This window comes from Ochotona princeps, chromosome 14 (genome assembly GCF_030435755.1).
Source record: "Ochotona princeps isolate mOchPri1 chromosome 14, mOchPri1.hap1, whole genome shotgun sequence".
NCBI lineage: Eukaryota > Metazoa > Chordata > Mammalia > Lagomorpha > Ochotonidae > Ochotona > Ochotona princeps.
In genome coordinates this window covers 31,399,621-31,521,419 of record NC_080845.1, presented here as the reverse complement: position 1 = coordinate 31,521,419, position 121,799 = coordinate 31,399,621, and the positions used below count along the sequence as shown (strand labels likewise).

The 121,799-nt window shown below is 53.3% G+C and overlaps 10 protein-coding genes across 18 annotated transcripts; 4 read left to right on the top strand and 6 right to left on the bottom strand.

Annotated features, from left to right (window-relative positions):
- Positions 1-11,954: 11,954 nt before the first annotated feature.
- SIT1 (signaling threshold regulating transmembrane adaptor 1) lies at positions 11,955-13,511 on the bottom strand. Its single transcript, XM_004581011.4, has 5 exons — positions 13,329-13,511; positions 13,075-13,213; positions 12,929-12,987; positions 12,779-12,840; positions 11,955-12,678 (listed from the first exon to the last, which is right to left on the bottom strand). The coding sequence occupies exons 1-5, from the start codon at positions 13,369-13,371 to the stop codon at positions 12,451-12,453; spliced, it is 531 nt and encodes a 176-aa protein (XP_004581068.2). The 5' UTR covers positions 13,372-13,511; the 3' UTR covers positions 11,955-12,450.
- A 5,737-nt stretch (positions 13,512-19,248) lies between these two features.
- CCDC107 (coiled-coil domain containing 107) lies at positions 19,249-22,791 on the top strand. The gene is made up of 6 exons (XM_058672738.1): positions 19,249-19,420; positions 19,505-19,632; positions 21,758-21,818; positions 21,902-21,992; positions 22,071-22,183; positions 22,281-22,791. The coding sequence occupies exons 1-6, from the start codon at positions 19,309-19,311 to the stop codon at positions 22,505-22,507; spliced, it is 732 nt and encodes a 243-aa protein (XP_058528721.1). The 5' UTR covers positions 19,249-19,308; the 3' UTR covers positions 22,508-22,791.
- Positions 22,792-22,913: 122 nt separating this feature from the next.
- Positions 22,914-25,916, bottom strand: ARHGEF39 (Rho guanine nucleotide exchange factor 39). 2 transcript variants are annotated; one of them, XM_004581196.2, is made up of 9 exons: positions 25,746-25,916; positions 25,532-25,626; positions 25,169-25,289; positions 24,901-25,019; positions 24,298-24,368; positions 23,935-24,063; positions 23,569-23,798; positions 23,235-23,323; positions 22,914-23,122 (listed from the first exon to the last, which is right to left on the bottom strand). In XM_004581196.2, exons 1-9 carry the CDS (start codon positions 25,881-25,883, stop codon positions 23,107-23,109), a joined length of 1,008 nt encoding a protein of 335 aa, XP_004581253.2. In that variant the 5' UTR covers positions 25,884-25,916; the 3' UTR covers positions 22,914-23,106. The 2 variants fall into 2 exon arrangements, with proteins under 2 accessions (XP_004581253.2, XP_058528719.1); XM_058672736.1 differs by having other exon boundaries at positions 22,914-23,119.
- An 8,855-nt stretch (positions 25,917-34,771) lies between these two features.
- Positions 34,772-39,783, top strand: CA9 (carbonic anhydrase 9). The gene is made up of 11 exons (XM_058672731.1): positions 34,772-35,286; positions 36,025-36,054; positions 36,287-36,457; positions 36,616-36,758; positions 36,856-36,948; positions 37,703-37,769; positions 38,425-38,582; positions 38,662-38,797; positions 38,919-38,945; positions 39,257-39,335; positions 39,465-39,783. Exons 1-11 carry the CDS (start codon positions 34,917-34,919, stop codon positions 39,529-39,531), a joined length of 1,341 nt encoding a protein of 446 aa, XP_058528714.1. The 5' UTR covers positions 34,772-34,916; the 3' UTR covers positions 39,532-39,783.
- Positions 39,784-40,492: 709 nt separating this feature from the next.
- TPM2 (tropomyosin 2) lies at positions 40,493-47,962 on the bottom strand. 4 transcript variants are annotated; one of them, XM_004581007.3, is made up of 9 exons: positions 47,595-47,962; positions 47,160-47,285; positions 44,235-44,368; positions 44,017-44,134; positions 43,853-43,923; positions 43,638-43,713; positions 43,107-43,169; positions 42,879-42,948; positions 40,493-40,636 (listed from the first exon to the last, which is right to left on the bottom strand). In XM_004581007.3, exons 1-9 carry the CDS (start codon positions 47,706-47,708, stop codon positions 40,554-40,556), a joined length of 855 nt encoding a protein of 284 aa, XP_004581064.2. In that variant the 5' UTR covers positions 47,709-47,962; the 3' UTR covers positions 40,493-40,553. The 4 variants fall into 4 exon arrangements, with proteins under 4 accessions (XP_004581064.2, XP_004581066.2, XP_004581065.1 ...); XM_004581009.4 differs by lacking the exon at positions 43,638-43,713 and adding an exon at positions 43,303-43,378 and having other exon boundaries at positions 47,595-47,839; XM_004581008.3 differs by lacking the exons at positions 40,493-40,636; positions 43,638-43,713 and adding exons at positions 41,330-41,665; positions 43,303-43,378 and having other exon boundaries at positions 47,595-47,840.
- An 11,254-nt stretch (positions 47,963-59,216) lies between these two features.
- TLN1 (talin 1) lies at positions 59,217-91,408 on the bottom strand. Of its 2 annotated transcripts, none has more exons than XM_058672727.1 (58): positions 91,091-91,408; positions 85,452-85,633; positions 85,135-85,232; positions 84,776-84,905; positions 84,540-84,692; positions 83,872-84,014; positions 83,651-83,778; positions 82,941-83,001; positions 82,226-82,330; positions 81,798-81,953; positions 80,996-81,097; positions 80,737-80,813; positions 80,340-80,520; positions 79,735-79,851; positions 79,517-79,625; positions 79,091-79,299; positions 78,830-78,928; positions 78,395-78,445; positions 77,664-77,831; positions 77,175-77,469; positions 76,499-76,665; positions 75,382-75,510; positions 75,119-75,235; positions 74,921-75,034; positions 74,607-74,741; positions 74,321-74,449; positions 74,092-74,194; positions 73,758-73,966; positions 73,306-73,425; positions 72,942-73,139; positions 72,605-72,744; positions 72,341-72,434; positions 72,169-72,258; positions 71,930-72,052; positions 70,780-70,923; positions 70,271-70,432; positions 69,936-70,076; positions 69,680-69,861; positions 69,017-69,149; positions 68,720-68,821; positions 68,467-68,637; positions 68,231-68,380; positions 68,027-68,128; positions 67,813-67,932; positions 65,973-66,119; positions 65,679-65,845; positions 65,326-65,509; positions 65,111-65,236; positions 64,901-65,017; positions 62,403-62,588; positions 62,195-62,302; positions 61,659-61,764; positions 61,330-61,454; positions 61,104-61,229; positions 60,444-60,506; positions 60,167-60,349; positions 59,896-60,024; positions 59,217-59,785 (listed from the first exon to the last, which is right to left on the bottom strand). In XM_058672727.1, exons 2-58 carry the CDS (start codon positions 85,579-85,581, stop codon positions 59,660-59,662), a joined length of 7,680 nt encoding a protein of 2,559 aa, XP_058528710.1. In that variant the 5' UTR covers positions 85,582-85,633; positions 91,091-91,408; the 3' UTR covers positions 59,217-59,659. The 2 variants fall into 2 exon arrangements, with proteins under 2 accessions (XP_058528710.1, XP_058528711.1); XM_058672728.1 differs by having other exon boundaries at positions 85,452-85,614.
- CREB3 (cAMP responsive element binding protein 3) lies at positions 91,387-95,750 on the top strand. Its single transcript, XM_004581005.2, has 10 exons — positions 91,387-91,608; positions 91,851-91,985; positions 92,091-92,229; positions 92,301-92,362; positions 92,470-92,559; positions 93,916-94,022; positions 94,109-94,177; positions 94,778-94,862; positions 94,959-95,043; positions 95,121-95,750. The coding sequence occupies exons 1-10, from the start codon at positions 91,498-91,500 to the stop codon at positions 95,456-95,458; spliced, it is 1,221 nt and encodes a 406-aa protein (XP_004581062.2). The 5' UTR covers positions 91,387-91,497; the 3' UTR covers positions 95,459-95,750.
- Positions 95,609-105,456, bottom strand: GBA2 (glucosylceramidase beta 2). Of its 3 annotated transcripts, none has more exons than XM_004581194.4 (17): positions 105,057-105,456; positions 102,419-102,510; positions 102,119-102,234; positions 100,078-100,296; positions 99,540-99,779; positions 99,208-99,310; positions 98,889-99,042; positions 98,670-98,795; positions 98,323-98,495; positions 98,040-98,144; positions 97,720-97,827; positions 97,481-97,632; positions 97,254-97,360; positions 96,983-97,125; positions 96,772-96,887; positions 96,466-96,657; positions 95,609-96,202 (listed from the first exon to the last, which is right to left on the bottom strand). In XM_004581194.4, exons 1-17 carry the CDS (start codon positions 105,419-105,421, stop codon positions 95,942-95,944), a joined length of 2,772 nt encoding a protein of 923 aa, XP_004581251.2. In that variant the 5' UTR covers positions 105,422-105,456; the 3' UTR covers positions 95,609-95,941. The 3 variants fall into 3 exon arrangements, with proteins under 3 accessions (XP_004581251.2, XP_058528713.1, XP_058528712.1); XM_058672730.1 differs by having other exon boundaries at positions 99,540-99,774; positions 105,057-105,103; XM_058672729.1 differs by lacking the exon at positions 99,540-99,779.
- On the top strand, positions 104,472-110,036 carry RGP1 (RGP1 homolog, RAB6A GEF complex partner 1). Of its 2 annotated transcripts, none has more exons than XM_058672732.1 (9): positions 104,472-104,489; positions 106,468-106,602; positions 106,933-107,069; positions 107,309-107,392; positions 107,489-107,638; positions 107,911-108,057; positions 108,298-108,425; positions 108,618-108,807; positions 109,597-110,036. In XM_058672732.1, exons 2-9 carry the CDS (start codon positions 106,487-106,489, stop codon positions 109,818-109,820), a joined length of 1,176 nt encoding a protein of 391 aa, XP_058528715.1. In that variant the 5' UTR covers positions 104,472-104,489; positions 106,468-106,486; the 3' UTR covers positions 109,821-110,036. The 2 variants fall into 2 exon arrangements, with proteins under 2 accessions (XP_058528715.1, XP_004581061.1); XM_004581004.3 differs by lacking the exon at positions 104,472-104,489 and adding an exon at positions 105,992-106,119.
- A 27-nt stretch (positions 110,037-110,063) lies between these two features.
- MSMP (microseminoprotein, prostate associated) lies at positions 110,064-111,853 on the bottom strand. Its single transcript, XM_058672868.1, has 4 exons — positions 111,804-111,853; positions 110,917-111,119; positions 110,626-110,734; positions 110,064-110,244 (listed from the first exon to the last, which is right to left on the bottom strand). Exons 1-4 carry the CDS (start codon positions 111,851-111,853, stop codon positions 110,064-110,066), a joined length of 543 nt encoding a protein of 180 aa, XP_058528851.1.
- Positions 111,854-121,799: the final 9,946 nt, after the last annotated feature.

Below are 121,799 nucleotides of genomic sequence, written 5' to 3'. Positions count from 1 at the left end.
GCTCCCAACACAAGTGCTTGGCCACTCCATGGAGACCCAGATGGAATTCCAGGCTCCCAGCTCCATCACCTGCTGCCTCTCAGAGTTACCTTAGGAAGAAGCGGAATCAGCACCGAAACTAGGACTCCATGCAACTGGCTGCTCAACTGCTTAACAAATAGACCTGGGACACAGGATTGTTCTTCCACAATTCACAGTAGTGAAACATGGAAAACGGTCCCCGAACGCCACTGTTTTTGCTCCTGATGCCGGAGCTCAGGTCTCCAAGGCAGGCAGGCCAGAAGGGAAGGTGGGCAGAAGGCAGAGGAGAGCCAGAATAACCCGGAGCTGGAGAGCACAGACTGGGACGGGAGTCAGCCCTTCGCTGCGGCCACTTCGAGTGGTGCAGACACCCTGAAGGAAAAATCTGTGCTTTTCCTCTTGCCCTGGATGTGGTCTCAGCAGGTGTACAGCCCGGCAAGCCAGGGGCACTCACTGAGGGCCACCTGAAGGAAGGGGTCGGGACCCTGCACTCTGCCATCCCTGCACTCCCCAGGTAATCAGCTTATCCTGGTTTTAAATATCCAGCTACCTAATTTGGGCTTCTCTGTTTTATTCCACTGATTAATTTTCCCTTTAACCTGTTGTTTTAGGTGACTTTAACAATATGTTTGGACAGTCTGGTGTGGTAAGTTCCTCTATTTTTGAAATACTTATTTTTATTTGTAAGGCAGATTTTTACAGAGAGAAAAATAGAGATGAAGAGAGAGAAAGATCTTCCATCCGCTGGTTCATTCCCCAAATGGCCAGAGCTGAGCCAATCTAATTCCAGGAACCTGGAGCTTCTTCTAGGTCTCCTACACAGGTGCAGAAGCCCAAGGACATATGCCATCCTCCGCTGCTTTCCCAGGTTCATTAGCAGGTAGCTGGATCGGAAGTAGAGGAGCTGGGACACAAACTGGTGCCAGCTTTGGGATGCTGGAACCTCAGGAGGAAGCTTAGTTGCCTGGTTCTTCCTCTCAGTTTTTTTTTTAATGTTTTTTCCTTGCCATATTAGTACATGCCTTTGATATGCTATTTGGAATTACACATATATAAACTCTACATGTTAGTTTGGGGATGAGCTGGCTTATTAAGTGTTGGTGTGTCTTCTCATCCAAGGGTATGGTTGATGTTCTATCTGTCCTGATGTTGCTTTTGACCTGTTACTACTACGTAACATGCCTTAGACAAGCCCTATGTGTGTCTTGGTTAAATGTACATACACAGTGTTGTGGTGACAACAGTAGTATGCCAAGCGGTCACCTGTCAAATTCAAATTCTGAGATGTCAGTGGTTGGTGACCCAGGGCAATTCCGTTAGCCTTTCTGTTTCTCGGTATTGTCTTCTATAAACTACGAATACTAGCCATCTGCCTTACAGTGTCTCCATGGTAACTGACTGAGTTAGTACAGGCACCAAGAACCAGGCACAGCATTATGGGAGCTGTAAACATTATCCTAAAAATTCTATTACTTTTGAAATTTTGTATTTTTAAAATGTATTTGAAAGGCACAGTAACAAAAAGAAGACAAAGGGAAAAGGAAGAGAAAAAGAGGTCGTCCATGTGCTGCTGGTTCAATCTCCAAATGGCCACAAGAGCTTGGGCTGGGCCAGGCCTATGGATCCAAAAGCCAGGAGCTCCATCTGGGACTCCCACCTGGATGGGTGGCAGGGACCCACGCACTGAGGCCGTCACTTTCCGCCTCCCTAGGTGCAGGAGAAGGAAGCTGGCAGGGAAGAGGAGCAGCCAGGACCCCAGTGAATGCTAGCTAGGGGAAGTGGTAGCATCCCCAGCAGCTGTCCAACCCACTGCACAGCAAGATCCGCTCCTGAGTTAGCTAACTCTTTTTTTTTTTAAGATTTATTTATTTATTTTTATTTATTTATTTTTATTTATTTTTATTTTATTTTATTTTTATCAGATTTACAGTGAGAAGGAAAGACAGAGAGAAAGACTCTCCATCTGCTGGTTCACTTCCCAAATAGCCACAGAAGCAGAACTAAGCTGATCCAAAGCCAGGAGCCAGGAGCTTCTTCTGGGTCTCCCACGCAGGTGCAAGGCCCCAAGGCTTTGAACCATCCTCCACTGCTTTCTCAGGTCATCAGTCAAGAACTAGATCACAAGTGTAGGAGCCAGGACATGAACCCACACCCATATGAGATGCTGGCACTAGAAGGTGGAGGATTAGCCTATAGTGCCTGGCACCAGCTCCAGGCTAACCAATTTTTTTTTTTTTTTTTAAGATTTACTTATTTTTATTGGAAGGTGAGCTATACAGAGAGGGAGAAACAGAGAGGAACATCTTCCATCCACTGATTCACTCCCCAGGTGGCCACAACGGCTGGAGCTGAGCTAATTTGAAGTCAGGGGGTTCTTCCTGGTCTCCCACGTGGGTGCACAGGGTCCCAAATGTTTTGAGTCATCCTCTACTGCTTCCCCAGGCAGGGAAGCTGGATGGAAAGCAGGGCGGCTAGGACCTGAACCGTCACCCATATGGGATCCCGACGTGTGCAAGGGAAGGACTTTAGTCACTAGGCTACCGCACCAGGCCCCAGTTCTTAACACTGTTGTTAATGCTTCTCCTTTTATCTCTGCTGCCCAGAACGAACTACTCTTCATTCCACTTTCCCCTGGTTAGCTTAGAGGTTTTTTTGTCTGTTACTCATTTCCGTCCCTGGGCCTGCTCTCTGTCATGCCTGACGTCTCTGAACAGCAACTGTTTCCACAATATTCTATCTGTCTCTCACATCCTCCCCAGGCGGGGAAGTGACATCTTCAGGCCACTGCCTCCCCTCCCCCTTGACGCTCCCCATCTGCTCCTGAGGTTCTCAGATATCCTTCTGGTCCCCTCATTGCCACCACCTAACTGCAAAATTTCAGTGAGACAAAATTCAGTCCTTATGAGAATTCCCCTTTGCTGTGTCCCACCTGTTTCAAGAGGCCTTATTTAGCCTTTAGAGTTCCCAGTATAGATGCCCTGAGATACAAATACATAGGTCAGGGCTCGCTACTCCTCACTGACTTCTTTCCTCTTCTTGTCATCATCTGGCCTGAGGTCTCCAATCTGATTCATTTGTTGTTTCATCAGGGTCTCTTTTTTAAAAATATTTTTGACGAGGTACTAAATGTCTCCATTGGCACCTCCCACGTGGTGCCCAGCGGCCCAAGTACCTGGGCCATTCTCTTCCGACTTCCCAAGCACATTAGCAGGAAGCTGGATCAGAAGCAGTACTCAGATACGGAATGCTGGCATCCCATGCAGTGGCTTAATCCACTATACCACAACACTGGCCCCCAATTCTGTTATCTTTTAACATCCAGGGTTGCAGATGAGCAAAAAGAACTTGCTTTCTTTCTCCCAGAAGATCTGTGAGGCTTCCGGTACTCTTGAGGTTTTGGCACTTGTACCTGAATATGACCAGCTGGTGTTTTCTTCCTGTCGGTCTAATCAGGAACTTCAGTCTTCCATCAGCTCAGACAGCTCTCATCCATTATTTGCCAGTGACCTCGTCTCCTCCCGCTCCTTTCTCTCCTGGCGCCCACAGTTTTGCAGGTGGGGTCTCTGGGGGCTGCTCCGGAATTCCATCTCTCACCGCATGATTTGCATCTCTCTAAATTTTGAAATTTTTTTTTCTAGGCCTGTCATGCGGTTTCAGCTCCTGTGGCTCCTCTATGAAAATGTTTAGTTCTGACGTTATCACGTCTTCAAGTTCAAGGAGATGTCAGGTGGTAGAGCTTCATGCTTGGCCCCTCCCGGCTCTCACACTGTCTGCCAGGGACTTGTCCGCCTCTGACCTCTGGCTTGTCTACATTCTTCCGACCTCCAAGCCTGGGAAGCCCAATCCACCATGAGCTCTGGGGGAATCAGGAAGGCCCAGCCAAGCCAGCGACTGGTCTGGGGAGGCAAGCTGTTTCTGGGACTGTGTCCTTTCTGGAGGCCCTTGCTCCTTACCCAGGATGTTTGCCAGAACTTGTCTGCAGGGAATTCTCTCTGCCAGGAGCCCAACAGTGCCCACATCTCTGGCAGCCTATAGCTGGGAGTTGTCAGAAGGCGTGTGAAAGGGAGCGCCTCCCTGGGTCATACTCACCAGGGCACCTTGCTCAGAGGAGGCTCAGCGTTACTGGTTAATCCAAGGCTATTTGCACAGAGGCCAGGAACTGGGAGCCATAGCTGGAAATAACAATCAGGTGGGCAGTGTTTTAATCTCCGTACTCCGCCCTAGGATTTCTCAACCTGAGGGCAAGGAGTCCTTTGTGTGGTGGGGAGGAGAATCAGTGCTAAAAATGTAGAGGATTAAGCCATTACCTATAGAGCCAGCATTCCATATGGTTGCTGGTTCGAGTCCCAGATGTTCAACTTCCAATCCAGCTCCCTACTAAGGCACCTGGAAAAGCAGCGGAGGACGGCCAGAATTTTTCAGACCCTGCACCCATATGGGAGTCCTGAAAGAAGCTCCTGGCTCCCGGCTTTGGACAGGCTCAGTTCTTGTTGTTGCAGTCATTTGGGGAGTGAAGCAGCAGATGGAGGATCTCTCTGTCTCTCTGTAACTCTACCTTTCAAATAAATGCCTCTTTTTTAAAAAGAACGTGGCTAACCAGTGCAGTACACATAGTGCCACAGCAGCCTGGCGGCTCCCCACCAGCTGCTCCGCGGTGTCTCCAGACACGCCCCAAATGACACCCCCCATCTCAGGGGACACCAAGTCACTCCTGATTGGAAAGCACTGTCGTACCCCCTTCACAGCTATTTGCATTTTGGTTCTTGCCACGCGTGCACATTACTTCTGCGAGCAAACATCCTCCTGGAGTCCCAAGACACAGGAGGAGATAGCAAGTGGTTGTAACCAAGCAGAGAAATGCAGTGAATGCACACAAAAGGTCAGGAAGCTGGTATGAAAATTAATAGATTCACAGAATTAGATCCCGGTTAGCCTAGTGGCTAACGTCCTTGCCTTGCACACTCCAGGATCCCTTATGGGCGCCAGTCCATTCAGCTCCCTGACTGTGGCCTGGATAAGCAGTCGAGGACGGCCCAAAGCCTTGGGACCCTGCACCCATGTGGGAGACCCAGAAGATGCTTCAGGCTCCTGGCTTCAGATCAGCTCAGCTTCAGCTGTTGCGGCCACTTGGGGACTGAATCAACAGACAGAAGATCTTCCTCTCTGTTTCTCCATCTCTCTTCCTTTCCAATAAAAATAAATAAATCTTCTTAAAAAAAAAAAACAGATTCACAGAATTAAAAGCAGTCCAGACACCAAAACTGAGTCGTTGACAAGAGGAGCTGAAGTGTGGACGCCCAGGTCCTACTCTCCCTGAGGCCCTGGCACGGTGGAACCCAGTTAGACCACAGCCACCACCCGGGACTCCCATCCCAAAGGCCTCTAACTCTTGGCACTGGCCTTACAAACAGAGCGTCCCTCACTTAGCCCGCCCCACCAAAGTCTTGTAGGCTCCACATCCCGCTCAGCACCCCACATGCTCCCACTACTACTCTCACTTCTTAGCACCCCATTTTCCTTTCTTTTTTTTTTTCTAAATGTATTTGTGGGGAGCGGCCGACCCCACATGGGCTCTTGAGGGGCTTCAAGATGGCGGCTGGCCGAGTGCCAGGAGGCAGGACATGTCCCACCAGTGGGCAGGCAGGAAGTCACAAGGATACGCTAATTCTCCCTCGCTGCGATTGCCGGTCTATCAGATAGCGCCCCGTGGACCACGGGCAGAAGTGATTGGTGGAAGAACTGTATATAAGCAGCTCGCTTTCAGCAATAAATGCCTTTTTTTGGTTTGTCTGCCTTTTTTGGTTTGCCCTCTCTTTTTGGTTTTGTCTCTCTCCTTTTTGGTTCGTGACATTCTGGTGGCCCGTTCGGGGGAAGACAGAAACGGGAAGAACTGGGAAGAAGGGTGGTGGAAAACGGGAGGAAGGGTGGCGAAGAAGCAGGTAGGAAAGCTTAGACAGACGGGGACAGGAGCAGTGGAGAAAAGGTTTTAAAACGCAGACGCTTTTGCCGGTTTTTCCCAGACCTCCAAGAATATTCCTCGCCATTTTAGTGTCGCTGCAGGGTGGCAACATGTATTATTTATGTATTTATTTTTGGGCCCGGCACCGTGGCCTAGCAGCTAAAGTCCTCGCCTTGAACACCTCAGGATCCCATATGGGCGATGGTTCTAATCCTGGCAGCTCCACTTCCCATCCAGCTCCCTCCTTGAGGCCTGGGAAAGCAGTCGAGGATGGCCCAAGGCCTTGGGACCCTGCACCCGCGTGGGAGACCTGGAAGAGGTTCCTGGTTCCCAGCTTCGGATCGGTGCAGCACTGGCCGTTACGCTCACTTGGGGAGTGAATCATCGGACAGAAGATCTTCCTGTCTGTCTCTCCTCCTCTCTGTTTATTTTACTGGAAAGGCTAATCTACAGCTGGAGCTGAGCCAATCCAAAGCCAGGAGCCAATCCAAAGCCAGGAGCCAAGAGCTTCTTCCGGGTCGCCCACATGGTTGCGGGGTCCCAAGGCTTTGGGCCATCCTCGACTGCTTTCCCAGGTCACAAGCAGAGAGCTAGATGGGAAGTGGGGCAGCAGGAACACGAACCGGTGCCCATATGTGATCCCAGAGCCAATCAAACCATTGCGCCAGGTCCCTTTCTTTCAGTTTGAGTAGCCCTGACAGAGAAAACATGTGCTCTCCTCTGCTGATTCACTTCCCTGACACAGACAGGAACCCCATCTGTGTCACCCACTTGGGGGCAGGAGCTTCCCCGGGTTTACACTAGCAGGAAGCTGGAATCAGGAACTGGAGGTGGGAGTTGAACCCAGGCACTCCAGTGTGGACCACAGTGCCTAAACCGACAGACCACAGCGGGCCCTCTGAGTACCACACTCTAAGAGGGACTCTGACAGAGCCAAACACTGCAAATGTGGGCTGTGGAAGCACCACCAAGCGAGGGCAGCAACCTCTTTTTGGCAACAGAAAAGAAGCCTCAAGCCATCCACCAAGGCTGGCTCTCAGTTCTACCAGGTTGTTCCATGCTCTAGGCAGAAAACCTAGCAGTAAAGAGGTAGAAAGGCAGGACTTGTTTCCAGTTTGTTTTGTTTTCTTTCAGGACATTTTGGAAAATTTATTTATTTTTATTGGAGAGGCTGATCTATGAGAGAAAGAGAGGCAGAAAGATCTTCCATTTGCTGGTTTATTCCCCAAATGACCACAATGGCCAAAACTGAGCCAATCCAAAACCAGGAGCTTCTTCCACGTCTCCCACGTGGGTGCAGGAGCTCAAGGACCTGAGTCATCCTCCACTGCTTCCCAGGTGTGTTAGCAGGGAGCTGGATGGGAAACGGAGCAGCCAGGACTCTTACAGCTGCCCACGTGGGATGACAGTATTGCGGGTAGCAGCTTTTACCTGCTATGCCACAGCACGGGCCCATTTCCAAATGTTTTTTAAAGATTTATTTATTTTTATTGAAAATTGTGATTTACAGGGAGAAAGAGAGACAGAGAAGATCTTTCATCCACTATTTCACTCCTCAGGTGGCCACAACGGTCAGAGCTAAGCTGATCCAAAGCCAGAAGCCAGGAGCTTCTTCCAGGTCTCCCACATGGGTGCACAATCCTAAGGCTTTGGGCCATCCTTGACTGCTTTTCCAGGCCACAAGCTAGATAGAAGTGGAGCAACTGGGACATGAACCGGCACACACAGGGGATCTTGGCATATTCAAGGCAAGGACTTTAGACACTAGGCTACAGTACTGGGCGTCAAATTTTTAAAAGGATGGGAAATTAATGCTTGGTAACATAGAGAGGCCTCTAAGTGAAAGTGTTCAGGAAAAGTGATTCCCACCATGAGGGTGAGCTTGGGTCAGACGTGGCAGCCTCCTTTCACTGTGTACTCTAGGACCGTGCAAGGTAGGGCCCAGCACGGTAGCCTAGTGGCTGAATACTCACCCAGCATCTGCTGGGATCTCATGTAGGTGCTGTGTCCTGCTGCTCCACTTCCCATCCAGCTCCCTGCTTGTGGCCTGGGAAAGCAGTCGAGGATGGCCCAAGGCCTTGGAACCCTGCACCCAAATGAGAGACCTGGAAGAAGTTCCTGGCTCCTGGCTTTGGATCAGCGCAGCTCCTGCAGATATACTCCTGGTATATCTGCTTTTCCAATTAAAAAAAAAAAGTATTTACAAAAAATTTTTTAAAGCTTAGCCCAGAGAAGTATCTTAGGGTCAAGTGACGTGAGAGCGCATTGAAGTCAGATGAGGATGGCTCGTGGGAGAAATGAGTGACATGGGAAGATTCCCGAGGCGCAGCATCCCAGCTGACCCTGCTGCTGTGTTTCCCAGCAGAGTTAGTCATCACTCGAGGCAGTAGGAGAGACGAAACCCAATTCTGACTAGTGCAGAAAGGGGATTTACCAGCTTACATAACTGAGACACTCCGGAAGCAGATCTAGCCTAGGGCGTGACTGGAACCACGATCTCGCATGAACATTAAGACTTGGTCTCTGTCTACCCAGCTCTGTCTCCCTTCCACTGGCCAACACCACCTTGGAACCTAAACCCATCTTGACAGTCTGCCCAGCAGGGCTCCAGGTCCCCGCCATCCAAAAGTAATACCTCCAGGACCCCTCTTCTAGGGGGCGTTACACTGGCATGTCCTCATTTTCATTGTAGGTTTCTCTATCCTCCCAAGCTGGGACTCGGCACCTGGGAACTCCTGGACTGTGGTACTAGAGACACAAAGAAAGTTGCAAGCGATAGATCAGTCGCCGGCCAGAGAGGGAGCATGGCTGAGAAGAATCCAGCCGCCCACAACTTTAGTTTTTGCTTAATTAGGAAATTGCCCAAAGTGCAGTCACACATGAACATAAAATCATTTAACAGGAACTTGTTTACAAACGGCTATTTGGATGCAGTCATAACACCCAGCTTCAGATGCCACGAGCCCGCTACAAGGCCAGCAAGCCTGAAGGATGACTGCGTGCCACCTGCCCGACCTGAGCTCCACACAACCCCGAGCGGCCCGGACTACAACTCCCAGGATGCTCCACCGCACCAGACAGCAAGACGCCTGCGCGGAGATGGGGCGCCGCCGCGTCCCGCCAGGCGGGGGAGCCAGGGAGCCCGCGCCGGGATAGAGACGGAGGGCTAAGGTTTAGGTGGGTGGCGGTGCCGGGGAATGTCTGAGCTCTCCTGCTGGCAGGCGCGTCCCAGTGGGTTGGTGAGACTGCGGCCCCCCGCCATTTCTAGGGTCAAGCGCTCAACTCCTGGTGCACGCACACTGAGACGCCTTCAGCAGGCCTAGGAAACCCACATCCCGCTGCCGGTGGTTTCCCGCATCCGGTGTCCGCCCCAAAGCCACCCTTCCTGCCACACAACCCCGCCAGCAGCGTGCCCTGGCCACAAGGGAGGCCTAGGTTGGAGTCCTCAGAAATCTAGGGACTCCACGCGGCATCTGGGTCCTTCGGAGAAGGAGGGGGGCTCCCTTTCTCGTCAGGTGCAGGGGTGCCTGCTCCGGGGTTTTTCTCTGGGACTCCCGAGTGGGAAGGAGAGAGGCTCGGATGTGAAAGCCTCACCTTCTGCTTTTCTCCTCCAACCTCAGAAAGCTCCACCCGCTGGCCTGCATTTATCCACAGAGGCTCCAGGGCGAGATGGGCTAGTGCGCAGACTCAAAGGAAAATAACGGGGTAAAGGATGGACCAGGTGGGAGCCGGGGCAGGAAGGGTGGGAGGAGACTGTGAGCGCAGGCAGCCAATGAAAGCTAGAGCCATTCCTCAGTGAGAGCATGCCTTGCTTGAACACAAGTGACTCCCGTTCACTCGCCTCTAGATCAAACTCCTTGGCCAGAGCTGGGCCAGCCCACAGCCAGAAGTCAGAGCTTCATCCAGGTCACCCATGTGGGTGGCAAGGACTCAAGCGGTTGGGCCATCCTCTGTTGCTTTTCCAGGTGCCTTCGCAGGGTGCCAAGTCGGAAGTACAGCATTCAGGACTCGAACCAGCAGTCTTACAGGATGAAGGCATTGCAGATGGCAGCTTATTGCGCTACACCACAGCACTGGTCCCTTGGGGTGGCTTTTGTGCCCAGTGCGTGCTGGCTTCTGGCCACGCCCCAGCCTCATCTTACCTGTCCATCTCCCTCATCACACTTGTCAGCACCTCCAAGGCAGCCTTGACTTTGCCCCTTGGTACTTTTTTTTTAAGGCAATAACTTTTTATTTTTAAAAATATATATTTTTTTATTAATTACATTGCATTATGTGACACAGTTTCATAGGCTCTGGGAATCCCCCAACCCCTCCATGGTGGATTCCTCCACCTTGTTGCTGTATTACATTTCAAATTCAGTTAAGATTCTTTCATTGCAAGAATATACCAAGCATGGAGTCCAGCATCTTATTGTGCCCCTTGGTACTTCTGAAACGTCTCTGTCTCTGCCCTTCAGTTCAGCCAGACTTGTACCAAGTGGCATGTTCCCACTTACATGTCACTTCACTGTGAGCCCTTGTCCTTCTTTTATTTGAATGATACCAAGTCGGGTAACCATAGTGATGTGGAGAGTCAGGCCACCGATAGAAATCGCACTTCTCATACTGGACACCTGGAGTGGAGTCCCACCTCTCCTTTTTTTGAAAAAGATTTGTGTATTTATTTGGAAGGCAAAGTTACAGAAGACACACACACACACACACACACACAGAGGTAATCTTCCAGCTGCTGATTCACTCCACAGCAGCTGGGGCTGGACCAGGCTAAAGCCAGGGACATCGTCCAGATAGCCCACGTGAGGACTGGCACCCAAGCACTGGGGCTGCCTTCCACTGCTTCCCCAGGCACATTCATTAACAGGGAGCTGGATCAGAGTTGGAGCAGCAGGAAATCAAACTGATGCCCTTGTGGATTGCTGGCAGGGCAGGCGATGGCTTAACACCCTAGACCACAACATGAACCTCTCACCTCTCCCCCTGATCTAGCTCCTTGCTAATATGTTTGACAGGTAGATATGATGGCCCAAGTACTTGGTTCCCGCACCCATGTGGCGGACCCACATGGAGCTTCTGGCTCTTGACTTCTGTCTGGCCCAGCCCTGGTTGATGCAGGCACTGGAAAATGGGCCAGAGGATGGAGGCTCGCTCTCTTCTTCTTTCCCTCTCTCTCTGCCTTTCAAATAAGTAAATAGTAAGCAAAACAAAACTAGTTTGCATGACTATACATTCACTGTTTTCTAGATGTTTTACATAGAATTCATCTTGAAACACAACTGTCTTTTCTGCACTCCTGTCCCATGCTGCAGGCTGAGAAGCCAAGGTCCACTTGCTGGTAAGTTAGAAATACAAGGAATTTGAACGTGGACAATGTGCCTCCCAAGTCCACGGTTCTGATATCCCTGCCAACCTGCATGTGTGGAGGGGGAAGCTGGGGGAAGCTCAAGTAAGCAGCAGGTGGACACACAGGGCAGATTGGGTGGGGACTCTACTGACCATGATGACAAGTAGAGCTGTTGCCAGGGCTGCGGGTGACCACTGAGAAGCAGAGGAGTGGACTGTTGCCATGCTGACAGGCAGCCAGAGGGCAATGGAGGTTTAGGGATGACGAGTAAAGATGCGAACTGGAGTTCACGTGGAACTCACGAGGGTCGGAGAGGATGGATGGGGGAACTGAAGAGGGGCTAACTGGCAGACTGGTGGGGGGCAGCCTAGTATTGGAGGTCACAGAGAGAGTCATTGGGGCGAGGCTGGGGCATTCACAGATTCCCCCCCAGGGGGCGGTGGCTCTGAGTGACATCCTGGCAGCAGCAAGTGTGGGCAGCAAGTGTGGGCTCAGCTTCCAGTGTGGGCCCCCCAGCCCCTCCTCCCTAGCTGGGAACCCCGAAAGCATCCTGTGCAGAGCCCCAGGCTCCCCCTCCACCCCACCCTCCACCCCGTGAACCTTTCGCAGGTCCCCTGAGTAAAATCCAGACACTGTTTGACAAGTTTTATTTGCAAATTTGAGGACACAATAGCAATGCCAGGATGGAGACCTGTATTCTGTCCAGCTCCTGGGGCATGAGCTGGGCTGCTGAGCCCTCAGGCATCGGGGTCCCAGGACCCATGCAGCCCACAGGCAGCTGTGAAAGGCACCCTCCCACGCATCCTGTGCAGCTCTCACCTCCCCCCACCCCATTTCCTGTGCCTGTGGTGGGGGTGGGTTCTAAAGAAACCCTGGAAATGAGGGGAAGAGAGAAGTTGGGGGGCCTCCAGAAAACAGGTGTGGAGGTATAAAGGGGGCCCCTGCCTTTGCTGCCCCTCCCCCTTCCTCAGGAAACTGGCACCTGCCTGTCCCCCTGACATTTGCCTGTGTGGTTCCCCATGTATGGGGGCTGGCTGACAGGTAAGTGTTACTCCCAACACAGGGTGGACAGAGGGAGGAGGCAGCAGCCCCCTTGCCGGGCAGGCGGGGCCATGGGGCTGTCACCTCAGCTGGCTGCAGGTTGGCTGTTGGCATAGGCTTCATTGGGGAACGAAGCCCTGGCCCTGCGGGTCTGTGCACACACCGAGGCATAGAGCTCCGGCTCAGGGTCCGGAGGCTTTGACTCCGAGTCCAGCACCACCTCCGAGTACTTGATGGGGGTCCCAGGGCTGGGGGTTCGGCCCTGCGGAGGCCGCAGCTGCAGGCTGCTATAGCAGGTGGGCTCATCTGCAGCCTGAAAGGGCAAGACTCAGCAGGTTCACTGGACCCCCCAGCAAAGCACCCCCAACATTTCCTTTCCCCTCCCTCTTCCCTCTGGCCACGACTAAACTCACCCTGGCAGGCCCTCCAGTGGGTGGATCCTGCTGTTCTGGCCTTGATTCTTGAGACAGCCGTCCTGGAACCCCAGAAAAACAGAATCAGGTCTGCTTGCCCCACCTCCACCTGAGAACCCCCCACACCTCCTGTGCCAGCAGCCTCCCTACCTGTCTGTAGGTAGTGCAGGTTCCCATACAAGGGAACCTCCTCCACCGACGCCCCTGAGCTGCAATATAAGAGTTCAGGGCCTAAGTGGGGGACTAATAGGCGAGAGAAAACTCTTGGTCAGCCCATCCCTACTGCCCCCACTCACACTGCCTGCCCCCGACGGCTGCTGTTGATCCTGCCACTGGTCCAGTGGAACAGGAGTGTAGCCAGTGAGATGAGAAACAGCAGCAGGACAGTCCCAAAGAGGGCCCAGAGGCCCCAGGCCTGGCTTAAGCAGGGGATTCCTGCAAATGAGAGAGGATAGGGATGTGACTGCCCTGCCTGAGGACCAGGGCCCAGCAGGTGGGCTTTGGGCCCCACATGACCACTCCCCCACGGCCCCCGCCCCGCCCAGCTTACCCGGCGCTAGCAGCTCTGTGCAGTTGTAACCTCCTTTGCTCATGACTGCTGCTGTGGGCAACCAGACCGCAAGCACACTGCCCTGTGCTGCTGAAGGTCAGCCTGCCTCATGGCCTGACAGCTACCAGCAGCCCCCTTCCACCCACCCCTCCCCGCACCTGACCTCCACAGCTCAGCATCCCCAACACTAGCGGTAACAAAGTCACTCGTTTGTGGGCAGGAAAAGGGAGGGGAAGAGAAGGATGAGCAAAAGACCCAAGACTCCGCCCTGTGTCTGCACCTGCATGACTCCAGCAGCTGATGGGCATGGCTCACTCCACACCCTGTACCCCTGCCCCTGGCCCCAAGAGAAGACATGTAAGCCTGGGCATGGCCCCGGTATGCATCTGGGCATGCTGTGCACTACACTGGCATCAGCAACTGAGAAGGCCCAGTCCCAATGCATGTACTGCAAGGTCGTACCACAAGCACTGATTTTCCACATGGCCAGGGTTTGAGTGCAACTATCTGGTTGTCCCCAAGAAACCTCACCTGGGGTGACCTCAGCCTTGACTCGGGTGCTCTTGCTAGAGCAGGGTAAGGTTCAGTCCTTTACTTGCATCAGCCAACACACACGAACTAATGGGAGCTGCAGCCTAGGCCTGCCCGGCTTGCCACAAGCCCTGGTCTTCATGAACACCAGCAGGTATTGTGGCCTAGTCAGAGCAACCTGCAATAAGCCCCACCAGGCCCACCCCCAGCCCTGGTTTTCATATATGCCAACATGTGTTGCAGCCTAGCCCAGTCTGTCCTGCACCCCATCTGGCTCTCCTGCAGTTTAGCTCAGCCCAGTCCACCCTCAGAACAGGTTCACATATATGCCAATAGGTGCTGCTGACTTGACCCACCCCAGCCCTGTTTTTCATGCTCATCAGTAGGAGCTGCAGCCCAGCTGGGGAGTTTCCCCAACAGGCCCATTCCCAGCCATGATCTTTAGCCTGCAAGGGGATAAGATGGTCCAGCCTGACATGACTCGTACCCAGTTCTGGCACCTACCAGCAGGTGCAGAAGGCTGGCCCACCCCCAGACAAGCCTGTCACCAGTCCTAGCTCTCATGCTTACCAGTGGAAGTAGCAGCCCAGAAAGGGAATTCCCAAAGTTCCCCTAAGAGGCCACTCTCAGCCCTGGGTCTTGTGTATGCCTGTGGGTGCTATGGTCCAATCTGAGGTGACCCATCCCCAATCTTGGCATTCATTAGCACATTCTACAGCCTGACTCAGACCAGCCCAGCTCTAATCCCAGTCAGGTGTGCTTCTTGTGAGGCGCAGGTGAGCCACAAAAGCTCCATGGTGGGTAGGAGTGGCAGCAGGCCAGCTCTACAGGATGCCCGTGCTTTCTCACTGACCATCCTCAGAATGATCATACAGGCCTCCAAGAGTGGTGTGGGGAGGCTTCCAGGCATCCATTGTCCTGCTGTGCTTGGAGGCTACCTGAGAGGAAGTGTGTCTAGACGAGTGACTGTTATCATTACTGTCATTAATATTATAGTCTAGGAGTTAGAGGACACTAGATTCCCCCTCCCAACCCAACCACTTGATCCAAACTGTCCCTAAGCACCATCAGTCTCACTAGTATATTGCATTCAAGGAATCTCTGCTCTGACAACAGGCTAAGAAGCCAGCTGGTGTGAGTTCTTGCCCTGCCAGAAACAGCTCAAGAACGTGAGAGGCCAATTGATGTGGTAAGTGGGATTTGAAGTTCCCAACACATACCTTTGATCAGAGTTTAGAGATGTGTTTTGTCTGGCCTTGATGTTTTTTGAAAATTTAAATCTGGGGGCTGGCCTTGTGCCTTAGCAAATAAAACCACAGCCTGTAACACCAGTGACTATCCCACTTCCCATCCAGCTCCCTGCTAGTGCACTTGGGAAAGCAGTGGAAGATAGCCAGGTGGGAGACCCAGAGGAAGCTTCTGGCTCCTAGGAATGAACAGATGACAGATCTCTCTCTCTCTCTCTCTCTCTCTCTCTCTCTCTCTCTCTCTCTCTCTCTCTCACTTTGGCTTTCAAAATAGAACTACAGGGGCAGGCATGATGACACACAGGCTAATCCTTCACCTACAAGGACCACCATTTCATAGGAGCACGGGCTCATGTTCTGGCTGCTCCATTTCCCGTCCAACTCCCTGCTTCTGTGTGGCCTGGAAAAGCTGTGGAGGATAGCTCAGATCCTGGGACCCCTGCACCCACATGGGAGACCCAGAAGAAGCTCCTGGCCCTGGTTCAGATCAGCTCAGCTCTGGCCATTGCAGCCATTTGTAGGGAATGGAAGATCTTTCTTTTTCTTTTTGTAAATCTGCCTTTCCAAATCAAAATAAATACATTAAATAGTTTTAAAGTAAATTTATTTTTTTAAGATTTATTTATTTCCATTGGAAAGTCAGACATCAGAGAGGAGGAGAGACAGAGAGAAAGATCTTCTGTCTGCTGATTCACTCCCCAGGTGGCCCCCAATGGCCAAAGCTGAGCCAATCCTAGGCCAGGAGCCAGGAGCCAGGAGCCAGGAGCCAGGAGCCAGGAGCTTCTTCCAGGTGTCCTAAGTCTTTGGGTCATCCTCTACTGCTTTCCCCAGGCCACAAGAAGAGAGCTGGACATGAACCAGCGTCCTTATGGGACCCAGCATGTGTAAGGCAAGGACTTTAACTGCTAGGCTACTGCTTGGGCCCTTAAAACAAGTTTAAATGTGTTGGATTGAGATCAGGTGCCGTAGTCTAGTGCCTAAAGTCCTCAACTGGGATGCTCCGGAATCCCATATGGGTGCTGGTTCTAGTTCGGGTGGCCCTGCTTCCCATCCATTTCCCTGCTTGTGGCCTGGAAAAGCAGTGGAGGACAGCCCAAAGCCTTAGGACCCTGCACCTGTGTGGTAGACCCTGAAGAAATTCCTGGCTTCTGGCTTTGGATCGGCACAGCTTCGAAGATCTTTCTCTGTTCCTCCTCCTTTCTGTATATCTGACTTTCCAATAAAAATAAATAAATCTTAAAAAAAATGTTGGATTTATGTGTCTAGGATAGACAAGGCAGGAGCTCTGCCCCATCCACTACAGACCATAGGGGCGCCTTGTGAGTAGAGAATTTTGAAATTAAGATCAACTACACATGACTCTTTTCTATAATCACCATGTGGCATCATTTCTTTCTTTCTTTTTTTTTTTTAATTTCATTTTATGACACAGTTTCATAGGCTCTTGGATTCCGCCAACCCTTCTCCATGCCCTCCCCCCATACTGGATTCCTCCACATTGTTGGCATTAGTACAGATCAAATCCAATCATGATTCCTTCATTGCAACTATGTTATCCAGATAAATTCAACAGTTTCTTGGGGAGACCATCCCTGGTCTGAAAGTAGAGCTGGCAGAATATCATCCCCTCCAATGAAAAGCTACAACGTAACATAAACAACAATTTACAACATTATGGAGTTAATTGATGTGGTATTGAGTGACCAATATGTTAGAAAATGCAAGTTCTTAACCACATCCTGTGACTACTTACATTGACTTCAATTTTAGTTTATACACAACCGACTAGTATACACCTTAGAATGGCTATAGGATACTATTCAGCTGTCTCAAGTCTATTTTCATTTTTATATTTAGCAGTTTATAGTATTGAAGCATAATTTTTACTGAACTTGGCGAATTTTAGGATAGTCCAAACTGGCTTATAACTCTAACAAGGCATATGTTAGCAATTGAAGCGCAGAACAATTTTAGGAGGGGTATGCAGAGAAATCTTCAATATCTTAGTGAAGAGTAACTAATCTTTGTGTCCTACCTGTAAGCTATATGTGAGTCCAAGCTGACCATTTCCTGTCTGATTCTAAGCTTTCCTTATTGGTCTCTGTCTATCTGATCTAATTTTTGGGAGGGACGGGAGCATCAATTCTTAAAACAGTGTCAGTGACAAAATATTCTCTGGAAATATCTGTTGGTCTGAATTTCTGTGGTTGCTGGTGAGCACATAGTTCAGCTTTGAACCCAGAAGTTTAGAATGAATGATGACAGGAGAGTGATTGCTGAGTGAACAACCTGCACTGAGTTAACTTTAATTCTGTCATTCTAGGCGAATTCTTGGAGTTTTTATTTTAATTGTTTGGAACTTATTGTGGAATGAAATTTTATGAACCTTTGCCAAGCTCATCCTTATGCTTAAGGCTTTTCCTGCTACTTTTATATTTGTTATTTCACACAAAAAAAATTTGAAATGAAATTTAATAAAATATTCTTTCATCGATAATGAGTATGGCTTGGCAAATTTGGTTGTACTTCCTATTAAATATGATTATTTCAAAATTACTTTTGACAAATTTTCAGAAGTTAAGGACAAAAAGAAAAAAGAGAGATTGAATACATATTGACCTGTCACTCAGAAATATGTAAGTATAATTTGTTGTACTTTTTCTCAGAAAATAATATAAATTAGCCATGATATATCTGCCAAATTTAACAAAAGAATATTCACTGAGATTCTTTTCTGACCCTTCTTAATTTCATTCATGATTTATTATTTAAAAAAATAATATTGTCATACAGAGGAAATTTTTTAAAAAGTGATTCAGGGCACAGGCATTAGATGTAGCTTGTTGAGCCACCTGGGAAGCTGGTTTGTCTCCTGGCCCCAGCTGACTGCAGCCGCGCATGCTCCAGGGACCGGGTTCCAGCTGCCCACATGGGACACCCAGATCGAGTTCCCAGCTCTAAGCCTTGGTCTGTCTGCAGGCATCTGACGATGAACCAGCAGATGGTGTGTCTCTCCAATAAATAAAAATGTGACCAAGTGATCCTTAGCAGTGTCAGATATCCTAAACATGCCATTGATTCCCACAGATTTGGGAACGTTCACTCTTTGGAAGCTCTGAGCTCTCCATAGGAAAGAATTAAGATCACACAGTGGAGGATATAAAAGTCCTACTGGCAACAATCAGTGGGAGCCACTTCTTCCATTGTAAGTGACCAGAACAGCTCTTCCCACCCACTGTGTCAAATGCTACTATGTTCTGCTTACCCAGCCTGCCTCCCCTGAGGCGGCGGGACCAGAACCACCTGCCATGATCCAAGTATATCCAGGCCACTACCAACGAAAGACCTGGGGATGGAGTTCCTGGCTCCTGGCTCCAGCCTGGCCAAGTCCAGTATTTGGTGAGCGAAGCAGCTGATGGAAGATCTGTGTTACTTCGCCTTTCAAATAAATCCTCACATAATAACAACAGCCTGGGCAAAAGACTGGACGGTAAGGAAGGTACAGGCTGCCAAAAACAGAGGCTTGGAGAGGGTTCAGTGAGTGGAAACGGAGCGAAAGCAAGTACTCGGTTACGGAGTAAAACGGTCCGCGCTGAGAATGAGCCCCGTGTGGTTGGCGCGCGGGGCGCGCTGCCTGCGTAACTGTGACCGTGACGGACGACGCCCCGCACCACGCCGCTCGGCGCCCTGCCGCGGCCGGGAGCTTCTTGGCGGACTAGCCGTGGGGGGCGGGGTGAGTCTACGTGCATGCGCACGCGGCACTCTCTGCCGGAGGTCCGGGGACTTTCCCCTAGGCGTGAAGATGAGGAACAAGTCCCCGTATGTAGCCTAGGAAACAGGCCTTCAGCGCGAACTGCTTTCCGTTTTTAGGTAGCTCAATTTATACCACGGACACTCTTTTCTTTTTACGGTTAGGGTGAGTAATCTGAGGGGGGGTCGTGCCATGTCTTTAAAAAATCATGTTTCTAGACATCATTTTTAAGATTATAAGTTTCTAAGGTATTGCTGGTTAATAAAATACCAAATATGGGAATTAATTTAGAAAATCCAGACTGACGCCTCTTTATGCAAATATGCCTTAGCGCCGGCCCCCTACGGATGGGCGTGGCTTCCTGAGGAAGCCCAGGGCGGGGCGTGCGCCCGCGCGTGCGCACTGGGGCAGCCGGGTAGGGCGGGCTCGGCGGGCAGGCTGCCCCGGAGTGATGACGATGGCCGGCGCGGTCTCGCTCCCGGGTTTGCTAGGGTTGCTGTTTGTGTCGGCGCTTCCGGGGGTCCTCGGAGACCGCCCCGGCGGCGACCACCGGGCACACGCAGGTACCGGCAAGGGCAGCTGCAGAGCGGCTGAGCCTGCCCGCCAGCCCCAGCCCTGCTGATCTGCGCCTGCCCTTCTCTCCGCAGGGGCCACGGAGACTCGGCGGCGACCGTCGGCCAAGGAGCAGCGCGAGCGGCCCCGAGCCGAGGTGCTGCCCTGGGGGGCGCTCTACACCGCGGCCGTCGTGGCTTTTGTGCTGTACAAGTGTTTGCAGGTGCTGAGGGTCAAACGGTGGGAGGGTGGGGGTGTGTCCTGGGCCGGAACCCTCCCGTGGGGGTGCTAAGGTACCAAGAACAACACACTTGTCTCAACCTTGGCTTTCCAACGTTGTGAGGTTATTTGAGGGGACCCTCGAGGTAACAGAGTGTCAGAGGCACATGGTGAGTTTGAAAATAAACAATGACCTTCCTGCTGCTCACTTGCCATTCAGCTAGTAACTGGTGGAGCTGGGACTTGAACCCGTGTATAGGCCATGTGGTTGCAACCTTGGCAGAAGTGGCTGGTTGCAGGCATGGCAGTGTTTCTAGAGTTCACAACATCCAACAATCTTATGTTCTGGTTGGGCAGGAGGCCCTGAAATGAAAGTGACCATATATTTTGGTGGCTGGAAACTGCTGAAGTGCAAATGAGTTCCCCCCCAGGGTTTCACTTGCATTAGGGAATGGAAGGCTGAACCGATTTGGACATAATACAGAACTAGAAGAAACAGCTTGCTGGGCGAGCAGGAAGGACTGAATTTGGTGGTAGGTTAGTAACAAGGAGAGAGGAATGCGTTCTGTGCTAGGGTCCAGGTACAGCTGGGGAGCAACATGATTTTAGCAGCACCGCCACTGGAAAAGAGACGCAGGCCTCCCAGTAAAAGAGCAGGTTCATCGCGTGATGTGTGACCGCCCAGCCCAGATCAGTGCCACAAACAAGGTGTTGCACTCTTATCTGCTACCTAAACCACTCCTGGAAATTCGAATCTTTTTTCTCGTTTGAAAAGCAAAGTTTAGAGAGGAGGAGAGACGGAGAATCTTCATCCACTGGTTCACTTCCCAATTGCTGCTGATCCAGGCAGTAGCCAGGACAGGAGAGCTGCTTCTGGGTCTCCCACCATGGGCACAGGGCAATCTTCCACTGCTTCCCAGGCATGTTAGGGAGCTGGGTCAGAAGTGAGGCAGGGCCCAGCACAATGGCCCAGTGGCTAAATCCTCGCCTTGCAAGCACCAGGATCCCATGTGGGCGCTGGTTCGTGTCCTGGTTGCTCCACTTCCCATCCAGCTCCCTGCTTCTGATCTGGGAAAGCAGTTGTGGACGGCCCAAAGCCTTGGGACCCTGTACCCACATGGGAGACCTGGAAGAAGCTCCTGGCTGCTGGCTTTCGGTCAGCTCAGCTCTGGCCATTGGCAGCCACTTGGGGAGTGATCCAGCAGATGTAAGATATTTCTATCTCTCCTCCTTCTCTCTATAGATTGCCCTTTCCAACAAAAATAAATCTTTTTAAAAAATAATAAGAAAAAGAAGTGGGACAGCTAGTGCTGTAATGGACACCCATATGAGATGGTGGCATTGCAGGTAGGTGGCTTAATCTACTACCCAAAATGCTGGCTCCAAGAATTTGATTCTTTAAGGAATACTACATGTTCAGTCAAGCAACCAGAGACTGTGTTAAATGAATACTAACTGAAAAAAAGGCTGGCGCTGTGGCATCCCATATGGGCACCAGTTTGCGTCCCAGTTGCTCCACTTCCCATTCAACTCCCTGCTTATGACCTGGGAAAGCAGCAAAGGATGGCCCAAAACCTTGGGACTCTGCACCTATATGGGAGACACGGAGGAAGCTCCTGACTCCTGGCTTCAGATCAGTTTATCCCTAACCATTGTAACTATTCCCATTCATTGGGGAGTGAACCAGCAAATGGAATATCTATCTTTCTGTCTCCCTCCCCCTCCTCTATCTGTAACTCTGCCTTTTGGGTAAAAACCTTTTAAAAGAAGAGAGAGAAAACTGAAGCCGTTAAACCGAGTGGAGGTGTGATTGCCATCTCCACATTCCTGGAAAAAAACACATGATTGAGAGTGCGCCCCTAAGCATGCTGGGTAAAAGGCACTTGCATCAGTGGCTTTGTGTTTGAACATTCAGACTGCTGAGCTGCCCACGTTGGGAGGTTTGAACAGACTGGGTGACCTACTCTCCTTAGGCTTCGTGTCCATTTGTAAGGACTGTGCTCCTTTGAAAGGACTACCCCATGGCTCTTCCACATCCAAAGATGCTCCTCTCCCTACTGCCCCGGGGGCCCAGGTGACCAGCCAGAGGCTTGTTGCACCAGAACTGCCCTATGCTTCTCCCTCCATAGAGGAAGGAAGAGGCCGCTGTGCTCCAAGAAGAGGCAGACAAGAAGGCGTCAGTACAGTCAGGTGGGTTTACCAGAAGGCTGGGCCTGGCGGGAGACTAGGGAAAAGCAGAAATTAAGTATCTGTTGCCCCTTTTTCCTGTCTAGAGCAACAGCTGGCCCAGTTGACCCAGCAGCTGGATCAGACAGAGCAGCACTTGAATAGCCTGATGGCCCAGCTGGACCCTCTTTTTGAGCGGTGAGGACAGCAGTAGCCCTGTGGCAGATGGGGAGTGGGGACATCCACAGGGCAGCCCTTGAGTGGACGTTTCTGCAGGGTGACCACTCTGGCAGGAGCCCAGCAGGAACTGCTAAACACGAAGCTACGAACCTTCCAGCAGCTGCTGCGGAAGAAGCAGGCGGAGGAGCGGGGGACACCCCTGGAGCCAGGTACAGGAGGTGAGTGTTGAGTGCGGTGGGCATGGAAACAGAAATCTATGAAACTGCATCATACTCACTCTTTGTTCCCCCGCTCCTTCCCCCCTAGAGGCCGGCATTCCCTTTCCCGAAGATTTGAATGTAGCAGAGGACCAGGAGGAAGCTGGTGACAGCCAGGTCTGGGAGGACCCTACAACCTGGAGCAGCGACACATGGAGCCTAGCTACCCCCCCGGAAGTGGCGCAGGGGCTAAGACGACGACGCAGCCAGGTTACAGCCAACGGCCCGGAAAGGGCGGGCACCGACGGTTTGTTAAAACACAGACTGTTCTTGTGACCAGAGGCCCCTGCGTGCTTTTTCCAGCACAGCCTATTGTACATGCACTCATGTGAGGTGCCCAAGGACAAGAGGCCCTTCTGGAAAAGCTTCCCTTATTAGGGCAGAGAGCGGCCCCCTTCCAGCGGGAAGCAGAGCAGACAGAGGGAGCTCCAGTTCTTTTCACTTAGGCGAGCCAGCCTACCAGAGCACAAAACTCCCAGGTGTGTCAGCAACAGAGACAAAGGCCTTCCCCTCCCAGAGAAAACTTTATTAACACTTGAGAAAATAAATTATAGAAATGATTTATACTATAAAACAGTCATGTATACAAAGCTGTGACCTTAATAAACAGCTGCCCACAGATGTAGCACCAAATATATCAGTCCCAAGTCCCCTGGTCCACGGTGGAGCCTCAGCAGAAGTTCACTTGGGTCAGACCTGGGCTCTTGGTTCCGAAGCACTGACCGGAGGACCCAGAGTAGTTCACTCCCAAAGTAGCTGAGCAACCCAGGAAACCACGAAGAGGTCTGTGTGTTGTTCAGTGCTGACGATCACATGGTACTCCTGGCCTTGACCCGTCCCAGAAGTATTCTAAGGCCCGGATTTGTCCATTGCCGCTAGTTCTTCTGGCTGCTGTGGCAAAAAGACACTGTTCAGGACAACTCACAGGCAGCATTGTGGGTGGGGGACAAGAGTCAGGTCAGAACTGACCATAGCCCTCTTCCCAAGGGAAGATGTGGCATACCTGATGGCCAGAGTCAGGCTGTGGTACCAGCGGGCCAGCTCTTCCTGATCTGTGGACATCAGCAGTAGCTTCTCGTGGGGGAAGGACAGCTGGGGAGAAACCACTTGTTAGTACCTGGCTCAGGAAATTCAGGCCAGAGCAAAGGCCCTTGTGTCTCCATGGAGCTTTGGGTGAAATGCGAATATGGTCTGTAACCCAGGCCCCAGCCCTAGCCAGCACTCTCTCCATGTAGGTAACTCCAGTCTGATGAAAAGGGACCCAGGCCCCAGAGACCAAGTGGTCAGTCACACATGAGACCGACTGTAGGCCCGAGATTCCCCCCACTATAACTTACACTGAGCAGTCCACCACAGGAACCTCCGGAGTGGCCAAAGACCCTGCTGAGCTCACACTGGGCCATGGGGTAGACAGCTCTGCAGGCAAAAGTGCCACTCTGCAGCAGGTGCAACACGGAGTGTGGTTTGGCCATGAGGAGCACATCAGAGAAGAGGAAGAACATGCGGGGCCGAGGCTCCCCCCGCGGAGGCACTACCAACAGCCAGCCCTGGCGCAGGAACCAGCGTCCTGGAAGGTGGGCAGAGAGAGGGAAGGGAGGATCCTGGGGGATGCACAGCAGGTGGGGCATTCCATGGGGCTGCGAGTGGGTTGGAAGAGGAAGAAGTCAGGAAGACCTGAGAACAGGGGCAAGCCCATAGGCTACCTGAGGTGAGGCCCTTGGCCTGGCGCCCACCAAGCAGGGCCTGGACACGCCGCAGGTGCTGCTCATTCTTCTGTTTCTGCCCGATGGCCTGAACTCTCTGGGCAGTGTCACTCACCAGCCGAGCAGCCCCTGCAATAACATCCCCAATGGCTCACTCCCAGCATGGCTTCAGGATGACTGGTAGTGGTGAAAGGCTGTTCTGCAGGGGACCAGGGTCAGGGTGTAGCTTCTCCAAGCAAGGGCAGAGCAATAGAACACTGACATGGGGCATGGCATTCACACACGTGTGCACACGGCTGACAGTAGAATCAGGGGAGGGCAGCTCCCCACCTCCCTCCAAGCTGCAGGGCAGCAAGAACCTACGCGTGAGCTGCTGGTGGTCGGGGCTGTGAGGACCCGTATTTTCTGCCAAAGCAACTATGAGACTTTCATACCTGGAATCCAACAATAGGGATGCATGAGGGCCAGCAGATCCTGCCTGGTTCACTGAGCACTCCCTACACATAACCTTAGGGGTAAGGCCAGGGAAAGCTGCTGCTGCTGGCCAGTGGCTCTTGCCCTTTTCTGCCAGGACTCAGGACCCGGCTGGCCTGCCTCACCCCCATAGCCCATCACCCGCCATCCCACACTACTGAGGTGCACCCTGACTATAGCTCACGAAGCCAGATGAGAAACGCTTCACCCAAGGGGGATACTCAAAGCAGCACAGGAGACCCTAACATCCCCAGGAAGAACCACACTAAGCTGGACTGCTTCTTCATCCGTTACCCACCTGCTCCATGCTAGGCCCCAACCCAACTCCCCTCGCTTATAGGCGGAGTTCCACAGCGCCAGCCAGGTCCTCGGGCTGCAGAACCTCGGTGGGCTCATTTTTTAACTTTGCAAAAAGTTTTTCAAAAGTTGACAGGCAGCAGTTAAGACAAAGCCATCTTGGGGAGGGAAGCGTGTTAAGGGATGTGAACTTACTGTTGGAGCCGCTGCAGGGGCAGGGGGAGGAGGTCTTGGAGCTGAAGACCCCCAAATTCAGGGCGGCCTTCCTGCAACCTCACAAACCTCCGGAAGCGCTTACTTTTCTTTAGCTGCTCCTGGGGAAGAAGTGGGGGTAAAAAGCCACTCTTGGTACTCACACAGGCAGTATGCCTCCACAGGGAACCTAGCACGGAGCTGGGCGCCCAGGACACCCAGTGAATACAGCATCCCTAGGGGGATGGAGTTGAGGTCCTCGCCAGGTTACCTGCAGGGTGGCTCGGGACCTGTCGGCGTTGGCAGCAAACTGGGCGTAGAGCTCCAGGTGGGGGCAGAAGCCCTCGAGGCCCTGTCCCCACCGTCCTTCTTCCAGGTAAGGAAGCAGCTCTCTGTGTGGGCAAAGACGATGAGCACGGAGCTCAAGAACCACGCAAGCACCCCCTCACTGAATTCTCTAATCCTGCCCCAGAGGCGGCACTGGCTGCTATGCCCTTTGGCAAATGGGCAACCGGGGCAGGTCGAGGCAGGTGAGGCAAGGGGCCAAACGCCACGGACTGAGAACCCTGGGGGCTGCGCGCACGACCAGGAGGCAGGATTCCTCCATTCCTCGGCCGGCGCGCCCTCTACTCACTGGCTAGCGCTGTAGATGGGCTCCCAGGGCCCAAAGAGAGCCTGGCGCTCCGGGGGTCGCAGAGTCCCTTTGGCCTTCAGGATCCCCAGGAAGTACTGCGAGCAAAGGAAAGCAGGTGTCTTGGTCGGCTAGGTCGCCACACTCGTAGGGTCCCCACCTCTCACACAGCCGGGGATCCCTCGCCCCAAACGGGCAGAGACCCGCCGGCCCGCACCGTGGCCACCAGCCCCAGCTGCTCCTGGTAGCGCCGCTCGGTCTCCAGCAGCTCTCGGGCAGTACGGGCGCGCTTCCGCTCCCACCGGGTTCGCTGCTCTTGCAGCGGGCACCGCGCGCCGGAACCGGGGGACCCCATGCCGGCCCGAAGAGCCGCCACTTCCGGCCACTGTCCGCTAGATTCAAAACCTAACCGCTCGCGGGCGGGGGCGGGACTGGCAAGGGAAGTGCGCAGGACTGAGCATGCGCGGCGGCCAGGCCGACCACACCGTCCCTCGCTGCCCCACCACAAGGGCGGCGCTGCAGGTGCTGGGTAAGGGTCTGATCATGGCACACACTGTGCTGAACTCATGATCCAAGATGCTTTCCTGCCTCTGATCAATAGGTTACAGGTTTTTAAGTTATTAACTAATTTTCTTATTCCATGCTGGCCCCAAACCTGATTTTCAATTAGCTTCTGCTCAGCAGGTGTCCATACTTGAATGTGCATGATTTGGATTTGCTGAAATGCCGGCCAAAAGCAAAAGCTTCCAGTTGGTCTATGTGTGCATGATCAAAAATAAACCAGAACCTTTTGGCCCAGTGTTTCGACGCGGCAGTTATGTGAGGGACTCACATTATGTCTCTGCCCTGCCTCCTCTTCCAGCTCTGCACCCTGCAGGCAGCAGGTACAGGCTTAGCACGTGGGTCCCTGTTACCTACATGGAGACCACAGTTAACTTTCTGGCTTCTGACTTCCACCTAGCTCAGTCCTGCATACTGAAGGCATTTAAGGAGATGGCAGACCACTGCCTGACTCTGCCCCTAACTTTCAAAAACATAAAAAATAAAGTTTTAAAAAATGGTTTATATAATAAAATATACCGGCATTTTTTCTTAGGTTTTTTATTTTGGTGTTTGTTTTAAAGATGTATTTATTTATTTGAAAATCAGATATACAGAGAAGAGGAGAGACACAGAGGAAAATCTTCCGTCCACTGGTTCACTCCCCAAGTAGCCACAACGGCTGGAGCTGGGCTGTTCTGAAGCCAGGAGCCAGGAGCTTCCTCTGGGTCTCTGACGCGGGTTCAGGGTCCCAAGGTCTTAGGCCATTCTCAACTGCTTTCCCAGGCCACAAGAAGGGAGCTGGAAGGGAAGAGGGGCCACCAAGATACAAACCAGCACCCAGCACATGCAAGGCGAGAACTTCAGACACTAGGCTACCATGCCGGGGCCTTCTTAGGTTTTTTGAAGAACTGGCACAGCCATGAAGGTAAATAAGCAATGTTGTTTTAAAAGTTTGTCTCAGGGCCCGGCGGCATGGCCTAGCGGCTAAAGTCCTCACCTTGAAAGCCCCGGGATCCCATATGGGCGCCGGTTCTAATCCCGGCAGCTCCACTTCCCATCCAGCTCCCTGCTTGTGGCCTGGGAAAGCAGTTGAGGACGGCCCAAAGTTTTGGGACCCTGCACCCGCGTGGGCGACCTGGAAGAGGTTCCAGATTCCCGGCTTCGGATCGGCGCAGCACCGGCCATTGCGGTCACTTGGGGAGCAAATCATCGGACGGAAGATCTTCCTCTCTGTCTCTCCTCCTCTCTGTATATCTGACTTTGTAATGAAAATTAATAAATCTTTAAAAAAAAAAGTTTGTATCAGAAATCTTAAAAACATGCCTGCCTACTCTTTTGGCCTAGTGATCCAATTCTAGGAATGTATCCTAAATAGATTTGTAGACAAAAAATAAATGTGCTAACTGTCTGGAACAACGTGTTTGTCACGACAGAAAACGAAACCACCTACATGTTCAGGGATAAGAGAACCGGTGAGGAAAAGTACAGCACAGCCATCTGAAGAAACAGTGTCCATGCTGTGGGAAGGCATCTGACCTAGCAGTGTATGCCACCTGCATCTCGCAGCCAGATGCCTGGGCTTCTGTCCTGGCTGCACCTGATTCCAGCTTCCTGCGCATGGACACCTTAGGAGGCAGCAACTAATGGTTCGACTACTTGGGTTGCTGACACACAAGAGATCTGAGTTGGATTCCCAGTTCTTGACTTCAGCCTCGCCAAGTCCTGGCTTTTGTAGCCTTTTAGAAACAATATTGGTGGGGCCCGGTGCAGTGGCCTAGCAGCTAAAGTCCTCGTTTCGAACACACCAGGATCTCATATAGACATTGCTTCTAATCCCAGCAGCCCTGCTTCCTATCCAGCTCCCTGAGAAAGCAGTCAGGGATGCCCCAAAGCCTTGGGACCCTGCACCTGCATTAAGAGACCTGGAGGAAGTTCCTGGCTTCAGTTCGGTGCAGCTCCAGCTGTTGCAGTTACTTGGGGAGTGAATCATTGGACAGATCTTCCTCTCTGTATATCTGATTTTGCAATTAAAATAAATAAATATATTTTTTAAAAGCAGTACAGTTTAAAAATAGGCAAAGGACCTCAATAGACAGTTCTCAAAAGAAGAAATACAAATAGCCAACAAATACATGAAAAAAAATGCTCAGCATCACTAGCCACCAGGGATATGCAAATCAAAACCACAGTGAGACATCACCTCATCCCTGCAAGAATGCCTACCATCCAAAAGACAGAGATCCCTGCTGACAGGGATGTGGAGAAAGGGGATCGCTGATACATTGTTGCTGGAAATGTAAATTAGCATAGTCACTATGGGAAACAGTGTAGCGATTTTGAGAAAACTAGAAAGGGACTTGCCATATGACTCAGGAATTCCACTCGTGGGTATATGCCCAGAAGACTTGAACAGAACTAATCAGAGACAACTGCATCACCGTGTTTAAAGCAGCACTGTTCACAACTCTGTGTGTGTGTACATACACATCGTGGAATATTATTCAACTCTACAAAAGAATGACGTTCTACCATTTGCAGCAAAATGGATGCAACTAGAGAACAACATGTTGAGATAAATAAACATACACAGAAAGACAAATATTGCATGTGTTCTCCCTTATATGTGGGAGCTAATGATTTAAAACAAAACAAGACAAAGAGATGCCTATGTGCATCAGTATTGCTGCAAATAGTTTTTTGAGCTTTGTTTACACCTTGTCAAATCAGTTATTAATAATGTTATTCTATGGGGCTACCATGTATCAGGGCAATCCCCTGTCTGTGGCACCAGCATCCCATATGGGTACCAGTTCATGTCCCAGATACTCTACTTCCAACCCAGTTCCCTGCTTATGACCTAGGAAAGCAGCAGAGAATGATTCCCAAAGCCTTGGGCTGCTGCACCCAAATGGGAGACCTGGAAGAAGCTTCTGGCTCCTGGCTTCAGATAAGCTCAACTCCTGCCATTGTGACCATTTGGGAAGTGAGCCAGTGGATAGAACTTTCTCTCTTTACTCTCTGTGCAACTCTGCTTTAAATCAAGTAAATCTTTTTTTAAAAAAAGAATATTTTTCTACTATAGTTTTAAATAATCCGTGATTACTTTAAAATGTGCTGTATATTGGTGGGGGGGAAAGCCATTCAATTGAACCATACACATATTATTCCAGGTTTGTAGTGAAAATGTTACCTCTCAAATACTAAAACAAAAATTAGCTTTGGCTTGTATCTCCACGTGATGAGAATGAAGATCATTCTGTTCCCAAGTAGGTGTTACAGACTTAGTCTGTGCCAGCATGGAATCCCCAAGACCACGGGCATGACTGGGACAAGCTGGGTGATTTCACAACATTCCCGGACACCTGCCTTCTGCCTTTCCCAAGTTTTCCTTGCTAAGCATATGCTACTTTGTAATTAGGGGGAGACATGATTTTTAAAAATGCTGGAGAGGGGCTCGGCAGCGTGACCTAGTGGCTAAGGTCCTTGCCTTGATCCCATATGGCCGCTGGTTCTAATCCCGGCAGCTCCACTTCCTCCCTATCTCTCCTCTTCTCAGTATATCTGACTTTGTAATAAAAATAAAATAAATCTAAAAAAAAAATGCTGGAGAGACTCTTGAAAACAATGCTAAACTCTTTCATACTGCACTCCTTTCAGACTCCTAGGAATCTGAGCTCCAAGCCAAGAACCAGGGGCTTGGTAGGATGCTGAGGTCCCCTCAGATTGGATATTGCCAGATTTTGAGAAAGGATAACTACTGGGCTTAGCCCAGGGAAGAGGAACTTGAAGGGCTGGGTGGAGAGAAGGAGGATTTGGGATCAGACTGCAGTAGGCCAGGAAGCCAGGGCAGCCAGTGAAACTACAGAGGGCAGGGCTGAGGTTCCACCACCTCCATTGAGTGCGCATGCCAGCAGCTCCACTCTGAAAGAGGACCCATAGTCCCCTGGTATTATTACAAATTGTGCCTGGAGGAAACAAACAGAACCACAAGCCCTGGTTGCAGCTGGCTATCAGATCGCTTTGGACTGGCTGCTTCAAGCGGATAGAACAGGATTGAATAGCAGACCCAACCCCCACCTTGAAAACATGCTGGGATCCCATATAGGTGCCGGTTCTAATCCCAGCAGCCCCATTTCCCATCCAGCTCCCTGCTTGTGGCCTGGAAAAGCAGTCGAGTACAGACCAAGGCCTTGGGACCCTGCACCCACATGAGAGACCTGGAGGAAGTTCCTGGCACCTGGCTTCAGATCAGCACAGCACTGGCTGTTGCAGTCACTAGGGGAGTGAATCATCAGACTGAAGATATTTCTCTCTGTCTCTCCTCCTCTCTGTATATCTGATTTTGCAATAAAAATAAATAAACCTTTAAAAAAAAGTTAGGATCTGGGCCCACAGCAGTAACTTAGTGGCTAAAGTCCTTGCCTTGCATGCACCGGGATCCCACATGGGTGCCAGTTCTAATCCTGGCCGCCCTGCTTCCCTTCCAGCTCCCTGCTTGTGGCCTGGGAGAGCAATAGAGGACAGCAGAGGCCTTGCAACCCTGCACCCACTTGCTTCTGGCTCCTGGCTTGGGATCGGCTCAGTTCCGGCCATTTCAGCTGCTTGGCAAGTGAACCAGAGGATGAAAGATCTTTCTCTCTGTATCTCCTTCTCTCTGTAAATCTGGTTTTCCAATAAAGGAATAAATTTTTTTAAAGTTAAAAAAAAAAAAGAAAGTAGTTATGATCCTCAGGACTTGATGACTGAACATCAGGGCGAACTGGCACCCATGTCAGTGATTACAAGGCAAAAATGTAGCCACTGAGCCATTGCACCGAGCCCACTTTTTTAAGACATTCAGTCCATGGTTCTTTGTCACAACAGGCCTAGGAAATGAATATGGAGCCTGGCACAGTGGCTCAACAGGCTAATCCTCCAGCTGCCATCACTGTCATCCCATATGGGCGCCAGTTCGTGTCCTGGCTGCTCTTCTTTCAATCCAGCTCCCTGCCTGTGGCCTCAGAAAGCAGCATAAGATGACCCACAGCCTTAGGACCCTGCACCCATGTGAGAGACCTGGAAGAGGCTCCTTGCTTCAGATCCATTCAGCTCTAGCCATTATGGCTGTTCAGGGAGTGAATCAGAGGATAGAGGATCTTTCTCTATCTCTCCTTCTCTCCATAAATCTGCCTTTCAAACAAAAATAAATAAGCCTTTAAAAATATGAATATGGGGCCCAGCAGCGTGGCCTAGCGGCTAAAGTCCTCGCCTTGAAAGTCCCGGGATCCCACATGGGCGCCGGTTCTAATCCCGGCAGCTCCACTTCCCATCCAGCTCCCTGCTTGTGGCCTGGGAAAGCAGTCGAGGACGGCCCAATGCATTGGGACACTGCACCCGCGTGGGAGACCCGGAAGAGGTTCCAGGTTCCCGGCTTCGGATCGGCGCGCATCGGCCCGTTGCGGCTCACTTGGGGAGTGAATCATCGGACGGAAGATCTTCCTCTCTGTTTCTCCTCCTCTGTGTATATCTGGCTGTAATAAAATGAATAAATCTTTAAAATATATATATATATGAATATGGGCAGTGCAGTGGGTCACACCTTTGAGTCAGCCTCAGGTACCCAGAGGGGCTTGGATCTGTCTTTTGCTATAAAACCCACAGCTGGGAAGCAGGGGGCTTTCCTCCCTCAATCCTTCCTCTGCAGCCCTCACCAGAGTGTGTTGTCTTAGCAGTGGAACCCCTGTGTGTCTGCACACACAGACCCCTATGACAATAGACTTGGCCTCCCATGACCTCAAAGAAGTCACGCGCCAGGCATGCAATCTCATCTGTCCTTGGTACACTCTGTCCCCACCTGGGTGCTTCAGGAAACAAGAACCCTGGGAGCTGAAACCTGTTCCAGAGTTTGGCAGTCTCCCACGGTGAAGGCGCAATCCAAGGTCAGAGTCCACACTCTCCACCCAGCCCAGAGAAATAGCTGAAGGGGGAGCCAGAGTCAGAGAGAACAGCTTTGGGAGCAGGAATGGAGCTGTGTCCGTTGCAGCTTTGTACTCTGAAATGTTGAGAACTTCAGAAATGGTGGGGAGAGGTCTACACGGAGATGCCCTGTTATGAGTAACAAAGAGATTCCAGTAGCTTACACACACACATAAGCACACAAATTAGAGGGGGCCAGCACTATGGCACAGTGGGTTAAGCTACATCTACAACACCACCCTTCCACATGAGTGCCAGTTCGTTCGCTTCCTGGCTACTCCAATTCCAATCCAATTCCCTGCTTATGACCTAGGAAAGCAGCAAAGATGTCTCAGGTCTTTGGACCATTGTACCCGCATGGGAGATCCGGAAAAAGCTCCCGGCTCCTGGCTTCAGGCTGGTTCAGCCTAGCCATTGCTGTCATCCGGAATGTGAACCATTAGATGAAAGATCTCTCTCTATTCCAACAGCGTCTTTTCAAAAAAAATTACTCAGAACATTAGGAGAAAAGTGAGCAGAAGCTGCAATTGCTGTTGGCTGATTCCGGGCTGTGTGTCTGCAGCTGTTTTGTGGCATGGGGTTCACTTTGTCCTCTCTGCCCCATAACCTCTCTTGCCTCAACCAGATCACTCACCTCTCCCTTCTACCTCATTCAGGTGCATCCAGTCAGTTACACTCCTGGATTTCCCAAGTAGCTGAGTCAGGTCAGCTGCTACCAACACAACTGCCTACTGGAGACAGCTGACCACCCAGGGTGCACACTGGGTCAGAGTCACAGAGTTAGCTTCAGAAATGGCAAGCTGGCATTCTGGGATGGACACCTCCTGAGATGGCCACTTAGAGGGCAGCTGCTGCAGAGCGTGACACACTTCAGTGTACTCTGACAAGGCAGATGATCAGCGAGGGGGAGGGGGAAGGCATCATTGAAAGGGCTGTCCTGCTCTGAGATGGCTGCTGCAGAACATGCACAAACCATGGGCATAGAGTTCCCTGAGGGCAGGGAGGCATCAACATGGTATTCTTCATGCACTTGGCAAGGTGAGGTGCAGTGAGAAAATGTTCCATATTGGCTTCTGAATCAGACTGACTCAGTTAAATGCTGGACCCTGTCCTCTGGCATTCAAGGCTATTAAAGCCGATAAAAATGCCATAAATCATCGTAACAGGATTTAGCAGGTGGGCAAGGTTATGATCAGAGGGTAGGCAGAGAACTGTGGTGGCCCAGAGGTACTATACATCCCTACCAGACAGATGGTTGACGGTTGGTTTAAGAAAGACTTTCTGGAGGAGGCAGCCTTTGAGCTGAAGCTTAGAAGTTATTTAGACAGGGACAGCGTAAAACCAATCAACCAGATAGCAGGTGCACAAGCACCAACCTATCAGAGGTGAAGCTGTTGAGGTACATCAACAGAGTCTTGGGACCCCTGGCATGCCAGGCATTGCCCCCTTACCTGAGGGGGTTAGGTGGGGGAAGCTGGAGTAACAGGGAGCACCCTGAACTGGAGAGTGTGACAGCTTGCCAGCAGAGTTAGAAATAGTTCCATTTACTTGATGTATGCAGCCATTCTGGTGTGTGCCTACTGTTAGCCCCAGATTACAGACCTGAAGTGGCCTTACTCTCTTCTAGTTGGTGGCAGCCACAGGAAGGGACTTCACTAGAGAAAACAGGGTGAGGGGGAGAAGAAGCTGTCCCCTGGATCCCACAGCAGCTCCTGGAGTATTAGAGACTTGCCTCTGTAGGCGGACTGGAATCCCCACAGCCATTCATGAGCCCCTTCCCACCACCGTCTCCTTGCGCCCTGGTCCCTCCTCCACAGAAGGTTCACACAACCTGTCCACACGCCCTGAGAAGTGGGTTCCTTCATCCAGTTGCTCAAGGCATTTCATCCCTCCCCCTGTCCATTGTTTTCACTAATGAGCTTACAACTTCTTCAAGGTCCTGATCAAACTTTACCTGCTGTGTCCCACCTTCTGCCGCCAAGTTCATCTCTCCCCCTATGAAAATGCTGCATTGTGAAAATCCCTGTCTCCTGTGTACTCCTTAGGGCAGGTGCCATGTCTTGCTCATCTCCAGATCCCTGGGACATGGGCCTAAATATTTGCTGAATGAAAGAGTGACTGGCGTCACTTGTTAAGGGTTAGATTAACCAGAGTGGTAAAAAATGTGGAGGGAGATGGAAGAACAGCTTGATTTGACTGGCACAGGAGACAGTGCAGCAGGAGCTAAAACAGAAAGGTCTCTTGAGTAGATTTTAAGGGATCTGGATAGCAGCAGAAGGAAGATGCCAAAATTCTGGTGGCCCATGGAGAGCCAATCAGTCTATTGAGCAAGTCTGAGTCCATCTGAATCTCTCTCATAGGTATGTGCAGTTTCCTGTTCACACTGAAATTGGTCTCCCTAGCTCCCCTCCACTGACTCACCTTCAGGTTTTACCCAGCAGCCTGCCCTATCCTTTTCTCTGTTCTCTCCTTGGACGAGAGCTAGCCAGAACAAGTGGGGGTCCCGGCTCCCCCGCCTTCCATCTTCTTTGCCCAGGGGCCGGGAAGCCAGCCAGTGTTAGCTGAGGCTGGCAGGCAAGCAGCCGGGTGGTGCCAGGGAGAGCCCATGCAGTGCCAGGTGGCGCCTTGGGTTCCAAGTTGTGCCTGTAACTTCGATAACCTTCCCGGAGTACACACCTGCCCCTCACTCCACCCTTCCTCAGGCCCTGGTATCGGGGGAGGGGGCACGAGGCCAAATAGACCCGCGGGACTTTGGCTCTGCACTCTACAAAAGGGCACTCTGTGAGTCAGCCCGCTCCCCTACAGGCTCGCTCCTCCCCCACCGGCTCCAGTTTCCAATGCACGTAGAGCCCGTACACACCGCGTCCCGGGGCACCCTACCATCAGCCGCATGGCTCTCGTGGGCCCCTGCCCCTGCCTGCCTCGGCTGACCCCCGGCCCCACCGCGCATTCGCCGCTGCTGCTGCTGCTGCTGCTACTGCTGCTACTACCGCCGCTGCCGCTCCAGGTGTGTGCCCATCCACAGAGCCTGCCCCAGGAAAAGGGGGATCCCGCCCCTGGGGGAGGTTCATCCGGGGAGGATGATCCCCCAGGCGAGGAAGACCTGCCCAGTGAGGAGGACCCACCAGGGCAGGAAGATTCCCCGGAGGTGGAGAGGACACCAACTGAGGAGAACTCCCTGAAGCCAGAGGACCGACCCACCGCGAGAGCTCCTGTGCATACCCATGGTCCCCCGAATAATGCCCACAGAGGCAGAAAAGGTAAGCAGCCGGTGGGGTCACGCCTCCCCTAGCCCACAGAGCCCGGGTCCAGCCTGTAGTTCTTCAGGGAAGAAGAGCCTGCCTCTCCCAGACACAGAGGCTCGGCATCACCAGTCCCCTCTGCTCTGTGCCCACCGGCTCCAAGATGCCGGGTGGGGAGAAGAGGGAGGGAGGCGCGGATGCAGAGACGTGAGCTGGAAGTGATGGGAAGGCGAGAAACAGGCAGGCGGCAGAAATGAACGTGCAACCGAAGGCAGACACAGCAGCGGAAGGAGGCAAAAAAGTAGGAGGGGAAAAGAGGAAAAGGTGGGAGCTTTGAGCGGGCATCCGAGGAGGAGGAGAGGTTGCAGAGGCCGCCTCATCTCGCATCTAGCCAGAGAACAGTAGGGATCTAGGGGCTACTCGGGCTCCCAAGCCCCCAACTTTGGTTAAGGAGTGGGAGACCAGGAAGAGTGGAGGGATGCTACGGGGAGTGAGGGGTGGGGGTGCTCGGAGAAGGGAGAGTGGCCTGCCTGACCTGGGCCCGGGTAACGAGCTGTGTGGGGTCGCCCACACAGACCCCAAAGCTAGGGTCCCACGCGAGCCGGCTGGGCCGCCCGTCATTCACACCCAGGGCGTGCTCTAGGCTTATCCGCTGCTACCTGTGCGCGGCGTCAGCCAACCGGGAGCCGCCGCACTCGGGCTCCAGGGCAGGACCGGACATTCACGGGAGCCTGCTGCCCTGTGTCCTTTCTGCAGGAGAAGACCACAGCCACTGGCGCTACGGAGGTGAGACTCACAGCCGCCCAGGGCCGACGGAGCAGGCTCCGCAGCTGCCTGACCCGCCTGGCCTGCCGCCGCCTGGCCCGCCCACTTGGCATTTCCCGCCCCCCTTACCTCCCAGGCCCACCTCCTCAATTTCTCCACCCTGGTCTCCCCCACCCTCTAATCCCAAATTCCCGACCAACGTCGCCAGATGGCCTCACCAAACTCTCTCTCAACTCCATTCTGCCCCCACCAGGGGATCCGCCCTGGCCCCAGGTGTCGCCTGCCTGCGCCGGCCGCTTCCAATCCCCGGTAAACATCCGCCCCGAGCTCACCGCCTTCTGCCCGGCCCTGCGACCCCTGGAACTCCTGGGCTTCGAGCTCCCGCGGCTCCCGGAGCTGCGCCTGCGCAATAATGGTCACACGGGTGAGGAGGGCTTTCTCGCCAAGCCCTGGCTAGCCAGCCGCCGCTGGGACCCTGTGTGTGGGGTGGGGATGAAGATGAGGATGGGGCGGGCCCAGGGTGCGGCTGGGCGGTGCTTGTGGGGTGGCAAAGGAGGAATCACCCGCTGCTCCCCCTCTCAGTGCAGCTGACTCTGCCCCCGGGACTGCAATTGGCCCTGGCTCCTGGCCAGGAGTACCGGGCCCTGCAACTGCACCTGCATTGGGGATCCGCGGACCGCCCCGGCTCAGAACACACCGTGGACGGCCACCGTTTCCCTGCCGAGGTGAGGCGAGGAAGGGGGGTTGCTGGGGCGGAGCAAAGAGCAGCCGAGCAGGGCTGGAGATCTGCCCCACTCTTCCTCTCCCTCACGTCCTCTCCAGATCCACGTGGTCCACTTGAGCACCGCCTTCGCCGAGATGGGCCAGGCCTTAGGGCGCCCGGGAGGCCTGGCAGTATTGGCTGCCTTTCTGCAGGTGGGGCACCTGGACACCCTCCCACCCATCCCCCAGCTCCTGGTCTGTATGTCTTGAAGTGTTCAACAGTGGGAAAACAAAGGAAATGTTCCACGCACTGGGGCTGTGTGGTCCACTCAGGCCATGGCAGGTGCACCAGACTGGACCTCAGCCCAGAGGTGGTTCTAGTGTTCTCCAGTACTGCATCAAGGCCCCTAGTGGCAGCCAGTGCTTAGCGACCTCTTTGGTCCAAATTGACCAAGGACACGTTCAGAAAAACTAGAGAAGGTTCGCTTACCCTGCAACTGCCTAATGCCAGCCTCTGAACACAAAATTCAGAGAAGCAATGGCAGGGAAGCCCCACTCCCTCCCCACCCCAAGTCCAGAAGGAATTGTTCAGATGCCTGCAGCAGTGTTGTGGACACAGGTCTGTGTGATAACTTTCTTCAGGGGGAAACCATGGAGTGTGTAGGTTAGCGATGAGACAGAGAGTACAAGTGCACAGGGCCCAGCTCCCTGAGGCCATGCCTCCTGGCCAAGCAGCCCCTTCTTCCTGTCTCCTCTGGTTTGCCATTCAAAGTCAGTCCACGGAGCCTATGAGTTTGCATAGCTAGAGTGCGTATCAGCTTTGAGTAGTGATGCATGAAACCATGTGCCCCTTACCTTTCTCAGGGCTGAGGCCTCAGGGAGGACCACGGTGGAGTCCACCCACGTTCAGGCCTCCAGCCAGGGCCTTGCATGCATGTGTCACTGTGTCTTGCGCTGTCATCCCCAGGAGGGTCCGGAAGAAAACAGCGTCTATGAGCAGCTGCTGTCACATTTGGGAGAGATCCCCGAGGAAGGTCGGTGCACTGTTCTGGCCACCCCCACCCTTGTGCCCCACCCTGTGTGCCCCACGCAGTTCATAGAGAACTGCCCAGGGGAGCCTTAGGCTGGGGTGAACCTCAAAGTGTCAACTGTTTCTGATCCTTAATTCTGAAGCTGACCAGAGAGCAGCTGCTGACCTCCAGGATTTACCATTCAAAACCGAACAAAAAGCAAAATCAGGCCCCTCCCCACCCCCCCAAAAAAACCCTCTTCTCCACTACCAACCACCACCACCACCACCAAATGGTGTTTCAAACTTTGTGAATACTTTTGGTGAAAGTGTTCCCTTCTCAGTCTGAAAGCTCTCCGGGTTGATGCTAAACTGGAGGGTTCTGTGCCTTGGCTTCCGTTTGGCTCGTTTTCCTTTTTGGCGGACACTGGGTTTCCATCCATGGTCCAGCTTGCAACACATGTTGGCATGCAACACACAGAAGAGCCAGAGAGGGAGCTAAGGAGCCTCTTACAGTCGTCTCCAAGTCTTTCCCTTTCTCTAGAGTTGCAGGAAAGGGACCATTCAATGTAGAAGAGGCCTCAGGGTGTTTGTGTTGGGCTGCTGAGAGGTGAATTGGATCCTTGGAATTTCGAGGGGGGGTAGTCAAGGTGAGACTCCAAAACAGGTGTTCTCTCCAGGCTCAGAGACTTGGATCCCAGGACTGGATGTGTCTGCGCTGCTGCCCTCCGATCTCAGCCGCTACTTCCGCTACGAGGGGTCTCTGACCACACCCCCCTGCTCCCAGGGGGTCATTTGGACTGTGTTTAACCAGACAGTGAAACTGAGCGCAAAACAGGTAGGGTTCACTGAGGGGGTGAGACCCTTTGGTTTCCTGTGACCGGGAGCACACTTTCACTGTCTGCCCACCTCCCTAGCTCCACACCCTCTCCGGCTCCCTCTGGGGATCTGGTGACTCTCGGCTGCAGCTGAACTTCCGAGCAGCGCAACCTTTGGATGGACGAATGATTGAGGCCTCCTTTCCCACTAATGGAGATGGCAGCCCCAAACCAGGTGCAGCTTTGTGTGGTACCCCTAGCCACACGTCCCTCATCCCCTGCCATGTTTTCACTGTGTGAGTGTTCGGCGCAGGTGACCACAGTCCGCAGCTCTAATGTCTTTTCTTTTCCTTCAGTCCACCTGCACTCCTGCCTTGCCGCTGGTAAGTCTAGGTCCCTGGCTGCTAGTGCTGGAGGACACCTGGGAGCTAACTAGAACCACCTCCGCCCACCTCATCCCCATATTCTGTAGAATAAACCCCTAACCACAAAGTGATACAGTCAGACTCCCAGTGTTTCCAAGGCTGAGCTGATCAGAAATCCAGCATCCCTCCCCCCTAGCTTATGGGAGGTTTGTGGTCCCTCCTGAGCTTGCCCCAATCTCTTCTGGGGGCTGAAACCTTGGGGCAGGAGTGGATATGGGGGACCCCTCCCTTCATTCCCTGAGGCAGCCCTCTTCTGCCCCCACCACCAGGGGACATCCTGGCCTTGATTTTTGGCTTCCTCTTTGCTGCCACCAGCATCGCCTTCCTCATGCAGATGAAAAAGCACAGGTATCCATCCCCCTGAACCTCTCCCTCTGGCATGCCCTCCCCCTCAACATGGAGTCACATTTCATGCAGGTGGCATGCAAAGGAGGTTCTTGCAGGCCAGATTCCTGATGAGGCTTTCCTGTTGTATAGTGACAGAATAGAGACTAAAGCAGGCGTCAGCTACCACCCTGCAGAGATGGCAGAGACTGGAGCCTAGTGGCCCGGAGCCTTGGAGAAAACAGAAGCACAGAACGGCTGGAGGAGACTTGGGTGGACTTATCATGCCACTTATGCCACTTCCTTTTTGCCCTCCAAAGAACTTTTTTAAAAATAAATATTTGTAAGAAAACACATGGGAGTCACCTTTGTACCCAGATAGGAAGGAGGGGATGTCAGTTTCCTGCTGCTACTGTGACATCAGAAATGCCCATTTTTCTCATATCTCTGCAGCCAGAAGCCCACAACAGATCTTACAGGGTGCTCCAACCAAGGGCTGTTTCCTTGCGTTTTCCAGAGTCCAGATGCCACCTGCTATCCCTGGCTTGTGGCCTCTCCTCACATCCCCTGCTACTGCCATTGGCCTTCCTGCCTCCCTCACATGAGGACCCTGGCCATTACCCAGAGGACTGGCCACTTCATCTCCTATCTCATCGCCAAGTCCACCATCCTCTGTAAGGGAACCCTTCACAGGAGCAAAATTAGACTAAGTGGACTTTACCTGCCTGGTGCAGATGTTATCTGGAAGGTGGGCAAATAAGATACTGCTGCCAGGGCTCTGTGTGTGTGTGTGTGTGTGCGCATGCACGCTGAGAGGAACAAGCTGCAGAGAGTATATAAAAGCCTTTCAGCTCCCACACCACTCCAGAATACCCTGTGCTGCCTTTCACTGTTCTGCCAGCAGAGGGAATGACCCTGCCTGGCTGCCCATGGGAATGGGGCCATGCTCTGGGCAGCAACTTCGCTATGTGGGGAGTGAGGTGTGACATCGCCTTGTCCTCCTGCCCCGTGGGGCTCCTCTGCTGCATGCAGCCTGTTGATGACCCCCATTCCTCAGCAAGGCAAGTGCTCCCTGCCCCATGACCCCATTTCAGAGCAAGGACCCAGGCCCAGTATGCCCACTCAAAGGTCCTCCCGTGTCCATGGCCAACACCAAAGCAAGGCAGAGTGGGCCTGGCAAGACCAGTGATGTCAGTTTTATTGGGTTGAGGTGGCAGCAGCCCACCCAGACAGGGACAGCCCTCACATGTTGTTGAGCTCCAACAGGGTCTGGTCCAGGGTCTGGTGGATCTCCACGTTCTCTTCCTTGGCACTGGCCAAGGTCTCTGTGAGAGGAAGCAGCACATGAGCACGGGGAGGGGACACACAGGGAACTCACAGATGGGAGGGTAGGCATCACACAGGGGACACGCACACACACACACACACATGCACGCACGCACGCGCAGGGACCTAAGGGCTCCACGGCAGGGGAAGACACATGAGCTGACCAGAACAGACGTCAAGGGATATCCTAGCCACGTAGTCATTTACCCTGCTGCTTCAAAAGACTTGAGGTAATGGAAAACAGAAGGAAAAGACCAAGACAGGGAAGAAGGAAAAGGCTCAAGGCAGAAAACAGACCTGTAGCTGTGGCCAAAGCCCCACGTTGCTTCTGAACTTCATTCCAGAACTTTCTCCACCTTCCTGCTGCCTCCCCACTCCCTGGCACCTCACCACACTATTTCCCTGCCAGTCTTTTCTGCCACATCCTGGCACTGCAGCTGAGTGCTCCAAGGCCAGTGATGGACACATGATGGGGTGGTGTCAGTGTGGTCCTTGGTGAGGCCACCCATGCCCACATGCAGCAGTGAAGGTCAGAGTGAGGCTGGGGGTGCGTGCACAGGGGTTCCAGTGTGAGCCTTGGGGTGTGGTGAGAGGGCCCAGTGCAGGGCAGGGTGCTTGTGACAGGCATGGGCTGTTGGTAAGGGCTTGGGTGGCAAGAGTCAATTGGTGCTCTGGGGGACAGGAAAAGAGCATGGAGACCAAGTTCAGAGTTTATTAAAGCAGCAGAAGAGGTGGAGGCCAGCAGGTGCAGGGGCAGCAGAGAGAAGGTAGGATGAAGCCAGTGCCAGGGTACGTGGGGTCGGGATATGTGGGGTTACTCCACAGGCTGCTCCCAGCCTGATTGTGCCATCTTGGCAAAACTATGCTCCTTCTGCCTGCCTCCCCTCCCCCAAGAGAATGGAAAGAAGGGGGAAAGGGGGGCCGAGGCAGCCACACTGGGTGGGCTCAGAGGGAGGTGATGTCGTTGAGTGCGTTGTCCAGCTCCTCACTGATGGCCTTGTACTTCATCTTCTGTGCATAGACTTCATCTGTCCGGGGGAGGGAGGCCAGGCAGGAGTGTGGGGAGAGGGAGTGGAGGGAAAGAGGCAAGGAAGGAGAGAGGGCGATGGAGAGAGAATCAGACAAGTGGACAGGGCAAGAGAAACAGGCCAGAGGACAGACTGGACAGCTGCCAAGGTTCCTTCCTCCACTTTGCGTCCCCTCTCTCCTGCTCCCTCTGTCCTGCAGCTGTACCCCAAGTTGCATGTCCCTGAGAAGTTCCTGCCTCTGAACAAGCAGGTGTGCTCACTGCAGGAAGAGCAGGTGTCTGAGCCAGACAGTAAAAAGCCAATGAGCTTGCTGCCTGCCTGGGAGGGTGGGAAGCAAGGGATGCAGGTGTTTTGAGAGCTAAAGGGTTACCAAGGAATAAAAAGGAGAGACAAGGAGAGTGTTGATCTAGGGTAGTCACAGGCTAGCAAATATCTTCTGCCTAATCCAGCTTCAAAGAATCTTTTCCAGTAAGGTTACCATGAAACCTCAATGCTAAACCAAACGGTTCTCTGTTTTAGCATGGACACTCGGTGCAGCCATGAAGAGAACTGCTTGGGGTCCCCAACACCTCACACTGGAGTGTCTGGGTTTGAGTCCCAGCTTCAATTCCAACTCTAGCTTCCTTCTCCCAGTAGCTGGGTCCCTGACCTTGACGTGGGAGACCTAGGCTCCTGGCTTTGGCCTGGCTTAACCATATCTGTTGTGGGTTTTATGGGAAGAAAACCCATGGACAGATAGAAGGTCTTTTTCTGTCTCTCTTCCTTTCAAATAAAATGAGAGAAAAATCAGTGAAGACGTCTGTATGATGTAACTGTGGAACTCCACTGTGCTGCACGGGGCATAAAACTGGTGAGAGCCAGGGTGCATGTGGTCTGAGCAACCAATAGCACCAGCATTACCAGGGAGCCAGGCCAAAGTCAGCCCAAGCTAGAGAGAGGGCCCAGGGCTCTGTGTTCTCAGAGAGCATGACTCCTGGGTGAAGCTCATGCAGGATTTTAAATCAGAGAGGTTTTAGCTGTAATGGGGAATGACCAGCTATGAGCATCTGCATCGTAGGCCTCAACCACACAAGTCTGCGGACTTCTGAGTCACTGATCCCATGATCATCATCAACAAATTCAGTGGAACAAAAAGATAAGGGGTAGTCTGGGCATGGGCTGGTTTTAGGAGGATCAGGTGTACCGGCGGCAAGACGGGGGAGGGCATCCTTACCTTCCAGGTCATCGATGGTTTTCTCCAGCTTTGCCACAGACCTCTCTGCAAACTCTGCCCGGGTCTCAGCCTGAGAGTCAAGGCGAGATTAGTGGTCGGGGTTTGGGGGGAAGTGGATGCAAACAGTGAAGCCTGCATCCAGTGCTCGCTCCCATCGCTGCCCCCCAGTTCCCCGCCCCAGGGACAAGAGTGACTTGAGGGAGACCAGCAATCGGAAGGAGTACTCACTTCCTTCAGCTTCTCCTCCAGCAGCTTGATCTCCTCTTCATACTTGTCCTCTTTGGTGGAGTACTTGTGGGGACAGACACGCATCATCAGCACCTCACCTCCTCCAAGCCTGCTTCCTTCACGCAGCCCTCAGCTGCTCCGTGTGAATCTGCCCCTCCTCCCCTTGCAGGAACCCATCCTCACTACCCTCCTCTACCTTGTCGGCTTGGGCTTCCAGGGATTTCAAGTTGTTGGTAACAATTTTCAGCTCCTCCTCTAGGTCCCCACATTTACTGCAGGTGTGGGGAGGGGTGTGGCGGGGCAGGGTGTGAAGGCACAGGGAGGTGAGGCAGTGGAGGTGGAGCAGGTGCAGTGGGAGGGTGGAGGAGAGAAGAGCAGAGCAGAGGTGTGAGAGTGACAGTCGGCAGAGTCCCCAAGCCCTGGGCCCTCCCGACCCATCAGGCAAGAGAGAGGGGCCTGAGCTGCAGAGCTGGAGGGGAGGTGAGCTGAGAGAAGGCACAGCTGCCCAGACAGGCCCGGAGAGCTCACTACCTCCTCCTCCGAGGCTATCAGGGACTTGAGGGCCTGGTCCATGGTTCGGAGTTCCTCCTCCAGCTGCCTGGCTCGACTGGGGGCGGCAGGCAAGGGTCAGAGAGGACAGGAGCTGATCCCCACCCCGCCAGCAGCCCTAAGCCCTGGGAAACTGCCTCCCCACTGTACAGAGGGGCCATTGCCAGCTGCTGGTCACCCTGGGGTGGCGTTCTTACCTCTCGGCCACCTCAGCTCTCTCTTCTGAGCGCTCCAGCTCTCCTTCCAGGATCACCAGCTTCCTGGCCACCTGGCAAGGAGCAAGAGAAGAGACTCAGTGGCTCTGCAGGGGTGTGGCTGGGGAGCAGCAGCAAGCGGCAGACAGACAGGGCAGGGCAGGCACCTCCTCATATTTGCGGTCCGAGTCCTCGGCGATGTGTTTGGCCTCCTTCAGCTGCATCTCCTGCAGTTCCATCTTCTCCTCATCCTTCATGGCCCTGTTCTCGATGACTTTCATCCCTCTGAGAGGTGAGGAGAGCATCGCGAGGGCTCAGGACCCAGAACCGGCAGAAACAAGTCCCTCTGCCCGCTGGCCCTCTCTCCCAGGCCCCCCCTGCCCACCTCTCGCTCTCGTCGGCTGCCTTCTCAGCCTCCTCCAGCTTCTGGAGGGCAGTGGCCAGGCGCTCTTGTGCCCGGTCCAGCTCTTCCTCTACCAGCTGGATGCGGCGGTTCAGAGAGGCCACATCTGCTTCAGCCTATAGGTCAGAGGTGGGAAGTCAGAGGTCAGAATTCTTGGTCTGTTCTAGGTGAGGTCAGAGAGGTTCCAGAGGCCAGGGAAAGTGTTCTCAGAAAGGATCAAGGCTTCTCAGCTTCTAGACCTTCCACCTATTTGGCCTCCATCCTCTTATGCCCAGGGGTTTTGGGCTCCAGCCCCAAACCTGCATTCCTTGCCAGACTCCACTCGCCTGCTACAGGGCCTCCCTCATCTTGCCAGCATGCACAGCTAATCTCGCGAGGGTTTTCTGCAAACAGCTCCTTCTGTCTCCTGTGAGGGCCCTCCAAGGAAGGGCTGGGACCAGATCCAAGCCATCAGGGCCTGGCCCAGGTAAGAATCAGGGCCAACCAGACGTCACCACTGATCAGAATAGCCAATCACAGACCGCAGCTCAGGGATGTCACCAGCTTCTAGGCAGACTAGCCGCCAGAAGTCCACGAGGCAAGCCAGGCCAATAAGAAACCTTTGCAAGGGCCAAGGAGACAGGCAAAGGCAGCACAGGGGCAGTGTGAGCGATGGGTCCCTAGCCTCTGATCTTGTCACAGGGAGGCAAAAACCACACAGGGTGTTGGAAAGGCCCATAAAACCTCATACTTCCCTGAGAACAAAAGACAGGGCAGAGCGAGCTGGACCCCAGGAAAATGCTCAGTGGGCAACCCCCTCAGGGGTTGCGAGTGTCTCAGCTCCAAGCCAGGCTGCTGCCTCTGAGCCATGGCACGGCCACTCCACACTTGTGTGACCTCTGGCAGCAGCTTTAGCCTCTCTAAGTCTCAGTTTCCTCCTTTGGAAATTGGAATTAACAATCCCAGATCCTCTGTAGTGGGAGGGCTGCTCACATGCAGGCTTCCAATCATTAAGCAACTCCACCTTCGTGAGGCTCTGATTGCGGCAGCACAGGCCACACTGGGGAGATTGGGGAGAGGGGGGGCGGGAGCTGGGACCACTGCAGTGAGATCCCACGGGCAATGGGGGGAGGTGCATGAGTTTGTTTGCTTTTTAAAGCTCCCAACTGATTCTGATGCCAAGTCGAGTGTGGGAAATCATGATGTCATAGGAAGCACTTGAAGCACACTGCCTACAGACAGCCCACATGCCATCAACATGGAGCTACCTGCGTCTCTCCCTCAACGACAAAGACAGAAAGGTTCAGCGAGACTTCAGATTGGGGAAGAATCAGTGTAGGCGAGGGGCAGGGCAGCCTCAGGGGCAGAGGGTACAGAGGGCAGCACCACTGGGCAAAGAGAGACCCAAGGCCCAATATAGAAAGTATTTTGTAACTTGTTCCCCAGGTGCTGAAGGCACCTGGAGGTCGGCCACCCAGAGGACAAGGGCTCAGCATGGCATGGGGCCAGATGACTCAGTGTGGAAGGATTCTGAGGACAGCACCGGGGGCTGGGAGGACAGACTCCAGGAGACACTGGGAGCTACTCCACAGAAAGGCTCCGTAAAAGGAAAACTCTCTCCATGAATCACAGTCAGGCAGCTCACGGCTCTAGAAGATGTGGGAAGTTCTGGGGTTTCTTTCCCAGGACTGACAAGCGCCACTTCTTATATGGGGAGCAATTTCCCAGTCGGGGGCAGTGACTCTCTAACACAGGCTCTCCTGCTCCTGTTGGACTCTAGCAGAGAAAGAGGCAATGTGTTCCTGAAGAGCCGAGTCCAAGAGCACCTTTGGGTGAAGGTGGACAGGGCAGCCCTGCTTCCCCAGCTCCATCACTGTCCCCTCTCCCTCCCCTCCAGCCCCCAGCCAGCTCCTTGGGTTTCCAGTCCTGCCTCCAGCTGCACTGGGCCCCAGTTATTTATAGAGTGTCAGGTGCCCAGGGTCATCTTGGCGAGCAGCTGCAGGTCAGTCCCCTCCCAAGTGCCAGGGCTGGTGGTGAGGCAGCACTGGAGGTCAGAGAATCCCAGCCCCGGGGGCTGGAGAACTCAGATGGCAGCAAGGATCAGACCATGCCCTCCGCTTGCCTCAGTCCCCACTCCAGGACACCCCAACACTAAGCTCATCTTACAACTATCCTAGGTGGATGGCAGCTGGGGAAACTGAGGCAAAGTGGAACTACCTGCTGTGTCCTGGTCATTTGGCTCCTCTCCTACCTTGTTTATGGGAGAAGAGGGGGTGGAGGAAATTGGAGAAGCCTGCTTGGGACTGTGGGGTGGGTGGAGACATTTCAGGGTAAGCAGGACCTGCCAAGGTGCCTTGCCTTGGCATAGGTGGCCCTGTGGCCTGGTGTGGTCCCAAGACTGACAGCTTAATGAGGGTAAATGAGGAGTCTCAGAACCTGAGCTGGGGCCTCCAGGGCACAACAGGATAGAGGAGCCAAAGGTCAAGGCCAAGGAATTTCTAACGGCCCCCTCAGCATGTAACTGGAGTCAGGTCCCTGTCTTTGGAGCCCTTGTCCCCACATCCCATGCACCCCCACACTTCCCCAAATGTAGCTGTAGTGGCCTCCTGTCCAATGTCCAGTCAGACACAGATGGCAACTCCTTACATGCCCACCCCCAGGACTACCCCCAGGACCACCCCTGGCTGACCAAGAGCTGGAACTGAGTGGAATCACAAGGCCAAGTCCGTGGAGGGTGGAATGACCTGCTGTCTGGGGTTATTTGGGAACTTTTGTCTTAGTGGGAATCCCAGACAGGAAACCTCCGATCCTGGCCTGGTCCTGGGGACAGAGTTAGGCTCCTTTCTCCCCTGCTGGGCACTTGGGGCTGCTGGCCAGGCCACTGGCTTCTCCCCAGCTGGGAGTGGGGGCTTCCAAGTCCACACTCACGTCCGTGGCCTTCTTCTCAGCCTGCTCGAGCTTCTCCTGGGCGTCCTTCACCGACTCGGAGTACTTCTCCACCTCGTCCTCAGTCCCTTTCAGCTTCTTCTGGAGGGCTTGCTGCTCCTCCTCCAGCTGCAGGAGAGAGGGGGCTCAGGTCAGCTGGGCCTGCCAAGGGGGCTCAGTGGGAGGGGGTGCTAAGACAGATCTGGAGGGTGCTGAAGAGGAAGAAGGGGAGCAGAGGAGGCCCTTGGAGCCTTGGAGAGAGAAAGCTTTCAACTCCAAGGAGCAGGACCTGTCATTGGGCAAGAGTGGAACTGGGGGGCCTGGGGCTCCCCAGCTTGGGGGGGTACTAGATGGCCCACCAGCCTTCACACTTGGCGGGGATGGAGCGTGAGATGAGAGGGCCCAGCCCACCGAGGGTGGGAGGAGGGGCGGCCCCACCTGCTTGCAGCGGTCTTCGGCTTGCTTCTTGTCGGCCTCGGCCTGCTCGGCGCGGTCGATGGCGTTCTCCTTGTCCAGTTTCAGCATCTGCATCTTCTTCTTGATGGCGTCCATGGCTGCGGTGGGGGGGCGGGCCGGCCAGCAAGGAGCAGTGAGGACCTGGTGGACTGACGGACGGCGCGGACCCGGGGAGCACAAGGGTGCTGGGTGAGGAGGACCGAGCGGGACTGGGTTGTCCCCGACTGCGTGGGGGCGTCTAAAAGGCCGGGAGGGATCGGGCGGAGCCGGGGCCCAGGACCCTCCCCCGCCGCGGCCCAAACCTTGTAGGGGCAGAAGCACTGCCCGGCGGGTGTGGGGGCGCGGCAGCCACCCTCTACGCCCAGCCCCCTATGGACCGCCCCCCTTAGGGTCCCTCCCCTATCTCCTGTCTCCTCCCTTTCCAGCTAGCCGTCGGAAGGGAAAGCTGCCCCTAGTCGCGGCTCCAGCCCTGGCGCTGCGGAGGGACGCGCACCCTGGGGCTGGGGGCTCGGGGCGTGCTGAGTGACAGCCGGGCCCAGTGGCAGCTGCGGCTGAGGCCCCTGGGGCTATTTCGGGGCGTGAGCTCACGGCAGCTGCCTGGGCACAGGGACCCGCGGCTCCCCCCCTCTCCTCCCCACTCATCTGCAGCAGCCGCTGCCCTTAATTTAGAAGTTTCCTGTAAATCCCCCCCGGATTGAATGTCTCAGAAGGCGGGGCTCCCAGGACAGCCTCAGTTTACCCCGAGTCCCAGAATCTAGATCTGTGGTGGTGACAGCGGAGGTTCCCCAGGGGGCTTGGGGAAACTAAGGCAGGAGTAGGGGGTGGGTAGTGCACCAGGAACACGCAGACCGGGCTCGGCCTGATGCCTCCTTACACCCAGCTGCCCCTTCCCAGCCCCAAGCCAATCCCCCCCAAGCCCGGGCCCCTCCTCCACCGACTGCCCCGCCTGCCCCGCCCCCGACGTGCCCCGCATATTTTCCACGGAGCCGGGGTGTATGGGAGGAGTGGGGAGCCCTGACCAGGGCGCGCTCCCCGCCCCCACTCCCACCCGGGACGAGTCCCTTTCCTCCCATCCCCCGCCCTCACTCCCCTCCGCTCCCGGCGGACTCTCCTCCCCAGTGGGCCAACTTCACTCCAAATTTTCTTTTCTGCCCTTTTTTGGGCTCTTTCCCCGTGGGGAGGCGGGGCTGGATTGGGACGGGGAAGGCGGGGGCGAAGAGGTGGGTGGTGGTGGTGAGAGAATCACGGAGCTGCGGGTCTCGGCAGGACGCGACTGAGGGGCCAGCCCATCCCCGGCGACCGAGGTCCCCCTCCCGAGCACGGCTCTGGGGTTCCGGGGCTCGGGGCGCAGGGCTGTTGGGTTTCTCTCGGGGTGGGGTGGGGGAGAGGAAGCGGAAAGCCACCCCGGGGGAGGGAGGTGGTGGGGAGAGCCGAGGCGCGGGCAGTCAGCAGCCCGTGGCGCGGTGCGCTCTGCCTCCCACCCCAGTACAAGGAGCACCCAGCTTGGGTTTTTGTGGGCGGGCTGGAGACCATGGGGAGGGGGCGCGGAAAAGCATTCCGAGCGGCTAGCTACCTACTCACTAGCTATGGGTTGAGTACCGTCTGACGTCCCTATGTGCCCCACACTTCGTGAGGGTCGCCAGGTCGTTCACCCAGAAGCCGGAGCAGGACCCCTGGGGAGGATCAAGCGCCCCCCCCCACACACACACACTTCTTCACATTCACTTAATCCTGGAAAGTCACCTTTCTACAAAGTCATCCTTGCACAGGGGCCAGGCTAATGGCTGTGAAGTTCAGTGTTCGTGTTTGCGCTGCCGAGGCGTACACTCCTCTTTACCAAATGGGCTACCTCCTTTCTCGGGTGATGGGGCCTTGGCCCTGCACCCCCAGCTCGTTTATTCATTCAAGTATCCCTCCACACTTCTGCCAACGATCTCTTTAAAAAGTTAATACCCACAAGATCAAAACTCCTCCCTTCATCCCTCCCCCGCCTTTGAGCATAAAAAAAAAAAATCTACATTTCTTAATATGGTATAGAAGGCCCTTTGTTTTGGCCCCTGCTTGGCTCAGCAGCTTCATCTGCCGTCATGCCCAGCCGCACCCCCAGCCCTCACTGCAACCTTGCCGCTGATAAAGTCCGGAGCAGGCAACAGCCCTGTTTCCCCCTAAAGCTTTCCCCGCCAGGGACACATTCTGTTACCGCTGAAAGTGCCCTTCGCTCAGGTTGGTTCCTGACAGCCTTTAAGCGTCCACTCAGATGTCAGCATTTGCACACTGTCCACTGGGTGACTGTCTTGGTGCAGGCGACACACACACACACACACACTGACTCATGCTTGGATCCGACATGTCTGTCTCATGCAGCACTTCTTGCTCTCAGAATCCCTGATGCCTGGAGCAGTTATTGCAGGTTCCAAAGGGCTTTCATTGACGTGTCTTCTGCCTAATAGGACTTGTTAGATGAAGATGGAAATGGCACAGTGACTGAAGCTGTTGCTAAGCACTGCCTATATCCAGAATGCTGATTTGGGTCCCGGCTGCTCCACTTCCAATCCAGTTCCCTGTTAATGTGCCTGGGAAAGCAGCAAAGAGGGTCCAAGTGCTTGGGCTGCTGTCACCCATCTGTGTGAGAGACCTGCAGGAAGCTCCTAACCGCTGCCTCTGCCTGGCCCAGCCCTGGCTCTTGAGGCTATCTGGAGAGTGAATCAGCACATGGAAGATCCTTCCCACTCTCTTTGGCTCTCCCTCTTTCTCTGTTGTTTTGCCTTTCAGCAGAGCTAAATCTTGGCAGCCAGCACTGTGGTGTAGCGGGTTAAACCATCTTCTAGCATGCCAACATCCCACATGGGTGCTGTTAGAGCCCTGGCCGATCCAGTTTGGCTTCCTGCTGATGTACCTGGGAAAACAGCAGAGGACGGCCCAAATCCTTGACCCCTGCAGTCAGGTTGAGACCCACATCGCTGGCTCCCAGTCAAGGACTGGTCCAGTTCTGGATGTGGCAGCCATTGGAGGAGTGAACCAGATAGATGATTGCTCTGCTCTCCCCCTCTCTCTCTGAAATTCTGACTTTGAAGTAAAATAAATCCTTTTTAAATCAATTCATCAAAAATAGCAAAAACAAACCTATTACATATAAGCCATGCTAAACTTGCCCCAGGTTACTAAGAATATTGTAGTGCTTGCATTTTGGCAAATCACTTTCATATCCTGCTTAATAGTTGGAATCTCGGGGCCAGCACGGTAGCCTAGTGGCTGAAGTCCTCACCTTTAGTGTCAGGATCCCATGTGGGCACCGGTTCCAATCCCAGCAATGCAGCTTCCCATCCAGCTCCCTGCTTGTGGTCTGGGAAAGCAGTCAAGGATGGTCCAAATCCTTGGGACCCTGCATCTGCGTGGGAGACCCACAAGAAGCTCCGGGCTCCTGGCTTCAGATCGGCTCAGTTCTGGCCATTGCGGTCATTTGGGGAGTGAATCAATGGACAGAATATCTTCTTGTTCTCTCTCTTCTCCTCTCTGTTTATCTGACTTCCCAACAACAACAAAAAATCTCTTAAAAAATAGGTGGAGTCTCAGAATCTACTTCTGCATTCAATCTGTTGCTGTCTGTTAACAAGGAAAATTCAATCTCACACAGCTATGTAACTGATACACACACACAGAGACAATAACATTTTCAAATAATTGTGCATATTCTTTGACACTATATAAAAACTTGCAAGGATAATAATTTCTTAAGAATTGGTTGCCGGGCCCGGCGGCGTGGCCTAGCGGCTAAAAGTCCTCGCCTTGAAAGCCCCGGGATCCCATATGGGCGCCGGTTCTAATCCCGGCAGCTCCACTTCCCATCCAGCTCCCTGCTTGTGGCCTGGGAAGGCAGTTGAGGACAGCCCAATGCATTGGGACCCTGCACCCACATGGGAGACCCGGAAGAGGTTCCAGGTTCCCAGCTTCGGATTGGCGCGCATTGGCCCATTGCGGCTCACTTGGGGAGTGAATCATCGGATGGAAGATCTTCCTCTCTGTCTCTCCTCCTCTGTGTATATCTGGCTGTAATAAAATAAATAAACCTTTTTTTAAAAAAAAAATTGGTTGCCATATGGGACCTAAAATCATATCATTGCCCTTTTTATATCATCTCACATCAAAATTCATTGGTCTGGGCCCTGTGCAGTAGCCTATTGGCTGAAGTTCTTACCTTGCTTGTGCTGGGATCCCATTTGGGTGCTAGTTCATATCCTGGCGGATTTCCCTTCCAAGTGCCTGTTTGTGGCCTGGGAAAGCAGTGGAGGATGGCCCAAGGCCCTGGGATCCTGCAACCATGTGGGAGACCAGAAGATGCTCCTGGCTTCAGATTGGTTCAGCTCTGGCTGTTGCAGCCATTTGGGGAAGTAAACCAGGGGATGGAAGATTTTTCTCTCTGTCTCTCCTTGTCTCTGTAAATCTGCTTTCCAATAAAAAAAAAAAAACTAACTTAAAAAAAATCCATCGGTTTGTGCTGCTCTTTAAGAACGTCTTTTATCTGTGTGTAGTTTTGCAACATCATACATCCTCATTTGGAAAATCTGGATTCACTGAACTATGCTGATCTTCCAAATGTTGACACTTTTCCTTACAGTGTAAGTTATCACACTACTGTACTTAGGCAAGTGTTACACTGCAGGGAGAAAAGACGCTAATAGCTGGTGGGCATACTATGTCTGGTTAATGCCAAATTTTTGTTAACTATACCAGTGTACCAGCATAGCTGTCTATTCCATTTTATTTTTCTTCTTCTTTTTTAATATGTGTGAGACAGATGCCTGTGTGCCAGCAGACAGGGTCTGGGGACCCACCGTGAGCATGTGTGGGCCCTGTGTAGCAGGCAGCGCCCTAAGCTGGCACAGCACACCACGAGAGGACCAGGCTTGGGGATCTGGGTGCTAGCAAGAATGGGGGCTGTGGATTGCTCAGAGAAGTGGGTCTGGAGATGTGTGGGAGGGAGGACTGCTGAGGGAGAATGTGACTGGTAAAGAGTGACTTCTGGGGGACTTCCAACAAGGAAGGTTACTACACTTGCAAGTAAACAAGGGGGCTGAGACTAGGTGGTTTAGAGAGGGAAATTGGAGGACCTTTCAGGGTCAAACCGATATGCCTGTCCATGTGGGAGGCCTGAACTGGACTGGTTGATATTGACCACTGCCTACCAGTGCATTTAAAAAGCCATGGCTAAAGGCCTACCTAGTAGGGGTAGACCCTAGTACCCGCCAGTGAGTGTCAGGGCAGAATGTGTACCATGTTAGGCTGGGCCATGACACTAGCCAGCTCATGAGAGAACTGGGTCTAGGAGCAGATTCTGTGGGAGATCATGGGCTCACCCCTGCGGGGCTGCCATATCAGCTGGTTTGCTCAAGGGCTAGGTGTTGTGATGGGCTGAGATAGGCATGACCATGTAACTCACCAACACTCATGGGCACTGGGGTTGGGAACAGGCTAGCTGGTCCAGGCTGAAGTACCCAAAGTTGCACCCAAAAATTGAGTGTGAGGGGCCAGGTTGCAACATCCACAAGCACAAATAAAGGCTCACACTGGGGGAGCAGTCTGTGCTGGGTAAGGGCTTAGCACACATTGGCACATGTGAAAGCTGGGTCTGAGAGTGAGCCTGGAGGGGGAACTTCGAGTATTCCCCTAGTGGGCCCTCACTTTCATTGTTAAGCATGTGAGTCAGTGCTGGGTGTTGGTCAGGCCGGGCGAGGCTTCTTCACTTATCAACAGGTGTGTGGGTTGGCTCTTGGAGTTGGACATGGCAGGACCAGGGCAAATCACAGCTCATTGGCATGCACAAGAGCCAGGAGGGGTGTAGGCCATGCCAGGCTAAGCTAGGCTATCATATCTACTGGTTTGCATAAAAGCCAGGGATGGGGGTTTGCTGGGCAAGGCTAGGTTGCAGCACCCACCAGCAATAATTGGGACTGGGGGTGGGCTGGGCCAGGTCAGGCTGTAGCATCTGATGGCAAAGGCCAAGACAGGCAATGGGTTATGTCAGGCTGGGTCAGAGCAACTGCCAGCACACACAAGATCTGTGGCACCACCAGCATGTGCAAGCTTGGTCAGAGAGCTAAGAGTATTCCCAGCTGCAGTTCCTGAATAGGGTGATGAACTAGGCTGAACATGGCTATAGTATCCCTTGGCATGGGTATAGACTGAATCTGGCATGTGCCAGACTGGGCCAGACTCCAGCACCCATTGATACTTGCAAGAGACAGGGTAGGGCCTGGCATGGTGGCCTAGCAGCTAAAGTCGTCGCCTTGAATGCGCTGGGATCCCATATAGTTCCTGGCTCCTGGCTTCAGATCGGCAAAAGCACCAGCCATTGTACTCACTTGGGAAGTGAATCATCTGACAGAAGATCTTCCTCTCTGTCTCTCCTCTTCTCTGTATATCTTTGTAATAAAAATCAATAATCTTTGAGAAAACAAAAAAAGAGACAGGGTAGGTGTAGGATGAGCTGGGCTGGGTCTCGGCATGCACTGACAGTTGGGTTTAGTGGTAGACCAGGCATGGCTGGGCTGTAACACCCAACACAATAACAGCTGGAATGGCCATGGGAAGGTCAGTCAAGGCCACTGTACCTTCTAGGACAGGAGGTGGGCCTTGTCAGGCTGGGACAATAACTCACTGGTGTGTGTGAGATCTACAACTTGGAGGTGGCCTGATAGAGCTTGGGGTGCTCCTCTGTCAGACTGCAATCCCTGCAGATGAGAGCAAGAACTAACCCTGGGAGCAGCCAAGATAAGGCCAGCCAGATTACGGTATCCGCTGGTATTTGTGTGACTCGGGTCTGGGGGCAGGCCAGGCTGGGCCGGTTCACAACACCCACTGACAGATGTGAGAATCAGGATGGCTTGTAGGACTTGTTGGGTCACAACATCAGCCAATACACTTTAGGGCCAGGACTGGGGGCAAGCCAGACCAAGCTGGGCTACAGCACCCCCTGGTGATTGCCAAGGTGAGGTAAGCCATGCCAGACTGGGCCGCAGCTTCCATCAGCACAAGTAAGACCAAGGATGTGGGCAAGCCCAGTAGGGGAGCTGCAGGGGCATCTCTGTTGGACTACTTCTCTCACTGGTGAGGATGAGAGCTGAGACTGGAGGAAGACCAGGCCGGACAGGATTACAAAGCCCATTGGCCTGCATGTGAGCAGATTTAGGGGGATAGCCAGGCTAGGCTGAGCAACCACATCTACTGGTCCATGCAGGATCCAGAGTAAGTGCAGGTTGGTCGGGCTTTGCTGTAGCCATCAGCTGGCAGGTGCTGGGAATGAGGGCAAGTCCTGCCAGGCTATACTATAGAACCTCTTGGAATGAGCAAGATCTGGGGCTGGGAGTGGGTCTATTAGGAAAACGTCGGTACCTCTCTGATGGGCTGCAGCTCCCATCGGTGAGCATGGGAACCAGAATGGGGACAGGCCTGGCTGGACAGGTGGATTGTACCTGCCAGTATGAGTATTGGCTGGTGAGTGGGGCTGGTTGGGCTGAGCTAGGCTCCGATGCTTTTTGATGTTTACAGGAGCTGAACAGCATGCAGGACCTGCCTGTTGCACATACCGGCAAGTCCTGGGGGCCAGTCGGGTGGGAGTTATTGGGAGTTGCTCCAACCTGCTCAAGCCCACTGCAGTTCCTGTGAGTATGTGTGAGAGCTAAGTGTGTGGTGGGCATGGTTAGGCTGGGCCACAGCATTCATTACTTTATATGTGAGATGGGACTGGGGACAGAACTGACCAGGTAACACTGTGTGTGTATGCTGATGTGGGTAATGGACTGAGCTGGACTCTGCATCGGCTGGCATTGGCACAACAGGAGTCAGGTTGGGGTGACCTGTGGTGAGGTTTCTTTGGAGACTCTCACAATTGGATCATTGGATTTGAAACTCCAACCACAGTGAAAATCACAGGGTCGTGGAATGCATGCGTCAGAATTGGGTTTCCACAAATGCTGAGGTCTGTACAGTGGATGGCATGCCCAGATGCTCAACTAGTTCATTGAGGCCTGCTAAGGAAGTCTAGTACGATGTAGGCTAGAACAAATTGGACAGCTATCCCAGTCAAGCTTTGACAGCAAGTATCTGGGCGAATCGAGACTCCAAGGTGGACTATGTGGGCAAACAGATCTTGGAAGGATTTCATTAACCTTGGAGCAATGAAATCAACAGCACCTCAGAACTATTGAAACCACTTAAGCAGTACCCTCAGAACATGCTCCACATCGGAGACTCTGGAATGACATCGGGTGGCTGTACCCCATTCCTGGGTACTGATGCGGTTGGGCTGCTGGGAGTGGCCCTCTCCCATTCTCTCCCCATTTTCCCCAGACACAGGAAGAAACAATGTTGGAAACAGTTGTCTCATCCATTTTCCTCCATTCCTTGACCCTCCCCACTAATTGATGGCCCACATGGGCATATATCCTTAACTATGTAAACATTAACAAAAATAAAACAAATTTACTAAGAAATTTAAAACCAATAATCACATACCTTAATAACACAATTCATCAAAGCTTTAAGTTTTAAATTTTGGGATGCTGTGAAATTCATGAGGGCAAATGTAAGTTTTCTAAAATCTGAATTTTCACTTAAAAGCTCAAGCTCTCATCAGCAACACATACTATCAGACTTTCCCTAAAATGATACACTATGTTCCTTAAAAATTTTTTTTGAAACTTATTTATTTGAAAGGCAGAGTTACAGAGAGAAAAGGCTGATTCACTCCCTAAACTGCTGCAACAGCTAGAGCCAGGCTGAAGTCAAGAGCCAGCAGCTCCTTCTGGGTTTCTCGGTCTTCCATGTGGGCACAGGGGCCAAGCACTCGACCTGTCCTCTGGCTTTCCCAGGTGCAGAGAGCTTGACTGGAAGTGGAGCAGATGGGACTCGAGTTAGTGCTTGTGTGGATGTTAGTGGTGAAGGCCACAGGTTAGCCTGCTGTACTACAGTGCTGCCGCCCCCAACCCAGGAATCATGGTTTGCCAGTTGGTCCTTCTTTTGAGTGAATGTAGTAAAGCTGCTAATTCTGGTCACAGCTCTAAGAATGACCCCATATGTACTTTCCTTAAGAAAGCTAACATCCTTTGGGGCCTGGCATGATAGCGTAGTGGTTAAAGTCCTTGCCTTGCATGCACCAGGATCCCATATGGGCGCGGGTTCTAATCCCAGCGGCCTTGCTTCCAATCCAGCTCCCTGCTTGTGGCCTGGGAAGGCAGTCAAGTATGGCCCGGAGAATTGGGACCCTGCACCCACGTGGGAGACCTGGAAGAGCTCCTGGCTCCTGGCTTCGGACTTGCTCAGCTCCAGCCATTGCAGTCACTTGGGGAGTGAACCATTGGACGGAAGACCTTCCTGTCTCTCCTCCTTTCTGTATATCTGCCTTCCCACTAAAAATAAATAAATCTTAAAAAAAAAAAAAAAGCTAGCATCCTTTGATATGCAACCACCTGCTTCATACAGAGTTCCCTGGTTGCCAGACAATACTGAGAAGTTTTTGTTTGTTTGTTTGTTTTTGTGCAGGGTTTGAGCTGCAGGTTATCCTTTACTATCTCATGGAGGACATCCTTTTTCAAAAAAAAAAAAAATATAAAAATCTTTTATTGGAAAGTCAGATTTACAGAGAGGAGGAGAGACAGAGAGAAAGATATTCCCCAAGTGGGTGCAACAAGTGGAACAGCTGGGATACAAGCCAGCACCCATATAGGATCCTGACGTATATAAGACGAGGACTTGGGCCACGAGGCTACGGCACTGGGCCTATGTAGGACATTCTTAAGTGAAGCTGGCACTTCTTAGTTGTCAATGCCTGGTGGCAAAGAACACAATGACTATCAACCAGTACAGTTTGGGGCCACTGTCTTCATCTGTGCTAACACAATTTCATCCATTAATTTTAAAAACGTATTTCTTTGAAAGGTTTAGAGAAATCTCATCCTTTGGATCACTCCCCAAACAGCCACACAGTGGTCAGGGCTGGACCAGACTGAAGCCAGGAGCTTAGGAAGCCATATGGGCTTGAGGACCACATCTGAGGGATTGATGGCTTAATGGGGATTATAGCCTCGACAATAGGCTCCTGAGGCGTCACCAAGCAAGAGATGCATGAGTGGCCACAGTTCCTGAGCACTGGCAGGGCAGTAGTGGCAGGTGTTAGCAGTTATTTTGGGCTCACAGTTGGAACTACTATTAGGCCAAGGAAGTTGTAAAAAGGGACTTGACCTCTAAGGTCCTCAACTCACTATGCTATGACATTGAATCTGGGGTTAGAGAGCCACAGCAGTATGTGTTGGGGTTGTTAGTCCTTTGCGTCAGAGAGGTGATAAAACATCTCCATTTCCCAGTGCTCAACACGGATAGGGCTTTGTAAATATTGACTCAATGAATCACAGGTGACAGGTGTGATGGCAGGAAGCTGGCATCATCCCCATGGGCTGGCCCTGGGAGGGCAAAGCTGCTTCATCTCCTATAAACTTGCACTGGGTAGGGGAAATCAGGTGTCCAGAGTAACAGCAGGTGGGGAGTTGGGTTCTGCTTGGAGAGGAAGAGCAAAGAGGAAATGATACACTGACAAGCAGGCCTGGCAAAAAAGTCACTCGTAAAACAGTGGCTGACCGGAGTGTTGCCACGGTGAGTCTTGAAGCACGCTCGGGACTCAAAGCCCCAGCACCCTAACACCTTCCACTCGGGGAGCCCTGCCACGGAACTGTAAGGTCTCAAATGGAGGGCCAGCTTTTTCTGGTCTTTATTCTAGTACCACTCCAGGCAGGAGTGGCTTGGGCTGGCTCTAAGCAGGTTCAGGGTGGATTTTTTGCTTGCCAAATGCTTCAGCAACTGACTAATTCTAACCTGAGCTTTCCTGGGCAGACACTTGTATTCTGTAGGCTTATTACTTTTAGCAAAGCTGCTTTTGAAAATTTAAATTCATCCTGGGGATGGAATTTGTTGACACCCCAAGTAGTTCCGATGAGCAGTGCTGGGGCTGGCGCTGTGGCACATTATATTAATCTTCTGCCTGTAAGTGTTGGCATCCCATAATGGTGCCAGGCCGAGTCCTGGCTGCTCCCATTTCCCATCCATCTCCCTGCTAATGTGCCTGGGAAAGCAGTGAAAGGTGGTCCAAGTCTTTGCACGGCTGCACCTATGACAGACCCAGAAGGAGTTCCTGGTTCCCACGTTTGAATTGGCTCAGTTCTGGCTGTTACAGCCATTTGAGAAGTGAACCAGTGGATAGAAGATCTCTACCTCTACTTTTCTCCATACTTCTTTCAACTAAAAATAAAATAAATCTAAAAACAAGAAAAAAGATTCTGGGAGCCACCAAGCACAGATGTGGCTGCTGTTCCAGCAATGGGCTGACACTCTGAGAGGCGGAGCTGCTGGCTGGTGAGGTAGGAACCCCAGGAGCACAGCCCCATGACACTTCTCTGCCCAACCTCCCCACTAGGATGAGCTGAGCAGCCTCAGGCAAACTGCTCCCGCCTGACTGCGGCCCATTTGGCTGAACAGGCTGGAGGACTCACTCAATCCCACTCTGCCACCTGTGCTGGGAGGGCCCTCCTGTCTCCTTAGGAAACCAGGCTATAGAAGTAGGTGGAATCACCTTTATTGGAGCATCACCTGTTTGGGGCTTACAACCCTGCAGCCCCTGGAGGTGGTGGGGGTGCAGGGCAAGGAGTATCAAAAAGCAAGAGCAGACTTGATGAGGCTGTGGGGCCCAGCTGCAAGCTGCCAGCGGCACAGAGGGCTGGGTCCTGGAAGGTTCCGACCAAGGTGCAGCAGCGCTAGTAATACTCTTGGGGCGTTAATACTCTGGGAGAGGGCAGGCAGGCACTTGGGGGCCCGAGGGCACAAAGGCACTTGGAATCAGGGCAGGGACTGGCGTGTGCAGTGGGACTGGGCAAGGCCAGGCCCAGGGTTTGGCAGGCACTTGGAGCAGTGCTGGGGTTGGGTGGGTCGGGCCCTGACAGCCCAGAAGGCTTTGGTAGTGGCAGGCACAGTCTCTGGGCTGGATCTGCATTAATTAGAAGCAGCTAATGCTCGTCTCGAAGCTCGGAGGGCAGGAACTTGTATTGCTGCTGCCGGATCTGAGCCAGCTTCTTCCGCGCCTCTTCTAGCTCTCGCTCCTTCCGCAGCATCTCTTCCTGCGCTGCAATGATCTGCAGGATTGGCAGTTGGGTAAAGTCAGCACCCTGGGGGTGCTGGGTGGATGGGACAGCACGTAAAGCAGGGCTGCCTTCCCAACAGAGTAAGTGGATTGAAAACTCACCTGGGCAATGCCCCCGACCATCTTCTCCTTCACCACCACTGTCTCGTTCTCCTGGTCTTCAAAGGCTGCAGCCTTCTGGGCCGCCTTCACCAAGTTGTCTGAGGCGCGCTTCACTGCGTTGCCAGCAGCCTGGGTGGGGGGAAAGCAGCAGGAGGTGAAAACTAGAGGTGAGGCGAGGGGGATCCCCAGCTCCCAGAGTCCCGGATCCAATCCTAGCTTTAGGGATGAAGTTTAAAGTGGCATAGCTGAAGGCCAGGGCAGGGCTCCTCACCTGAAGCCGTTTCATGGCCTCGGAGTCCTGGTCAGCCTTGACTTTGCAGGCCACAAGAAGCTGGGCGGTGGAGGCGGCGACCTGCTTGGCAGATGAGATGAGCTTCTCCTGACTGGCATGACCCTGGACAGCTGCGTTGGCGGCCTCGCACAGGTTGTTGGTGGCTGCGGCCACCATCCTGGCCTAAAGTAGGGGCAGTTCCATGAAAACGTGCCTCTCGTCCCAGTCAACGCCTGCTCCCAAACCCACACAGATGCAGTAGGTATTATACACTCACAGCAGAAATGAGGCCCTGGGACCACTGTCCGTCGTCCAGTGCATTGGCTGGAATGGCGCCCACCTGCGGAGGGACAAGAATCTGCTTAGCCCTCTGCTGACCCTGCTTCAAGCAGAAAGAAAACACGGTATACCCATACCACGGAATATCACTCAGACACAAAAACCAATGAAAACTTATCATTTGCAACAAAATAGACCCCGCTGGAAACCATTATGCTTAGTGAAATAAGCCAGTCCCAAAAACACAAATATCATATGTTCTTCCTGATTTGTGATAACCAAAGCACGTGATCTCTGTGAGAATTAGCTGCTGTATACAGGGCAGGATTTCCATTTTCATTTTAGTATACTTTGATTTTATGTAATCTTATTTTTTTCTTTTCTCTCCTTTACTTGCTATGTCATGATGCCGTTAAATACTGAAAAGTTAAACTTGTGCTGTGTGGTGCATAAATATGCTACTGTAGTAACTTTGGAAAAATAATAAAGGAGGAAATGGGAGAATGGTTTTGCTTCTAAGAATATACTGTGGGGGGAAAAAAGGTAGAAACATTGAAAAAAAAAAAAGAAAGAAAGAAGCTTCTTGGCTAGGGCTGCAGCAGGTGGGGAGAACGAGGTGCCTGCCCTGCCCCGATCCTCCCAAGTACTGAAGCCTTACCTTGCCCTGGGCCACCAGTTCCCTCTGGGCAGCAGAAGCAGCCTTCACCAGTGCGCTGGTGGCCGCAGCAATGGACTTGGCAGCTTCTAGTATCTGCTCCTCAAAGTTGAGGGACTCGTCTGCCTCCTACAGGGAAGGGACAGCTGCTGAGGGAGAGATGCAAAAGCAGAGGGCGCTGCAGGGGATACTCTGCCACAGTGAGGGTGGCGGGGGCAGCAGGGCTGACCTTGGGCTTGGCTCGTGGCTTCAGCTGCTCTAGCTTCTTGGCTGCAGCCTCAATGGCAGCTGCAGCTCCCAGGAGCTCATTCTCAGCAATGACTGTGGGATCCTCAGGGTCCACCCATTCTGTTCCTGGTGCAATGAGGCGAGAAGTGGAAGAGACAGGCAGAGCAAGAGGTTCTGACTGGGAGCACTGGGCAGTGTCTGCAGGCCCCAGTCCCCAACTGGGGGGCCTGAGGCTGAGGCCAGCCCAGAGCCATCTCGCCAGGAAGCAGGGCTGGCCCTGTGAGAGCGGCTTCCCTCACCCTGCCCTCCCAGCCCCTAGCTGGCCCTCACCCTTCATGGCCTCTGCAGCCTGGATCAGCTCAGTGACAGAAGCAGCCACACGCTTCGAGTGTCCTGTCAGCTGCTGCTTCAGTTCTGGACTTGGCTTCTGCAGTGTCTGGGAAGGGGCACAGAGCGTCTGATCCCAGGTTTGGCCCTAGTCTCTGCAGCGGGCACCCGTGCACCCAGCCCCAGCCCCACAGCACACCAACACCATGCTGTGCACACTCCATCTGGCCCACTGCCTGCATGTTGGAGATGGGCTCTGGCACTCACCGGCTGACAAGCAGCAAGGAGGAGGATGAAGTGAGAAGAAAGAAGAGATGACGAAGATGGAGAAGGGGGAGCTCAGATGGAGAGAAGGGAGACAAGAGAGCAGGAGGAAGAGGTGAGTGGGAGCACCGAAGATGGTCTAAATGGTGGGGTTCCCAGAGAGAGGGAGACTTGAAAATGGGAAAAGATTTGGAAAATCAGCTAGTGGGGAAGTGAGCAACAGGAGGTTTGCAGGGAGAGGGCCTGGGGCCAGAGCAAACAGTGCCCTCCCTTACCAGCAGGACATGGTCCAGCAGCTCCAGGTAGCCGTTGGCACACTCCCGGCCGTAGCGCAGGGCTCGTAGCCGCACGTCAGGGGCCACCTCTGGGTGGAAAGCTGCTTCCTGCCCCACAGAGTGGAAGGTTAGCTTCAGAGTCCCAAAGCCTGGCAGCTTCTCTCTCACCACCCTGTGCTCTGGGGTGCCACACTGTCAGCACTCCTACCTTGCAAGCCCGCAGCATATCTGCAATAGCACGACGACTCAGGTTGGCTGTGGCAATGACATCTTCCTGGCGGCAGGAATTGCCGGCAGCAACAGCCTTGGCTGTTGCCATGGTGATACCCTTGGTCATTCGGATAAAATCTTCTGGGGTGGAAGTCTTGGCAGGTGGCTCCGGGGAACAGAAAACCTGCGGGGGCAGAACAAGAAGCCTCAATGTGGAAGACAATGTGGTACTTCATACCTGTCCTATGTTCACTCGGCAAGCCACACGTCACAGCTAGTGTAACGGAAAGTAGCTGCTCATCCTTTCTGACCCAAGTGATTCCAATAGCTTGCTTTGTTTTTCTGAAATTGAAGCAGCTTTGGCTGGGCTTTTACTCCTAAAATAGAAGCCTTGAAGGAGTGGGGCCATGAGAAGGGTCTTAAGAGCTAAGACTGGGGGGCTGGCACTGTGATATAGTGCGTAAACCTGCTATCTGCCACGTCGGTATCCCATGAGTGCGGGTTCGAGTCCTGGCTTTTCTTCTTTCAATCCAGCTTTCCAACAATATTAATACACCTGGGAAAGCAGCAGAGAATGGACCAAGGTTTTGAGTCCCTGCTACCCACATGAGATCTGGATGGAGCTCCAGACTCCTGATTTTGGACTGGCTCAGCCCCAGCCACTGTGGCCACTAGGGAGTGAAGCAGCAGATCAAAGATCTTACCTGCTCTCTTTCTCTGTAACTCTATCTTTCAAATAAATAAATCTTAAAAGAGAGAGAGAGAAAGATACAGGTAACAAGGAGGATGTTGTAGTTAAGTGGTACGGCATGAATAACCAAGATGTCAAATGAGAAGGAATTAAAGAATGCTCTAGAATATAAGAATGGTTGAGAAAAGATCATCAAGATTTTAAATATCAGACCAATGGGTCTGGAATTTTACACAATATGCAAAAGTCATACAAATGTTTTCATACATTTGTTCAATCAATGTTCATTAGGGATTGGCTAAGTGGGGGTGGATTTTAGGTAGGTGGCTAACAATCTGGTTAGCAGGCCTGTGTCCTCTGTCAGAGCACCAGGTCTAACGCTCAGCGCTGACTCCTGATTCCTGACTCCAGTCTGCTGATGCAGACCTGGGGAGGTAATGTGGATGGCTCAAGCAGCTGGATTTCTGCTGCCCATGCTGACAGGCTACCTTGGGTTCTGGGTGCCTGGCTGCAGTCTGGCTCAGCCCTGGCTGCTGTGAGCATCTGGGGAACGAACCAGCATATGGAAGCTCTCTGTTCTATCCATCTGTTACTGCTATTAAAATATACTTAATAAAATAATAATAGGCTAGGGCCCGGCGGCGTGGCCTAGCAGCTGAAGTCCTCGCCTTGAAAGCCCCAGGATCCCACATGGGCGCCGGTTCTAATCCCGGCTGCTCCACTTCCCATCCAGCTCCCTGCTTGTGGCCTGGGAAGGCAGTTGAGGACAGCCCAATGCATTGGGACACTGTATGGAGGCCTGGAAGAGGTTCCAGGTTCCCGGCTTCGGATCGGCACGCATTGGCCCGTTGTGGCTCACTTGGGAAGTGAATCATCGGACGGAAGATCTTCCTCTCTGTCTCTCCTCCTCTGTGTATATCTGGCTGTAATAAAATGAATAAATCTTTTTAAAAATAATAATAATAGGCTAAAAAATGTTAAATCTGGGTTTCTGGCCTTAGGAGCTAAGTTCCTAGGAAATGCCATTTACTGAGATGGGAAGACTCAGGAAGGCTCTTAGGTTTGGAAGGCAGAAAGCTCATGTCCACCTTGAATGTGTCCAAGTAGATGTCGTAATTTAATAATCTGACCGGTAGGAGAGAGGACAGAGGTCGAGACAGAGCAGCGAACAAACAGGAAACTGGTATAGTAGCCAAAGGGCAGGAGTTACTGAAAGTCTGAACTGGAGGGCTAACTAGGGAAAGAGAGAAGGTGAGCAGAAAGGCTCTGCAGTGGTCTGGCTATGGGAAATGAGAACATGAGGGCAAGATGACTGAGGTGTCCTCTTCATCACCAGGTTATGCCCACTAGTCACAGGAAGTAGCACCCTGGAAGAGCCAACAGGTGTGGAGGCACTGCATGGAGGTATTATGTCAACCAGGCAACTGAAAAGAACTAAACTCAGAACTGGACAGCTAACATCTCAGTGATGTCAACCACGCAACTTACCAGAGCAGAGAACAGAAATCTCTATTTATACAATTCTGGAAACGTCTCTGCATTTACTTGGGCTGAAGGCCTAGAAGAGGCCATTGCATTAGCAACTAAGAGATCACTGGTGCCTAAAGAAAATGGGAAGATTGTGGTGAAAGAAGACAGCTGTCCAATGCTGGGGAGTAAAAAGGTGAGGAAGGGGAAGACGAGGCTGTGGTTCACTTAAGAGGCTGGAATGCAAGAGCAGAATGTGTGCCTGTGAACATGCGCAAAGCAAAGGTTCACAATCTAGCACAGTCCTGGGGAGGACTAGGCTCTAGACTCCAGCTCACCGCCAGCTCCTGCCGTATGTGCTCTGTGGTGGCCTCCAGGGCACGCGTGCCTTTGGTGGCCTCATCTTCCACGGCTTTCACTGTCTTGAGCAAGGATGTTACGTTGGTCACCATCACCTGTGGGTGTCAGAGGACTGGGGGTCATTTTAAAGACCAGGGGAGTGTGCATTAGCCCTGCCCTCTCATGTCGTTGCTTCACTTTCCACCAACCTTGGCAGAGTTCTTGAGCTGCCACACAGCAGGGTCATCCCCAACCTTGCCAGCTGCAGCCTTGGTTGCACTGATGAGGTCTCCCAAGGCCTTGGCCACGTCTTTGACTGCGTTGATCAGCACCACCTGGAAGGAAGAGAGGAGCCTCTGGTCTGAGGGAGGAAGAGGGGAACAGGAAGGAATTCTGGCCAGAATTAGCAGTGGCAGGTGTATACCTGGGTCTCGGGGTCCTCAGCCCCCAGGCTGGCTGCACCCAGCTTGACAACATCTGCGAGGCGGGTGATGGTGGCCACCGAGGACTGGGCAGCCTGGGCCAACTTCTCCTGGCTTCCGGCGGCGTTCTGCACCAGCACCTTGGTGTCCTCCACCAGCACCTTGGCAGTCTTCAGGATGCCCTCCCTGAGGGGGTCCAGCGTGTCAGCTCTGCTCCCATCTGCCCTTTGCCCTCCAGCTTGTCCAGTGTTCCCGAGCCAGGTTTGCTCTAAATAAACTCATGATACCTTGCCCTGTTCAAGCCACACGCCCCAGCCTGCCTGCCTCCTTCCCTTGGGTCAGCTTCTCTCCTCACCTGTGGTCAGCGAAAGTTTCGGCGCCCTCACGATTGAGGGTGCCAGCTGTGGCAAACATGATGGTGGTGTCGAGGTCGGCAATGATGCCAGACACAGCACTGGCTGCCGTGATGCAGGCCTGGGTGCCACGGTTCCCAGCCTGGAGGGCAGCAAGGACGTGAGAGACCTGGAGGAGGAAAAGTCACATGGTATAATGTGGAAGGGAAAGGTCACCCCTACCCATACGAAGGAAGGAGGGACAGGTGCCTGGGACTGGGGAGCAGGTCCCAGTGTACATGGACAAGCTCTGTCACCTTTTCGGAGACTCTCCGGGCACACTCAATGAGCTCCTTCTTGGTGTAGGCATCATTGGGGCTGCATTGCAGGGCACCTGCCTTGGTGACCAGAGCAGCACAGCCATGGCCCAACTCCTGCACCCGGTGCTTGATGTGGGCCCCTATCTGAAAAGACAGATGGAGTTTACAAGGGGCTCTTGGGGCATCTCTGCTGCGGTTGGAGGAGTCACTAAGGATGCAGGAAAAAACGTGGGGCTGGTGTTGTGGCATTTCAGGTAAAACTACTGCTGGCAATGGTGGCATTCCAAATGGGTGCCAGTTCGTGTCTGAGCTCTCCAATTCCAATCCAGCTCCCACCTTATGTGCCTGGGAAAGCAGCAGGATATGGAACCTGTATCCACATGTGAGACCCAGAAGCTTCTGGCTCCTGGCTTCAGCCTGGCTCAGCCCCAGGTTGTGGTCATTTGAGGAGTGAGCCAGAGAACAGAAGATTTTTATGTCTTTCCCTTTCTCTCTGTAATTCTGCCTTTCAAATAAACAAATAAATCTTTAAAAAAAATTCTCTTAAAAAAAGAAAATTTTTTTAAGATTTTATTATTTTTATTGAAAAGGCAGAAATACAGAGAAGAACAGAGACAGAGAGGAAGATCTTCCATCCATTGATTCACTCCCCAAGTAGCCGCAATGGCCGAAGCTGAGCCGATCCAAAGCCAGGAGCCAGGAGCATCTTCCGGGTCTTCCATGCGGGTGCAGGGCCCCAGTGCTCTGGGCCATCCTTGACTGCTTTCCCAGACCACAAGCAGGGAGCCGGATGGGAAGCAGGGCTGCCAGGATTAGAACCAGCACCCATTTGGGATCCCAGCGCGTTCAAGGTGAAGACTTTAGCTGCTAGGCTACTGTGCTGGGCCCCTCAAAAGAAAAAATTTTAAAAAAAAGTATGGGCCCAGCGCGATAGCTCAGTGACTAAACCCTTGTCTTGCACATGCCAGGGTCCCATGTGGACACCAGCTTGTATCCCAGCCATTCTGTTTCCCTTCCAGCTCCCTGCTTGTGGCCTGGGAAAGCAGTCAAGGATGATCCAAAGCCTTGGGACCCTGCACCTGCATGAAGACCTGGAGAAGAAGCCCCTGGCTCCTGGCTTCAGGTCAGCTCAGCTCCAGCTGTTGCACCTATTTGGGGAGTGAACCAGTGGATGAAGATCTTTCTCTCTGTATCTCCTTTACCCTGTTAATCTGTCTTTGTAATGAAAATAAATGTTTTTTAAAAAGCACAGAAAGAAAGGAAGAAACATGTATCACAGACTCCTGGAGCTGCCAGCACAGACTCTCTGGCTTCACATCCTTTAGGCAAGAGGTCACCTCCTACACACAGAAAATAATGGCCTGTCGGCACCAACTCAGTGGAGCGGGGCGAGGGCATATGCATCAGAGGCTGTGGCTTACAGCTTGGCCCTGCATGGGTGGGGGATTAGAGGTGTCTTGCTATGATCCAGTTACTTACTTTCTTGGAAAGCCAGGAGCTTAGAGCAGGAATAAGTTTCACGGGCTGCAGCCCGGAAGGAACAAGAAGGAAACAAAGACCTGTGGCCTGTGGAGCAGCTGCCCTGGCCAGGGTGGGCGGAGGCAGGAAAGGCCAAGCCGGGCAATCTCCAGATCCTGAGCTGTCTCCCGGAGTCACCAAAGCCTGCGACTACCTGTGCCCACACAGAGCCCTGGCCACTCTTTACCGGAGCAGCCCCGAAGGATATTCCCCTCCCTCTGGAAGACTAGAGGAGGGGGCAAGGTGGCACAGCCTGGGGCTGCCGGGATGGCACTGCCTGTGAGTGGTGAGGCAAGGCTGCAACTGCCTCCACACTCACCTCTTCACTCTCGGCAGCCACGGCTGCAGGCTTAGCCTGTGAGGCCAGGCGGCCGTAATCACTGGTCAGCTGGTTGGCCAGGGGGCCCAGTTCCTCAGGGCTGGTGTTGGACTTGGTTACCTGGTGACGACAGGAGAAGTGACAGGACATGATGTCTGGAGTTTAGTGTTTGCAGCTCTCCCCAGTCAGTCCTCTCAGAACCTCCCAAGCTCACCATCTCCTGGACAGTGACGGCGATGGCCTTGGCTGTCCGCACCATGGTTGTCTGGTAATCCACAAAGGACCCTTCTGGCTCGCCCATTGGTCCTTCATCTAGCTGAGAGAGGAAGAGGAAGGCTGTCAGAGTCTCTGCCAGCGTGCTGGGGCACTAACCTGGGATCCACAGTCTTGGGATCTACAGTCATCCAAAGCCTCTAACCTGGTTGATGGCCTGAGTGATGGAGTCCACCATGCAGCCAACCACCCCAGCAGCACTAGCTGCCTCATTGAGGGTCGTGGTCAGGTCTTCCACAGCCTCCGTCATCATCTGCACAGCCTCTTCCAGGGCCTCCTGGGTGTGAGCAGCTTGCTGCGGGGAGGGACAGGGAGAGTGAGGGGAAGGGGCCCTGCCGGGTCTGCTTCTTTGGTCTCTTCGCTACCTCTTGCCCTCACTACCTTGGGGTTTCCACCAGCCTCCTTAGCCGTGTACAGTAACTGCAGGGCAGACTCAGCCAGTGTTTTGGTTTGGTCCAGGAGTGCCATCTGCTGAGGGTGGCTCAGGGTCTTGGAGGCAGCGCCCACTGCAGCCAAGGTGAGTGGCTCAAAGTACTGTGCCATCTGGGATACCTGAGGGAAGAGGGTGGAAGCAGGTCACATACTGTTCTCTCATTCTAGCCCCCGGGACTCCCCAGTCTACCTACTGGAGTACCTTGTGTCCCAGCTGGGAGGCCTCTGCCCGGGCAGCACTAGCCAACGGCTCGATGAGATGGGAGATCTCCTGCACTGCTGTGAGCATCTGAGTGTGCAAGGCCTGAAGAGGAGTGGACATTAGCTCCATGTGTGATGTGCAACAGGACCCTCAGTATGCAGACCCGCCTCTTCCTTCCATGCTAAACTACCTCCCCTGCCCACTGCTGCCACGTTCCAGCCGACATTTCTGCGAAGCCCATTGCCCGAGCCCCTGCAGGTCTAGCACCAACCTTGCCAGCACAGCCTCTGCCCTCACCTCCTGAGAGATTCCTTCCCGGGGAGCGAGCTGCTGGCTGACTGCAGCAAGTGAAGCCTGGTCCAGGTCCCGCAGACAGCTGTTCAAGGCTGCAATGGCTGTCTCGCACTCCAGCTGCCCTGGGGCCTTGTCCCTGCAGACACAGCTCAGTTCCAACCGGGAACCTCATCCCGACCCCAAACAAAGCCCACCTAAACTCCCCGTCTTCCCCACGTCTGTCTTCTTTCCTCCCTCTTTCCCTTTCTTCCTTCAAGATTTACTTGTTTGAAAGGCAGAGTAATAGAGAGATAGAAAGAAAGAGTAATTTTTTCATCCACTGGTTCATGTCCCAGGTGGCTGCAACAGCCAGGCCAGGCCAGGGCCAGGCCAAAAACAGAGTCAAGAATTCCGTTGCGGTCTCCCATGTGGGTGGCAAGGGTCTGAGTACTCAGGCCATCTTCTGTTACGTTCTCAGGTACAGTGGCAGAGACTAGATCAAAAGTGGAGCAGCTGGGACTCTAGCCAGCACTCTAATATAGGAGGTCAACATTGCGAGTGGCAGCCTAACTTGCTATACCACAACACAGCTCTCTCCCCCAAATCTTGAACATCAAGTGTCTATCCTGTCTCACCTGAGTGCCACTGTGAATGCCCCCAGCCATACCACATTCATTCTCGCAGTACCTCATGCTGGTAATAAGCTTCTTGATGGAGTCTGAGACGGTGCGAGAGTGGCCGGCCAGCACAGACCAGCGCGGGGGGTCCCGGGGATTGACTGCCAGGGCCCTTGCCGTCTGGATCAGGCCCCCAGCGCTCTCCAACATTGTCTTGGCAGAGATCACGATAGGCTCCATGGCAGCCCGGCCCTGGGGAGAGGAGAGGCAGGGAGGTAAGTCTCAAGAGCCCACTGGGGGAGCGGCCCCTCAGCTGCGGTGCTCACCTCAGGGCTGATCTGGGCAGGGATGCTGGAGAACTCTGGGTTGGAGGCGAAGGCGCTGAGATTGTCCACAGCCTCTAGCAGAGGTGCCGTGGCTGCTCGGCACTGGGCACGGTTCTCTTCCGTGAAGGCCCCATCCAGAGCCTGGAAGCAAGAGAGGCCTGTAGACTCAGCCTGGGGGCACAAGACATGGGGCCCAGGCCTCCCTCCAGGGCTCTGGGGATGTGGGAAGTGGCTGGGTAGGAAAGATGCCAGACTCAGTCAGGCGGGAGTGGGCCGAAGGCTTCAGAGAAGATGGGACAGCTCGGGGAAGTGCTGGGAATTCAAACCACCATGACCTTGATGGTCTTGACAAGATTGGCTGTGCTGTTGGCCACTTCCTTGGCTGACTGGACAAACTGACGCTTGGCGGTGGGGTTGGCGGTCCGGGCGGAAGCCAGGCGGCAGCTGTTACACAGTGCTGAGGTGTGCTTGGCCACAATGGTAGCCGCAGAGAGCACCTGAGGAGACAAAGTGGCGGAAGAGCTGTGACAAGGACAAAAGGTACATGTCCCCAGGGAAGAGCCAGGTTGGGGGAGTCTCAACAGGGAAAACAGCCTTGACCTGGGAGCTAAAGGACCTGGGGCATGGCAGGGCGTGGGGAGCTGACTGATGGGCATACGCCTCAAGAAATTGAAACAGGGCAGTGGGAGGGCAGTTCAAGGACATCTGACAACTATCTAAGAGGAAGGCTGGGGTTGCGTTTCTGCCCTTTCTTTCCCCACATGTACCCTCTTCTCCCTCTTTCTCCACAGGGTCTGGCCCACCCTTTCCCTGCCTGGCCTTGCCAGTTGTCCCCTGGAGTTACCTGGGCCTGGGTACAGCCAGGCTCTCCCAGACTCTGACAGGCCATCTGAATTGCCTGGTTCGCACGGGCAAACTGTGTGGGCTCCACAAGGCCTTGCTGGCCGGCTTGGCTGTTGGGATCGGAGACGCCGACCAGATATGCAGCCTGGGGAGACATGCAGGGGTCGGGGTGAGGACGAGGAGTCACAGGCGGGAAATGAGTAGTAACTGCGGGGATAAGGGGAACAGGGTTATCTTCCAGGGGACTATGTGAGTGGAGGTGTATGTACACAGTTATAGCTGGAAAAAGAAAAAACCCTCCTGTTTTGATAAGCAAGTTCAAGCATTGCATAAGATTTAAAAAGACAGGACAAGGAAAACTACTTAGCTAGGGTTTTATCAAACTTGTATTTAGATGTCTGTGTGCATGCTGAGTCTTGGGATGAAAGCTACAACTTGCCGTGAACACTGGTGGGCTAATTACCATGGATGTACTTCTGAGTATCAGGGATTTGCAAAGGGGAAAGGGCTGGGAATAAGGGTGGTCAAAAGCCTGTCTGCGTGCCCGAGATCACAAGCAGGCCCACCCGGCAGCCTCCTTAGGCTTTCCCAGAAATAACCGGGAAAAGGAAAATCCAAAACACACTCCAAGAGGGCAGAGCAAGCTCAGGTATCAGAGAGGTGGGTTCCTTGCTGTGCAGAGCACCCAAGGCAAAAGGGCAGAGGCAGGTGTGAGAGCCGAGGGCAACGTGTTTTAAGAATTCACACCCTGTGCCCTACAAGAGCCAACAGGGATTTTCAACTTGATAATGGAGAAAAAGGACAGGACAAGTGGTGACTCAAGAAAGTGGAAATTTTGACACTGGTAATATGCCAATAAAGTAAAAAGTGTATGGGAAAAATGATTGGCATATGCTAATTAGCAGAAATTGAGACAGTCAGGACTGGAAGAGGCCTCACAGTTGGGCAGTGTAACTGCAGCCGGAGCACCGCTGCTTGGGGTTACAGGGGTCAGAAGTGTTAGTGGTCAATATTCTGACACATCTTCACTTGAAGGAGGAAACCGCAGTTTCCTACAGGTGAACCTGAATCACGTGAGTATCAACCCAAGTGCCAGGCTGAAGGTCAGGAGGAAAGCAGGGGGATCTCCAGGGCCCATGTCAGGGGGTAACCTGTGCGGCTGCCTCGGTGAAGCCACAGAGCGCCTTGGAGGCTGTGGCAATGGCCTCTCCGAACTCCGGCAGGTTCCCATTCTTCGCGTTTTGGGAGATGCCAGTCATGGCCTCCCCTAGCACCTAAGGAAGAGATGTCAGGAGTGTCAGACTGCATCCCTGGCACGGCATGACGGAGCAGCACAGTGGATCAGTTCCCTTGTCTCGTCCTGCCCTCCCGGGCCCCTGGCTATACTCACCTTTGAGTTCTCCATCACACTGTCCAGGCAGCCAAAGTAGGACATGTCATTGATGGGCTGCACTGGGTTCTCCAGGAGCTCCCGGACAGTCTGTGAAGGGAAGGGAGCAGTGAGATCCAGACTGTCTCCATCAGCCCCCAATCTCTGCCCTGCCCGCCTGCCCAGTACCCACCTCCAACTCCCGCAGGGCATTGTCACACTCCTTCTGGCCAGGCGCCTGCTGCGTGCACATGGTGATGAGTTGGTTGATGCTGTCAGTCACTGCCCTGAAAGGACAGCAACGAGAGGGAGGAAGTGAACAGATCCCTCACCTGGGTTCTATAGACACAGAGGGGTCTTTAGCTGTCTGTTCTGCTTCCACTGTTCCTCAGCCAGAATGCCTCTAACCCAGTCTCTCGTGCACATCCCAGGTTGGGGATTGCCAGCTCCTCCTTACCTGGCAGCCGCAGCCAGCTGACTCTTGAGGTTAGGGGCAGCCGGATCTGTGGACAGCGCCTTGGCAGCAAGGAGAAGTTTGCTTGAAGACATGGAGATGCCCTTCAAGTTGGATACGACCTGGGCCTGGTCTTCTGGGCTCTACAAAGGTGAAAAGTCAACAATTCTCTTACGTGTTCCTGAAGGCAATCTTCTCTCCCAGACACTAAACTGCTGCTGGATACTGGGGTCAGATGGGGGAGTGGGCATGGAGCTGTGACAGGTCAGGACTTTGGTCACCCAGGTGCCACCTGACCGTTGCTAGACACCATGTGAGCGGGCCCTTCGCCTCTTCGTACCTGAGCCTGCCCTGCCATCTCCACACCAGCTTCCAGGAAGGTGCTGAAGTCCTGTCCAAATCGACCTGAGGCCCGAGCCAGATCCTGAGGGGTTCCCCGGGAGGCCTGCACCAGCTCAGTGGCTGCCTGATTCAGCCCAGCTGCGGCTTCATTCAACCGACTCTGAGCTTCTTGAAACGTCCCAGTGCTGGGAGGAAGCTGCAGGGTTACAGAACAAGTCAGCAGGCAGAATGCGGGATGGCATGAGGCAGAGTGGGAAAGGGGGCTGCTTGGGTGGACACATAACCCAAGGGTAAAGAGAGGAGACACAACTGGAGGTCAAGGTCAATGGAGAAGCATATAGGTAGGAAAGTGGGGCTCCTACCGAGTCACTCAGAAGTCGTTTGCTGGCGTCTCCAACTACTCTCAGGGCATTATCTACATCTCGCTGGCCGGGCAGGCAGCTGACACAGCGGTTCAGCGCCTGGGTCACTGCTTTAGCCACCTGGGATAGGAAAGGACACAAGGTTGCCAAGGGAGAAGAGCCCTCTTTCCCCAGGCAACACCTGGCTCTGTGGCCTCTACATAGCAAAGAGGCTGAGGTCCAGCACAGAGTGATGGTGATCAAAGGCCCTTAAACTGGGGGCGTAGCTGGGCTTGTGCCTTGGCTCAGCTGAGACCCTTTCACCAAGACGGGGTAAGCAAAGGGTGGCCCCCGGAGAGGCACTCTCAGAGCAGACCTGAGAGAATGCCGCTGTCAGAGCAGAGAGGACTCAGAATCTTTGCCTTACAAAGGGGTCCAGGGAGGAGAGAAAGTGCCCCTGCCCAATACCTGACCTGCGCGAGCCGTTGCTGGCTCTCAGGGTCCCCTGGGTGGCCAGCTGCTTTCTTGGCCTCCTCAAGCAGGCTGCTGGCCTTGTCCAGTACATCACTGGCTGTGTCCAGCACAATGGCCTGCACCGCAGGATCGGATGTCAGTGCAGCTACGCCCCTAGCGGCCTGGGCCAGCGATCGCAGCCCACCTGCCACATCTCGTGCTGCAATACCTGGAAAACAAGGAGAGAGGAGGGAAGGGGAAAGGTACCCTCACTGCCAGTCACAGTCCTTAGCTTGGGCCAGTGTCCCCACTTCCCTCAGCACATGCTGCAGGTCTGGCCCTCTGCCCACACACCTGCGTAATTCTCGTTGCCCTGGGCAACCTCCCCTAGCAGCTGGGCGATGGCAGAGCTCACTGCCTTGGTGCTGTTGCCCAGGTCCTGGGCACACTTCTCCATCTGGAGGAAGAAAATTTTTGGCTCAGGAAAAGGAGGAAGGGCTTGGAGTCAGGCGACAACCTGGAGGGAGGTGGGGGGCAGCTCTGGAGTAGAGGGCTGAGTGTAGACGACCGTCTGAACACTTACTGTCTCCCCAGGTAAGGGCTTCAGCTTCCCGTCTCGAGCGGCTGCTTTCACTTCCTGCAGGTCTTTCTCTAGATTCTGGACCACACTCAGCGCAGAATCCATCTCCAGTGGCCCACATGCTTCCTGAGCCTGTGATGAGAAGAAAGGGGCTGGAGGTGGAGGAGGTATTGCTGTGTCTTGTTGATGCTCTGGCCCATATAATTAAGCCTGTCTGAGGTTACTCAGAGCAGATTTCCCTTCCTCTGGACTCCATCCACACGTTCCACAGCCCAGACCAGCTCTGTACCTTCTGTGCTGCAGTTCGGAGTTCGGCCAGCGCAGTGCCCAGGTTCTTAGCACACTGACTCAGCTGCATGGCTGAAGCTTGGTCCTGAATAGTTGGCACTGAGGCCTTTGCAGCTGCCACCATCTTCCCACCTGGCTGTTAGGGAAAAGGCAGGCAGATGAAGTGTGCCATACTCACTCCGGCCTTGAACACAGGGGCTGATGATGATCGGGGTGTGGTGAACGCTGGGACTCAATGTGGGAGGGAAGCTACTGGCATGAATTCAAATTGTGAGAGATGCAGGTATCCTAGGAGGGTGGGTGAGAGTGGCTTGCCTGCAGGAAGCTCTGGCTGGCAGCAATGAGGGCTAGCTGAGCACTGGGGCTGTCGGGCTGAGCTTGACTCCCTCGGACACCCTGCACCAGCAGCGGGATCTGCTCTGCTACAGCCTGTAGGTGCAAATGTCATGAAAGCCACTTGCCATAGAAACAGACAGTCCCTCTCCCCAGCCCACGTGCATCCTGCAATCTCACCTTGCAGCTCTGCACCAGCAGGGGCTGGGGGCCGGCAGAGGCCTTGGCAGCAGCGGCTGCGTGCTGGGCCGCGGCGATGGTCTGTGTGGCTGAGGCTGCAGCCTGCTTGGCTGCGTGCTGAGAGGACAGAGTTATCAGGTCAAGCACTAAGCAGTGCCATGCCCCTGCTATTGTCCAATGCAACCTTTCTGCTTGAGCCTCCCAGCCTGCCCCTTCCACAGCACCTACACTCCTTCTGGCTCTCACCCTCTCCTCAGCCTCACCTCCAGGCGCTGCACCAGCTTCTTCTTGATGGCGTTCTGCGCAGCTGCGTTGGTGGCCATGCGGAGCCCCTCAGCTGCCTCCCGCAGCCGCTGCTGCTGCTCCTCGCTGTCTGGGTGGGCAGCGGCTCCCTGAGGGAAAGGCAGAAAGAGGCATCATTCACAATCCCTGAAGATGGCAGGGCAACTCTTCCCTGATGCCTCCAGAAAATTCTGATTGCCCTAAGGTCACTTTTTTTCCCTTAAAATGTTTTATTTGAAAGGCAGTTTCGAACAGATAAGAGTTTCCATTCATTGGTTCACTTCCCAAATGGCTCCAATGGTCAAAGCTAAAAGCTGGGCCAAACTGAAGCTGGGAGCCAGGAGCTTCCTCTGGATGCCCCCCATAGGTTCAAGGGCCCAAACACTTGAGCAATCCTCTGCTGTTTCCCCGCTTTAGCAGGGAGCTAGACTGGAAGTGGAGCAGCCAGCATCGGTCGTCTGAGAATACTTCTCAGCAGCCCCACTGGAAGGTAGTGACGGCTGAGAGCATGACTGTGGCATGAGGATCCCTACTGGGAACTGCAGGCTCTTCTGCTTCCTCTTCAGAGAAGAGCTCCTGCTTCTTCCACCACTCCCTGCAGAATATCATGAGCCAGGGAAGCAACCCTCGCAGGGGACCCAGATCCACGCTGGCGCAGGAACCAGCTTGCTCCCACAAACCAAAAAGCCCCACAGCCCAGAAGCGCCGAGGAGCCTTCTGCACATTCCTGGGCTGGTCCTCTGTACTCTGCTGTCTCAGTGTCCCCTGCCTGTGTTCTTCCTGCACTGGCAGTGACTGCCCTGGCACCAAGTGCCTGTGTAATTCACAGGTGAGACCACCGGGATGGCGAGGAATCCCAGGTGGGTGGTGGCAGTAAAGGGGGGTAAGAGTGCAACAGAAGATGCTGAACTGAAAGGAAAAGGATATGGATGCTCCTAGCGGTCCAGGAGTGCCCTGGGGGCCTCAATGCCTGCCCCGAGTGATCCTACACTTGTTCTCTTGTGACTTTTGCTGGTTCCTGGAGCCCCATCACATGAGGGCAGCCATCTCCCCTGCTCTCTTCAGGGCCCAGGCCACCAGTGTGTCCCTAAACCATACCTTGGCGGCCTCCACCATCTTGGCAGTGGCATCAGCCAAGATCTTGGCAGCGCTTAGGAGCTTGCGTGAGTTTTCCAGATCACTCTCTCCCTCGGCATCGGCCTTGATGGCATTGACCAGGTCAGAGGTGGCCTGGGCCAGGATACGGGCTTGTCGCACCATCTCCCCTGAGAACACAGAGCAGAGTCAGGGTGAGGGAGCCAGAGCCACTGGCAGGGTGTCCATGGCTAGGGATGAGGGCAGGGAGAAGCGGTCAGACAAGGCAGATGGGCACTGGCAGGAGTTCTGCAGTAGATAACTTGGGTTTTTATTTTTGGTCTAGGGTTTTAGAGAAAAACAGATTTTTCAGTGGGGTCTTGTGGGAAGGACAGTCTCCATCAGGGATTGTCAGTAAACAGTCTGGGAAGCTAACATGCTCTTTTGTGAAGACATCTGGAGGCGTGGTGGAGAGGGGAAGGCAGTCTCATCTCATACAGTCTTCCCTAGATATTTTTATGTACAGTCGGTATCCTCTAAATGCGTAAGGGCTAGCAGAGATGGGGGGTGCGGAGGTGTTGAAGACCTGACAACCTGTGTGGTTGGCAAGGCCACTCTGAGCCAAGCCCATAGGGGAACAGCTGATAGGCTCGGGGAACCTCGTGGGGACATTCTATCTTCCCAGGTGTGGTGTCCTTACCAGCATCCCCCATGGAGCTGAAGATGTTTTCAGTGACGGTGAGGATGGTGTCCGTGGCCTGGTCATAACGGCCGGCAGGCCCAGCTCCTGTTGCATGGGCCTTCACGTGCTGCAGCAGCTCATTCAGGGCCTGGGTGACGGCTGTGGCCGCTGCTCCCACTCCTCGCAATAGCTGTCCATCTTCCGTGGCTGCCTGGGAGGCAGACACACAGCCCTCCACGGCTTTGGCCACCAGTCGTCCTGCCTCCACCAGCTGCTCTTGGCAGACAGGTGAGCTGATTGTAGGTGCCACCACCTGCAGGCAAACAGTGTCAGGATTGTCAGGATGGAGACAAATATGGGGAAGCATTAGGTACAATATCTCTGATGTCCACAGCGGTCACTGGGATGGGAAATGGGGCCTTGGGGGCCAATAAGACAAAATGAGATTTTTTACGTGTGTGACACCACAGCTCCCTGGGACAGCCAAGAGCAACTTTGCGGACTCACCTTGGTGCAGGCCACCAGTTGAGAGGTAGACAGGGCACACTGGGTGGCAGCAGCAATAACTTGGTTCTGAAGCCCTGAATCCTCTGTCCGCTGAGCCACACTCTTAGCCTTGAGGACCAGGGCGGCTGCAGCACTTGCCACTGCCTTAGCTAGCTGCATCAGTGTGTCCTGTGAGGAAACGGCAGTCAGCACGGCCTGAGTTAGGGCCTGGGATCCACGGACCCTTCGCAGTCGCACAAGCTGCTTCATTATTCCCACTGACTCCAATCAGAGAATGGCATACGCAGAAGCAACTACAACCTAACCCGAGCTCCGGCCTTGAGCACCCAGCAGGACAGAATCCTCACCAAGGAACATACCCACACTGAGAGCAACAGAGCCTACACCCAAGGGAGCCGTGCGCGAGGCGGATACACTCGGATGCTGATGGGGAGGGAGGCCGGGGTGGTGCTGACAATGGGATAGGAAGAGGAGGTATTTCCCAGAATCTGATTTGCCCCCAGCCTCTCTCCTCCACTCCTTCCCCATCCTGGTATGTAAGGAGTCTCCCTGGAGTCCTGGGAACAAATCTCTGTACTTCCCTTCCTGACCCCAGTTCCCACACCCTGCCCGTGCTAGGCCTCTCCATCTCCCAAGTTCTGCCCCCCAGGAGGTTTGGGGAGAGGTACAGAAACGAGTGTATGCGGCTCAGAGGGAAAAAAGCTGGGAAGGCCCAGGCCAGAGGCCGTTACCGTAGGGGAATCGGGGGGAGATCGAACCCCAGCCCCTCTGGGTGCACATATCTGCGTAGGAAATCCAGGATGACAAGTCAGCTGAGGAAATGGTCATAGGGTGGGAAGGGGCGAGCTGGAGGAATAATATCCTTAGAGTGGCACAGAGGGCAGTTCAAGAGGTCCACCAGGTGGGGTGAGGGCTGTATGTGGGGAAGTCAGGGCTGGATCATATGGTTGGTGAGGGCCAAGAGCCAGCTAATAGCTAAGCTGGGATTCAGGGCTTCTGAATTATCATGCCCAAAAGGAACCAGAAGTTCCCAGTACTAATGCCTGGAAACAGAGGTTACATTGGTTTGGAGGGGTCAACTCAAAGACAACGGGACTGGGAGCTGAATTCGGCATCAGAGATTACTGCCTGGGAGCTGGGGTACTGGGGCTGGGTAAGTCACCAACCTGGAAGTGGGGGTCAGTATCACTTTCCCCGATTTGCTGCAACAGTTCCCCACTGGCCTGGCCCACGTTCCCAGCTGCTTGCAGCAGGTTCTGACGGGGCTGTGGAGAGTGAACACCAGTCAGAAGCTGCCCATTTCCCGCTCCCATAACTGTGGGTCTCCTAGGTCCAAGGTGCCCACCCTTCCATCCTGTGATCTGGACTGCCTCTGCTCTGGCGAGCAACCTGTGTCCACCCCACTCCCAGCTTCCTGGTCCCCTGACCTCAGCGCTGGCTGGCTGGGCGGTGCGCAACAGCTCAGATACAGCTCCGGCCAGGCCCTTTGCTGCCTGCAGCAGGGGCCGGCCACTTCCGCCTTCGTCCTCCAGCAGGGCGGCCAGCAACTTCACACCACGGGACATCTCCGTCAGGTTGGAGGAGATTGTGGTGACGGCACAGCCCACTGCGGTATAGTCTGTCTCTGCGGGGTCCCCTGAGGGAAGAAGGTGGGTGAGGAGCATGGGAGAGGGTGTGTTAAATGCCAGGTTGGGGACGGAGCACCGCCACAGTCAGTCACACACATCCTGAAGGAGAGCTACACTCACTTCCCTTCCACAATGAGTCAAGGTATAGTCACATGCAGGCTGAGTCATACACATGCTTGTGCACACTCATACTATCCCACACACACAAGCCGGCATCCCACCTACCAGCTGTCAGGTTCACCACGGAGGCAGTGCCAGCTGTGATGGCATCTACTTGGGAATGGATCTCATGCTTTGATTCATCCATCTTATTCTTACGCCAGGCTTTGGAGGCCTAAGAGCGGGGAGCAGAACCCAGGTGTCTGCTCTGTTCTGGTGAATCCCTCTCTTCCCCTCAAGACCCAGCTTCAGGACCATGGGTCTCCCTCCCACCCCATACTTACAGCATCCTGGCCAAGAGGAGGAAGAGTGTCCAAGTCTTGGTCCAGAGTGGCCTGGGCAGCCTGCACAGCCTGCATACTGGAGTTAATGGTCCCAGTGAGGGCCTGCTGGGCCGAAGTCTGCAAGACAAGGAGGGGAGTGACAGAGACTGAAAGGAACACTGAGAGGAATGAGAACATAGAAGAGGCCTGGAGGCTAGGAAGGGAGAGACAGCAGGGGCCTGGGGAAGGCCCAGGGGAGGGTGGGCACAGGGCCTGGGCCCCGCTGAGGATGGGGTGCTCCCACACTGAGGATGGGGGTGCTCACATGGAGGACTGAGTGCTTACCACACTGAGGACAGGGGTGCTCACAAAAGGATGGGTGCTCCCACACTGAGGATGGGGTGCTCATCACACTGAGGACGTGGGTGCTCACAGTGAGGATGGGGGTGCTCCCACACTGAGGACGGGGATGCTCCCACACTAATGATGGAGGGTGCTCCCACACTGCCACAATGAAGACAAGGGATGCTTCCATACTGAGGACGGGGGATGCTCCCACACTGAGGATGAAGGGTGCTCACACACTGAGGGCGGAGACGCTCACACACTGAGGAGGGGATGCTCACCAGGGGTGGCATGTGTCCCCGGTGCATCTGGCCACTGGTAATCTGCTGCTGGGCAGCTGGCATGCTGCCCACCTGGAAATTCTCAGGCCCAGAGGCTCCAGAGCGCATGATGGCAGGCAGGGCCACTGAGCCATGCTCCACTTTGCCCACCCGGTTGTACTGCTGCTGCAGAACGGTTGATCTAGAGTGCGGGCAGATAATGGAGCATGCTGGGGATGTCTTCCACTCTGCCCCCTCCCCGCCACTCCTACCACCTCTGCAGGGGCATGGCAGCTCATTACAGCCCACAGTTAGGTAAAGGAGCAGCCTAGGAACTCATCACTCCATCACCGCCCATAAGGCCAAGCCCCGCCTGCTCTACTCCCAAGGGACTGGATCAGTTCAACTCCCTTCGTACTTTTTTGGGGACACCGAGTCCTCCAGCATAGTAGATTCCTCATCTCCCTCCAGCCCAAAGTGATCCTTGCTTTTTTTCTGTAGGAGGAAAAAAAAAAAGAACAGGAGTTGTAATAAAGAAGAGGCCGGAAGATGGGGAAAAGGTAACCTTTTTTCTCCCCAGCCAGCATTTTTCAGAAGCTGGGACCCTTGTTTTCCAGGGACTGGCATGGGGAAAAATTAAAGGTAGAGCAAGAAAAGTCATGGTTGGCTGTACTCACCTTCTTCAGGATGATATCGATGTAGCCAGCGATGAGCTGGGCAATCTGTTCACCCTCGGTGGTCTGCACTGAGTAGTAGCCATCTTGGTAATCCCCGAAGTCCTGGGGGATGAGGGTGGGACTCAGAATTCACCCAGGATGGAAGTGGGCAGCACAGGAGAACCCAGGTCAAGGGGAGGGAAGAGATCTTCCCATGCCAACAGCCCCTCAAGGGGCAGTCCCCCGTTTGCCAACCTATTAAACTTATTTTCCTTCTTGCAGACAACTATTTTACTTCCGAGGAATGGTTTTTATGCTACGTTGTCTTAAACACATACCATTTAGGAAAGCTCTTTCACTTTCCCCTGGTGAGATTGGGAGGACATACACATTTGTTTTTACATGACCACTCTGGAAGGTTGGCACCACAGCCAAAATGAAAGAACAGCATTTACTCTCATATCTATTTCCATCGCTTGAGCACTTTATCCACTTGGGATCAGTTTTCAATTCATAACCCCAAATAGAAAGCCATGGGAAAAAAAAACCTCACTCTCTACAGTTGTCGCTAGAGGACAACGGAGGGCTGGCTTTCCCTCATCCTGGGAACCCCGTGATGGCCCCTCACCAATCCCTCTGTGGTTCCACTGCTCAGCGTGCTGACCCAGCATTGCTCACCCTCTTGGAGGGGTTTCTTCACTCATGCTGTGTCCCATATTCATGCAAGTACCCAGGTTCTCCTTTTCTCTGGAGTTGCACTTGGGGCAGCTGCCCACCTCCCTTGGACATCCTGGAGCCCACTTTCCCTGGAACCCAGACTCACCAGGGTGAAGCTCTTAGGAGAGGCAGCCCAGCGTTTGATGTTGGTGAGGTTCCACTCCTGGATCACCTCCTTGGTCTTCTCGTCTACTCGCATCACACACTCCTTGGTGATGCCCAGGAGCCTGGGCACAAGCTTGTTCTTCCCTTTCATCTTCTCCTGTGGAGTGGAGGGAGGTGCAACAAGTGCTGAATGACTACCCAGGCTTCAGACAAATGCTCCTGTGGCCAGGAGGGCTAAATGAAAATGTCCAGGGACAGGCCAGGACAAGGCTCTGTTGGGTACAAGGGTAAGCTAGGGTAGGCAGGGGAAAGGGTGGTAAGGGACAGACAGGTTCTCTCAGACTCAGAGCAAGGAAGAGCAAGGTGGGAAACACGGTTGCAGGCCAAGTTGGAGACTTCTGCAAACCAGGAGGGCAGTGGGCCACCCACCTTCACCAGGAAGAAGGAGACGCCGTAAGTCTTGAGGGAACGGGCTAGTTTCACATAGCGCACCTTGGCCTCAATTTCACTCATCTGCCCACAATTCTTGTGTGCCTTTAAAAATGAAATGGAGAAAAAGTAAGCAATACGGGGGTAATATCACCACTTAGGATTAAGGTAGAACGTTAACTGTAATGGGAAATAACTTGAGGACATAGGCAAGGTTACGCTGGGATGCATAATATGAGAAATGAGAAGGTAAAAGGATGGGGGCTGACCGGGGGTATGCAGAAGCAATGGTACAAGAGGTACGGTCAAGGAACTGGCAGACATTCCAGAGACGTGAATGGCAGTCAGCAAACAGGAGGTCAAAGAGGCAACCTCTAGGGCTGAGGACACACCTGGCATACAAACAAGGATTCCGCTTTCCTAGTCAATGAAGTACACTACCTCAACTGATTTTCCCAGTAATCCTCTGCAGGGTAGGTACTGTTATCCCATGTTAGAGGCAAAGAAAACAAGAACATTGGATTGAACTCCATGGCACAAATAGCCATAGAGCCGAGACTAAAGGTCCATGTCTTTGCTTTCTTGGCACAGGAGAAGCAGAACAGCTTGGTGCATAGAAGCAGAATAAGAGAGGTGGGGGGCAGGGGTCCACTTAGTAGGATTAAGCAGCAAAGCTCCCGGGTCACCCCAGACCCTTTCCCCTACCCCCATTCACCTGGAAGATCTTACGCTCTCCCTTCTGCTTCACATACTCCTTGGGCAGGAAGTCCTTCAGGCTACACCAGAAAAGGGAGGGTCAGCATGTAGTGGACAGATTCAGGGGACTGTGGGCCATGGACTGTGGGCCTGGGGGTGTGAGGGAATGTCTTGGGCAGTGTCACCTCTAGGGAGAAGGAAAACTGTGAGGAAACTGGGCTGTCTTCTGAGGTAGAAGTGGCTTAGTACAAGCTCCTGAATGCAATCTGTGTTGCTCCCCGCAGGGAAAGGAACCGTGAGAACTGAAGCTGGAGGCTCAGGCCCCATGGGAAAAAGGACCTACAGCACCACTTCCGGGGACTCAATGACAAAGTGCTCTGAAGGGATTGCCATACATTTGGGATGTGGGGAAAGCCAGGCCAAACCCTATGCATTTCTAGAGACAGCAGTGGAGGCAACATGCACCCAGATGTTCTCTACAAGGAAATTTCTATCCTGTTTTCTTCAGGTTATTCCAACAAAATTCTTCAGAGAATCTCTAAACAGCAACATGTTTCCTTCAAGAGGACTGAGGCAGACACTGGGATATGCATGGATTCCACATGGGGCCAAGGCCCTAGACAGACGGATGACGGCAGCTGAAAAGCTCTCTGTGTGGGTCAAACCCTGGTACCTCAGAAGAGGCAATGAGGATTCCTGGGCCCAGAAGTTGGACAGGGGGCCACTCACTCAAGGAAGCCAGCTTTGTGCTTCTGTTCATTGTGGGGTCCAAACTGGATTTGGCACTGGAAGCCGGCGAACTCACAGGCCTTGTCGAAGGAGACAGGGTGCGAGCCATTCAAGATGTCATCTCGTGCCTGCACAGCACAAGGAAAGGAGGTGAATGTGGTGTGTGGGGACGGGGATGCATCCCTGCGCCCCTCTGGCCGCTGGCCAAGACCCCTCCACACCTGCACATAAAGCAGGTTCAGCTGAACAGGATCCCGAGAATCCACGTTCTGGTCCGAGTAGAAGAACTTCCTCCGCAGCAGCAGCGTCTCGTGCTCCTCCACCCCCTGCTCCCTCAGCGTCCGGCCGTGGTCCAGCCAGTTCACTAGGACACAGAGACCGCTCAGTGTTCAACCCCCACAACCCCTGGGCTGTTTTGTTTACTTCTTCATTTCCTATTTCCCTTCACCAGGATTTTGTGTGTGTGACTTTAAGTTTTATTTATCTGAGAAACTGAGTGACAAAGGCAGAGACAAGACAAGACACTGCTGCTGGCTCACACCAGCTGCCTGCACCAGCTGGGGCTGGGCCAGGCCAAAGCCAGGAGCCTGGAGCTCCAGCTGGGTCTCTCACAGGGGTGGCAGAGACCCAAGCAGTAGGGCCATTATTTGTTGCCTTCCCAGTTGACTGGTGGAAAACCAGATCGTAACTGTAGTAAGGACACAAACTGACACTGATACGGAATGCTGGCTTCCCAAGAGGCAGCTTAAGCCTATGCACCATAACACCAGCACTGTTGCAACCACAGTGTAACGCAGTGTCCTGCAAAGCGGGTGCTGAGTAAATGATGAATGAACAGCTGCCTTTCCCACGCCACCCTTTCCAATGCCCTTTGTGCAGATCTGCTCACGCTCATCATCTGTATGCAATTTCTGCTTCAGTTTCTCCATCTTCTTTTCATCTCGCAGCAGTGTCTTGTCCTTTCGTAAGGTTCCTGTCACCTCTTCCTTCTTCTCTTCCATTAGTTCTCGCACCAGTGAATATTCGTCATGGTTGGTGATGCCTGGGGGAAGGGGATGGTTTGATGGCTTCCCAGCCAAAGTGCCCTCATCTTCTGGAAGCTCCCACCCCCAGGAGGCCCCGTACCGATGCGGGCGCAGATGGTCATGAGCATGTCGGTGACGGTCTTGGAGTCATCCACCATGATGGTCTTCACAGTTCCATCCAGCATGCGGATCTTCAGGGGCCGCTGTTTCTTTCTGTATTCCATGGTGTCCTGGCGGGATGGGAAAGAGGGATGAGTCCTGTTTCAACTGGCCACAGGGGTTTACAGTGAGTAAAAGAAAGACAATGGCAGTTTACTCAAAACCAGGGTTTTACAATGGCTTGTATGATACAGGAAGCGAGCCTGGGGAGGGGACACACATGAGCGCTGAAACTAGGAGGTGGGATGTGACGAGCTAATAGGAGAGGAGGTTAGCGGTCCCTGATGAAGCGGTGCTCACCCCATTTCGGAGCATGTAGTAATCCAGAGCTTTCCCAGCCTCCAGCCATATGCCCTTCTTGGGATCATCATCTGACAGAAACAGTCCAAAGTCGCTAGCTGAAAGAGAGGAGGAGTACCTTAGATTTAAGCGAGACCCCACGTGACTGCAGGGATGCACCATCAGATCTGGAGCAGAAATAGGGCGCAGGGAAAGCAGACCCCAAGGGTGAGAACCCTCCCTTTGGACACAATGGGGTCACTTCTTAAGGCTGAAAGTATAGGGACAAAAAGAGACTGAGGACTCCCAGCCCAGGTCTCTGGGGAGTTGGGACTCACGGGGGCCGACCAGCGCCTCTGGGATCCGCTCCCGAATCATGCGGCAGGCATCATAGACCATGGTGGAGGGCTCAAACTGCATCGTCTTCACCACATTACCAATGCTGATCTTCAGCGAAAGCGCAACCATGGTGGCGGCTTCTCCTCTCCAGCCTGGCTAGACCTGGCCTGTGGCGTCAGGGCTGTTAGAATAGAAAGGGACCCCCAGAGGGCAAAGTCCCAGGGACTCACCAAGAAGACAGCAGAGTGGATGCTTTTATATTTTGTGATCATTTCAGAGCATGAACCATAACTTACATCAAAGCACCAGCCCTGACCATGGAGGACACCTGAGGGAGAGGCCTGTACGCCAGGCACAAGAGCAGGTCTGAAAGGCGGTTACCTGAGGATGCGGCCCTGCCCTCAGCCCTGGAATCTGGGCCGCCCTTCTTCCTTCCAGGGGCCGACCCTGTCCCTTGGCCCCACCTACTCCCTCTCCCAGCCTGGCCCCTGTCTTGTTTTTCTTCTTTCCCCAGTTCAGTGCTTTTCTGTCTCCCAGTGTGTCCTGCACGTTCTCCCTTGTCTGGGCTTTGCAGAGCCCTGCCCTGATCCATCACACGACCTTCTCTCTCACAGCCTCCTCTGCGACAAGCACGTGGTCTATGAGGTCACTCCCAAGGGCCCTGGGAGCTTGTGGACTGCAATTAGCCTGGCAGGGAGGCCGAGGAGTAGCCGTTGCCGCCACCCAGCCCCTTCTCCAGCCCCATCTGCCCTCTAACCTGAATGCTGGTGGCCTCCCCGAGGAGCTGAGCCCTATATTTGGCTTCCCTGGCAGCCCAGCTGGAATTACGATTTTCTGTTCCAAAGGGATCTCAAAAATGATCTGGCCAACTCTTCAATCTCGCACAGAGGAAACAGATCTTCGGAGGACAGGAAAGAGGCAGGTCACAGGAACTACCCAGTCCTCCCAACTCAAGCCTGCTCCTTCCAAGTTCCAAGTTCATGAACACTCGGCACGACTTGGGCTGCCCTGCTCCCCAGCCCGTGAGTCCTTTTCAGACAAGCAGCCTCTCCTGACAATATTCTCAGTGTTACACAGGATTATAGCCCTGCCCTGCCTCCCTTCACCCTCCTGAGCACCTTTGAGCAGGCTCCTGAAGGGCCTATTGGAAGCAGGTGGTGTCCAGGCCACAGGAGGGCAAGTCTGCCCGGCAGCTAATGATACAACCTAGCTGGGTTTTGGGGATCTCTTAATTAAGAGAATGAACAAGTCCAGATTCCTTCCTATTTTCTTCCTAGCAAAATGCTAGCCTCAAGGAGGGAAAAGGAGGACTAGGGGAGAAGGCTGGAGGCAAAGCAGAGGTGAGGCTATTAGGATACACAAGGCATCTGGGAACCGAAGCTGAAGATGCTAGCAGATACATGGGGAGAGAATGTGCAGGTAGACAAGGTGAAGGTCGGAGTCTGGTACCCTGGGACTGGTAGACCATTCCTGAATTTACAAACAGTTCACTCTCAAGAGAGAAGAACCAGGCTGGCATTCTGTCCTTTCTCCCAGTCTCCCTGGTTCTAATTCTCTGCCCCCTCCCGATTCATGCTACACTGCTCCCAGGAGCTGGACAGACCTGGCTGTGGTTCTGCTGGTCACCAAAGGGTGAGGGCTGGAGGGGTCAGAGACGCTGCAAGAGGTCCGAGGAGCTGAGGGCAGGTCTGAAGGGACCCTTCGACCTAAGCTAAAATGGCACATGTCTCCCCCCACTTCCTCCGGACACATGGATGCCTCTTCTTCCTCCAGCTCGGAAGCCTCTGCTGAGACCCCGATAAGGGAGTTGAGTCATGCCTCCTCTCACTCCCAGGCTGGTCCTGAGTGGATGCCTGTATAGCTCTAAGAGGGTGAGGGGAGGCAAGGCAATAGATCAGGACCCAGGGCAGAGCAGAGGGGCGGATGGAAAAGAACAGGGCACAGGCAGGATGAACAGAAGTCTCCGGTCCTGCTCTGACCTGCGAACTCTACTCCCCTGGCCCTCCAATTTTATGGAAGAGCAACAACCACCCCTCTCCCAGGTCCCCCTCCCTTGGAGCTCCTCCTCCCTCAATACATTCCTGAAATGCATTCCAGAAGAGTTGGGCAATTGGGGAGGGGAGGGAATGGAGGACAGGAGGTCAAATCCTAGCAAGGAATGGAATGTAAGAGTACTAGGGTTAAGAAATTCAGGGTACAAAGAAAACACAGAGCAGACACCCACAGAGGGAACTGTAGAAAGACAGGGAGGTACAGAGAGGGCACAAAACTGGGGACAAAGCGGGAGAGCAGACAGTCAGAATGGAAGAGGGTTGGGGGAGTAACACTCAGTGTGTTACCAAATTTGGCCTCTCAGTCCCTAACCGCTGCCGGGAGGGGGAGGGTTTGTGGCTAAGACTGACATATCCGGCTTCAGGCTGCTGGAAGCTCCTTTGGGGGCTGGACTGGGCAGCTGGGGGTCAGGACCTCACTTTCCCCTCCGTACAGTCCTTCCACATCTCCACATGCCTGCTCAATCTCCCAAAGCACCCCAGTCTCTGCAGAGAGCTCCCTACCACAACGCAGCCTGCCCTGTCTTGCAGCCAGGTTATCTCCATCACACAACGCCTACACACTGGGACCCCATTCTGAGCAGGCAGCTCTCCCACAGCCATTCTCCCCTCATTCAACCCAAAGCACTTGCTCCGCTCCTTTGGGGTCTGTTGTAGGAAGAATCCTAGGCCAAAGTTTCAGTGGCTGTGACAGAGATGAGTAAGCACTGGCCTTCACTTCCAAGGGGCTCCCAGTTTAGAAGATGAGTGGAGAAGCTAAATAGGGAATTACAGCAGACAGCAGGATGTGATAAGAACCAAAGGGGGCATGCTGAGAATAGAGATCCCTTCAGGTTAGGGAAGATGGACCAGACTGCCTCCATGAAAGGCGCTATTTGAAGTTAGGATTAAAAAAAGAGAGAAAAACAAGGGCAATCGGTCATGTACTGGTTATATGTTAACTGTGGTATATACATAATTTCACTGAATCCTTACAACAACCCTACAATGTGGGCATCCCTAATTCCAGCTTTACAAATTTAGGAAACTATGGCTCAAAGAAGGTAAATACTTGTTTGGAGTCCTTGTCTAAATAAGTTGTGAAGTGGGGATCCGAACCCAGGTCTTTCTGACTCCAAAGCCCAAGCTCTCTCATAACGCCAACTGGAGATAAGTCAGAGAGCAGTGCCCCAGGCAGACAGAATAACATTAAGCACAGGAGAAGCAGGATGTCAGGAGGAACCCTCAGGGGAGTGAGAAGGCAGCCTGGGTGGGAAAGGCAGGGAAGGACTACACAGGAACAGGAGGGACCGGATCTATGGACCTGGTGGGGAGAGAAGGGCAACAGGAGACTCTGGGCAGCAGAGGAACATATCAGAACTGGATTTTGGGAGAATAATTGGCAATTACTTTGGATACAGGTTAATACCAGTAAGAAGTAACGTGGCCAGTTAAAAGTCGGTAGCAATTTTAGAAGGCAGAATTAGCAGGACCTGTTCATGGCCTGTCCTTGTCCACCCTCAGAGCCCAAAACACACTGGAGGTCCCATAGCTTCCGCTCATCAGGAGCCCCTTAGCAGTCACAGCAGCTTAAGTTTGGGAAGGGAGAAAGGATCTGGTCAGGCTGATCCTGGGACCAGGAGGAGGTGGCTGTGAGGAAAAGGAGATGAGTGGATAAATGATCAGCACGCTGAGTAAAGAAAGAAGAGGTGGGATTGGTGACTGCATTAGGTGGGAATGGGGAAGATAGTGCAGGAAAAGGCTGGGGACGACAGTGGTAAGAAAAATGCATCCATGACCAGTCACTGCATCAGGCTGCAAGTAGGGGAAGGGAAGAGATGATTATATGGGTAGTGGCTGAGTCGGAGAACGATGGGGAGAGTTCAGAGGTAAGGGTAGGCTCCTGAGGGTTGAGAGGAACGGGGTTGAGGTCAGTGGCTATGTAACACTGGGGTGTGGGAAAGTGCAGGGACACTGACAGTGTCCAAGGAAAGCTGGAGCTGGCGCAGAAGGGGGCAGTGGTTGGGTTGGACTGGTTAGGGGGCAGTGCTGTGGTCAGTGGCAGGGTCAGGCCGGGAGTGAAACGGGGGTGTGGTCAGTGGCCTGGCTAAGCATGGGATCAGCAAGACCCAGTTTCCTCTTTGGGTCTTATTTCCTCTTTTTCTGAGGGGAGTGGGGGAAGGGGACCTTCAACTGGACCAAGAAATTAAAGGAGGCCCCGAACCAGAAACTGGCACATGGAAGGAGCTGGGGTTGCCAGGTGGCATGAGTGGGTGAAAATGCAGCTTTAAGATCCTGGGAAAGCTTGGATGTGGGCAAGGACATATTAAAGCAGGCTGTGTGGATTAAAGAGCAGGGAGGGAGGCAGAATTGAGGACGGGAATGGAAGGCCACAGAGGTGTTCTCCAATGGGGGCGGGGGGAGGGGGATGCAGGAAAGCAGAGCCAGGGATGAGAGCTGGAGCGGAGGGTTTCATACCTAGGGCAGGAGGGGCGTGGGAGACAGCAGCACTCAACCTAGGGGGATTCATTCAGCCCCAGCTGCCACACAACAGAGATTCTCCCTGGTCACTGCTGTCCTCCCTGCATGGTCCCCCAACCCAGGACTGAGCTTTGGACATGCACTGGGTGCCCTTCCACTATCCACCCCCCACCTCTTCAACAACAACCTGGGTCTCACCATGACTGTGGTGACCACAGCAAGCATGTCATGCTTGGAGAATGAAGGCACTGAACGCCGTGCAGTCCTAACCCATGCCCAGAACTCTAACCTGAAGTTTGTCAGCTCCCAGGGTCAAGAAAGTCCCTCTGACTAACAGAGAAATATGGGCCCTGGTCCCAACACATCCATGCAAAACCAAGGCACCTACCCATTGCCAACCTCATAAACTCACCCGCCCAAGGTCAATGATCCGGGTCTAAATCTGCCTTTAACTCCCTCATCTGTTTCCTCCTCAGTATCCAGTCCCTGACCCCCTACTACTCATCTAATTTCTACCTTTAGCATTAGATCTCCAACTTCAACCCAAAATGTGGCCCTCCTAAGCCAAAATTAGCTCTCAGGGAAATGGAGGCCTAACCTGTTTTTTGACTGTTTATCCTTCACACTGACCATGACCACATTCTTTGATCCCTAACACGGACTTCTAACTCAACTCCTGCTGTTGACCATTAACCTGATGCCCAATTCTTTTAACTCTTAAGCTGGTCAACCCACAAATTAATGACCCTCACCTAATCAAACGTCACCTCTGAGCAATTCCACTCACACCCATCACTTGGGTTTGAATCCCGGCATTTTATGCCTAAAAATGATCCTTTGATTCCTAAACCTATACCGCGCTTAAACCCAAACTCACCCGCGGCTTTCCTGCCCACATCCCCGCTATCAGCCGACACCAACTGCCCATCCCCGCCCTGCGGCCTCTCGGTGCCACCCCACTCCTTGCCCTCCCCCAAATCCTCCTGCAAGTAGAGGGCCGCTCCCCACCTCCCGCAGGACGGCCAGCCGAGGCACACCGGACGCTGACCCCTCCGGCAGACACCCCCGTCCGCCTCCCGGGGCCCCATCCCGCCCGGAGGCTCCAGCTCGGCCCCGCCGCGGCCTACCTGCGCTGCCCGGCTCGGTGCCCCGCCGCGAGCCCGCTCTCCAGCTCCTGCTCCGGGACGCGCGGAGCGCTCTCCGGCCTCGCCCTCCTTTCGAGACTCTCGGCCACTTCCGTCGGCGGAGCGTCCCCCACCCGCGGGCGGCGCCTTGGGCCCGCGCTCTATGGTTTCGGGGTCCCTGCAGGAAGCTGCTCTGGCCCCAGCTCTCGATGCTCGCGGGGGCCCGCCGAAAACTTGGCACGGCTCCTCGCCGGGCAGGAAGCGAGGGTGCGGCACGATCTGGAGCAAACGCCCCAACTGCGCCCGAGATCCCTGTTAGAGTCCTCACTCTTCCTTTTTCTAGCTCGAGGCGAAGGCGGAGGTGCATCCGCGCCGTCCCCGCCCTCGCGGGGTGGGTTGCGGCGACGGCGATGGAGGGAAACGCCTTCTTCGTTTGCATAGCCCCCGGGACGTGGCGCACCGCCTCGGCCACTTCCGCCTGGGAGGAAAGAACTACACATCCCGATAGGCCACGGGGCTGCGTGCGTCACTCAGGTTGTGCTGGAGGCTGAAGGGGAATTGAGTCTGGGCGCTGGGTGGGTGGGTCCGGCTGGAGAGCTACGGCCGCCGCCGCAGGGAAGCCGGACAGCAGAGGGGCGGCAGCGGACAGGTGGGAGGGCCTGTCCTCCCTGGCAGGTGAGGGGGCTGTCCTCCCTTGGCAGTTGAGGGGCCTGTCCTTCCTTGGCATAGTGAGCCCTAGTGTTTCGGCCCGTCTTTCCCGTAGATGGCCCAGATGGACCTGGCGTTGGACCCCGGCGAGCAGGACCTGCTGGGCTTCCTGCTGGAACAGAGCGGAGATTTGGGGGAGACGGTCGAGGAGGAGTTGGCGGAGGCTCCCCTGGACTGGGAGCTGTCTGAGGTGGGTGGGGTTTCAAGTGGGGCTAAGGGCAGGCGTTCAGCGAGGCTCCAGGGATGGTGATGGTGGTGACGGGGCCACGGGCCTGGGCATTGGAATCCGCTGCAGGTGCTGAGCGACTGGGAAGCCAAGGATTTGCTGGACGCCCTGCTGAGTCCGCCCGTGTCTCTCAGCTCGTGCCAGCCCTCCCCGGTGCTCCACGACCATACCTACTCACTCCCACAGGACTATGTCTCGGTGGAAGTAGGTGAGTGGAGTCAGTCCGGAGCGGGTGGAGAGGGTCCATGAGCCTGGCTGTTCACCCGTGCCCTCCTGCAGACAGTGGGAGCTGTGGTCAGGAGGAGACACCTCCGCTGTGTGCCGAGGAGCCCGCAGAGCAGGTACTGGGCCTGATTAACGGGGTGCAGCGGGATTATCGCCATTGTCCCCCATTTCCATGAGATGTCCCTCACACAACTGCTGCCGGCTCCCCACCCCTCCACCTCAGGAAGTGGCTACGCTGATGCTGACCGAGGAGGAGCGGCGGCTGTTGGAGAAGGAGGGGCTTACCCTGCCTGAAACTCTCCCCCTCACTAAGGTAAGGAGCCAGGCCTGGGGAGAGGTGGGCACAGGGAGGGGGGGCTCGTGAGTCACACTTTGGTTAAATGAAAAAACAAAACGAAAGAACTGAAGTTCCTTCAGGGAAGGGTGTCCAGGAGGGAGAGTGTAACGCCAATGGTTGCCTGGTAGAGCAGTGGGATGGGAAGATTGACTTGTAAGGTTGTGTTTGACAATTAGTTGCATTTCAAATGGCTAGCAGAGAGGATCCTGAATGTGTCTCTTACAAAGATGTGACAGCTCTGTTACCTTATCTGATGTTTATACTTAGTATACATTACTGAAATGTCACGCTGTGCCCTAGAAGTGTGTAGTTACTGTGTCAAAAATAAGATACAGTGGAGAGGAGGTGGGTGAGACTTGTAGCAAATGTGTTGGGGCGAGGTTAATGGGCTAGAAGCAGGGGTGGATCCTGGTTGTGTGAGCTAGGACATATTTTTGTATTCTCTTGAAGAAAAAAAAAGCTGCAGAATTACCAGTGCTGCATTAGGATAGGGTGGTGCAAAGGGCCACGCAAGCACTCTGACAGGTAAACCCACGACCTCCTGGTCTTGCTGAATGGAAAAATTGTTCTACAGAGCTCAGAGCTGAGCTAAGCCTCCTGACAAGTGGCACTACTGTAATGAAATCAGTGTTTGTTAACAGAAGGATGGAGGGAATGTCACTTTGTTAGAAGTACAAGGTCAGTCAGTGGTGTGGATAGGACAAGTATGGAAGGAAATGACATGTCCTCTCTGGGAAGCCAAGACCGTCTGATGCTAACCAACGTCCTACTTAGTGTCTGGGCTCTGGACAGATACCAAGAGGATGCAGTGGGCTCGAGAAAGTGTTCAGTTTGTCCAGGTCTTTTTCTTCTTTAAAGTCTGAGGAAATGCCAAGAGCCTTTAAACAGCTAGGTGAGATTTTGCTCTATACGACCCTAGAGGTAATAGGTCAGTTCAATGTGGAGAAACTAATGTGGAGGTAGATGCTGATTTGGGATTAAGATTTTCTGTTTCGGGTCTCTTTCCCTCCCCTTTCAAGAGGCACCCCACCTCCCGGCTTTTCGGAGGTGCTTCCCCTTCCCTCCCTTCCCTGCTCACCTGGTTCCTTCACAAACTTTTCTGTCTGCAAAAAAAAAAAAAAAATTTCTGTTTCATGAATGATTACAAATGGCCTGTCGGTGGTGGTTCTAATAGCTGGGCCAGTGCCCCTGAGTGAAAGGAGCTGTGGACGAGATTCCCGCCCTGCCCAAGGGGGAGAAGCATGGTGCCTTCCATGGATTCCTGCACTGCTCAGGAGGGTGAGTCACGTCGCCCTCCATCTCCTCTGACAAGGACTCTTTCTCTGTGCTCAGATGGAGGAGCAGGTTCTCAAACGAGTGCGGAGGAAGATTCGAAACAAAAAGTCTGCTCAGGAGAGCCGCCGGAAGAAGAAGGTGTACGTGGGAGGCCTGGAGAGCAGGTGCGATGGAGAGCCTGGTGGGGAGGACTAGTTGGCAGTGTTGGGAGGATTCAGGCCAGATATACACATCCCTGTTCTTCCCCTAGGGTCCTGAACTACACAGCCCAGAACCGGGAGCTGCAGAATAAAGTCCAGCTCCTGGAGGAACAAAATCTGTAAGCATCTGGCAGTGGCATTCCCTTCCCCCAGCCTCCTCCTGTCCCCTCACTGCTTCATGCTCTCTGTTCCCCATGGCGGGGAAAACTCCCAGATGCAAGGTCTTTACTGGGGTCGATTTCCAGACTCCCTCTGTAATGGGGGAATAACGTACAAGTAACTGGTGAGAAATACCAAGAAAAGGGGGCAATCCAGAAGACCCCCCCCAGGCAGGTGGCATCTGCTGGTAGGCAGGAATCTGGGCACTGGAGCCGGGCAAGGAAAGCACCTGAGCTGGGTGGGTGCTGGCAGGCTAGCAGGTGCAGAACATACGGAATGCCTGGTGAACAGCTTGTGCATGGCTGAGAAGGCCAGGAAGAACCAGTGAAGATGAACACAGAGGCGCATCAGCCCAGGGAGGGAGTTGTGGTTTTACTTTTTGTTTTTGTCATAATGAGGAACCTAGGATATTTTGTCCCCAGCAGAAAAAGTCATTTGGAATGCAAGCAGGAAGTCAAGCAGAATGCAAAGAGGACCCAGTGCACAGATAGAGGGAGTGGGCTTCCCATGAGGGTGTCATTGGGGGTATCAGGGTGCTCATTGCTGTCCCATTTGTCTAGGTCCCTCCTGGATCAGCTGAGGAAGCTCCAGGCCATGGTGATCGAGATATCAAACAAAAGCAGCAGCAGCAGCACCTGTGTGCTGGTGAGGACAGTGACAGGAGGGGAGTTTTTGCTCAGGGGGCAAGCTGCAAGGAGCCCTCTCCTTGGGTGACCCTTCTTTGTTCTCCCTGCGCTCCAGGTCCTGCTCTTCTCCTTTTGCCTCCTCCTGGTTCCAGCCATGTATTCCTTGGACAGCAGGGGGAGCCTGCCAGCTGCGCATAGAGGTAAGAGGCCCAGGGTGCCTTGAAGGTGTGGGTTAGGGAGTGGCCTGTCTGGCTCTTTAAGACTCTTGTCTCCTCAGTGTTGTCCCGGCAGCTCCGCGCCCTCCCCAGTGAGGACCCTCAGCAGCCGGACATGTGTGCCCCGCACTTGGAGGGAGCCAAGGACAGCACAGACCCATCGCTGGCTGGCTCAGACTATGTGCTCCAGGCCTCTGGCAACGCTTCCTGCCTGCTGGACTACATGCCTCAGCCTCCTGGCACGGAGTCTCCCCTGCAGGAGCCCTTCCCTGACCTCTTCCCACAGGACCCCTGCCCAGGCCCCATCCTTGTCCTGCCAGCAAACCGCACCACAAACGAGGGACAGCTGCCCACTCACAGCCCCTCATCTGTCATCTTACAGGACAGATACTCAGGTTAGATGTGAAGATGAGGGGGCATGCATCTCGTCAGAAGCCAGGGGGTAGGGGTGGGGGTCTTCCCTCATCTGGGTTCAGCAGAGGGCAGAGGGCTGGCCCCCAGTTCCTGTGTCCTGGGAGGAAGCCTGGAGGCTCAGACACAGCACACTTACTGGCCTTCTGGGTCTTTTATTTGTGTATCCATGTGTGTTTAACACCCCATGGATGGACCTAGGGAAATCAAGTGACATCCTAGAACATTTCATGCAGAGAGGGGAAGGATGAAAAAAGAAATAAATAAGTGATTCTAATGCCTGGATGACCCCAACCCCTCTTCACTGGCACAGCTGGGTGGGGAGGAGGGAAGGAGTATGATTGTCCTGGTGGCTCAGGGCTGCAGGAGGGTTTGCAGGGGCAGGGGGAGGGGAGGAAAGGCCAAGCTGCAGGCTGGGCTTGTGAGCGCCTCCCTCCCACGCTTCCCAGGGTTCACTCTGGGCTCAGGTTTGCTAAGGCAGTTCCTTTGGTCCAGGTTTAGGCCCTTTGCTAGGTTCTCTGTCCTGTGCAGCTGTCTGCCCGGAGGTCTTTTTCTCTTGCTGTTGTTGCAGGGCCAGCTGCATGGCCCAGATGCTCAGGGGTCGCATATAGGCCAGCGAACGGAACACCTGCTGCTGGCAGTAGGCCTCTGGGGTCTGGAAGGCCAGGCCCAGGCGCTCCCACACGGTGCGGTAGCAGCCTTCCGCTGTCCGGAAGCCTTCCCAAGTCAGGCCCTGTGGGGAGAGGTGGCGGTTACACTTGATACCCCTACCCTCCCTGAAAAGCCATTTCAGCCAGACTGATTTACAGCAGGGTCTCTGCCCTCAAGGGAGCTCCTGGGGGAGGCAGATGTGACCACAGGCAGAAGGGGCTGGAAGTACCAGGGAAGAGAAGGCTTATTGATGCATGCGGTTATGCCTCCAACAAATCTGCTGGCTGAAGCAGCTTTCTGGGTGCAAGTACAGAGGGGGACGAGATGGGGAAAGGAGTGCGTTACCTCTTGGATCATGGTGGCTGCCAGCCCGTAGACCACACCCACCCAGACTTCATCAGACTGCACGCTGGATCTGTCGGGGACACCATGAGGCTGCATCCCATTCACAGCCCCCATAACTCCTCCTGCAAAGGCCTGCACGTTGAGTTCGAAGATGGTTTGGAGTGCACGGACCACATGTGGTGTGGGAAATACCTGAAGGGGCAAAGGGGGCAGGTTTTGGGGAGTAGGGGGGACATGGTCTCATAATTGCTTCCCATCTCCAAGGAAAATCCACTTTTCTGTCAAGCTCCATTGAGTCTCCCTCACCTCAGTGTCTCCTTCTCCTAGGCCACAGGCCTTCAGGAACCATTGGCCAGCACACTGGTCAGACATGACACTACGGGACTGAGGCTGAGCACTGCTGTCATAGTTGTAGTAACGACCTGGAGTAGAAGGCGGCCCAAATGAGGCTCCTGGGACCCCTTCAGTGGCCGTTAAGACTCCAGGGTCCCCGTGACCCGATGCCTGTCCCACTCACCATTCCACAGCAGTCTCTCATAGGCTTCTTGGCCCCGGTGAAGGATGGAGGAGAACTTATCCTGCACGTCCTGAGCCCCACACAGCGCAGCCATTTGAACCATCACGGCCACGGCTGCCAGCCACAGCCCTCCACAGTAAGCGCTGATCAGAGAGGCACACGTTTGAAGATCAGACTGGCGCCTCCAGCCACCTCCATGCAAATAAAAACACAGAAACTGGGGCCTAGACCCCCCTCCTCAGGCCTCCCAGAAACCTCTCCCTGCCTCTACCTGGGACCGGTGGTGACCCATCCATCATAGGTCTGGTCTGCGTAGCCTCCATTCTCAATGAGTCCATCATGGTCCTTGTCAAATTTCATTTCAGACTCCATCACAGCCTAGAGAGGAACCAAGACACTGCAGACCTAGGTATTATAGGATGGATGGTAGGCAACTGGCCTCTTCCCCCAGTACCAGCTATGCCCCAACACACTGCCCACTGTGCAGGCGTCCCTTACCAGACACACAGGCCACATGTCCTTCAGGAAGGCTTGGTCACCTGTCAGGTAATAGTCCCGATAAATCTGCAGCACAAACTTCAGGTTCAGGTCCTTCCAGTCAGCAGTGTCATGGATCAAGTATGCGTTGATCCGGAGCCATGGCTCATCGTCTGTGGGAGAGGAGGGGACCTGATCTGTTTGCATTGGTGGATAGGGTGGCAGGTGTGCCAAGTGAGGAAGGGAAGCTGGCCTCGTACCTGGGTCCCCAATATCATGAGGGATGACATTCTTCCTTTTCACATGTCCCATCTCCCCACTCATCAGGTATCGTCGCCGAGTCAGGTCCTCCTTCAGGGTGGCCAGAGCTGGGGGAACAATGTACAAGTGGGGTGGGGTGGGGGAAGCAGAGACTGGACAGGCTCAGGGCAGGATATGGGGCCATGGGTGTGACCCCACAAGACAGATAGTTAACAGGATATAGATCTAGTGGGGGCAGGAGAGGAAGGGGAAGAAGAGAGTCTGGAACCACAGGTTCAGGGAGCTAAGAGGGCAGAGGCAGCATGAAAGGGACCCTCACCCATGTCATACTGTAGGCTGAGCTCGAGTTTAGGCCAGAGCATGACGAGAGCAAAGGAAGCATAGAAGTGGACATCATATGTGTTGTACATGCGGTACTCCTGGCCTGGAGGAATGAGGGGGACACAGTGATGTCAGAATTCCTGCTTCCCTTTTCCAGTCCCAACTTAGCTTGTCGTCGGGAGGTGGAGGAGGGACACTGCCATTTACCCCTCATCCCAGCTCATTGTGTCTTGGGGGGCACCACCTGGCCTGCCGTGCCCAAGCCCACCAGCAGCCCATACCCTCAAGGTAGCCAAAGCGGCCATAGTCACGGAGGATGGGGCGCAGCTGACTCATGCTGTCTCCCAGTTCCTCCGGCAGGGAGTCCTCAGGAACCTCTAGCCACACCGTGCCTCCGTCAGCCATGAAGTACAGTTCATTGAACAGCGCAGATTTGTACCAGGCAGGCAAAGATCTGGGGAGGTGGGCAGAGGGAACCATTTAGCGGGTGTTGGCCGCCCAAGATGGGACTCAGAGGGTCCACAGGGTGGGGACAGGAATCCCAGCACGACTCTGCTGACTTCTGTGGACAGAGTCCCATGTGGATCTGGGCATGTGGGAGAGAGGCACAGCCAGACCCTACAGACACCTGTCTTCCAGTACTGGGCTCTGCCACGCGGAGATCCTGTCTTCCCAATCTGCATATCGGCACAGTGCATAATGGCTCAGGGCAGGTGCTGCGTCACCATCTGTGCCAAAGAACCGTGTGTACCGCCTGGGGCAGAAACACAGAGGAGGTGGAGTGAAACATGGGCTCCAGGTCAAAGCCACTGTGCCTGGGAGCCTGTGCTTTTCCAGGTCCTCTCACCTGTGGTGGACTTGTCCCTTAGCTCCAAACATGATCTTGGGCATGTCCCAAGCCAGTGAAAACTCCAGGCGGCACTGGCCTCGAGCTGGTAGTTTGCTTGACACGCAGACAGCCCCTGCGATACCCACTCCCTTCTGCGAAGGGGCGCTTTGTCCTGAGGGGAGTACAAGAGGAATGAGCACAGGCACTCGCAGCAGCTCCAGGGCCAGGGACCTCCAACTTGGGGAACAGGCCTGTTTATGACCAAGGCCTCCCATGCCTGGTCCCAAAACTGGGACAACCCTTCTCCCACCACCTCCCTGTCAGACCCCCCCATCACCAGTAGGGGAGTCCAGCTGTCCATCCTGGAGTAGATCCTGCCACACCTGCTGCCCAGTGCCATCAGGGTCAAAGGTTGTGATGTGGGTGACCGTGGTATCTGCCTGTTAAGGAGCCAAAGGCTCTGTGAGGGCCAGCTGCACCAGTGTGCTGGGCTTTGGCAGCCCCCTCCACATCCCTGGGCACTCTCACCTCCACATTCCAGAAAGTGATGAGGGTGGGGACTTAAGAGTTGAAGGAATGCAGAGACCATGAACGGGGTGGAGGTGAATTTAGGAACTGGTCTGACAGGAGGGGCTCTAGGGGCTGAGGGGGCAGGGGCTCTTCCATTACCGTGAGGCGTGCAGCCACAGCCATGGTGTAGGGATTTGGTGGAGTTGGGTGGTGCAGCAGCAGCCCCTGCACAGTCTCCCCGTCTCGCTCCAGCCTGAAGGGCTCGTTCCACAAACCCCCTGTGGCATCATCTCCACCCCCTAGTCCGTTGCGCATGGAAAACATGATGGACACATCCAAAGCTTCGTCCCCTTCGTTCTGCACGTCCCACACAAACACTCCTACAGGCAGGCAGCTGTCCTGGGGGCAGAAGATTGTACTTTGTGGTTCTAGAGAGGGCCTGCCAGGTCCCACTCCCCAGAATGGGCCCTGGGCACAGAGGACCTGATTCAAACACGCTCTAGTGTACTCTCTGCTGTCGTCGCCTGCATCTCCCTGTTTCCTTGCTGGAGACACGAATGTCTGATGGTGAGGTCAGTGTGATGCTTATGCCTGCAGCCCCTCTCTTGCATAGTCAGGGAGTTTCCAGCAAAGGCAGATCTCGGGGGTAGGGTGGGAGTGGGGACAGGCACAGGGGGGAGATGGTGGGGAGCCTCACCTTATAGTCGTGGGGCAAGATGGGTGTGATCTGGCGGCAGGTGAGGGTGACGTTCTGGCCAGGAAGCTGATAGACGGTCCAGGCTCGGGGATAGAGGGCATGGTAGAAAGCAAAGTACCCGCACAGGCCCCAGTTCCAGTTACGGAGGACGCTTGGGCGCTCCAGTGACAGGACTTGCTGGTATACAGTCTGTCCTCTCCGACGCAAGCACACTGTGAACTTAAGAGACAGGTGAGGTTAGGCTATGCCACCGGTACCACATCAGCCTCCCTCTCCTCCTCCCCCTCCCGCTGGGATTCTTAGTCTTAGGTCGTCCCCCAGGCCTTCCCCACAAGCCCAAGTCCTGCTGCCTCCCCCTCCAGCTCTCTCCTCAACCATCTTCCTTTCCCCTCTCCACTGCAGTGATCTCTGGGGCCCCAATCTACATGATCTCTGCCGATTCTCTCTGCCCTTTCTTATCTGGGTAGTAGAGTGATCTTTGTTACAGACAAATCAAGATAGGTCAGTCTCTGCTCATGTTTCAGTAACTCCCATGACCCTCAAGTTAAATCTAAACTCTTAACCTGACTTCTTGACCTGGCCTCTCCCTGCCTAGCATATTCATTCCCTTTTTAAGCACCTGCATTCCGGTCCTATAAAACACTTAGCTCTTTGGGCACAGTATATGTTTCTTCCTCCACAGCACAGCTTGTGCATCCTCTCCATGTGGCAAAACTGCTTATCCTTCAAGGTCTAGGTCAGATGTTAACTCCTTTTCCTCCAGCAGAGAATCATTCTAGTGTGCCCTGTCCACATTGGCCAGCCTTGGCACATTATGTCATAATGTGTCTGCTTACTATTCTGCTTCTCTGCCTGTTCTGTGTGTTCCTTGGAGGGGAGGGAGCCTCTCCAGGTCCCTATTTTCTAGTAGAACTAACTGCTCTGTCTTGGTGGTGACTGGTCCTGCAGTGTCCATTCACTGCAAGTTCAGCTTCCCCAGTGGAAATGGAAGCTGCTGGGGAAGCAGAGGCTCTGAGAAATCAATGTCTCTTCCGATGGTGCAAACTTTGATTATTTTTATTGTACAAGGAGACTTTTAATGTTGTTGTACTAGTTCAGGATTGTTAAGATCATAGAGAGAACTGGCTCTGAAGCCCAGGCTTTCCCATCAGCAACCCTGTGACCTTGGACATGTGACTAAACTGCATGGTGTTTTACTTCCTCATGTGTAAAATGAGCATGACCATGCTACACATCTCATAAGGCTGTTTTTCATACCGACTACACGAGAAGCCCAGCATTGCGCCTAGCCACTCGAAGCATGCAGTAATTAACTGGAGAGTCACTATTCCAGAAGGCATTGCCCTCAGGATATCTAAGGGATGAGGCAGAGGGGGACTCAGGGGCACCGAGCAGGACCAGTAAACCAGAGTTGGGGACAGCATTATCATTAATGAGTCTTGACATTTGCCAGTCATTTCTCCTTTGAAGATGAGCCCTCAGCTAGGAAGTACTGGGAAGAGAACTCGAAAGGGAGGTCATTAGGGAGACAGTACAAAAGGCCAGATAGCTCTGGCAAGAATGCCTTAGAAGGAGGTATAAAGCCAAGAGATCTGAGCCCAGGCAGAGCAGGCTTTTTGGGCCCTAAACCAGAGAGACCTTCTGAGGCGTCAGCAGCAGCAGGGAGCTGACCTCAGCCGAAGATTTACAAGGAGGGGTGCTGGACAGTTCCACTGTGCATCTTTGATTCCCATGAATGTCTAGACTCTCTAGGCCTACCACCTGTCCCTCCCACCAAGTGAGGTGACCTGAGACTCCTCTGCTCTCTCTGTGGCTGGGTTCTAGCTGTGCTGCAGTGTTAAGGGGGGCAGAAGGCATTTACTGGAGACGCCAAGGCCATTGACTCTTTCCAGGAATGTGTGCTATGTGTGTCTCATGTCTCTAGAAAGCCCTGGCCTAGGGCTGGGCATGCAGAGAACATCTGCACAGTACTGACCGGATTGAATCTATATCTATACCCATTGGTTACATGCTACACTGTCCTCCACCTCTAGGCTCTTACTTGGTCAGCGATGACTGTCCGGTGCTGGTATATTCCAGGGTCAAGCTGCCAACGGCAGAACTGACCTCTCCATCCACGGGTGATCGTGCCGCCCCCAATGCCGCCCAAGGGGCAACCTACAGGGACAATCAGGATGATCAGTGGCATGTGGGGAAAAGAAAACAAGCCCCTTTCTTGTCCTCTTAATGACGGCTTCCTCTGAAAACCTCGGGAACAGAGGAGCGGGGCTGTCTGCGTAAACAGGAAGCTCCTTTGCCACGCTCGTGGCAGAGCTGGAGTTTGGGCTGGGGCGAGGCTCACCATAGATCTGTCTCAGGGGTATGCAATTGAACATGTCGATGAAAGGCATTTTCTTTTCCACCTGAGTCTTCTGGTACCACCACTTCAAGTACCTAGGAGCAAGCGGCAGCGTGACGGGGAGGGGCAGGGTCCGCAGGGGCTGTGGGTACCCACCTCTCTCTGGACACCCAGCGTTGGACCTTGCAAGGATTAGTCACTTTGGCTTCCAAACCTCTCTTGTTGATTTCTTTGCAGGTCAAAGTCTTCCCAGTAACCCAGCTCCCTTCACTTCTCCTCTTTGTTCTTGGAGGAGACTTTCTGATCTTTCCTCACCCCTCCTAACTCCACTGCCAGGTGCATTTGTCTGTGGCGTTCAAAGGGCTAGTTACGGGTTTCCTGGCCTCCGCCCTCCACCCCTAACCTCCGAACCAGCCTAGGCTGCCAAGGGATGATCATTTCCTTAATATGATTATTTTTCTTCCTGACTATGAAAGGTGAACATTTGGAGGATATATTATGTAGAAGGGGATTTAAAAGAAAAAGTCATCCCACCCATATTTAACCAGTGTTTATTTACATATCGGTTACTTCCTCTGAAGTCCTTTTTCTTTCTTTTTTTAAAAAACTAAGTTTTCTGAATTTGCTTTCTCATAATATTCCAGTAAACTCCCAACATTTTCCTGGTCTCAGCAGAGGAAACAGTGCCTGACATCTGACCTGGCCTATGTTTGAATTTTTATCTCCTACACTCACCAAACAAACCCCTCCCTGAACAACCCCTGTCCTGCCAGGCTCTTGCCCACTCTCCTCCCTGTCCAACCACCCACCACCACATGTAATGAGGAACTGGATATGTATGCCCTTGAGCTTTGGTTTCCTCAACGACAAGATAGGGAGACCTACTGCCCTGGCCATCTCCTGCAATGGTCCAAAGAGCAAGTGACGACAGGTAGATAAGAATGCCATCAAGTGCAGTGTTTGCAGCAGCAGTTACTGCTTGCCTGCACACTATCTAAATTCCTCATCGCACACTGCCTTGTTATTTTAGAGCTGCTCATGTGAGTCTGACATATTTTTAAGTGCCCTGGGGAAAGGGACAGTGACAAAAACTAGTTGGTGTATGACCCGAATCTCTAATAAGCATAAGGCAGGACCCATGGTCTGCAGTCCATAAACGTTTGCTGAAGTTACAAATAAATGAATGAATATAAAATGGAGCATGTGCGGGGCCAGGGCCAGGGGGAGACAAACCAGAGCACAGGAAGGGGAAATGTAATTTAAAAATACGGCTAGCATATTCTGGGGGTGAGGGAGAGGGAGGGAACACAAAGGATGAGACAGGGACAAGGCAGAAGAGCTTCTGCCAGCTCAGAGCAAAGTGGAGAAACCAGAGGCCAGGTAGGCCTGGCAGAGGGAAGGCGTGCACCTGGGATTTAGGGCACCCAGGGAGAAGCAAGATAAGCAGACAGGAAGAAGGGAGAACTGTCCAGAGTCCTTCCTTGTCTCACCTCTGCTTTCTCAATGCAGACCCTGTCCCACTTCCCAAAAGCCCTGTGTCTGTGACCACACTTTATTCTGGCATGGTGAGCTAGGGGGCTAAGCACAACTGCAAGCCTTTGTGATTAATTTTTAGGGGCTCAAGGGGCTAGGATACTTGCCTGTTCTTGACCTCAGTGTCCCTACCACATGCAACCCACTCTGCTGCTCTTAGAACCTTGTGTCTTACTCTGATCCAAAAAGTTGTGGGCTCAGCGCCTGAGTCAGTTTCCAAAGCAGCTTGGAGGGCTGACAGTCTTGTCCAGTCTAGGCCACCCACACAGGCACTAGGAAGGGAACCAGAAGTGCAAGCCGCACTGGGCTCTTGCAGCTGGCCAGGGCTGGGGGTTAGGAATGTGGCCTCCCCACCACAGTCTCTCAGTTCTGACAAGGGAAGAGGCAGGTGCCCTCGTTTACATAGAAGTGGTCAGAGCCCGACCTCCCAGCCTTTATGCTTCCCTCCCCAGCTCCATGTTTACTGTGTGCACTGACTCAGGATGACCTCAGGGTGATGCTGCTGCTGTCTATCTTCACATCCACCTGTTCCTGTTCACAGGTATGGCTCCTCATGGCTAGTCTCTCAACTAGCGGGGGGCCAGATGGGTCCTACAACCCAGAGTGCGTTCTGATGTTTGTGTGTGTGTATCCTTTGGGGGGCAGGGGAGAGAAAGTTTTGGAAAACCACCGGCAGAGACCCCAGCACGAGGCAAAAGGGCATCTCTCATCACCCTCTCTTCAGGGTTGGGAGCAGGCAGCCCTTCCCTGACTGGCTACAGTTACAGCAAGAGGAAAGAAAAAGAGTTGTGCTTCAATTGGAACACCTTGTGCCTAAATGAGGCAGAGAAAATGCCCCCAGCCACAGACGGGTAGGCCTCCGAGGCAGCTCCTCCTCTCATATAAAACATTGTGTCCTCCAGAGCAGCCAGGCTAGCCTATTCCACTTGGCTACAAAGTGCAGCTGATCCCAGCAGGAACTCTTGGGGGAAAAAAGGGGGAGGGAGGATTTGGGACAGGGGCCCAGGGATGAGCCCGCCTGCCTTCTCAGTCTTTTCCCACCTCTGCTGACAGGTTTGAACAGGAACAAGTGAAGCCGAGAGCACTGTAGGGTTTAGGATGTACTCACCTCAAGCCCATGCCCACATGCTTAATCAAATTCTTCAAGGAGACGTGGTTAACATGAAAGGGTTTCCTCTTCTCTGTAAACTCATGAGCCAGGCAGATGCGCCAGCCAAAGGGAGGTACCTGGTAGCCCCTGGCTTTACCCTCATAGGAGGCCATCAGCTGCCCAGAGTCCTCAGGGTTACAGCCGCCTGGCTCCGTGGGGGATTGACTGGCCTCAGGGCTCCCGCAGTCCGTAACTGGCACAGCCTCCGTGACTCCAGCATCTTCGGGGCAATGCACCTGCAGGTCTCCTTTAGCACAGCTGATCTGCTCCGAGGCTGGGACTCCGGTTCCCATGTTCCTTGGATGCTGGGTCTCCACGACCATCCGGTCCCAGGCCCCGCACCCTCCCAAAGTGGCCGCCAAATCAAGACGCGGGCGCCGGTGGCAGTTAGGTGCCGTCCCGGGGGGGGTGCCGGACGTTGGGGAACGCGGAGGTGAGCTAGTGTCTCCGTGGGGTCAGCGAGCTCCGGCTGCTGCTGCGGCGGCGACAGCAATGAAGCCGCTTCGGGCTGCTGTGCGGCGGTATCTCTAAGTCCTGGGCGGGAAGGGTCGGGCCTCGTCGTCATTGGGCTGCGGGGATTAGCTCCCCCGGCCAAAGGGCGACTGGGCCCTCCGAGAGGGGAGGAGCCTGGCGGACCGGCCTGCCAGGCGCCGCCCCGGGGACCGGCCCGCCAGGCTCCGCCCCGGGAGCGGCCCGGGCTGTAGCTGCAGCCTCGGCCAGCTCTCCCTGCCGCGGCGCCAGGGCTTGCCTAGAGCCGGACACCGGGTCCCGCCAAGCAGGTGTCGGGGCAGCACCCTCCTCCAGGTGTCAGTGCGTGGGAAGGTGACCCACGGGGCCAGGGCCAACAGAGCCCTTTCCGGTCCGGCCTGCTGGGCGCTTCCGGCCGGAAGGGGTTCCTTGTAGGCTGGAGGGTGGAAGGGAACCGAAGGGAAGTCCCGCCTTTGCCGCACCACCGACGCCGCGGACACTACCGTGCACCTGGCCTGGTCCCGGAGGGCTGGGCAGGTGAGTAAGGGCCTCGGTGAGCTGAGACCTCCAGTGTCCATCACGCTAGATGATTGACGGTCGCGATCTCGGACTGGAAAATGGAACCCTGAGGCAAAGGAGAACAGCCTGGGTTTCAGGGGGCCAGAGACGGGGGTGTAGGGGAAATAGCAAGGTACTGAGAGATGGGGGTCTGGAACCCAGAGAGATACCCACCTCCTAGGGAGTTTTGAAGCAAGCAACACCCCTGTCTGCCTGCCCCCTCCCCAAGTCTGTCTGCTCCCTCTAGCCCCAAACGAGGCCTTTGCAGCCCTCATTCCTTGGTGTTTGCTGCAGTCCCCCTTCCTCCCTCGGTGCTGACCTCCGACCCCTCTTTTCCTTCTAGATCTGATTGCGGAGCTGCCATGATTGAAGTGGTAGCTGAGCTGAGCCGAGGTCCTGTGTTTCTGGCTGGGGAGGTGCTTGAGTGTATGGTGACGGTCACCAACCCCCTTCCCCCCACAGCCACTTCAGCATCCAGGTAGGGATGCTGGTACTGGGGGATGGAGGAGGGAGAAGGAAGCCTGGCATCTGGTGCCTAAGCCAGAGCTTGGGGAGCCTTGGAGCTACACCACCACTTCCTGCCTCTGTGAGCTGTTTCATAGGAAATGGCAGTGACAAAGTGCTCCCTTCTCAGTCTGTCCCCTTCCGTCTCTCCATTGGTACCCACAGTGCACTTGTCTTCATTCAGTGGCTCGTCTTTGGTGTTGGGATCACTAGCACAGCCTCGCAACCTTATTGGTTGTGAGTTTGGAAATGCATTTGTTAGCAGTCACCCTCTAATGGCTTCTTCTTTGTCTTTTTCTCACAGTGAGGCTTTGGCATGGGCCAGTGCCCAGATCCACTGCCAGTTACATGCCAGTGAGAGTCGAGTAGCCCTGCCTCCCCCTGACTCCAATCAGCCAGATGTGCAGCCTGACAGCCAGACCGTGTTTCTGCCACATCGAGGTTGGGCATGGGGTGGGGGCAGTTGTCTTGGGAAGAGGGTAACATGGTTGTCTCCTGGGGTGAAGTTCTTATGCAGTGTGTCACATCAATAGTGTGTGTCGGGGGAAAGTAATGATTGTTTTCATGGCCTGTATTCCCACTTCCCCATGAGAAAGGGGGCTGATGACCGTCCACAGCCTTTCCTCAATGTGTGTGCCCCAGCACGGCTGCTGATTTCTGTCTTCTTCCCCTTTTCTTAGGTGAAAGAGGTCAGTGTATTCTTTCTACTCCACCAAAAATTCTGTTCTGTGACCTGAGGCTGGACCCGGGGGAGTCCAAATCATGTGAGTGATCATTCTCATGCCTCATGGCCTGCCACGCCTCCTGGAGGGAGGACTCTGGCTGCCCCCTAGCTGTCCTGACTCCTGCTTCCCAACCAGACTCCTACAGTGAAGCACTGCCCATAGACGGACCACCCTCCTTTCGAGGTCAGTCAGTCAAGTATGTCTACAAGCTGACCATTGGCTGCCAGCGCGTCAACTCACCCATCACTTTGCTCAGGGTCCCTTTGAGGGTTCTTGTGCTTACTGGTGAGTAAGGGGCCCTGGAGTAAGGGGTAGAACCTTATCCAACCACAAGTCTAGGGGGCTACAAGAGAGGGATCGAGGGGGTGTGTCCAGCTCTCAGTGAGAGTGCTGGGAGGCCAGGAGGAAATGGTTGTAGAGCAGAACAGCTTGTCAACAGATATGTCAACCCCAGGCCTGGCTTGCTTACCTACAGCCCTCTAAAGTTGGAGCCTAGAACCTTAGCCTTCCAGTCATCTCTTCTCTGCTAGCATCACCTCCCCCAATTCTCCCCATAGGCCTGCAAGATGTCTGGTTTCCCCAGGATGAGGCTGTAGCCCCATCCAGTCCTTTCTTGGAAGAGGATGAAGGAGGGAAGAAGGATTCATGGCTGACCGAGCTTGCCGGGGAGCGCCTTATGGCTACCACATCCTGCCGCAGCCTCCGTGAGGATCCTTCCAGAATTGCCCTAACCCACCTTCCCTCATAGTGGGCCTGTCTCAGAGACAGAGGTTTTTAAGTGCCATCCGTGACTTCAGAAGGTTCATGGAAAATTTATGTTATTTTACACCTCATCCCTGATTATAAAGAGAGGCTCCAACTTTGGGCTTCGGATGCCTGCCCCCCTAGAGAATCCCCAAAAACCTAATGTCAACGCTAGGTTTACTGTGTCCCATTGTCCCCAGATCTGTACAATATCAGTGATGGCCAAGGGAAGGTTGGGACATTTGGCATCTTCAAATCTGTATACAGACTCGGTGAGGACGTGGTGGGGACCTTGAACTTAGGAGAAGGAACCGTAGCTTGTTTACAGGTGAGAGGGGTATAGGGACTGGTGGGCTAGGGCGGGAGGAGGAGGGCCTGTATAAAGGTGGGGTGGGATGCAGAAGTGGGCCATGGGGGCTTCCAGAGCCCCTTGGGTAAAACAGCTGATGGGTGGGCCACCCTCTCACCTGGCCAGTGCTTCCACACACCTGTGAACATGTGTCTTTCTTTTCGCTTTCAGTTTTCCGTGAGCTTGCAGACTGAAGAGCGTGTTCAGCCTGAGTACCAGCGGCGCCGGGGGGCAGGAGGTGTCCCCTCTGTGTCCCATGTAACTCATGCGCGCCACCAGGAGTCCTGCCTGCACACCACCAGGACCAGCTTCTCCCTCCCGATCCCGCTCAGCTGTACCCCAGGCTTCTGCACAGCCATCGGTGAGACCCGGATGGTGCTTGGAAGTGGGGCTGAGGCAGGGAGTATCTGTTAGGCAGAAAGCATTGGGTCTCAGTTGCTCACATACACCTAGGGATACTCATGCCCAACCTGGAGCCGAGGCTGCTTCCTCACTACTGCTGCTCCTTGGGTCAGATGTTCTCACCTGTAAGCACTTTCTAGAACTTCTCCATCCCCACCTGCTGGCACCTCTCTGATGCAGTTGGTGATTGCCCAGCAGCTCAACCTCCAGCTACCCAGGCCTTTACCTGTCCCACTTGTGGATCCCAAGATTCTTGACCCCGCTATCCTCACTGCCTATCTCTGGCTAACACATCCAAAAGATTTTTAAAAAACTATTTATTTGAAAAAAAAAAAAAAAAAACTGGCTGATCTGGTTCATTGTTCAAATGCCTAAAACAGCCAAGGTTGGGCCAGGCCAAAGCCTGCAGCTGGGAACTCTATCCTGACCTCCTGTGTGGGTGACAGGAACCCAGCAACTGGAGCCATCATCTGCAGCTTCCCAGGAGGCTGGAATCAGGAAAAGAGCTGCGACTGGAGTCTAGGTGCTTCACTGTGGGATGCACATTTCCCAAGTGATGTCAAACACCTGCTCTGATATCCTAGACTGCTTTCAAAACAAAACAATAAAACCACCTTGATCCTAGCTCTCTGCCCTCTGATTGCTGTCTTCTGAATTCAGTTTTTTTCTTCTCATTCACTAACCACATCCTGTCATCAATTTGTACTCTTGCTTGTCTCTAATACCTGTTTATCTTTGTCTCCCACAGTGTCCCTGAAGTGGAGATTGCATTTTGAATTTGTGACCTCGCGAGAGCCCGGTTTGGTGCTCCTTCCCCCCATGGAACAGTCTGAGCCTGCTACCTGGACAGGTCCTGAGCAAGTGCCTGTGGACACCTTCAGCTGGGACCTCCCCATCAAGGTGCTGCCTACAAGCCCCACCCTGGCCTCGTACGCTGCCCCAGGCCCCAGCACCAGCACCATAACCATCTGAAACTGTCCCCTTGTTTTCCTTGGCAGCAGCTTCTTCAGGATGCTGAGAAACTCAATCCCTCGACTGTAGGAGTAGGACCCACTCTTTCCATCTGGGGGACCAGTGGCACAGATAATGAGAGGCAGGCCTTCAGCTGTAGCATTAATTTATTGACTCAGAAATGAACAGGCAGCTGTTAGTGGTTTCCCTGGAAGTGGCAGCAGAAGTCAGCAGTCAGCAGGGGGTGGCGGACTCCTGTGGAGCTTAGCCAGCCTGGGGAGCAGGAGCCCCAGAAACAGGCGTGTTGGCTGAGCCCCACTCCAAATCGGGCCCTCTCCCTTTACAGGGCAACTGAGGGTCAGATTTTTGCACCAGGGAGAACTGACAGGTTCCAGGTTCCTGGCGAACCTCGCATTCAGCAGGGAAGTCAATAGGATGCTGGGACCTGCGGAACCAAGGGTGGGGAAGAAGTCAGCACAGCCAAAGGCCATCCCTATGTGCCCTGTCCCACCTGCCTGCTCCCAGCATTCCTCACTTCCTCTCCTTCAGTGTCCTCCTTCCCCCACCCCAGATCCCCTGAGCTCACACCAACTACATAGGGACATTATGGTTCATAGTAAGAGTATCTTCCCTCTGGCTCCACCCCAGCCTCCCTCATTTTGTAGCCTGCAGCCTTTCTGAAAGAGTGACAACACTCTGGGAACTACCTTCAGGTCCAGCTAGTCTCATGCCATTCCTTAAGCATTCTTGCTACCAGGCAACCTGGTTACTCCCATCTCTCACACAAAAGCATCCCCTCTCCACCCAGCCACCTTTGGTCACTCACGTGTCACAGCAGCCCACGCCGACTGGGTGCAGACAGGTGCAGTGGAAACAGTCCTTGCGGAGCCAGGACTCGCCCAGGGTGAAGTACTTGCCTTCATACTGACAAGGGGCTGGGGAAGAACAGAAAATGGTGGTGAGGGGGTAGAACACTGTTGTGCACTCTCCCCCAGCTTAGTCTGTCCTGGATCACAGCTGGGAGGGAGTCTGGGTGTTTGACACGGGATCATCTCTAAGCCACCTCCCCACTCCCGGTAGCCCTCAGCCTCTGGCAGAGTCTCTCAACCCACTTTACCTTGAGCTTGGAAGTAGCACTTGCTGTGCACTCCTTGGTGCTGGAGGAGTAGAGACATCACCAAGCAGAGAATCCCCCAGCCTCCCAGGATCCCTTTGGCCTGCCCAACCCACAGCATCCTTAAAGCCAGTCGTGCAGCACCCGTTGCTTGGACCCTGCTCAGCTTCCGTGCGGGCTGCTCTGGTCTGCTCTGTGCTTCTTGCCTTGAGCCTTAGCGACTGTCTTTGTCCCTTGGGCTTTGGGCTCAGACCATCTCCTTGCCCTCTGTCTCATAGGCTGGAGATGTTTATAAAGTAAGGACCCTGGCCCCCTGCTGAGTGGAGCTGGAAAATCTGTAACTCCGTTTCCTGAGGTGAGGGCATGAAAACAAGAGGTCCAGCTTTAACAAGCTGTGAGAGCTGATTCATGCCAGCACAGCTTGCAGGAGGGAGGTGGCCCAGGAAGGGGCACTGGACCTTCCCCAGCAAGGGTTGGGGGAGGAGTGAGGGGCCCAGGTGGTCCTCAGATCTGCCCCTGACCTGGAGAAAAGGAAGCATTCCACCATCTGCACTTCCCCCAACTTCCCTCCTCTCCCCCCACATGGCGCTGCCACCACCAAGGGTGTGTAGGCTGGGATCCCTGCCTGAACCGGAGGGAGGCATTTCCTGGGGATGGCTAATCCTGTGCCCCAGCCAAACCGGGGAGCTGTGGCAGGGTGCGACAGCCAGAGGCTCCAGGAGAGTGGGCAGGCACCTGGAGTACAGAATGTATTGCCCTCAGCTCCTGGTGCGGGGTTCACCTCCCCAACAACCTGTGTTTCCCAGCAACTAGGCTGCTCCTGGGATAGCAGAGAGAGGGACTGCTCTCTGCAGGCATCCATCACCTGCAAAGAGATGCATAAACTGTACCTGGAGTCACCTTTTATCCTTTTGAAGAGGAACATTTCTGATGGCCTCATGGTGGCAGTGGAGGCGGCAGTCCATGCTCATGGGGGCTCTCGGGGAGGGCGTGAGGTTTTAGGAACTGATTCTCTGACGTCTGCCTTGGAGTTTCCCACAGGTCCTATTGGACCCAGAATGGGCTGCAGAACCGGCTCCTGGGATTCTCATCCTGACTCCATTTACCAGCTATGTGACCTTAGGCAAGTTCCCAAACATCTCCCAACCTGTTTCCTCATCTATAAATGGGGGGGATGGTAATGCCAGCTCAGAGAGTTGTTATGAGATAGCACACATGACATGCTTAGCTCCTTGTCCAGCATGTAGAGCCCTCAGAAAATACCTGCTACTGTGATTGGTGCTTGAAGCTCAGCGAGTTTGTAGGCAACCCTGGGCAGTTCTGGGTAACTTTCAGCCAGGGATTGTTCGCTCCTGGTAGACTTCTGTGTCCTTGCCATCCCTGCTCCCTCTTGGGAAGAACTGGTGCCTCCAGGAGCATTTTTTGGCTTCGTGCCCTGTGTTGAAGCCTGAATGTACTGTTTGAGAAATAGTGTTGCTGGTCAACCTGCATGCCCCAGCTCAGAGTTCTTGCCCCGTGCCTTGGAGAGAGCTGCCATGTTCTCATCAGCCTTCCAGCTAGCCTCACAGTCCCTGCTTTTTCTCATTAGGATTCCAACCCTGTCCCCACTCGTGTGAGCTGTCAAGTTCATAGGATGGCTGAAGCTAGCCATCTCTGATAACTACAGGCCCTGTTCAAACTGCCTGCCTTTCACTTTCACACATTAAGGACCTGTGTTTCAGCTCGGTCTTGTACTCCAAGACTCACTCACTGCTTGTGACCCTGTATACGAGTGAGCAGCCTCTGGCTGACTTTCAGAGGGCTGCCCAGCTTGTTCGCTTCCCCAGAACAACCATGCATCTCAGACTGCATAGCTGGCCTCTTCTAAGAAGTCAGATTTAGGGAGTGGAAATCACTACCAACATGCTTGGCCTTAGCTGATCTGATACTTTTTCCAGCTTAGTGGAATGCCAGAAAGGGAGAACTCAGGGCTGCAGCAAGTTGCAGGGTAGACCTGAGTGCTGGAAGCAGGGCCTGGGACAGCTCTCAGTAGTAACAGGTGTGTTGGAAGGCCTGTCTAGCAACAGGGCTCAGAAATACAGTCAGTGGTCAGTAGTCCTGCCACTGTCTCTGTGTGGCTTGAACTGTTGCTGCCTGCTGATACATAGGAGGCTGAGTCATGGGCTACCTTCTGCTTATACAACCTAGAGCTAACTGGATGGCCTTGCTGGTGGTGAAGGAGTCCGGTGGGGTTGTTATCTGCCTAGTAAGGGGACTAACATGAGGGCTCCTCGCCTGGGAGGAAGTTGGGGTAAGTCTAAGGGCCATTTCCAAAGAGGCCAGGTCAAGTCAGGGCTCCTCTCCCAGAAGTTGGGTGAGGTGCTGGTTCTACCAGTATGCATGCCTGTGAGGGTGTTGGGTGAGCCGGGGAGAGTAGAGGATGTCAGTGGTTAGGGCCCAGCCCTCCCACAGCCCAGGGAGAGTGCTCTTTGGGGCACCAATCATGAGGGGTGAAGCGATTGGCGTGCGCTACTCACGCAGGGACAAGGAAAACATCCGCCGGAGGCCCAGCTGGGCGAGACTCCAGCATTGCGGGCAGGTGTGCAGGGTGAGGAAGTGAGTACATTCCGGCCCCCCAGGCCGGCCCTCCAGTGAGTCACACCGACCCCTGCCTGCCTGCTACCGGATAGGAGGGACTACTGGGACTGGGAGGGAGGGGGAGCCAACAAGAACCAGGGGAAGCTTGTGGAAGGGGCAGAAAAGTGCTGAATGCGTAGTTTGTGATGGAACTGAGGCAGGTAGAGAGAACTTGGAGGAGGGAACAGGGGTCTCAGGGCGGATGGGAAGTGGTGAGGTGCCAAGAGACCAGGTGATAGGAGAGGACCCACTATAAATGGTAGGGTGGAGCCAAGGCTTGTGTGGGTGGTGGAGGGTCCTTGGAGGCTTGGAAAATCCAGGGATTTGAGGATTTCTGGGAGTGGGAGCAGAGGGTGGGGAAGCTTAAAAAGCACTGCTGTGCAATTCATGGAAATACTCCTATTTAGAAATTGAAAATACTTGACTATAAGCCATCAAACAAGTATTTTAAGTATGTTGTTGCCTTTTTTTAAAAATAAAAAGTTAAATAAAAATGGAAAAGTTGGACGTGCTATTTGGTGTAAAACCCAAAGTGAGTCTGCCAAGACAGGATAGGTGGTCTAATCTTGGGCCATTTTCCCCTCAGTCACCTGACAATTGTGTGGTGACCATGCCTCCAGTGTTGTGTGTCACTGGCATAGTGCTGCTTTGCCTCTTCCCCATCCTTGTTTTTAGCTTTTTTTTTTCACTTAATCCTTTAACCTACCCTATGTATCTGGAACCAAGTCAAAATTCCTTAGGATGGGGGTTACAGTGTACATAATCACACCCCATCTTCCACTGTAAGCAGGGTAGTGTGTTCTGCAGGTGTGGATGGAACTATAAAGCTAGTGGAATGCAAAAGCCATGTTACAGCTGAGCTTGTTTCAACAACACAGCAATACAGTAGTGTGATTTCTCTTCCAAAATTAGTTGTACTGCGGCATTTGGTACTTGTCTCGGAGACTAACACTCTGTCCAAAGCCCTAATCTGTGTTCTTTAGGGCCAAAGGCAATGGCAAGAATTAGGATTGTTAGAATTTATTTTAAAGATCCTTAAACAACTGTTGCCTTTGGTGCCAAATAAGGAAACTATAGGTCAGTTAATACTAATAAATAGCAGCAGCGGTAGCTCTCACTTGGTGTCCTGCTGCCATCTCCCTTGCTGCCCCAGCGCAGCCCTCCTACATCCCCCGCGGCCTCTGCCTGCCTGCCTGCTCTGCTCTGCTGGGCGTCTTCACAGGAAAACTTCACACCGACTTCCCCTACTATAAATTCTCTCCCTCCCCTCATCTCTACACTTCTCTCTGCCAACACACACTGAATACTTCTTCACTGATTTTTTTAAGCTCACAACCTTTTTTGGCTTTTTCCCATGTTCAACACTTTTTGTTAAACTCCTCCTTTCCTCTCTTCTTTTTGTGAAGACCTTGGGTTTTCCCAAAGGCCAGGCTTTGATCATCTATTCTGTATGGTCCTCTTCTGCCTGCCCTCCTTTCTAAACTGTTTACAAACTGAGTTTTTCTTTAAACTTTCTTCGTTGTGATGAAATATTCTTCCTGTAGTGCACTAGTAGATGCTTATGTTCCCATTGTTTTACCTACAAAAAAAAAAAAAAGAAATGCTTCTGAAATGTACATCTATGTTAGTCTCTTAAGACAGTATTCTACATCTAGAAACATAACATGGCCTTTATCAAGAGACCCATCAAGTGACAATTCAGACTTCATGTTGTGCTAGATACTGTAAAATTTTTTTTAAGATTTATTTGTTTTTATTGGAAAGTCGATATACAGAGAGGAGGAGAGACAGACAGAAAGGCATTTCATCTACTGATTCACTCCCCAAGTGGCCAAAATGGCCAGCACTGAGCCAATCCAGAGCCAGGAGCCAGGAGCTTCTTCCAGGTCTCTCATATGGGTTCAGGTTCCCAAGGCTTTGGGCTGTTCTCAACTGCTTTCCCGGACCACGAGCAGGGAGCTGGATGGGAAGCAGAGCCGTCGGGATACAAACTGGTGCCATATGAGATGCCAGCACATGCAAGGCAAGGACTTATAAGCCACTAGGCTACCATGCCAGGCCCCAATTTGTTTGTTTTTTCTAAACTCATTTATTTTTTATTGGAAAGGCAGAGCAGACTTATGGAGAGAAGGAAAGACAGAAAGATCTTCATCTTCTGGCTTACTATGCAAGTGGCTGCAATGGCTGGAACTGAGCCGATCAGGAGCTTCTTCCAAGTCTCCCATGCAGGTACAGGGTCCCATCCTGTATTGCTTTCCTAGGCTACAAGCAGGGAGCTGGATGGGAGTGGAGCAACCAGGACACAAACTGGCACCCAAATGCAATCTTGGCACTTGGCAAGGTGATGATTTAGCCATTGAACTGTTGTACCAGGCCCTGTAAATCTGGTATTCCTGGTGCAAAATTCCTAATGTCTGTAAACAATAGATGCTATCACACATGTGTGCTTGATTGTTGTCATGTACAGACACACAAACACAGAGAAAATAGAGCCGTAAGCTAATGTGTGAATATGTACTTGCATATGTATATTCAATATGTTGCATTAAAATCAAGCCAGTTAAATATTGAGCTGGAAGATGATAGGTAAATTCACAGGATAAAAGTTTAACAGCATTCATCCTGCATTCAAACTGGAGAAGGATGTGAGGAAAATCACTTCAATGTAGATGGAGAGACCCCATCAAGGAGGATGCGTTGAGAATGGAGGAAGATGGGATGGGATGTAGGGTCTGCGTCCAAGACATATGAAGCTGGGATACTCAATGGTAGAAGATTTAAAAAATGGCTTAGGTTGTACTGATTTCAATCATAGTCAACCCTCCATCATTAACCTCTATTGAACTTTGCTTACAAGGTTTTCTTTGCTGTTTCTTTCTGCTTACAAGCATTTTTAGGAGTTTGTATGGTAGGGAAAGCTGCCAGTTTGCAATGGGATCACATGGGCACCAGTTCTCAAGTCCTGGCTGCTCCACTTCCCTCTAGGGCACCAGCTTTCCTCTAGGGCACCTTGGAAGGCAGAAGATGGCCTGAGTGTGTGGCCCTGCGTCCATGTGGGATAGCCACAGAGGAGACTGCTGGTTTCTGGCTTTGAACTGGCCTAGCTTCCACTGTTGTGGCCAGTTGAGGGATGAACCAGCAGATGAAAGATTCTCTTACAGTAAGTCTACCTTTTAAATAAAGAAATAAAATCTCTTTAAAATGGTTATATTTATAATAGTTCTCACCATCAATTAAATCCCAGCTAACCACTATTATTATTATAATTATTATTTTTTACTGAATTCCTTAATTGTTCATATACTTAAAAAGAAGGAGTTATTTATTTAAAAGTCAGTACAAAATAGAGACAGAGGGAGAGAGATCTTCATTCCTCTGGCTTACTCCCCAAATGACAACAGCCTCATCAGGGATCTGACCAGACTGGAGTCAGGATTCTGGAACAGCATCCAGGCAGCAGCCTGAGGGCCTTGAGTCATCTTCCTCTGCCTTCCTCAGCACATTAGCAGGAAGTTGGATTTAAAAACAAACCAACCAACCATGAAGTACCTGGGTCTTGAACTAGTGCTTCAACGTGGGATGCCCACAGCGGCTTACAGGCTGCTGCCTAACCCCACTACACCATCACATCAACCCCTACTTAAACACTTGCTTTCCTGCTTGCTCCACAATCTACTTGGGGTGGTAGTGGTTTTTAATATTTCATTGTGGTTCTCTATGTCATTTGTGAATTACACTTTTTAAATTGATTTTATTTGAAAGGCAAATTTTACACAGATAGAGAAGTCTTCCATCTGCTGATTCACTCCTCAAGTGATCACAATGGCCAGAACTGAGCTGAAGCCAGAAGCCAGAAGCTTCTTCTGGCTCTCCCACACTGGTACAGAATCCCAAGGACCTGGGCCACCTCTGCTGGATGGAAAGTGGAGCAGCCGAGACAAATTGGCACCAATATGGGATGGGATGGCACCAATACGGCATCACAGGGTGAATTAGCCTGATGTGCCACCACACTGCATGAATTGCTCTTTAAAAAAAAAGAAGACAAGTTTTAAATGGAACCACTTGGCAGTCCTCCATATTTTAAATCTTCTTTGTTGTACTATTTGTACTGAATGGAATGGGCGTCTTCCTCCAGCATCCGCTGTTCCCTGGCTTTAGTTGCTTCAGACTTGATCTGTCTTGCTTATCCACTCACTTCTCCCCTCCTCATTTCTGCTGTTTGAAATGATGTGGATGAAGCCATCTTTTCTAATATGGCAGCTCATTAGCAATGTGGAAATGGTTTGTTTTCTCTTTGCTCCAGCACTATCCTGGAGACCTCCCTGCAGCAGGGGAGCTGTTCTCCTGTGTTGTTCATTAGCCACGCCTGGCTGTTGAGTTTTCCATTTTCTTTCATCCTCGCTGCTAAGCAAGCAGAGGAGGCAAGTGGCTGTTGGGTTAGTATGGCTGTAAACCCTCTGGGAGTTGGTACCTTGACATGTGACTGTCAAGTGTGGTTTAAAAAAAAAATTGTGTAATAGTGCTCTAGGATCTGTGTGCAAGCCATCCTCAGTATCAACTGAGGAAAAGCCCAGTCCCGACTCCCAAAGCCCCAGAGAGAGAGAGAGAGAGAGAGAGAGAGAGATTCCCCTACCTGCTCATTCACTCTCCAAATTCCAGGCTACAACTGGGAGCTGCAAACTCAATTCGGGCCTCCCGTGTGGGTGACAGAGATGCCTGTACTGTAGTCAACAGCAGTGTCTCTCAAAATGCATGTCAGCAGGAAGCTGGGATCAGAAGCAGACTGCGGTTTGAACCCAGGTATTCCGTCATGGAGTCTAGGGTCCCAGGCAGTGGCTTGAACACTTGTGCCAAATGCCCACTCAATTTTAAAGATTTGTTTATTTTTATTGGAAAGTCAGATATACAGAGAGAAGGAGAGACAGAAAGATCTCAAATGCCCACTCGATTTTTTAAAACTGTTTTATTTTAAGATTTATTTTATTTTATTTGAAAGCTACAGAGAGAGAGAGATTTCCTCTTTTCTGGTTCACACCCAAGTGACCACAGTAGCCAGGGCTTGGCCAGGTAGGAGCCAGGGGCCACAAGTCCCTTTCAGGTCTCCCAAATGAGTGGCAAGGGCCCAGACACTTTGGACATTTTAAACTGCTTTTCCCAGGTCATTAGCAGGGAGCCATGTTGGAAATGGAGCAGCTGGGACATGAACTGGTGCCCATATGGGATACTGGTATTGTAGGTGGTGACTTAACCCGCTCAGGTACAATGCCAGTTCACCCCTCCCTCAGTCAACTGTTATTGAAGCTCTCCTGGGCGGGAGCAAGAAGAGTGTATCTCACACTCTGTATCCCCCAAGCCAAACTTTCTGAAATTCCCAATTTAGTCTTTCCCTGAAGTTCCTCTCTTGAGCTTCCATAGTGACTACCAAGTGTCCTCTTCCCACTTTTTTTTTTAATATTTCTTTTTATTGGAAAGGCAGATTTAAAGAGAGGCAGAGAAGGAAAGATCTTCCATTCACTGGTTCACTGCCCAAATGGCTGCAATGGCCCATGCTGGGCCAATCTGAAGCCCGGAGCCAGGAGCCTGTTCTGGGTCTCCCATGCGGGTATAGGGTCCCAAGGGCTTGAGCCATCCTCCACTGCTTTCCTAGGCCATATGCAGGTTGCTGGATGGGAAGTGGAGCAGCCGGGACATGAACATACGGGATTCTGCACTTGGAGATGGAGGATTAGCCAGTTGAGCCATTGTGCCAGCGCCTCCCCCTTCTTCCTCTGAGCCTTTCTCCTCCATTCTCTCTGAACGCTGCCCTCTGCTATCCTGCTTGTCCGAGAACAATTCTTCAGTGTGTTCTTACCGTGATGCTTTCCCTTGATCTCTACTCAGGAAAACCTGGGAGTGTTTGCTGCATCCACCCTTCTCGGAACTAGTTATGACCAGCAGGTAAAGAGTTGTAAAACTTACCCCTTGCTTGTGTATCACCTGGGTTCCCATAAGTCCTTCCATGTTTCAGTTTTTGCTGGAGATGTATTCTTTGAATCTCTTTTTGCAGAAGGGTCTCCACTGTTTTCTTTTCATACCAAATCTACACTTGGCAAATGCTAAAACTACTTGTGCTATTAATGTGCCCATTTACCCTTGCTTTGCCTTTCATTTTGTGCTTCTGTGACATTTTTAGTGGGCATACTGTCTCTACCCATCTTGCAGTGACATATCATGGCTGCTTTCACCAAAGGAGCAGCAGTGACTTCTCCTTCTGTCACCCAATGCCTACTTCCTCCTTGGCTTCCTTTTGGACTAACTCTGATCGCCTGAAGTCCCTTTTCTGTTCTCCTTATCCATCACTTACATTAAATTCACTATTTTAAAGAAGAGAGATCATGTCTGGACTCTCAGACTTTCTCCAAAGGTTTCCATGTAATTTTGTGGACCATGGTCTCCAACTGTCAGTATAGCATTGAGTTCCCATAGGTGGGAGTCAATGGGATCTAGAGAGCAGAAAATCCTTATGGGCACAGAGCTTGGTAGACGGCACTGTTACCATGTTGGGCAAGACAAACCTTTGTGGGATGTTTAGCAGCAGATGCCAGTGGTACCCTCCAAGTCATGACAACTGAAAGCAATCTCCAGGAGGACAAAGTCCTACCCCCTCCCCACATTGGAAAACAGATGCCGTGTATCCCCGTCTGCTGATTTGCTTGCTTAGTCGGGGTTTGAAAAGCATGACCTCTAACTTGGTAGAAGGTACGCTTTCAGAACTGAATGTTCCTGTGGACTCATCCTGCATCAGAAGTGCTGGAGGTAGGAACCAGAGAGCAGGCCTTTTACCACGTCTTGTGCCCTAGGCATGACCCTCCTGTGGCATAACTGCTGCATTACCCACATTTTTTTCCCTGCAGGTCTTGCTGTTGCTCCAGCTTTGCTTCCGCTCTTGGCTGCATGATGCCAACACAAATAGGGAGGCTTCAGGTTACCAAGACAACTGGAGCACAGGAAACCATAAGGGCTCAGCCACCCCACACACCTAATGGACTGTGACTATGCTGGCTGGCTTTATCCTTAGGGGCACAGCCGGACCTCCTACTCCCCACTTCCGAAACTAACCAACCTGTTGGATACTCAGGCCCACGGCCATGGCCCCGCCATTCCACAGACCTGGTAGAGGAATATGGAATGGACATGATGAAGAGTGGTAGTGAATGAAGCTTTATTTCTAATATTGATGCACCAGGTCACCTTGGTGATTAATTGACTTCTGCAACAGCAAGAGGTGAACACTTCCCCATATGGGGGTAGATTGCAGGATTGGGAGTCAAGATGCTTCCATTGACTCCCACAATTAATGGCTGTCTTTCCTGGCCTTGAGTCTTGGTTGGTTTTGTACATCCAGGCTAGATAACTGCATAATTTACTTTTAGACCAAAAGATTTAACAGCCTGCTTCTGATAGACCAGGAGCAGCTAAGGTATAGCAAGAAAGGAGTAGTTACCAAGCAGTGTTCAAAGCTGGATGTTTATTTTAGGAAGGACATTTGGCTGAATTAAGTCCCCTGTAAGCCAGGCATAAATCACAGGCTCTTTGCATTTAGATGCTTGAAAATGTTGAACTGATCCCAAACTGGAACAAACCATCTGCATGGAACATTCAGGGTCAACCAGAGCAAGGGAGAGTGAAGGGTACTAAGGCAGACTTGAAGGCTCTCTTCAAAGAGCTGAGGACTGAATGAAGGAGACATCAGATTCATTTGATTTCACTCAAGCAGATAGAATAGAATAAGAAACTTTATTTATTTCTTTAATTTAGATGACAGAGCTAGGGGAACAAATTTTGTTTTGATACGGAACAACTAGAATGATTTGAGTCTCTTGAATGCAAATAAGTACAATTGTTCAGCACTAGGAATTATTAGTGTCCATGTTGTTTATGTAGGGGTTAGATTACCATTAACACAAGGCTGCTTGAATGATATTTTGAACGTTGAATTGGGTTTAATCTGTAAGGAGAAGCAAGCAAATGTAGAAAAAAAATCAATTCACCCTTTCTATGGTATGACTCCATGGCAGCTCTTGTTGAAGTCGGTACTGTTTTCCTAGGCACCTCTGCCAAGTTTCCTTCCTTGGGTCATTGGATATAGAGTGGGTAGTATAGAGTAGATATTTCTCAAACTTTGTTCCTTAGCCCCTGGAGATTCCTCAAGAATGCCTCAGAAGTGGCCGAGAGGAGTGGAATGGAGGGGAGATGGGGCATATGCTTCAATCAGGACAGTCTTGCCT

What these genes read in the sequence shown, in the direction of transcription:
- RGP1 (XM_058672732.1), top strand. Translation starts at nt 106,487, where the DNA reads ATGATTGAAGTGGTAGCTGAGCTGAGCCGAGGTCCTGTGTTTCTGGCT. An exon ending in ACAGCCACTTCAGCATCCAG is followed by an intron (nt 106,603 to 106,932) that starts GTAGGGATGCTG and finishes TTTTTCTCACAG; the next exon opens with TGAGGCTTTGGCATGGGCCA. An exon ending in GAACCGTAGCTTGTTTACAG is followed by an intron (nt 108,426 to 108,617) that starts GTGAGAGGGGTA and finishes TTTCGCTTTCAG; the next exon opens with TTTTCCGTGAGCTTGCAGAC.
- GBA2 (XM_004581194.4), bottom strand. Translation starts at nt 105,421, where the DNA reads ATGGTCGTGGAGACCCAGCATCCAAGGAACATGGGAACCGGAGTCCCA. An exon ending in ACCCCTGAGACAGATCTATG is followed by an intron (nt 102,235 to 102,418) that starts GTGAGCCTCGCC and finishes TTGTCCCTGTAG; the next exon opens with GTTGCCCCTTGGGCGGCATT. An exon ending in AGCCCAGTACTGGAAGACAG is followed by an intron (nt 98,496 to 98,669) that starts GTGTCTGTAGGG and finishes CCACCTCCCCAG; the next exon opens with ATCTTTGCCTGCCTGGTACA.
- CREB3 (XM_004581005.2), top strand. Translation starts at nt 91,498, where the DNA reads ATGGAGGGAAACGCCTTCTTCGTTTGCATAGCCCCCGGGACGTGGCGC. An exon ending in CCGAGGAGCCCGCAGAGCAG is followed by an intron (nt 92,363 to 92,469) that starts GTACTGGGCCTG and finishes CCTCCACCTCAG; the next exon opens with GAAGTGGCTACGCTGATGCT. An exon ending in CCTGCCAGCTGCGCATAGAG is followed by an intron (nt 95,044 to 95,120) that starts GTAAGAGGCCCA and finishes TTGTCTCCTCAG; the next exon opens with TGTTGTCCCGGCAGCTCCGC.
- CCDC107 (XM_058672738.1), top strand. Translation starts at nt 19,309, where the DNA reads ATGACGATGGCCGGCGCGGTCTCGCTCCCGGGTTTGCTAGGGTTGCTG. An exon ending in CGACCACCGGGCACACGCAG is followed by an intron (nt 19,421 to 19,504) that starts GTACCGGCAAGG and finishes TTCTCTCCGCAG; the next exon opens with GGGCCACGGAGACTCGGCGG. An exon ending in GAAGGCGTCAGTACAGTCAG is followed by an intron (nt 21,819 to 21,901) that starts GTGGGTTTACCA and finishes TTTCCTGTCTAG; the next exon opens with AGCAACAGCTGGCCCAGTTG.
- CA9 (XM_058672731.1), top strand. Translation starts at nt 34,917, where the DNA reads ATGGCTCTCGTGGGCCCCTGCCCCTGCCTGCCTCGGCTGACCCCCGGC. An exon ending in GCACTCCTGCCTTGCCGCTG is followed by an intron (nt 38,946 to 39,256) that starts GTAAGTCTAGGT and finishes CCCCACCACCAG; the next exon opens with GGGACATCCTGGCCTTGATT. An exon ending in ATGCAGATGAAAAAGCACAG is followed by an intron (nt 39,336 to 39,464) that starts GTATCCATCCCC and finishes CCTGTTGTATAG; the next exon opens with TGACAGAATAGAGACTAAAG.
- MSMP (XM_058672868.1), bottom strand. Translation starts at nt 111,853, where the DNA reads ATGAGGCCATCAGAAATGTTCCTCTTCAAAAGGATAAAAGGTGACTCC. An exon ending in AGGATAAAAGGTGACTCCAG is followed by an intron (nt 111,120 to 111,803) that starts GTACAGTTTATG and finishes CTAAGGCTCAAG; the next exon opens with GCAAGAAGCACAGAGCAGAC. An exon ending in GGCGTGGGCTGCTGTGACAC is followed by an intron (nt 110,245 to 110,625) that starts GTGAGTGACCAA and finishes TTGGTTCCGCAG; the next exon opens with GTCCCAGCATCCTATTGACT.
- ARHGEF39 (XM_004581196.2), bottom strand. Translation starts at nt 25,883, where the DNA reads ATGGGGTCCCCCGGTTCCGGCGCGCGGTGCCCGCTGCAAGAGCAGCGA. An exon ending in CGACCACCAGCAGCTCACGC is followed by an intron (nt 24,064 to 24,297) that starts GTAGGTTCTTGC and finishes ATGTTATTGCAG; the next exon opens with GGGCTGCTCGGCTGGTGAGT. An exon ending in CCTGTGGTGGACTGCTCAGT is followed by an intron (nt 23,324 to 23,568) that starts GTAAGTTATAGT and finishes GTTTCTCCCCAG; the next exon opens with CTGTCCTTCCCCCACGAGAA.
- SIT1 (XM_004581011.4), bottom strand. Translation starts at nt 13,371, where the DNA reads ATGAGCAAAGGAGGTTACAACTGCACAGAGCTGCTAGCGCCGG. An exon ending in CCTGCACTACCTACAGACAG is followed by an intron (nt 12,841 to 12,928) that starts GTAGGGAGGCTG and finishes CTGGGGTTCCAG; the next exon opens with GACGGCTGTCTCAAGAATCA. An exon ending in CCACTGGAGGGCCTGCCAGG is followed by an intron (nt 12,679 to 12,778) that starts GTGAGTTTAGTC and finishes TTGCCCTTTCAG; the next exon opens with GCTGCAGATGAGCCCACCTG.
- TPM2 (XM_004581007.3), bottom strand. Translation starts at nt 47,708, where the DNA reads ATGGACGCCATCAAGAAGAAGATGCAGATGCTGAAACTGGACAAGGAG. An exon ending in GCAGCCGACGAGAGCGAGAG is followed by an intron (nt 44,135 to 44,234) that starts GTGGGCAGGGGG and finishes CTCACCTCTCAG; the next exon opens with AGGGATGAAAGTCATCGAGA. An exon ending in TGGAGGAGAAGCTGAAGGAA is followed by an intron (nt 42,949 to 43,106) that starts GTGAGTACTCCT and finishes CTTGACTCTCAG; the next exon opens with GCTGAGACCCGGGCAGAGTT.
- TLN1 (XM_058672727.1), bottom strand. Translation starts at nt 85,581, where the DNA reads ATGGTTGCGCTTTCGCTGAAGATCAGCATTGGTAATGTGGTGAAGACG. An exon ending in AGCTGGTGCAGCGCCTGGAG is followed by an intron (nt 75,236 to 75,381) that starts GTGAGGCTGAGG and finishes CTGTCCTCTCAG; the next exon opens with CACGCAGCCAAGCAGGCTGC. An exon ending in GAAACTTTCGCTGACCACAG is followed by an intron (nt 65,510 to 65,678) that starts GTGAGGAGAGAA and finishes GGACCCCCTCAG; the next exon opens with GGAGGGCATCCTGAAGACTG.